This window comes from Agelaius phoeniceus, chromosome 3 (assembly GCF_051311805.1).
Source record: "Agelaius phoeniceus isolate bAgePho1 chromosome 3, bAgePho1.hap1, whole genome shotgun sequence".
NCBI lineage: Eukaryota > Metazoa > Chordata > Aves > Passeriformes > Icteridae > Agelaius > Agelaius phoeniceus.
This window is the reverse complement of record NC_135267.1, coordinates 1,349,307-1,492,057: the sequence shown is the minus strand read 5'-3', so window position 1 is coordinate 1,492,057 and position 142,751 is coordinate 1,349,307. Positions and strand designations below refer to the sequence as shown.

The following is a 142,751-nucleotide window of genomic DNA, read 5'->3' as shown; positions in this document are numbered from 1 at the left end:
CCGATCCCAATGAAACCTGGATGGGTTTGGGCTCCCAGGGAATTCCAAGACCCCAAATCCAGCCCCGAGAACAGGGACGGGAGCAGCTGATTTTTAGGGATTTTTTAGGGACAGAAATGTTCCAGTTATGGGGTTGGTTTTTTTGCCCCCACACACAATTTTTCCTCATTTCCGGTCCCGTTCGCACGGGGGTGGCAGGGGGACGGTGGGGCTGGATGTCCCCAGAGTGTCCCCAGAGTGTCCCCAGAGTGTCCCCGTGGCTGGGAACGGGACGCAGGGAGCATCCCATGGAAAATCCCAATGGGAATTCCCAGCAGCACCCTCGTGGCCAGAGCTGGGGACATCGAGGGACATCCAGGGACATCCAGGGACATGGGGGGACATCCAGGGACATCGAGGGACATGGGGGGACATCGAGGGACATCCAGGGACATCGAGGGACATGGGGGGACATCGAGGGACATGGGGGGACATCGAGGGACATCCAGGGACATCCAGGGACATCCAGGGACATTCTGGGACATCCAGGGACATCGAGGGACATCCAGGGACATGGGGGGACATCCAGGGACATCCAGGGACATTCTGGGACATCCAGGGACATCGAGGGACATCCAGGGACATGGAGGGACATCCAGGGACATCCAGGGACATCCAGGGACATGGGGGGACATCCAGGGACATGGGGGGACATGGGGGGACATCCAGGGACATCCAGGGACATCCAGGGACATCCAGGGACATCAAGGGACATGGAGGGACATCCAGGGACATCCAGGGACATCAAAGGGACATCAAAGGGACATCCAGGGACATGGAGGGACATCCAGGGACATCGAGGGACATCCAGGGACATCCAGGGACATCAAGGGACATCCAGGGACACGGAGGGACATCGAGGGACATCGAGGGACATCGAGGGACATCCAGGGACATGGAGGGACATCGAGGGACATCAAGGGACATCGAGGGACATCCAGGGACATCCAGGGACATCCAGGGACATCGAGGGACATCAAGGGACATCCAGGGACATCGAGGGACATGGAGGGACATCAAGGAACATCGAGGGACATGGGGGGACATCCAGGGACATCGAGGGACATCCAGGGACATCCAGGGACATCGAGGAACATCCAGGGACGTCCAGGGACATCAAGGGACATCCAGGGACATGGAGGGACACGGGGGGACACCAAGGGACACCAATGTCCCCTCAAACCCCACAAGGACACCAGGCACAATCGCGCCCAATCCCCCGCCCCGTCCGGGCCTTCCCACCCCAAATTCCCCCCCGCGCTTTCCAGACCTGGCGAAGCGTCCCTGGTGACATCGCCACCCCCTTGTCCCCAACCCTCTGTCACCTCCCTCCGCCCCGGGCGCGCATCCCCGCGCTCCCCGTGACGCAACCGCGGGGACGCGGAGGAAACGAAACCGAGCGCGGCGCTGCCACCAACGTCCCCTCCCTGCCCCCTCCTGTCACCCTCGGTGTCCCCTCGTGTCCCCTCGGTGCCACCACCCCCCCTCCCGCCCCTCCGGTGCCACCTCCTGTCACCGCCAAGGTCCCCGCGGGGCCCGGGGCCACCTCCCGGCACCAGGAAGTCGCCACCGGCGGCTCGCGGCGAGGTTCGGCTCCGTCCCCGCCCGGTGTCGCCTCCCCCGGCCGGGCGCTGTCGCCAAGCCCCGGGTGGCACCCGGGTGACAACTTCGAGGGGTTCCCCTCCCGCCCCTCGGGTCCCAAAATTCCCGCCCGCCGCCGTGGGGAATTCTCCGGGATGAGTTTTCCCGGGATCCGCCCTCCGCCAGGTGAGCGGCGGCTCCTCCCGGTCGGTGCGCGGGATTCCCGGTGTGCGGAATTCCCGGTGCTCGGAATTCCCGGTGTTCGGGACTCCCGGTGTTCGGGACTCCCGGTGCGCGGGATTCCCGGGATGCCAGCGGCACTTACGGAGTGGTGGTGGCCCCGCTGTCGCCGCTGTCGCCCCCGGGGTGGCCCCGCTGTTGGCGCCCCCGAGGCGTCGCCGCTGTCGCCGCGCGGAGCGAGCGCCGGTGGCGCTTCCTGCTGTGACCGGCTCGGGTGCGCAGAGGAGGGACCGGAACCGGCACCGGGACACGGAACCGGGACACGGGACCGGCACCGGGACACGGAGCAGGCACCGGGACACGGACCCGAGCGAGCGCCGGTGGCGCTTCCTGCTGTGACCGGCTCGGGTGCGCAGAGGAGCGACCGGAACCGGCACCGGGACACGGAGCCGGCACCGGGACCAGGACCAGGACCCGAGCGAGCGCCCGTGGCGCTTCCTGCTGTGACCGGCTCGGGTGCGCAGAGGAGGGACCGGAACCGGCACCGGGACACAGAACTCAGTACCCGACAGTGGCACCGGAACCGGCACCGGGACACGGGACCGGCACCGGGACACAGAACTCAGTACCCGACAGTGCCACTGGGACCGGCGGCGGGAGCCGAGACCGGAACCGGCACCGGGACACGGAACCGGCACCGGGACACGGGACAGGCACCGGGACCGGGACACAGCACCCGGCAGCGGCACCGGGACCGGGACCTGGACTAGGAGCCGGCACCAGAACCGGCACCAGGACTGGCACCGGGACCCAGAACCCAGCACCCGACAGGGGCACCAGAACCGGCACCAGGACCGGGACCAGGACCCGAGCGAGCGCCGGTGGCGCTTCCTGCTGTGACCGGCTCGGGTGCGCAGAGGAGGGACCGGAACCGGCACCGGGACACGGGACGGGCACCGGGACACGGAGCCGGCACCAGGACACAGAACTCAGTACCTGACAGTGGCACTGGGACCGACGGCGGGAGCCGACACCGGAACCGGCACCGGGACACGGAACCGGCACCGGGACACGGGACCGGCACCGGGACCGGGACACAGCACCCGGCAGCGGCACCGGGACCGGGACCTGGACTAGGAGCCGGCACCAGAACCGGCACCAGGACTGGCACCGGGACCCAGAACCCAGCACCCGACAGGGGCACCAGAACCGGAACCGGGACCGGGACCAGGACCCGAGCGAGCGCCGGTGGCGCTTCCTGCTGTGACCGACTCGGGTGCGCAGAGGAGGGACCGGAACCGGCACCGGGACACAGAACCGGCACCGGGACACGGAACACAGCACCCGACAGTGGCACTGGGACCGGCGGTGGGACCCGACACCGGAACCGGCACCGGGACACGGAACTGGCACCGGGACACGGGACCGGCACCGGGACCCGGCACTCAACACCCAGCAGCAGCACCGGAGCCGGCACCAGGACCCCGAACCCAGCACCCGGCACCGGGGGCGGGACCTGGCACCTGACACCAGGACTGGCACCGACACTGGCACCGGAACCAGGACCGGCAGCGGGACCCAGAACCTGACACCGGGACTGGCAGCGGGCACCGGAACTGAGACCCAGAACCCAGCACCTGACACCAGAACCGGCACCAGGACCCAGAACCCAGTACCTGACACCAGAACCGGCACGTGGACCCAGAACCCAGCACCTGACACCGGGACTGGCAGCAGGACTGAGACCCAAAACACAGCACCCAACACCCAACAGTGGCACCGGGACCGGGACCCGGCACTCAGCATCAGAACCAGCACCGGTACCAGCACCCAACAGTGGCAACAGGACCCAGAACCTGACACCAGAACCGACACCAGGACCCAGAACCCAGCATCCAACAGTGGCACCAGGACCCGGCACTCAGGATCAGAACTGGCACCAGGACCCAGAACCCAACAGTGACACCAGGACCCAGAACCCAGCACCTGACACCAGAACTGGGACCAGGACCCAGAACCCAACAGTGACACCGGGACCCAGAACCCAGCACCTGACACCAGAACTGGGACCAGGACCCAGAACCCAGCACCCAACAGTGACACCGGGACCCAGAACCCAGCACTGGACACCAGAACCAGCACCAGGACCCAGAACCCAGCACCGGTGCTGGAACCAGCAACCGGCACCGGACAGAGGCGCTGGAACCAGAACCGGCACCGGGATGTAGCACCCAACACCAGCGCTAGAACCGGAACCAGCACCAGGACCCAGAACCCAGCACCCCATGCTGGTGTTGGGACCAGAACCGGGACCAAGAACCGGCACCCGGCACTGGAATCGGGACCGGAACCGGGACCAAGAACTGGCACCCGGCACTGGAATCGGGACCGGAACCGGGACCAAGAACTGGCACCCGGCACTGGAATCGGGACCGGAACCGTGACCAAGAACCGGCACCCGGCACTGGAATCGGGACCGGAACCGTGACCAAGAACCCAGCACCCGGCACCAGGACTGGCACTGGGACCAGCACCCAGCACCTGACACCAGAACCAGGAGCAGAACCCAGCACCTGACACCAGAACCAGCACTGGGACCCAGAACCCAGCACCTGATAGCAGCACTGGAACTGGGACCAGCACCGGGACCCAGAACCCAGCACCCAGAACCAAGACCGAGACCTGGCACCTGACATTGGGACTGGCAGCGGAACTGGGACCCAAAACACAGCACCCAACACCCAACAGTGGCACCAGGACCGGACCCGGCACTCAGCATCGGAACCAGCACCGGTACCAGCACCCAACAGTGGCACTGGGACTGGCACCGGGACCCAGCACCTGGCACTGGAACCGGCTCCAGGAGCCAGAACCCAGCACCCAACAGCAGCACCAGGAGCCAGAACCCAGCACCTGACACCAGAACTGGCACCCAGAACCCAGCACCCAACAGCGGCATCAGGACCCAGAACCCAGTACCGGAACCAGCACTGGCACTGGGACCCAGAACCCAGTGCCCGACAGCGGCACCAGAACCCAGGACTGGGACCCTGACCCAGCACCAGGACCCAGCACTTGACACCCAACAGCAGCACCGGAACCGGCACCGGGACCTGGGACCAGAACCCAGAACCAGCACCAGGACCCGGCATTTGACCCCCAACAGCAGCACTGGAACCGGCACCGGGACCCAGAACCCAGCACCCGGCACCGGGACCGGCACTGGGACCAGCACCAGGCACCAGAACTGGGACCCAGAACCCAGCATCCAACACCCAACAGTGGCACCGGGACTGGCACCAGGAGCAGAACCCAGCACCTGACACCAGAACCGGCACCGGGACCCAGAACCCAGCACCCAGCAGTGGCACCAGGAGCAGAACCCAGCACCTGACACCAGAACCGGCACCGGGACCCAGCACCCAGAAGTGGCACCAGGAGCAGAACCCAGTACCCAGCACCAGAACCGGCACCGGGACCCAGCACCCAGCACCCCGCAGTGGCACCAGGAGCAGAACCCAGCACCTGACACCAGAACCAGCACCGGGACCCAGAACCCAGCACCTGACAGCGGCACCAGGACCCAGAACCCAGTACCTGACACCAGAACCGGCACCAGGACCCAGAACCCAGCACCTGACACCAGAACCGACACCAGGACCCAGAACCCAGTACCTGACACCAGAACCGGCACCAGGACCCAGAACGCAGCACCTGACACTGGGACTGGCAGCGGAACCGGGACCCAAAACACAGCACTCAACACCCAACAGTGGCACTGGGACTGGGACCCGGCACTCAGCATCGGAACCAGCACCAGTACCAGCACCCAACAGTGGCACTGGGACCGGCACTGGGACCCAGCACCTGGCGCTGGAACCGGCTCCAGAAGCCAGAACCCAGCACCCGACAGCAGCACCAGGAGCCAGAACTCAGAACCTGACACCGGACCCAGCACCAGGACCCAGCACTTGACACCCAACAGCAGCACCGGAACCGGCACCGGCACCGGGACCTGGGACCAGGACCCTGAACCGGCACTGGGACCCAGCACTTGACCCCCAACAGCAGGACCGGAACCGGCACCGGGACCCAGAACCCAGTACCTGACATTGGGACTGGCAGCGGAACCGAGACCCAAAACACAGCACCCAACACCCAACAGTGGCACCGGGACCGGGACCCGGCACTCAGCATCGGAACCAGCACCGGTACCAGCACCCAACAGTGGCAACAGGGCCCAGAACCCAGCACCTGACACCAGAACCAGCACTGGGGACCCAGAACCCAGCACCTGACACCAGAACCAGCACCGGGACCCAGAACCCAGAACCTGACACCAGAACCGACACCAGGACCCAGAACCCAGCATCCAACAGTGGCACCAGGACCCGGCACTCAGGATCAGAACTGGCACCAGGACCCAGAACCCAACAGTGACACCAGGACCCAGAACCCAGCACCTGACACCAGAAATGGGACCAGGACCCAGAACCCAGCACCCAACAGTGGCACCAGGACCCAGAACCCAGCACCGGAACCAGCACTGGCACTGGGACCCAGAACCCAGCATGTGACACCAGAACTGGCACCGGGACCCAGAACCCAGCACCGGTGCTGGAACCAGCAACCGGCACCGGACAGAGGCGCTGGAACCAGAACCGGGATGTAGCACCCAACACCAGCCCTAGAACCGGAACCGGCACCGGAACCCAGAACCCAGCACCCCATGCTGGTGTTGGGACCAGAACCGAGACCAAGAACTGGCACCCGGCACTGGAATCGGGACCGGAACCGGGACCAAGAACTGGCACCCGGCACTGGAATCGGGACCGGAACCGGGACCAAGAACCGGCACCCGGCACTGGAATCGGGACCGGAACCGGGACCAAGAACTGGCACCCGGCACTGGAATCGGGACCGGAACCAGGACCCAGCACCCAGCACCGGCTGCAATTCCAACTTTTCCAGAGTGGGAAAACATCAGAGTGCCTGGGGTTGGAAGCAAGGCTGGGCAGAGACACACATCCCAAATTCCCAAATCCCCAAATCCCCATTTTCCCTGCATCCCACTGCTTCCCACATCCCGGTTCCCCAAATCCCAACTTCCCTGTATCCCGTCACTTCCCAAATCCCACTGCTTCCCACATCCCATCTCCTCCTGCGTCCCATTTTCCTGTGCTCCCCTCTCCTCTTGCTTCCCATTTTCCCTCTTTCCCATTTTCCCTGCCTCCCATCTCCTTTCGCTCCCTGTTTTTCCCTGCTTCCCACCTCCCCCTGCATCCCATTTTCCTGTGCTCCCATCTCCTCTTTCATCCCATTTTTCCTGCTCCCATCTCCTCTTTCATCCCATTTTTCCTGCTCCCATCTCTCCCATATCCCATTTTCCCACAGTTCCCATTTTCCTCGTATCCCGTCTCTTGTATCCCATTTTCCCTGCATCCCATCTCTCTGCCCTGTTTTCCTTTTTCCCCACCTCCCCCCGTATCCCATTTCCCCCGCTTCCCATTTCCACCTGCATCCCATTTTCCCATTTTCCCCCTGCATCCCATCTCCTCCAGCTCCCCGTTTTTCCCTGCATCCCATTTTCTCCACTTCACATTTTCCCTGCTTCCCATTCCCACCTGCATCCCGTTTTCCCTGCATCCCATCCCTCTCCTACCCCATTTTCCCACTCTTCCCGTTTTCCTGGTATCCCATCTCTCTTGTATCCCATTTTCCCTGCTTCCCCTGTATCCCATTTTCTCCAGCTCTCCATTTTTCCATGCATCCCGTTTTCCCTTCTTCCCATTTTCTCCTCTTTCATCCCGTTTTCCCTGCATCCTATCTCCTCCAGCTCCCCTTTTTCCCTGCTTCCCATTTTCCCTGCTTCCCATCTCCTCTTGCTCTCTGTTTTTTCCCTGTTTCCCACTTTTCCATGCATCCCATTTTCTCTGCTTCACATTTTCCCTGTTTTCCATCTCTCCCTGCATCCCATTCCCACCTGTACCCCATTTTCCCTGCATTTCATCTCCACCTGCATCCCGTTTTCCATGCATCCCATCTCCCTCCTACCCCATTTTCCCACTCTTCCCATTTCCCTGGTATCCCATCTCTCTTGTATCCCATTTTCCCATTTTCCCCTGTATCCCATCTTCTCCAGCTCCCCGATTTTCCCTGCATCCCATTTTCCCTGCATCCCATTTTCCCCGTTTCTTATCTCCTCTTTTATCCCGTTTTCCCTGCTTCCCACCTCCTTCTGCATCCCATTTCCACCTGTATCCCATTTTTCCCTCCTTCCCATTTCCACCTGGATCCCACCTTCCCCTCTGTCCCATCTCCTCCAGCTCCCCGTTTTTCCCTGCACCCCGTTTTCCCTGCTTCCCATTTCCACCTGTTTCCCACCTCCTCCTGAATCCCATTTTCCTGTGCTCCCATCTCCTCTTTCGTCCCATTTTCCCTGCATCCCATCTCTCTCCTACCCCATTTTCCCACACTTCCTGTTTCCCTTTTATCCCATCTCTCTTGTATCCCATTTTCCCTGCTTCCCCTGTATCCCATCTTCTCCAGCTCCCCATTTTTCCATGCATCCCGTTTTCCCTGCTTCCCATTTTCTCCTCTTTCATCCCGTTTTCCCTGCATCCCATCTCCTCCAGCTCCCCTTTTTCCCTGCTTCCCATTTCCCCTGCTTCCCATCTCCTTTTGCTCTCTGTTTTTTCCCTGCTTCCCATTTTTCCTGCATCCCATTTTCCCTGCTTCCCATTTCCTCCTGAATCCCATTTTCCCTGTATCCCATCTCATCTCCTCCTGAATCCCATTTTCCCAATTTCCCATCTTCCCCTGCACCCCATCTCCTCCAGCTCCCCACTTTTCCATGCATCCCATTTTCTATGCTTCACATTTTCCCTGTTTTCCATCTCTCCCTGCATCCCATTCCCACCTGTACCCCGTTTTCCCTGCATTTCATCTCCACCTGCATCCCATTTTCCCTGCATCCCATCTCTCTCCTACCCCATTTTCCCACTCTTCCCGTTTCCCTTGTATCCCCTCTCTCTTGTATCCCATTTTCCCTTCTTCCCCTGTATCCCATTTTCTCCAGCTCCCCAATTTTCCACACATCCCGTTTTCTCTGCATCCCATTTTCCCTGCATCCCATTTTCCCCGTTTCTTATCTCCTCTTTCATCCCGTTTTCCCTGCTTCCCACCTCCTTCTGCATCCCGTTTCCACCTGTATCCCATTTTTCCCTCCTTCCCATTTCCACCTGGATCCCACCTTCCCCTCTATCCCATCTCCTCCAGCTCCCCGTTTTTCCCTGCACCCCGTTTTCCCTGCTTCCCATTTCTCCTGCTTCCCACCTCCTCCTGAATCCCATTTTCCTGTGCTCCCATCTCCTCTTTCGTCCCATTTTTCCTGCATCCCATCTCTCTCCTACCCCATTTTCCCACTCTTCCCGTTTCCCTTGTATCCCATCTCTCTTGTATCCCATTTTCCCTGCTCCCCCTGTATGCCATCTTCTCCAGCTCCCCATTTTTCCCTGCATCCCATTTTCCCTGTTTCTTTTCTCCTCTTTCATCCCATTTTCCCTGCTTCCCATCTCCTTTTGCTCTGTTTTTTCCCTGCTTCCCATTTTTCCTGCATCCCATTTTCCCTGCATCCCATCTCTCTCCTACCCCATTTTCCCACTCTTCCCGTTTCCCTGGTATCCCATCTCTCTTGTATCCCATTTTCCCTGCTTCCCCTGTATCCCATTTTGTCCAGCTCCCCATTTTTCCATGCATCCCATTTTCCCTGTTTCCCATTTTCTCCTCTTTCATCCCGTTTTCCCTGCATCCTATCTCCTCCAGCTCCCCTTTTTCCCTGCTTCCCATTTTCCCTGCTTCCCATCTTCTCCTGAATCCCATTTTCCCTGTTTCCCATCTCCCCGTTTCCCATTTCCACCTGTATCCCCACCTTCCCCTCTATCCCATGTCCTTCTGCTCCCTCTTTTTCCCTGCATCCCATCTCCTCTTGAATCCCATTTTCCCTGTATCCCATTTTCCCTTCTTCCCACTTTTCCCTGCATCCCATCCCCTCCAGCTCCCCACTTTTCCCTGCTTCCCATTTTTCCCCTCTTTCCCCTTATTTCCCCTCATTCCCTCAGGATCTGCTTCCCAGGAATCCGACCTTTTCCCGGGAATCCAACCCCTTCCCAGGAATCCAACCCCTTCCCGGGTATCCGACTTTTTCCTGGGAATCCCTTTTCCCTGCATCCCATTTTACCCACATCCCATCTCCTTTTGCCCTCTGTTTTTCCCCACTTCCCATTTTTCCTGCATCCCATTTTCCCTGCTCCCCATTTTCCCTGCATCCCATCACCACCTGTATCCCATTTTCCCTCCTTCCCACTTTTCCCTGCCTCCCATTTTTCCCTTCTTTCCCCTTCTCCCCTTCTTTCCCCTCATCCCCTTCAGGATCCCCTTCCCAGGAATCCGACCCCTTCCCCGGGTATCCGACCTTTTCCCGGGAATCCCTTTTCCCTGCATCCCATTTTACCCCCATCCCATCTCCTTTTGCCCCTCTGTTTTTCCCCGCTTCCCATTTTTTCTGCATCCCATTTTCCCTGCTCCCCATTTTCCCTGCTTCCCATTTCCACCTGTATCCCATTTCCACCTGTATCCCATTTTCCCTGCATCCCATCACCACCTGTATCCCATTTTCCCTCCAGCTCCCCACTTTTCCCTGCATCCCATTTTCCCTCCAACTCCCCACTTTTCCCTGCATCCCATTTTCCCCCTCTTTCCCCTTCTTTCCCCTCATCCCCTTCAGGATCTGCTTCCCAGGAATCCGACCCCTTCCCGGGTATCCGACCTTTTCCTGGGAATCCGACCTTTTCCCGGGAATCCCTTTTCCCTGCATCCCATTTCCTTTTGCCCTCTGTTTTTCCCCGATTCCCATTTTTCCTGCATCCCATTTTACCTGCATTCCATCACCACCTGTATCCCATTTTCCCTCCAGCTCCCCACTTTTCCCTGCTTCCCATTTTCCCCTCTTTCCCTTCTTTCCCCTCATTCCCTCCCCCTTCCCGGGTATCCGACCTTTTCCCGGGAATCCCTTTTCCCTGCATCCCATTTTACCCCCATCCCATCTCCTTTTGCCCCTCTGTTTTTCCCCGCTTCCCATTTTTTCTGCATCCCATTTTCCCTGCTCCCCATTTTCCCTGCTTCCCATTTCCACCTGTATCCCATTTCCACCTGTATCCCATTTTCCCTGCATCCCATCACCACCTGTATCCCATTTTCCCTCCAGCTCCCCACTTTTCCCTGCATCCCATTTTCCCTCCAACTCCCCACTTTTCCCTGCATCCCATTTTCCCCCTCTTTCCCCTTCTTTCCCCTCATCCCCTTCAGGATCTGCTTCCCAGGAATCCGACCCCTTCCCGGGTATCCGACCTTTTCCTGGGAATCCGACCTTTTCCCGGGAATCCCTTTTCCCTGCATCCCATTTCCTTTTGCCCTCTGTTTTTCCCCGATTCCCATTTTTCCTGCATCCCATTTTACCTGCATTCCATCACCACCTGTATCCCATTTTCCCTCCAGCTCCCCACTTTTCCCTGCTTCCCATTTTCCCCTCTTTCCCTTCTTTCCCCTCATTCCCTCCCCCTTCCCGGGTATCCGACCTTTTCCCGGGAATCCCTTTTCCCTGCATCCCATTTTACCCCCATCCCATCTCCTTTTGCCCCTCTGTTTTTCCCCGCTTCCCATTTCCACCTGTATCCCATTTTCCCTGCATTCCATCACCACCTGTATCCCATTTTCCCTCCTTCCCACTTTTCCCTGCTTCCCATTTTTCCCTTCTTTCCCCTTCTCCCCTTCTTTCCCCTCATTCCCTCAGGATCCACTTCCCAGGAATCCGACCTTTTTTTCCCAGGAATCCAACCCCTTCCCGGGTATCCGACCCCTTCCCCGGGTATCCGACCTTTTCCCGGGAATCCGCCCCCGGCCGGCAGCGCTGCCGGGAATCCCACGCACGGGAATGACTCAGGAAGGAGCTCCGCGTTCCCGACATTCCCCACCAGACCCGACCATCTGGGAAGGAGCAGCTCTCCACCAGACGTCCTGGAATTTCGGGATGGAAGCTTCCAGGAGGATCATCCTCAATCCCACTTTTTTTTTTTTTTTGGGGCTGTTTGGGGATCGCGATTCCAAATCCACAAAACCTCTGGAATTCTGCCCGCGCGATCCCCCAGCCTCCTCATTCCAAGCCCTGCAGCCAATCCCAGGAATAATTTTCCACGGGATCCCAGGAATAATTTTCCATGGGATCCCAGGAATAATTTTCCATGGGATCGAGAGGGGGGGGGTCGCCGCATCCTCCCCTCAGGGAAAATTCCCAAGTTTCAGGGAATCTTTCCCAGTTTTCCAAATTATTCCTTCAAATTATTCCCACTAATCCCCATCCCGATGGATGTTTTGGCCGCTCCAGCTGCTCCAGCCGGGAGCGATCCCAAGGAAAGACATCCCAGAGCATCCCCCAGGCTTTGGAAAAATCCCAAATCCCGGAATTTTTTTCAGGCGTGGAAAGAAGGAATTCCCACCGGGCCCAGCTCCACCTGTGCCCCCGCCCAAAGGTGATCCCAGAAAATTTTGGGAATTCGTTTCCCGGCCTGTGCTGACCCAGGATTGAGATCCCACGGCTCTGCCAAATTCCCAAATCATGGATGATCCATTCCCATCATTCCCATCATTCCCATGTGTCCGTAATTCCCAGATATCCCTCATTCCCATGTAGCCATCATTCCCATATTCCCATCATTCCCACGTGTCCCTCATTCCCACATTCCCATCATTTCTGTCTATCCCTCATTCCCACACATCCCTCATTTCCATGTGCCCATCATTCCCATGGATCCCTTCATTCCCAGATATTCCCATCATTCCCACATTCCCATCATTCCCATGTATCCATCATTCCCATATTCCCATCATTCCCATATTCCCATCATTCCCATCATTCCCACATTCCCATCATTCCTGTCTATCCCTCATTCCCACATATCCCTCTTTTCCATGTGCCCATCATTCCCATGGATCCCTTCATTCCCAGATATTCCCATCATTCCTACATTCCCATCATTCCAATGTATCCATCATTCCCATCATTCCCACATATCCATAATTCCCAGATATTCCTCATTCCTATATTCCCATCATTCCCAGGTGTCCATCATTCCCACCATTCCCATATATCCCTCATCCTGAAATATCCATAATTCCTATTTTCCCATCATTCCCAGATATCCATAATTCCCATCACTCCCATCACTCCCATCATTCCCATCATTCCCCTATTCCGATCATTCCCACATTACCATCATTCCCAGATATCCATAATTCCCATATTCCCATCATTCCCACACTCCCATAATTCCCATTTTCCCATCACTCCCACATTCCCATCATTCCCATGCAGTCATTATTCCCATCATTCCCGTATTCCCATCATTCCCATATTCCCATCACTCCGATATTTCCATAATTCCCATGCATCCATTATTCCCATATTCCCATTATTCCCACATTCCCCTCATTCCCATTTTCCCATCATTCCCACATTCCCATCATTCCCAGATATCCCTCATTCCCATTTTCCCATCACTCCCACATTCCCATCATTCCCATCATTCCCAGATATCCCTCATTCCCATATTCCCATCATTCCCAGATATCCCTCATTCCCATATTCCCATCATTCCCACGTGTCCATCATTCCCACATTCCCATCATTCCCATCATTCCCATCATTCCTAGATACCCCTCATTCTGAAATATCCATAATTCCTGTTTTCCCACTATTCCCATATTCCCATCACTCCCACATTCCCATCATTCCCACGTGTCCTTCCTTCCCATATTCCCACCATTATTTCCATCGTTCCCACATATCCATCATTCCCAGGTGTCCATCATTCCCACATTCCCATCATTCCCAGATATCCATCATTCCCGTCATTCCCCTATTCCCATCATTCCCATCATTCCCATCATTCCCAGATATCCATCATTCCCACATATCCGTCATTCCCAGATATTCCTCATTCTCATGTGTCCATCATTCCTAGATATCCCTCATTCTGAAATATCCATCATTCCCATTTTCCCACTATTCCCATTTTCCCGTAGTTTCCATTGTTCCCATCACTCCCATATTCCCATCATTCCCACGTGTCCTTCCTTCCCACATTCCCATCATTCCCACGTGTCCTTCCTTCCCACATTCCCATCATTCCCAGATATCCATCATTCCCACCTGTTCATTATTCCCCTATTCCCATCACTCCCATATTTCCATAATTCCCATGCATCCATCATTCCCATATTCCCATCATTCCCACGTGTCCATCATTCCCATCATTCCCATCATTCCCGTCTATCCCTCATTCCCACACATCCCTCTTCTCCATGTGCCCATCATTCCCATGGATCCCTCATTCAGAAATATCCATCATCCCCACATTCCCATCATTCCCACATTCCCATCCTTTCTAATATCCATCATTCCCATTTCCCATCACTCCCATCATTCCCATCTTTCCCATCATTCCCACATTCCCATCATTCCCATCATTCCCATCATTCCCACATATCCATCATTCCCAGATATTCCTCATTCCTATATTCCCATCATTCCAATGTATCCATCATTCCCAGGTGTCCATCATTCCCATCATTCCCATATATCCCTCATCCTGAAATATCCATGATTCCTATTTTCCCATCATTCCCAGATATCCATAATTCCCATCATTCCCATCATTCCCATCATTCCCATCATTCCTAGATATCCCTCATTCTGAAATATCCATCATTCCTATTTTCCCACTATTCCCATATTCCCATCATTCCCACGTGTCCTTCCTTCCCACATTCCCATCATTCCAATGTATCCATCATTCCCATCACTCCCACATTCCCATCATTCCCACGTGTCCTTCCTTCCCATATTCCCACCATTATTTCCATCGTTCCCACATATCCATCATTCCCAGGTGTCCTTCCTTCCCACATTCCCATCATTCCCAGATATCCATCATTCCCATCATTCCCCTATTCCCATCATTCCCACATTCCCATCCTTCCCAGATATCCATCATTCCCACATATCCGTCATTCCCAGATATTCCTCATTCTCATGTGTCCATCATTCCTAGATATCCCTCATTCTGAAATATCCATCATTCCCATTTTCCCACTATTCCCATTTTCCCGTAGTTTCCATTGTTCCCATCACTCCCATATTCCCATCATTCCCACGTGTCCTTCCTTCCCACATTCCCATCATTCCCAGGTATCCATCATTCCCACCTGTTCATTATTCCCATATTCCCATCATTCCCACACTCCCATAATTCCCACATTCCCATCACTCCCACATTCCCACCATTCCCATGCAGTCATTATTCCCATCATTCCCGTATTCCCATCATTCCCACGTGCCCATCATTCCCATATTCCCATCACTTCGATATTTCCATAATTCCCATGCATCCATTATTCCCATATTCCCATTATTTCCACATTCCCCTCATTCCCATTTTCCCATGATTCCCACATTCCCATCATTCCCAGATATCCCTCATTCCCATTTTCCCATCACTCCCACATTCCCATCATTCCCATATTCCCATCATTCCCAGATATCCATCATTCCCACATATCCATCATTCCCAGATATTCCTCATTCTCATGCGTCCATCATTCCCACATTCCCATCATTCCCATATTCTCATCATTCCTAGATATCCCTCATTCTGAAATATCCATCATTCCCATTTTCCCACTATTCCCATTTTCCCGTAGTTTCCATTGTTCCCATCACTCCCATATTCCCATCATTCCCACGTGTCCTTCTTTCCCACATTCCCATCATTCCCAGGTATCCATCATTCCCACCTGTTCATCAATCCCATCATTCCCATCATTCCCATCATTCCTACACTCCCATCATTCCCATTTTCCCATCACTCCCATCATTCCCATCTTTCCCATCATTCCCAGATATCCCTCATTCCCACATTCCCATCATTCCCATCATTCCCACATATCCATCATTCCCATTTTCCCCTCATTCCCACATTCCCATCATTCCCACATTCCCATCATTCCCACATATCCATCATTCTCATGTGTCTGTCACTCCCACATTCCCATCATTCCCAGGTGTCCATAATTCCCACTTTCCCATATTCCCATCATTCCCATATTCCCATCATTCCCACATTCCCATAATTCCCACCTGTCCATCATTCCCAGATATCCCTCATTCCCATTTTCCCATCACTCCCACATTCCCATAATTCCCATCATTCCCATCATTCCCATCACTCCCACATTCCCATCACTCCCACATTCCCATCATTCCCACATTCCCATCACTCCCACATTCCCATCATTCCCATCATTCCCATCATTCCCACATTCCCATCATTCCCACATTCCCATCACTCCCACATTCCCATCATTCCCATCATTCCCTCATTCCCATCATTCCCATCATTCCCATCACTCCCATCATTCCCATCACTCCCACATTCCCATCATTCCCACATTCCCATCACTCCCACATTCCCATCATTCCCATCATTCCCTCATTCCCATCATTCCCATCCTTCCCATCACTCCCATCATTCCCATCACTCCCACATTCCCACCATTCCCACATTCCCATCATTCCCACATTCCCACCATTCCCACATGATCCCCCCCCCCCATGATCAACCCCTTTTTTACCCCGATTCCCCTTTTTTTACCCCAAATCCCATTCCCCATTTTTTTTTCCCCGGGAGCCTTTCCCAGCCCATTCCCGCTTGGAGCAGCCCCAGATCAAACAACTCCCGACCTTTCCATCGACATTCCCGCTTTTCCAGCCTCGACCCCGAGCTGGAAAAGGTCAGATTGCACCTGGATAACCCCGGAAATGCCAAAGACCGGACTGGGATCCGGCCAGGATGAGTCAGATCCCAGGAATCCTCCATGGAATCCACAGCCCTGGGAATCCTTTCCCAGTTTTCCTGGGAAACAACTCCCATCCCTCCAAATATCCCAGTTTTTCCTGGGAATCCTGGAATTCCAGCACTTCCTGCCCTCCGGAGCCGTCCCAGCCCCACCCAAGGCTCCTTCCTGGTGCTTCCCACCCTTCCTGGAACAGATTTTCCCTTCAGATCCCGGGATTTCCCTGTCAAATCCCAGGATTTCCCTGTCAGATCCTGGGATTTCCCTGTCAGATCCCAGGATCTCCCTGTCAGATCCCAGGATTTCCCTGTCAAATCCCAGGATTTCTCATCACATCCTGGGATTTTCCCATTCGATCCAGGGATTTTCCCATTGGATCAGGGGATTTTCCTGTCAGATCCTGGGATTTTCCCTTCAGATCCTGGGATTTTCCTGTCAGATCCTGGGATTTTCCCATCATATCCCAGGATTTTCCCATCAAGTCCCAGGATTTTCCCTTCAGATTCCAGGATTTTCCCATGAGATCCTGGGATTTTACCTGTCAGATCCTGGGATTTCCCCCCTCAAATCCCGGGATTTCCCCCTCAGATCCCAGGATTTTTCCACCAGATTCCAAGATTTTCCCTTCAGATCCTGGGATTTTCCTATCAGATCCCAGGATTTTCCTGTCAGATCCCGGGATTTTCCCATCATATCCCAGGATTTTCTCATGAGATCCTGGGATTTTCTTGCCAAATCCTGGGATTTTCCCATCAGATCCCAGGATTTTAATGTCAGATCCTAGGCTTTTCCTGTCTGATCCCAGGATTTTCCCCTCAGATCCTGGGATTTTCCCATTGGATCTTGGGATTTTCCTGTCAGATCCTGGAATTTTCCCTTCAGATCCCAGGATTTTCCCCTCAGATCCCGGGATTTTCCCTTCAGATTGTGGGATTTTCCTGTCATATCCCAGTACTTTTCTATCAGATCCCAGGATTTTCCTGTCAGATCCTGGGATTTTCCCATCAAATCCCAGGATTTTCCCTTCAGATCCCAGGATTTTCCCATGAGATCCCGGGATTTTTTTGTCAAATCCTGGGATTTCCCTGTCAGATCCCAGGATTTTCCTGTCAGATCCTGGCATTTTCCCCTTTGGATCCCAGGATTTCCCTGTCAGACCTTGGGATTTTCCCGTCAGATCCCAGGATTTTACCTGTCAGATCCTTGGCTTTTCCTGTCAGATCCTTGGCTTTTCCTGTCAGATCCTGGGGTTTTCCTGTCTGATCCCGGGATTTTCCCATGAGATCCCGGGTTTTCCCCCGCCAGATCCCGGGATTTTGACGGGCGGGGTTTTTGGGGCCGTTGTTGGCCCCGGCTCCGGAGCTTCCCGAGGTTTCCCGGGGGCTGTCGGGAGCCTCGGCCTCTTCCTGTTCCCCTTTTGCTGCCGCTGCCGCCGCCTCAAACACGGCCCCGACGGCGTCCCGGCCCTGCCGGCCCCGTGACCCCCGGGATCCGCCCCCGGAACCCCCGGGATCCGCCCCCGGAACCCCCAGGATCCGCCCCCGGAACCCCCGGGATCCGCCCCTGGAACCCCCGGGATCCGCCCCCGGAACCCCTGGGATCCACCCCCGGAACCCCCGGGATCCGCCCCCGGAACCCCTGGGATCTGTCCCCATAACCCCTGGGATCCGCCCCCATAATCCCTGGGATTGATCCCCGTAATTCCTGGGATCTGCCTCTGTAACCCCCGGGATCCGCCCCTGTAACCCCTGGGATCCGCCCCCATAATCTCTGGGATCCGTCCCCGTAACTCCCAGGATCCGCCCCCATAACCCCTGGGATTGATCCCCATAATTCCTGGGATTGATCCTCGTAAATCCTGGGATCCGTCCCCGTAATTTCTGGGATTGATCCCTGTAATTCCTGGGATTGGTCCCCATAATTCCTGGGATCCATCCCAGTCCTTCCCAGGATCCTTCCCCTGATCCTTTCTGGGATCCTTCCTGGGATGGATCCCCATAATTTCTGGGATCAATCCTCATAATTTCTGGGATTGATCCCCATAATTCCTGGGATGGATCCTCATAATTCCTGGGATTGATCCCCATAATTCCTGGGATTGATCCTCATAATTCCTGGGATCCATCCCAGTCCTTCCCAGCATCCTTCCCTTGATCCTTTCTGGGATCCTTCCCAGGATCCATCCCTGCCCTTCCTGGAATCTTTCCCAGGATTCTCCCTGGGATCCATCCCTGTTCTTCCTGGGATCTTTCCTGGGATCCTTCCCCTGATCCTTCCTGGGATCCTTCCTGGGATTGATCCCCATAATTCCTGGGATTGATCCTCATAATTCCTGGGATCCATCCCAGTCCTTCCCAGGATCCTTCCCCTGATCCTTCCTGGGATCCTTCCCAGGATCCATTCCTGGGATCCTTCCCTGGCCTCCTCAGGATCCATTCCCAGGATCCTTCCTGGGATCCTTTCTGGGATCCTTCCCCGGATCCATTCCCGGGATCCTTCCTGGGATCCATCCCTGTCCTTTCCGAGATCCTTCCAGGGATCTTTCCCAGGATCCATCCCTGCTCTTTCTGGGATCCACCCCAGCTCTTCCCAGGATCCATTCCCAGGATCCTCCCTGGGATCCACCCTGAGGGCCAACACAGCCAAACCCGTGGGATTTTCCATGGGAAACCCTCCTTTTATTCCCCGTGGGAATTTTCCTGCTGGTTATCCCGGGTTTTGCCCTTTCCTGGTGGCGGAGGAACCCTGGAGATCCCACCCGGAAAATTTCCCGGATTTCCCGCTCCATCCCACCAGGGGGGAAAAAACAACCCCAAAGGATTCCAACTCCGCATTCCCAGCCCTTGGAAAAGCTCTGGACACCGTGGATCCTCCGGGTGGAGGCCGGGGACTCTCATCCTGCTCCTGGAATTTCCCGGCTCTGAGATTCCCAAATCCTTCCCGACTCCAGGTCAGACTCCAGGTGTTCCCAGTGATCCCCTGGGACATTCCAGCGCCCCCCGGGACCTTCCCAGACGGGGATCCTCGTCCCAATCCCAGCGATCCGGCGGCGGGATCGTTCCGAGAGGGTCACGGAATCCCCCCCCCGGATCCACCCAATCCCAGCAAAACCCGCAGCATTCCCAATCCCAGCTTCCAGAAGGGACGGGAAAACCTCGCTTCCAGCAAATCCCATGGAATTCCCGGTGCTCGGCTCTCGTATTCCCAAATTCCCGAGTTTCCACCTCCACTATCCCCCCCCCGCCGCCGGCTCCTCCAGGAGCTCATCCCGGTTTTACCGGAATGTTGGGAAGGGGAGGGTGGGAACAACTCCTGCTCCCGTTCCCTCGGCTCTTCCCGGCGTTTCCCGAATTTGGGAAGCGGCTCTCACCTTCCCACGGGATCGAATCCCCAATCCCCAATCCCAGCTCCTGGTGGGATCGGATCCTGAATCCCAAATCCCAAATCCCAAATCCCAAATCCCAAATCCCTGCTCCTGGTGGGAATCGGATGCTGAATCCCAAATCCCAAATCCCAAATCCCAAATCCCGGCTTCTGGTGGGAATCGGATCCTGAATGCCAAATCCCAAATCCTGAATCCCAAATCCCAGTGGGAATTGAATCCTGAATCCCAAATCCCAAATCCCAAATCCCAGCTCCTGGTGGGAATCGGATCCTGAATCCCAAATCCCAAATCCCAAATCCCGGCACCTGGTGGGAATTGGATCCCAAATCCCAAATCCCAGTGGGAATTGAATCCTGAATCCCGAATTCCAGTGGGAATTGAATCCCGAATCCTGAATTCTGGCTCCTGGTGGGATTGGATCCTGAGTCCCAAATGCCGAATCCCGATCCCAAATCCCAAATCCCAAATCCCAAATCCCAAATCCTGGTGGGAATCAGATCCCAGATCCCAAATCCCAAATCCCGGCACCTGGTGGGGATCAGATCCCAAATCCCAAATCCTGAATCCCAAATCCTGGCTCCCAATGGGATCAGATCCTGAATCCCGGCTCCTGGTGGGAATTGGATTCTGAATCCCAAATCCAAAATCCCAAATCCTGGCTCCTGGTGGGAATCGGATCCCAAATCCAGAATCCTGAATCCCGGTGGGAATCAAATCCCGAATCCCAAATCCCGAATCCCGAATCCCGGTGGGGATCGGATCCTGAATCCCAAATCCCGAATCCCGAATCCCGAATCCCGGACGCTTCCAGACAGCGCTTCCCAGCCAACCGGGACGAAAACCTGGCAAAAGCAGCCGGAAAACTCCGGGACCCCCTCACCTGCACGGCGGAGCTTGGGGAACCCGCCGGGAATTCCGGGCGCGGATTCCCGGGAATCTCCCGGCGCTGGGGTGGCGGGGATATCCCGGGAGAATCCGGGGCGGGGCTGGGGGGATATCTTGGGAGAAGCCGGGGCGGGATGGGGGGGATATCCCGGGAGAAGCCGGGGCGGGCTGGGGGGGGATATCCCGGGAGAATCCGGGGCGGGGATGGCGGGGATGGGGGGGATATCCCGGGAGAAGCCGGGGCGGGAATGGGGGGGATGGGGGGGATATCCCGGGAGAAGCCGGGGCGGGAATGGGGGGGATGGGGGGGATATCCCGGGAGAAGCCGGGGCGGGAATGGGGGGGATATCCCGGGAGAAGCCGGGGCAGGGATGGGGGGGATGGGGGGGATATCCCGGGAGAAGCCGGGGCAGGATGGCGGGGCTGGGGGGGATATCCCGGGAGAATCCGGGGCGGGATGGGGGGGTTGAGGGGGGATATCCCGGGAGAAGCCGGGGCAGGGATGGGGGGGAATGGGGGGGATATCCCGGGAGAAGCCGGGGCGGGATAGGGGGGATATCCCGGGAGAATCCGGGGCGGGATGGGGGGGATGGCGGGGATATCCCGGGAGAATCCGGGGCGGGGATGGCGGGGATATCCCGGGAGAATCCGGGGCGGGGATGGCGGGGATATCCCGGGAGAATCCGGGGCGGGCTGGGGGGGTTGAGGGGGATATCCCGGGAGAATCCGGGGCGGGATGGGGGGGATATCCCGGGAGAATCCGGGGCGGGATGGGGGGGATGGGGGGGATATCCCGGGAGAAGCCGGGGCAGGGATGGGGGGGTTGAGGGGGGATATCCCGGGAGAATCCGGGGCAGTGATGGCCGGGATGGGGGGGATATCCCGGGAGAAGCCGGGGAGGGATGGGGGGGATATCCCGGGAGAAGCCGGGCCGGGATGGGGGGGATGGGGGGGATATCCCGGGAGAAGCCGGGGCGGGCTGGGGGGGTTGAGGGGGATATCCCGGGAGAATCCGGGGCGGCTCCCGGGGCGCGGAAGGAGCCGGGGCAGGAAGGGGGAAGGCGCGGGGGGGGCGGTGCCGGGAAGCGCCGCCGCTCCCCCCCCCCCCGGTGGTGCCGGGATCCCCGGGATCCTGGGAATCCTGGGAATCCTGGGAATTCCGCCCGCGGGACGGGACGGACCCGACCCGCACAGAGGGGCTGGGAATGATGGGAACGCCAGGAGGGAAACCGGGAAGAGGCGCGGTGGGGCGCGCCCCTGATCCCGCAGCGGCGATCCCGGGATTTGCTGGGAATTCCCGGCGGGAATGGGGAAGTGAAGGAGGGGGGGGTGAGCTCCTCCTGAAATTCCAGGTGGGAATTCCTGTGGAGCTGCAGCCCCTGCCGGGATTCTTCTCCCAGCCCGTTCCTGACCCAGAGGATCCTTCCCAATCCTGGGATTCCCGGGATCCTGGGAATTCTGCCTCGAGGATCCTTCACCAAGGAGGAATCCCAATCCTGATCCCAATCCCAATCCCAATCTGGATTCTAATCTCAATCCCAATCTGGATTCTAGTCCCAATCCCAATGCCAATCCCGATCCCAATCCAGATCCCAGAGTGGTTTAAAATTATGGGAATGCCAGGAGGAAAAATGGGAAGAGGAGGGGAGCAGTGGAGTGCGCCCCTGATCCCACAGTTTGGGCGCGTGTGCTGGGAATTCCCCGTGGGAATGGGGAAGTGAGGTGGGAATTCCCAAAATTCCAGGTGGGAATTCCTGTGGAGCTGCAGCCCCTGCCGGGATTCTTCTCCCAGCCCATTCCTGACCCAGAGGATCCTTCCCAATCCTGGGATTCCCGGGATCCTGGGAATTCTGCCCCAAGGATCCTTCACCAAGGAGGAATCCCAATCCCGATCCCAATCCCAATCCTGATCCTGATCCCAATCCCAATCCCAATCCCGATCCCAGAGTGGTTTAGGGATTGCTGGGAATGCCAGGAGGAAAAGTGGGAAGGGAAGGGAAGGGGAGCCGTGGGGTGCCCCTGATCCCACAGTTTGGGGGTGGCTGCGATCCCGGGATGTGCTGGGAATTCCCAGTGGGAATGGGGAAGTGAAGGGGGGGAGGGAACCCTTCCCGAAATTCCCAGTGGGAATTCCTGTGGAGCTGCAGCCCACGACGGAGTCCAAAGACACCCGGCTCATCCCCATCCCACTCCCATTCCCATTCCCAATCCCATTCCCATTTCCAATTCCCATTCCCACTCCCAATCCTAATCCCATTCCCATCCCCATTCCCATCCCATTCCCACTCCCATTCCCAATCCTAACCCAATCCCATTCCCACTCCCATCCCCATTCCCATTTCCATTCCCAATCCCATTTCCATTCCCAATCCTAACCTAATCCCACTCCCAATCCCATTCCCATACCCATCTCCATTCCCACTCCCATTCCCAATCCTAACCTAATCCCATCCCCAATCCCATCCCCATCCCCATCTCCATCCCCAATCCTAACCCAATCCCAATCCTATTCCCAATCCCAATCCCAATCCCATTCCCAATCCCATTTCCATTCCCAATCCCAATCCTAATCCCATTCCCAATCCCATTCCCATCCCCATTCCCATCCCCATTCCCACTCCCATTCCCAATCCCATTCCCAATCCCACTCCCATTCCCATCCCCATCCCCATCCCCACTCCCATTCCCAATCCTATTCCCATCCCCATTCCCATCCCCAATCCCAATCCCATTCCCATTCCCCCATCTCCTTTTCCTTCCCCTCTGCTCCCAAATTTTCCCTGATCCAGGTGGTCCCACCCGGCCACGACCCCAAAAATTCGGGAAGGACCCCGCAGGGTGCGCGGGGCTCCCCCATTGCCCACAACCCCCGGGGAATTCCGACATCCCCTTCTCTGGAATTCCACATCCCGGATAATCCACCTCGAATTCCCCTTTAGGGACCCCAAATCCCGGGATCCCGGGCAGATCCCTGGATCCCCTGGATCCCCTGGAAGATTCCCATTCCCGGCTGTTCCCGAGCTCTCCCACGCACTCGGAGCTGCGCAGTTCCCACGCTCCCGGCTGGAATCCTGCATCCTCGGGGCTGCCCGGGAATTTCCCTGGATCTCGAATCCCCCCATCCCAAAAATTCCCTCCGGGAATCTCCGCGGCTCTCGGATCATCCCCCCCATCCCAAAAATTCCCCCCTGGAATCTCCACGCAGGAGTTCGGACGGGAACCATCCCGCTCCTCCTCCTCCTCCTCCTCCTCCTCCTCGCCCTTCTCCCGTCCCATCCCACCTCCAATCCCGGGCGATTTTGGGCTTGGAAAACGCTGCCCCCCCAAATTCCCGATGGAGAATTCCCGATGGATAATTCCCGATGGATAATTCCCGATGGATAATTCCCGATATGATCCCAAATGCCGGCGGATTCCCGCGGACTCACTCCGGAGGCGGCTGAGCCATCCCATGCTCCCTTTTCCCTTTCCAAAGGCGATCCCGTGGTCGCTCCGGGAACGGTTCCCGGGAAACCGCTGCTCCCTCCCCCCTTTCCTTCCACTTCCCAATTTTCCCCTTTTTCCATTGGCACGGAGAGCTGGGAATCAAAATCCGTCGGGATTTTTTTTTTTTTAATTATTATTTTTCCTTTTTTTTTTTTTTTTTTTTTCCCCTTTCCCTCTCCCATCGCTAGGGAGCGACGCTTTGGAATTGCGGCATCCCGGGAAAAAATAAAATAAAAAAAAAATAAAATAAAAGATAATAAATTAAAATAAAGTAAAATAAAGTAAAATAAAATAAAATAAAATAAAATAAAATAAAGTAAAATAAAATAAAAATAAAATAATATAAAATAAAATAAAGTAAAATAAAATAAATTAATATAAAATAAAATAAAATAAAATAAAATAAAATAAAGTAAAATAAAATAAAAATAAAATAATATAAAATAAAATAAAGTAAAATAAAATAAATTAATATAAAATAAAATAAAATAAAATAAAATAAAATAAAATAAAATAAAATAAAGATAAAATAAAGTAAAATAAAATAAAATTAATATAAAATAAAATAAAATAAAATAAAGATAAAATAAAATAAATAAAAATAAAATAAAATAAAGATAAAATAAAGTAAAATAAAATAAAATTAATATAAAATTAATATAAAATAAAATAAAGATAAAATAAAATAAAATAAAATAAAGATAAAATAAGATAAAATAAAATAAATTAAATTAAATTAAAATAAAATTAAATTAAAGTAAAATAAAATAAGATAAAAAATAAATAAAAAATAAAATAAAATAAAATAAATAGAAATAAAATAAAATAAAATAAAATAAAATAAAATAAATAGAAATAAAATAAAAAATAAAATAAAATAAAATAAAATAAAAAAAAAATAAAATAAAATATTTTTTTTTTTTTTTCATAGGGATTCACTCACTTTTTTTTGATGAGCTCCGCGGGATCCGGCCGGGATTTGGGAGCGGGAGAAGTTGGAGCCGCTTCCAGGGGTCGGACGGAGCCGTTCCCGGCGCCGGGAATGCCGCGGGTTCTTGCTGCCATCTTCTGGAGCTGGGACAAAAACATCCCAACCTTCCCTCCCCCTCATTCCCCCCCTCCCCCGTTCCAGCATTCCAGGGAATTCGGGGCTTCCCGGCCGTCCAAACCTCAATCATTCCATTATTTACTTGGATAATTCCACTTCGGAATGAGTTTTGGGGGACTTTTCCCGAGGAAAATCCTGGAAAAGCGCGGGAATGAGGGTGGGTGGGTGGGTGGATGGGGTCAGGTTGTGGGTTCATCCCATTTTTCCTCATCCTTTGGGATCAGGGTTGGGGAAAGGGATTGGAGGGATGGATCGGGCTGAAATTCCCGGATTTTTCCCTTCTTTTCCCATCTCCTGGAGGGAATCATTTGGATTGCTGCATCCCGGGGCAATCTGAAAGGATTTGGGAATCCCAAAAATCTGGGATTTTCCATAAATTATCCCCCGGAATATTCCCAACCCTTGACCCCCAGATCAGCCCCACCAGGGCCTGCGAAATTCCCTGGAAAAGGAACATTCCAGGAAGGAAGGAAAAAAAACCCCAAAAAGCAGGAATTGGGCAAGAAGAGGTGGAAACTTTCCCCAAATTTGGGCCCATCCCGGGAACCCTGGCAGGGCCTCAGCCCCTTCCCCCCTGCCCTCCCCCTCCGTCCCATCCCATTCCCAACCTCCCACGATTTCCATGGAAACCGCGGATCCCAATCCCATGGCAACCCCCCATGGCAACGGGCAGCTCCCACATCCCGGAGCAGCAGCAGCAGCAGGAGGAGGAGGAGGAGGAGGAGGAGGAGGGAAAGGACCCGGGAATGCTGGGCCTGGAGGGCTCTGCTCCCTGCCTGAATTCATGGAATTCATGGAATTCCCAGAAATCCTGGAGCTCGGCCCCGTGAGGGAGGCTGGAAAAGCAAATTCCCGGGAATGCGGAGTGGGATTTCTGTCCTGGGACGCTCCCAGGGATTCTCTGGGAATCCCAGCCCAGCCAGGAATCCCTTCCCAGGATCCCAGCATCCCAAGCTCCCCTTTCCCACTGGAAGCCATTCCCTGGCTCCCTCCATCCTTCATCCCAAATCCCCAATCCCAGCTCTCCTTTCCCTCTGGAAAAGGATCCAAGGATTCCCTGGATCCTCCCCTGATCCAGCTGCACATTCCCAGCTGCTCTCCCAGCCTGGCGTTGGATCCAGCCCCATCCCGACTCCTCCTTGGGAAGGAATTTCGGGATCCAGGGATTTCCCTGGGAATTGGGGACTCCAGGAAGGGTCTCCCTTCCCTTTTCCATCCCCGGATTCCATAAAAATCCCTCGGGATGGATCCTGAGTGTCCTTGATCCCAGAATCCCGGAATGGTTTGGGATGGGATCCATGGACCTTCAATCCCATCCCAGGGACACTTCCCACCATCCCAGGGTGATCCAAATCCACCCTTGGACGCTCCCAGGGATTCTCTGGGAATCCCAGCCCAGCCAGGAATCCCTTCCCAGGATCCCAGCATCCCAAGCTCCCCTTTCCCATGGAATTCCTTCCATTCCCAGCTCTCCCAGCCTGCCATTGGATCCAGCCCCATCCCGACTCCTCCTTGAGAAGGAATTTCGGGATCCAGGGGCTTCCCTGGGAACTGGGGACTCCAGGAAGGGTCTCCCTTCCCTTTTCCATCCCCGAATTCCATAAAAATCCCTCGGGATGGATCCTGAGTGTCCTTGATCCCAGAATCCCGGAATGGTTTGGGATGGAATCCATGGACCCTTAATCCCATCCCATTCCCACCCCGATCCAACCTTTCCTGGGACATTCCCAGGGATTCTCTGGGAATTCCATTCCAGCCCCTTCCCTCATTCCATCCCCATCCCCAGCTCCCGGAAGGGGCGGGAGGATCTCTCCTGGTGCCTTTTTCCCGCTGTTTCCCACGGAAAACGCACCGGGAAAATTTGGAAAATTTGGGAGCGGGGGGGAGGGGGCCATGATGCTCCCGCCGTTGCCAAGCAACGGGAAGCGCTATTGCGCATGCGCAGCAACGCCCCCGAGATAACGCACGCGTTGCCAGGCAACGAGGGACGCTCGGGTGCGCGCATGCGCAGTGGGCTCCGCGCAGCGGCCGTTGCTGGGGGGGGGTGGGGTGTAACGGGAGCCGCGCATGCGCAGTAACGGGCGCGCACCTGCCCCCAGGTGCGCTCATGGAGCCGGGGGAGGACGGGGCGGGCCCAGGCCCGAGCCTGGAGCTCGCGGAGCTCGAGCCCGAGCCTGAACTCGATCCTAAACTCCATCCCAAGCCGGATCCCGGCGCCGATCCCGGTACCGATCCCGGTACCGGTCCCGATCCCGATTCCGGTCCCGCTCCCGTTGCTGATCCCGGTCCCGGTACCGATCCCGGTACCGATGCCGTTCCCGATGCTGTTCCCGATGCCGTTCCCGATGCCGGTGCCGATGCCGGTACCGGGTCCGGTGCGGACTGGGCGCGGCAGCAGCGAATCGCCGCCCGCCGGACCCGCATCGATGTCCGGCGCCGGTGAGGAACGGGGGGCCGGGCCCCATTCCCGGTTTTCCAGAGGGATGGGGGTGGTCCTGGGGGGGTTCCCCACCCCAAACTGGGCCGGAGATCAGGAGCCGACCCCAAAGCCGGGGCTCCGAATCGGAACCGGGGCTCGGAACCGAAACCGGGACTCGGAAGCAGAACCGGGACTCGGGATTCGTCCCAAACCCATCCCAGGGCCTCAGGAACATTCCCAGAACTCAGAGTCCATCCCAAACCGAGTCCCAGGCTCAGGATCCATCCCAAACCCAATCCCAGGCTTGGGATCCCTCCCAAACACACCCCACGGGCTCAGGATGGACCCCAAATCCCTCCCAGGGGCTCAGGAATATTCCCAGAAATCAGGATCCATCCCAAATCCAATCCCAGGACTCAGGATCCATCCCAAACCTATCCTAGGGGCTCAGGTACATTCCCAGGACTCAGGGTCCATCCCAAACCCAATCCCAGGCTCAGGATCCATCCCAAACCCATCCCCAGTGCTCAGGACCATTCCCAGTGCTCCAAACCCATCCCAAACCCAATCCCAGGCTCAGGATCCATCCCAAAGGCCCAGGATCCATCCCAAACCCAATCCCTGGGCTCAAGATCCATCCCAAAGGCTTGGGATCCATCCCAAACCCATCCCCAGTGCTCAGGACCATTCCCAGTGCTCCAAACCCATCCCAAACCCAATCCCAGGCTCAGGATCCAATCCCAGGGCTCCAAACCCATCCCAAACCCATCCCCAAGGCTCGGGATCTAATTCCAAACCCAATCCCAGAGCTCAGGATCCATCCCAAACCCAATCCCAAAGGCTCAGGATCCATCCCAAAGGCTCAGGATCCATCCCAAACCCAATACCAGAGCTCAGGATCCATCCCAAAGGCCCAGGATCCATCCCAAAGGCTCAGGATCCATCCCAAACCCAATCCCAAAGGCTCAGGATCCATCCCAAAGGCTCAGGATCCATCCCAAACCCAATACCAGAGCTCAGGATCCATCCTAAACCCAATCCTAGACTCAGGATCCATCCCAATCCCAATCCCAGGCTCAGGATCCATCCCAAAGGCCCAGGATCCATCCCAATCCCAATCCCAGACTCAGGATCCATCCCAAAGGTTCAGGATCAATCCCAATCCCAAAGCTCAGGACCATTCCCAGGGCTCCAAACCCATCCCAAACCCAATCCCAGAGCTCAGGATCCACCCCAAAGGCTCAGGATCCATCCCAATCCCAGACTCAGGATCCATCCCAAACCCCAATCCCGAGCTCAGGATCCATCCCAATCCCAATCCCGGACTCAGGATCCATCCCAAACCCAACCCCAAAGGCTCAGGATCCATCCCAAAGGCTCAGGATCCATCCCAAACCCAATCCCAGAGCTCGGGACCATTCCCAGGGCTCCAAACCCATCCCAAATCCATTCCCAGGGCTCAGGATCCACCCCAAATGCTCAGGATCCATCCCAGTCCCAGACTCAGGGTCCATCCCAAAGGCCCAGGATCCATCCCAATCCCAAACCTGGACTCAGGATCCATCCCAAACCCAATCCCAGAGCTCAGGATCCACCCCAAAGGCTCAGGATCAATCCCAATCCCAGACTCAGGATCCATCCCAAATCCCAATCCCGAGCTCAGGATCCATCCCAATCCCAATCCCGGACTCAGGATCCATCCCAAATCCAATCCCAGAGCTCAGGATCCACCCCAAAGGTTCAGGATCAATCCCAATCCCAGACTCAGGATCCATCCCGAATCCCAATCCCGAGCTCAGGATCCATCCCAATGCCAGACTCAGGATCCATCCCAAAGGCTGAGGATCCATCCCAATCCCAATCCCAGAGCTCGGGACCATTCCCAGGGCTCCAAACCCATCCCAAATCCATTCCCAGGGCTCAGGATCCATCCCAAAGGCTGAGGATCCATCCCAATCCCAATCCCGAGCTCAGGATCCATCCCAATCCGAAACCCAGAGCTCAGGATCCACCCCAAAGGCTCAGGATCCATCCCAATCCCAGGCTCAGGATCCATCCCAAAGGCTCAGGATCCATCCCAAATCCCAATCCCGAGCTCAGGATCCATCCCAATCCCAGGCTCAGGATCCACCCCAAAGGCTCGGGATCCATCCCAATCCCAGGCTCAGGATCCATCCCAAAGGCTCGGGATCCATCCCAATCCCAGTCCCAATCCCAGAGCTCAGGACCATTCCCAAATCCCAGCACATTCCCACACTGGGGGCTGGGAGGGGACAGGGGCCCAGGAGTGTCCCCAAAGCGGCCCCAGGCCGGGGCCTCCCCTGGATCCCAAACATTCCCAAACAATTCCCGGGCGGACGCAGGAGCTCTGGGATCCCCCTGGGAGGAGATTCCCGATCCCAGGGATCACCATTCCCAATCCCAGCCGATCCCAAAGTTCAGGACATCTCATCCCTGGGACAGTCCCGTTCCCACTTGGACAAATCCCCGTTCCCAGCCCCGGATCCATCCCGGGATCCTTTCCCCAAAGGATTTTCCCTGGGATCGAACTGGATCCCATGGATTCCCCATCCGGATCAGATCCCACCGAGCTGGGGCTGGGTCAGGATCCCGCTTTTCCCGCTGTTTTTAGGGAAAATTGGGATGGAAAGCACCGCTTCCCCCCAGCCTGACCCACAGCGAGGTGCCCGTGGATCCCATTCCCAGCAGGAATTCCGAATTCATGGAATCTCACCTGTCAACCCCGCCGGGCTCCTCCTTCCCTTCCCGATCCCAAATCCTTTCCTGATCCCACCTGGGATTGATCCCATTGGAAGGATCCCATTGGGATCATCCCTAATCTCTTCCCTGATCCCACCTGGGATTGATCCCATTGGAATATCCCAAGTGGGAAGGATCCCACTGGGATCATCCCAAATCCTTTCCAGATCCCACTGGAATATCCTGAGTGGGAAGGATCCCATTGGGATCATCCCTAATCTCTTCCCTGATCCCACCTGGGATTGATCCCATTGGAAGGATCCCATTGGGATCATCCCTAATCTCTTCCCTGATCCCACCTGGGACTGATCCCACTGGAAGGATCCACCGGGGTCATCCCAAATCCCTCCCTGATCCCACCTGGGACTGATCCCACTGGAATATCCCAAGTGGGAAGGATCCCACTGGGATCATCCCAAATCCTTTCCAGATCCCATTGGAATATCCTGAGTGGGAAGGATCCAACCAGGATCATCCCAAACCCTTTCCCGATCCCACTGGAATGTCCTGAGTGGGAAGGATCCCACTGGGATCATCCCAAATCCCTTCCCTGATCCCACTGGAATATCCCGAGTGGGAAGGATGCCATTGGGATCATCCCAAACCCTTTCCCGATCCCACTGGAATGTCCTGAGTGGGAAGGATCCCACTGGGATCATCCCAAATCCCTTCCCGGATCCCATTGGAATATCCTGAGAAGGAAGGATCCAACCAGGATCATCCCAAATCCTTTCCTGATCCCATTGGAAGGATCCAACCAGGATCATTCCAAATCCTTTCCCAAGGAAGCACCTGGGACTGATCCCACTGGAATCTCTTGAGTGGGAAGGATCCCACCGGGATCATCCCAAATCCCTTCCCCGATCCCATTGGAATATCCTGAGAAAGAAGGATCCCACCAGGATCATCCCAAATCCCAAAAAAATCATCATCCCAATCCCAAAACCCCCCAAAAATTATATTAATTAAATTCACATTAATTATATCATATTACAATATATTCTATTATTTTTATTATATTACATTACATTATATTAGAATATATTAGTTTATATTATATTGGTTTATATTATATTGGATTATAATATAATATATAATATTATATTATATTGGATTATATTGGACTATATTGGATTATATTATATTATATTATATTATATTATATTATATTATATTATATTATATTTATTATATTTATATAAATTTTATATATATTTATATCAATTAAATTAAATTACATTAATATATAAAATTCTTATAAATATTCTCATTAAATACAATAAAATATTCCCAACTTTTCCCGGTTTTGCTCCCAGGGAAGCGCTTGGAGAGAAGGTGGAGCAGGAAGAGGAGGAGGAGGAGGAGGAAGAGAAGAGCAAGAGCCTGAAGCTGATCGAGGAGACCGAGAGGGTGGGGAAGGATTTGGGAATTTCCTCTTGGATTCTTTCTTATCCCTTATTTTCCTCTTTTTTGGGCCAAAAACTGGGAGAGATGAGACAAAAAAAAAAAAGGGAGAAGAACGCCTTAGGACCGGGATTTGGGATCCAATGGGAATTTCCTCTTGGACCCCTCCTTGTTCCATGTTTTCCTTCTTGGCTTCTCCTTGATGGGACGAAAAAATGGGAGAAGAACACCTTAGGACCAGGATTTGGGATCTTTCCGGGAATGATGGGAATTTTCTCTTGGATCCCTCCTTGTTCCTTCTGTTTTCCTTCTTGGTGTCCCCTTTGATGGGACAAAAAGCTGGGAGAGAAACTCCCCAGGACTGGGATTTGGGATCCGATGGGAATTTTCTCTTGGGTCCCTCCTTGTCCCTTATTTTCCTCTTTTTGGGGCCAAAAACTGGGAGAGAAACTCCCCAGGAGTGGGATTGGGGCTGGATCATCGGGATCCGATGGGAATCTCTTGGATCCATCCCTGTCCCTTGTTTTGATCCTTGGTGTCCCCTTGGTGGGACAAAAATCCAGGAGAAAAACTCCCCAGGACCGGAATTTGGGATCCGATGGGAATCTCCTCTTGGATTCCTCCATGTTCCATGTTTTCCTCCTTGGTGTCTCCTTGGTGGGACAAAAACTTGGGAGAGAAATTCAACAGGACCAGGATTTGGGATCCGATGGGAATTTCCTCTTGGATCCATCCTTATCCCATGTTTTGATCCTTGGTGTCCCTTTGATGGGACAAAAAGCCAGGAGAGAAACTCCCCAGGACCGGGATTTGGGATCCGATGGGAATTTTCTCTTGGATCCCTCCCTCCTTGTTCCATGTTTTCCTTCTTGGTGTTCCCCTGGTGGGACAAAAATCCAGGAGAGGAACTCCCCAGGACTGGGATTTGGGATCTGATGGGAATCTCCTCTTGGATTCCTCCATGTTCCACGTTTTCCTCCTTGGTGTCTCCTTGGTGGGACAAAAACTTGGGAGAGAAATTCAACAGGACCAGGATTTGGGTTCCAATGGGAATTTCCTCTTGGATCCATCCTTATCCCATGTTTTGATCCTTGGTGTCCCATTGGTGGGACAAAAAATAGGGAAAAAACTCCCCAGGACCGGGATTTGGGATCTGATGGGAATTTTCTCTTGGATCCCTCCCTCCTTGTTCCATGTTTTCCTTCTTGGTGTTCCCCTGGTGGGACAAAAATCCAGGAGAGAAACTCCCCAGGACCGGGATTTGGGATCCAATGGGAATTTCTTGGATTCCTCCTTATCCCTCCTTCTGCTCCTTGGTGTCCCCATTGATGGGGAAAAAAATGGGGAGAGAAATTCAACAGGACCGGGATTTGGGATCCAATGGGAATCTCCTCTTGGATCCCTCCATATTCCATGTTTTCCTTCTTGGTGTCCCATTGATAAGACAAAAAATTGGGAGAGAAACTCCCCAGGACCAGGATATGGGATCCAATGGGAATTTCCACTTGGATCCCTTCTTATCCCTTGTTTTCCTCCTTTTTGGGCCAAAAACCAGGAGAGAAACTCCCCAGGAGTGGGATTTGTGCTGGGAATTTCCTTGTTCCATGATCCTTCCTTGTTCCATGTTTTCCTTCTTGGCGTCCCCTTGGTGGGACAAAAACTTGGGAGAGAAATTCAACAGGACCAGGATTTGGGATCCGATGGGAATTTCCTCTTGGATCCAAGAGGGAATCTCCAGAGTGGGAATTTGGGCCAGATCCCTGAAATCCAACGGGAATCTCCTCTTGGATCCCTTCTCATCCCTTGTTTTCCTCCTTTTTGGGCCAAAAACCGGGAGAGGAACTCCCCAGGACCGGGATTTGAGTGGGGTCCTTGGTGCTGGGAATGGTTGGGCTTTTCCAACCTTAAATGGGGGTTCTGGGATGGGATGGAATTCCTGGATGGGATTCCGGGATTGGGACTCTGGGATGGGATTATGGGATTATCAGATGAGATCATGGAATGGGATTATGGAATGGAATGGGAATCTGGGATGGGATTCTGGGATGGGATTCCGGGATGGGATGGGATGGAATTGTGGGGTGGGATTATGGGATGGGATTAGGGGTGGGATTTCAGGATGGGATTATGGGATGGGATTGTGGGGTGGGATTATGGGATGGGATTGTGGGGTGGGATTATGGGATGGGATTAGGGGTGGGATTCCAGGATGGGATTATGGGATGGGATTATGGGATGGGATTAGGGGTGGGATTCTGGGGTGGGATGGGATGGAATTGTGGGGTGGGATTATGGGATGAGATTATGGGGTGGGATTCTGGGATGGGATTATCAGATGGAATGGGGATTCTGGGATGGGATTATGGGAATATCGGATGAGATTATGGGATGGGATTCTGTGATGGGATGGGATTCTGGGATGGGATTCCGGGATGGGATTCTGGGATGGGATTCTGGGATGGGATGGAATTGTGGGGTGGGATTTTGGGATGGGATGATGGGATGGGATGGGATGGGATGGGATGGGATGGGATGGGATGGGATGGGATGGGATGGGATGGGATGGGATGGGATGGGATGGAATGGAATTGTGGGGTGGGATTCTGGGATGGGATTCCAGGATGAGATTATGGGGTGGGATTCCGGGATGGGATTCCAGGATGGGATTCCGGGATGGGATTCCAGGATGAGATTACGTGGTGGGATTCTGGGATGGGATTCATGGAAGGGATTTAGGGGCAAAAAAAAAAAAAAAAAAGAAAGGGATTTCAGGATCTTTTAGGGGACTGGCATTTGACCGGGATCCTTGGATCCTTGGATTCCCGCCCAGGGCAGGGACAGGGAGGATCCGGGATCGGCGCATTCCAAGCCCAGATTCCCGGGATGTCCCCTTGCCCCGGCAGGCCCTGGCCAAGCTGCTTTTCCACGGGACGCAGCTGCTGACCAGCGTCCAGGTGGAATCCGACCTCCGGGAATCGCGGCGGCGGGAGAAGGACAGGCGGGAGAAGCGCAGGAGGTGAGCGGGGCAGGAGCCGGGGATTTGGGAATTCCGCTGGATTCCCACGGGAAATTCCGGCCCGCGACAAGGTCCCGGAAATCCCACCTGGCCCAGGTGGTTTGAGGGAGTTTTACCTGGAGGTTTCCTGGAGAGGTGGAGATGGATTTGGGAATGGGATGGAGGGGCAGGAGCAAGGGAATGGCTTTCCCAGTGGGAAAGGGGAGCTTGGGATGGTGGGGTCTTGGGAAGGGATTCCTGGCTGGGCTGGAATTCCCAGAGAATCCCTGGGAGTGTCCAAGGAAAGGCAGGAGCACCCTGGGATGGTGGGAGGTGTCCCTGGGATGGGATTGAGGGTCCATGGATCCCATCCCAAACCATTCCGGGATTCTGGGATCAAGGACACTCAGGATCCATCCCGAGGGATTTTTATGGAATTCAGGGATGGGAAAGGGAAGGGGAGACCCTTCCTGGAATCCTGAATTCCAAAGGAATTCCCTGGATCCTGAAATTCCTTCTCAAGGAGGAGTCGGGATGGGGCTGGATGCAATGCCAGGCTGGGAGAGCAGCTGGGAATGTGCAGCTGGATCAGGGGAGGATCCAGGGAATCCTTGGAGCCTTTTCCAGAGGGAAAGGAGAGCTGGGATTTGGGATTTGGGCTGGAGGGAGCCAGGGAATGGCTTCCAGTGGGAAAGGGGAGCTTGGGATGCTGGGATCCTGGGAAGGGATTCCTGGCTGGGCTGGGATTCCCAGAGAATCCCTGGGGGTATCCAAGAGTGGATTTGGATCACCCTGGGATCATGGGAAGTGTCCCTGGGATGGGATTGAAGGTCCATGGATCCCATCCCAAACCATCCTGGAATTCCTGAGCACATTCCAGGAAAGGCCCTGCCCATCCTGCTCTGGCAGTGCAATTTTTCCCTGCTGGGATTTTTTTTCCAAAGGTTTTTCCAGCCTCTGGGCATTCCCTGATCCTCCCATCAGGATCATTCCTGGGTGGTTCTGTCCTGCTTTTCCATCAGCCCCATTCCCAGAAATTCCAGGAAACACCAAATCCACGCTCCTGGGATTTAGGGAAGGGATTCGGGGGAGGAATTCAGGGATTTAGGGAAGGGATTTAGGGAAGGAAAGGAATTCAGGGAACGGATTTAGGGAAGGAAAAGGATCTAGGGAAGGGATTTAGGGAAGGAAAGGGATTTTAGGGAGGGGATTTAGGGAAGGGATTTTGGGGAGGGATTTTAGGGAAAGGATTCATGGAAGGGATTTAGGGAAGGAAATTAATTTTAGGGAGGGGATTTAGGGAAGGGATTCATGGAAAGGATTTAGGGAAGGGATTCATGGAAAGGATTTAGGGAAGGGAAGGAATTTTAGGGAAGGGATTTTGGGAAGGGATTCAGGGAAGGAATTCAGGGAAGAGATTTAGGGAAGAGATTTAGGGAATGGATTCAGGGAATGGATTTAGAGAAGGAAAGGGATTTAGGGAAGGGATTTAGGGAAGGAAAAGGGTTTATGGAATGGATTCATGGAAAGGATTCATGGGAGGGATTTAGGGAAGGAAATTAATTTTAGGGAGGGGATTCAGGGAAGGGATTCAGGGAGAGGATTTAGGGAAGGGATTTAGGAAAGGGATTCAGAGAAGGGATTTAGGGAAGGGATTTAGGAAAGGGATTCAGAGAAGGGATTTAGGGAAGGGATTTTGGGAAAGGATTTAGGGAAGGAAAGGAATTCAGGTAAGGGTTTTAGGAAAGGGATTCAGGAATGGGATTTAGGAATGGGATTTAGGGAAGGGATTTAGGGAAGGAAAAGGGTTTATGGAATGGATTCATGGAAAGGATTCATGGAAGGGATTTAGGGAAGGAAAGGAATTCAGGAAAGAAAAGGGATTCAGGGAAGGGGATTTTGGGAAGGGATTCATGGAAGGGATTTAGGGAAGGGGTTTAGAGAAGGAAAAGGATTCAGGGAAGGGATTCAGGGAATGGATTTAGGAAAGGGATTTGGGAAAGAGATTTAAGGAAGGAAAGGGATTTTAGGGAGGGAATCGAGGGAAGGGAATCAAATAAAGGATTTAGGTAAGGGATTTAGGGGAGGGATTTAGGGAAGGAAAGGGATTTAGGGAAGGGATTCAGGGAATGGATTTAGGAAAGGAAAGGGATTTAGGGAAGAAATTTAGGGAGAAGATTTAGGAAAGGAAAGGGATTTAGGGAAGGGATTTTGGGAAGGGATTCAGGGAAGGGATTTAGGGAAGAAAAAGGATTTAGGGAATGGATTCAGGGAATGGATTTAGGGAAGAAAAAGGATTTAGGGAATGGATTCATGGCAAGGATTCATGGAAGGGATTTAGGGAAGGAAAGGAATTCAGGGAAGGGATTTAGGAAAGGGATTCAGGGAAGGGGATTTTGGGAAGGGATTCATGGAAGGGATTTAGGGAATGGATTTAGGGAAGGGGTTTAGAGAAGGAAAATGATTTAGGGAAGGGATTCAGGGAATGGGTTTAGGGAAGAGATTTAGGGAATGGATTCAGGGAAGGGATTTAGGGAAGGGATTCACGGAGGGCATTTAGGGAAGACAAGGGATTGAGGGAAGGGATTTAGGGAAGGGATTCAGGGAAGGGATTTGGGGAATGGATTTAGGGAAGAGATTCAGGGAAGGGATTCAGGGAATGGATTTAGAAAAGAGATTTTGGGAATGGATTTAGGGAAAGGATTTAGGGAATGAATTTAGGAAAGTGTTTTAGGGAAGAGATTTAGGAAAGGGATTTTAGGGAAGGGATTTAGGGAAGGAAAGGGATTTAGGGAAGGGATTCATGGAAGGGATTTAGGGAAGGAAAGGGATTTTAGGGAAGGGATTTAGGGACGGAAAGGGATTTAGGGAAGAGGTTTAGGGAAGTGATTTTAGGAAGGGACTTTGGGAAGGAAAGGAATTCAGGGAAGGAAAAGGATTCAGGAAAGGGATTCAGGAAAGGGATTCAGGGAAGGGATTTAGGAAAAGGATTCAGGGAAGAGATTCAGGAAAGGGATTCAGGGAAGGAAAGGGATTCAGGGAAGAGATTCAGGGAAAGAATTCAGGAAAGAGATTCAGGGGAGAGATTCGGGGAAGGGATTCAAGGAAGGGATTCAGGGAAGGGATTCAGGGAAGGGATTCGGGGAAGGGATTCGGGGAAGGGATTCAGGGATGGGATTCAGGGAAGGGATTCAGGGAAGGGATTGAGGGACGGGATTCAGGGAAGGGATGAACCCCATGTGTGGATCACTCCCAGCCCTATCCCAGCTCCCTGATTCCCTGTGTTGCCTCAGGCTGGAGAAGCTGGAGGCGGACGCCGTGCACGGCACGGAGAAGTTGGAGGAGATCAACTCCAAGTGGGCCCTGGCGGGGGAGGTGAAGATCCCGCAGGAATTGTGGGAGCTGCTGGAGCAGCAGCGGGAGGAGTGCGAGCAGCTCCTGGCCGGGAAGAACCGGCTCATCCAGGAGCTCCAGGAGGTATTTGGGAATGCTCGGGGCACCCCTGGTGTGGATCCGGGGCTGGGAGAGCAGCTGGGAATGTGCAGCTGGATCAGGGGAGGATCCAGGGAATCCTTGGAGCCGCTTCCCCATCCCAAAGGGGCTCCAGGAGAGCTGGGATTGGGGCAAGGGCTGGAGGGGCAGGAGCCAGGGAATGGCTTCCAGTGGGAAAGGGGAGCTTGGGATGCTGGGATCCTGGGAAGGGATTCCTGGCTGGGCTGGGATTCCCAGAGAATCCCTGGCAGTGTCCAAGGGTGGATTTGGAGCACCCTGGGATGGTGGGAAGTGTCCATGGGATGGGATTGAAGGTCCATGGATCCCATCCCAAACCATTCCAGAGATTTTCCCTCTAATGTCCTCTCTCCCTTTTCATTTTCAATTCTAATGGAATTTAGGATTTTTTCCCCATTTCTGGGATCAAGGACATTCAGGATCCATCCCGAGGGATTTTTATGGAATTTGGGGATGGAAAAGGGAAGGGAGACCCTTCCTGGAGTCCCGAATTCCCAGTGAAGCCCCTGAAGCCCGAAATTCCTTCCCAAGGAGGAGTTGGGATGGGGCTGGATCCAACGCCAGGCTGGGAGAGCAGCTGGGAATGTGCAGCTGGATCGGGAAAGGATCCAGGGAATCCTTGGAGCCACTTCCCCATCCCAAAGGGGCTCCAGGAGAGCTGGGATTGGGGCAAGGGCTGGAGGGGCAGGAGCCAGGGAATGGCTTCCAGTGGGAAAGGGGAGCTTGGGATGGTGGGATCCTGGGAAGGGATTCCCTGAGAATCCCTGGGAATGTCCCAGGCGAGGTTGGATCACCCTGGGATGGTGGGGTTGGAATTGGGTGATCCTCAAGCTCCCTTCCCACCCAATCCCTGATAGTTCCGTGTTCTGCCCCTTTTCCCGAGGATTCCCCGGGGATTCCCCAAGGATTCCCGGAGGGTTCCCTGATGATTCCCTGAGGAGTCCCCGAGGATTAACCGAGGATTCCCCAAGGATTCACTGATGATCCCCCGAGGATCCCCGGAGGATCCCTGGAGGATTCACCGAGGATTCACCGAGGATTCCCCGAGGATCCCCTGAGGATTTCCCCGAGGAGTCCCCGAGGATCCCCTAAGGATTCACTGATGATTCCCTGAGGACTCCCCAATGATTCCCCAATGATTCCCCGAGGATCCACCGAGGATCCCCGATGAGTCCCTGAGGATTCCCCGATGGTTCCCTGAGGATTCCCTAGGGATCCCCCCCGATGATTCCACGAGGATTCACTGAGGATTCCCCGAGGATCCCCCGATGATTCCCTGAGGATTCACTGGTGATTCCCCGGGGATTCCACAAGGATTCCCCAATGATTCCCTGAGGATTCCCCGATGATCCCCTGATGATTCCCCGATGATTCCATGAGGATTCCCCGGGGATTCCCTGAGGATTCCCCGATGATTCCCGAACAATTCCCGGAGGATTCCCCGAGGATTTCCCGATTATTCCCCAAGGGTCCCCCCGAGGATCCCCCGAGGATTCCCTGAGGATTCCCTGGCGATTCCCCGAGGATTCACCAAGTATCACACACACACACACACACACACACACACACACACCCCCCCCGGATTCCCCAAGGATTCCACAAGGATTTCCCGATGATGCTCTGAGGATTCCCCAACAATTCCCGGAGGATTACCCGAGGATTCACCAAGGATTCACTGTGGATTCCCTGAGGATCCCCCAGGGATTTCCCCGATGATTCCCTGATGATTCCCTAATGATTCCCCGATGATTCCCGATGCTCCCCCAATGCTCCCCCAATGATTCCCGATGCTCCCCCAATGCTCCCCCTATGATTCCCGATGATTCCCCCGATGCTCCCCCGAGGATTCCCTGATGCTCCCCCAAGGATTCCCCGATGATTCCCTGACGATCCCTGATGATTCCCAATGATTCCCCGATGCTCCCCGATGCTCCCCCGATGCTCCCTGATGATTCCCGATGCTCCCCCGCTGATTCCCGATGATTCCCCAATGATTCCCGCTGATTCCCGATGCTCCCCCGATGCTCCCCCAATGATTCCCGATGCTCCCCGATGCTCCCCGATGATCCCCCGAGGATTCCCCGATGCTCCCCGATGCTCCCCCGATGATTCCTGATGCTCCCCGCTGATCCCCGATGCTCCCCCGAGGATTCCCCGATGCTCCCCCGATGATTCCCGATGATTCCTGATGCTCCCCCGATCCTCCCCTGACGATCCCCCGATGATCCCCTGATGATTCCCGATGATTCCCCGACGATCCCCCGATGATCCCCCGAGGATCCCCCAAGGATCCCCTGATGATTCCCCAACGATTCCCCGATGATTCCCCAATGATTCCCCGAGGATTCCCCGATGCTCCCCCGATGCTCCCCCGATGCTCCCCCGAGGATTCCCGATGATTCCCCGATGCTCCCCGATGCTCCCCGATGATCCCCCGATGATTCCCCAATGATTCCCCGATGATTCCCGATGCTCCCCCGATGCTCCCCCGATGCTCCCCCGACGATTCCCGATGATTCCCCCAATGCTCCCCCGAGGATTCCCTGATGCTCCCCCAAGGATTCCCCGATGATTCCCTGACGATCCCTGATGCTCCCCCGATGCTCCCCCGATGCTCCCCCGATGCTCCCCGATGATTCCCGATGCTCCCCCGATGCTCCCCCGACGATTCCCCGGATGCTCCCCCGATGCTCCCCCGATGCTCCCCCGAGGATCCCCGATGATTCCCCGGGGATCCCCCGATGATTCCCCAATGATTCCCCGGATGATTCCCTGAGGATCCCCCGACGATTCCCCGATGATTTTCCCGATGCTCCCCCGAGGATTCCCGATGATTCCCAATGCTCCCCCGATGCTCCCCCGCTGATTCCTGCTGATTCCCGCTGATTCCCGATGCTCCCCGCTGATCCCCGCTGATTCCCGCTGATTCCCGCTGATTCCCGATGCTCCCCCGATGATTCCCGCTGATTCCCGCTGATCCCCGCTGATCCCCGCTGATTCCCGCTGATTCCCCACTGATTCCCCACTGATTCCCGATGCTCCCCCGATGCTCCCCCGATGCTCCCCGCTGATTCCCGCTGATTCCCGCTGATTCCCGATGCTCCCCCGATGCTCCCCCGCTGATTCCCGCTGATTCCCGCTGATCCCCGCTGATTCCCGATGCTCCCCCGCTGATTCCCGCTGATTCCCGCTGATTCCCGCTGATTCCCGCTGATTCCCGATGCTCCCCGCTGATTCCCGCTGATTCCCGCTGATTCCCGCTGATCCCCGATGCTCCCCTGCTGATTCCCGCTGATTCCCGCTGATTCCCCAATGCTCCCCCGATGCTCCCCGATGATTCCCGATGCTCCCCCGATGCTCCCCGCTGATTCCCGCTGATCCCCGCTGATTCCCGATGCTCCCCGCTGATTCCCGCTGATTCCCGCTGATTCCCGCTGATTCCCGATGCTCCCCGATGCTCCCCGCTGATTCCCGCTGATTCCCGCTGATCCCCGCTGATTCCCCGCTGATTCCCGCTGATTCCCGCTGATTCCCGATGCTCCCCGCTGATTCCCGATGCTCCCCGCTGATTCCCGCTGATCCCCGCTGATCCCCGCTGATTCCCGATGCTCCCCCGCTGATTCCCGCTGATTCCCAATGCTCCCCGCTGATTCCCGCTGATTCCCGCTGATTCCCCAATGCTCCCCCGATGCTCCCCCGATGATTCCCGATGCTCCCCTGATGCTCCCCGCTGATTCCCGCTGATCCCCGCTGATTCCCGCTGATCCCCGCTGATTCCCGCTGATCCCCGCTGATTCCCGCTGATTCCCGATGCTCCCCGCTGATTCCCGCTGATTCCCGATGCTCCCCGCTGATTCCCACTGATTCCCGCTGATTCCCGCTGATTCCTGCTGATTCCCGCTGACGGCAGCCCCCGTTTCCCTGGATTCCCAGGAGCTGAGGGCCCGGGACGAGCGCTACGAGCAGGCGCTGCGGGAGCAGGCGGAGGCCGTCCGGGTGCTCCTGGAAAGGATGGAGGAGCAGACCCGGGACACGCTCCGGTCCTACCGGCACCACCTCCGGCGCATCGAGGTACGCAAATCCCGGGAAAAACGGGGAAAAACGTCGGGAAAATCGGGAAAATCGGGAAAATCGGGAAAATCGCTTCGTTTTCCGTATTGTCGGGAAAATCAGTCCACAAACACCAGAGGTTTATGGCCAAAAAGGGAACAGGAGTCTTCTTTGTGCTTTGTTCTTTGATATATTTTATATATTCTTTAAATATTTATTTATATAAATTCTTTTATATATTTTGTATATTTGCTTTATATATATATATAAATTCTTTTCTATATTTTGTATATTTGCTTTATATATATATATAAATTCTTTTCTATATTTTATATAATTGCTTTATATATATATAAATTCTTTGATATATTTTATATAATTGCTTTAAATATATATATAAACAATTCTTTTATATATTTTATAGATTTGCTTTATATATATATAAATTCTTTTATATATTTTATATAATTGCTTTATATATATATATATATAAATTCTTTTATATATTTTGTATATTTGCTTTATATATATATAAATTCTTTTATATGTTTTATATAATTGCTTTAAATATATATAAACAATTCTTTTATATATTTTATAGATTTGCTTTATATATATAAATAAATTCTTTTATATATTTTGTATATTTGCTTTATATATATATAGAAATTCTTTGACATATTTTATATAATTGCTTTAAATATATATATAAACAATTCTTTTATATATTTTATAGATTTGCTTTATATATATATATAAATTCTTTGATATATTTTATGTAATTGCTTTAAATATATATATAAACAATTCTTTTATATATTTTATAGATTTGCTTTATATATATATATAAATTCTTTTATATATTTTGTATATTTGCTTTATATATATATAAATTCTTTGATATATTTTATATAATTGCTTTAAATATATATATAAACAATTCTTTTATATATTTTATAGATTTGCTTTATATATATATAAATAAATTCTTTTATATATTTTATAGATTTGCTTTATATATATACAAAATTCTTTTCTATATTTTGTATCTTTTAAATATATATTCTTTTATATATTTTTTATTTATTTTATAGATTTGCTTTATATATATAAATTCTCTTTAATATTTTATAAATTTTCTTTATATATGTATATATAAATTCTTTTCTATATAAATTCTTTTATACATTTTATAGATTTTCTTTATATATATTCTTTTCTATATTTTATAGATTTTCTTTCTATAAAATATAGAAAAGAATTTATATATATATTTGCTTTATATATATATAAATTCTGTTTTAGATTTTATAAATTTGCTTTATATATGTATATATAAATTCTTTTATATATAAATTCTTTTATATATTTTATAGATTTGCTTTATATATATATTCTTTTATATATTTTATAGATTTGCTTTATACATATACAAAAATTCGTTTACATATTTTATAGATTTGCATAATATATATATAAATTCTGTTTTATATTTTTAAAATTTGCTTTATATATGCATATATAAATTCTTTTATATATAAATTCTTTTATATATTTTATAGATTTGCATTATATATATAAATTCTTTGATCTATTTTATAGATTAGCTTTATATATATATATTCTTTTCTATATTTTACAGATTTTCTTTATATATATGAATTCTTTTATATATTTTATAGGTTTGCTTTTTATATATTCATTTATATATTTTATATATTTTATAGATTTGCTTTCTATAAAATATATTAAAAAATTTATATATATTTGCTTTATATATATATAAATTGTTTAAGAATTTATATATATCTTTGCTTTATATATATAAATTCTGTTTTATATTTTATAAATTTGCTTTATATATGTATATATAAATTCTTTTATATATAAATTCTTTGATATATTTTATAGATTTGCTTTTTATATATATAAATTCTTTTCTATATTTTATATCTTTGCTTTATATATATTTCCTTCCCTTTTTATCCGCATTTCCTTCCCTTTTTATCCCAATTTCCTTCCCTTTTTATCCCCATTTCCTTCCCTTTTTATGCCCATTTCCTTCCCTTTTTATCCCAATTTCCTTCCCTTTTTATCCCCATTTCCTTCCCTTTTTATCCCCATTTCCTTCCCTTTTTATCCCCATTTCCTTCCCTTTTTATCCCCATTTCCTTCCCTTTTTATCCCCATTTCCTTCCCTTTTTATCCCCGTTTCCTTCCCTTTTTATCCCAATTCCTTCCATTTTTATCCCAATTTCCTTCCCTTTTAATCCCAATTTCCTTCCCTTTTTATCCCCAATTCCTTCCCTTTTTATCCCCATTTCCTTCCCTTTTTATCCCAGTTTCCTTCCCTCTTTATCCCCATTTCCTTCCCTCTTTATCCCCATTTCCTTCCCTTTTTATCCCCATTTCCCAGCTGCATTTTCCTTCTCTCTTTCCCCATTTCTGAGGTACTTGAGAGGTTCAGACTCCCCAAAACTCCCGAGATTTTCCCTCTAATGTCCTCTCTCCCTTTTAATTTTTAATTTTTACTGAATTTTGGTGTTTTTTCTCCCCATTGTTTCTTTCATCTTTCCATGTCTAATTTCATTTATCAGCAAACCCCAAAGTTTATTTGTAAAATCAAATATTTTTTTTCCCACCCATCAATCAGTGGAATCCTTCCCATTGTTTCTTTCATCTTTCAATGTTTAATTTATCTGCAAACCCCAAAGTTTATTTGTAAAATCAAATATTTTTTTTCCCACCCATCAATCAGTGGAATCCTTCCCATTTTTTCCTTTTTCTCCCAGTGCTGGTTTTATCTCCCTGCTTACCCATGGAATTGTTTGGAATCACCAAATCTGTTCTTCTCGGGATCTTTTGGGGGACGGAAAAAAAAACCCCAAAAAACTCGGAGCCGTGGGTGGAATTTGGGTGGGTGAGGTTGGAATCCGGAGTTTTGAGAAGGGGTCGGGAACGACTTTGGGAACTGTTCCCATTCCCCCCGAGATCCCAGTGTGAAATTCCCAATTTTTCCGCAGAAAGCGTTCGAGGAGGAGCGGCGGGAGATGCTGGTGAGCAACCGGGAAAGGTGGAACGAGGCCATGCGGGCCCACAACGAGCAGGAGGTGAATCCCGTGGGAGATTCTTGGGATCCCGGGAATCGCTGAGGGTGGGAAAGGCCCCTCTGGGATCGCCGAGTCCAAACATTCCCATAAACCCCTAAAATCGCCAAATCCGCGTGGATTTCAATCCCGCTGGGAATGGGGACTCCACCCTGCCCTGGGCAGCTCTTCCAGGGCTGGAAAACCCATTCCAGGTGGGAATTGTTCCCAATTTCCAGCTAAACCTTCCCTGGCACTTTCCCTCTTATCCTGCGGGAGGTGAGGCCGATCCTACCTGGCTCCAGCTTTTCTGGGAATTCCAGAGTGGGAAAGGCCCCTCTGGGATCGCCGAGTCCAACCATTCCCAGCCCCAAAATCGCCAAATCCGCGTGGATTTCAATCCCACCGGGAATGGGGACTCCACCCTACCCTGGGCAGCTCTTCCAGGGCTGGAAAACCCATTCCAGGTGGGAATTGTTCCCAATTTCCAGCTAAACCTCCCTTGGTGCTTTCCCGCTTATCCTGTGGGAGGTGAGGCCGATCCCACCTGGCTCCGACTTTTCTGGGAATTCCAGAGTGGGAAAGGTCCCTCTGGGATCGCTGAGTCCAACCATTCCCACAAACCCCCCTAAAATCACCAAATCCGCATGGATTTCAATCCCGCTGGGAATGGGGACTCCACCCTGCCCTGGGCAGCTCTTCCAGGGCTGGAAAACCCATTCCAGGTGGGAATTGTTCCCAATTTCCAGCTAAACCTTCCCTGGCACTTTCCCACTTATCCCTTAGGGAATTCCAGAGTGGGAAAGGTCCCTCTGGGATCGCCGAGTCCAACCATTCCCATAAACCCACAAAAATCGCCAAATCCACGTGGATTTCAATCCCGCCGGGAATGGGGACTCCACCCTGCCCTGGGCAGCTCTTCCAGGGCTGGAAAGGCCATTCCAGGTGGGAATTGTTCCCAGTTTCCAGCTCAACCTTCCCTGGCACTTTCCCACTTATCCCTTAGGGAATTCCAGAGTGGGAAAGGCCCCTCTGGGATCGCCGAGTCCAACCATTCCCACAACTCCCCAAAATCGCCAAATCCACGTGGATTTCAATCCCTCCGGGAATGGGGACTCCACCCTGCCCTGGGCAGCTCTTCCAGGGCTGGAAAAGCCATTCCAGGTGGGAATTGTTCCCAGTTTCCAGCTAAACCTTCCCCGGCGCTTTCCCTCTTATCCTATGGGAGTGGAGGCCGATCCCACCTGGGATCAGAATTTTTCCAGGAATTCCAGAGTGGGAAAGGCCCCTCTGGGATCGCCGAGTCCAACCATTCCCACAACTCCCCTAAAATCACCAAATCCGTGTGGATTTCAATCCCACCGGGAATGGGGACTCCACCCTGCCCTGGGCAGCTCTTCCAGGGCTGGAAAACCCATTCCAGGTGGGAATTGTTCCCAATTTCCAGGTAAACCTCCCCTGGCACTTTCCCACTTATCCCTTAGGGAATTCCAGAGTGGGAAAGGTCCCTCTGGGATCACCAAGTCCAAACATTCCCATAAACCCCCCCAAAATCGCCAAATCCACGTGGATTTCAATCCCGCCGGGAATGGGGACTCCACCCTGCCCTGGGCAGCTCTTCCAGGGATGGAGAACCCATTCCAGGTGGGAATTGTTCCCAGTTTCCAGCTAAACCTTCCCCGGCGCTTTCCCTCTTATCCTATGGGAGTGGAGGCCGATCCCACCTGGGATCAGAATTTTTCCGGGAATTCCAGAGTGGGAAAGGCCCCTCTGGGATCGCCGAGTCCAACCATTCCCACAACTCCCCTAAAATCACCAAATCCGTGTGGATTTCAATCCCACCGGGAATGGGGACTCCACCCTGCCCTGGGCAGCTCTTCCAGGGCTGGAAAACCCATTCCAGGTGGGAATTGTTCCCAATTTCCAGGTAAACCTCCCATGGCGCTTTCCCACTTATCCCTTGGGAGTGGTGGCCGATCCCACCTGGTTCCAGCTTTTCTGGGAATTCCAGAGTGGGAAAGGTCCCTCTGGGATCGCCGAGTCCAACCATTCCCACAAATCCCCCCAAAATCGCCAAATCCACGTGGATTTCAATCCCACCGGGAATGGGGACTCCACCCTGCCCTGGGCAGCCCTTCCAGGGCTGGAAAAGCCATTCCAGGTGGGAATTGTTCCCAATTTCCAGCTAAACCTTCCCTGGCACTTTCCCTCTTATCCCTTAGGGAATTCCAGAGTGGGAAAGGTCCCTCTGGGATCGCCGAGTCCAACCATTCCCACAACTCCCCTAAAATCACCAAATCCGTGTGGATTTCAATCCCGCCAGGAATGGGGACTCCACCCTGCCCTGGGCAGCCCTTCCAGGGCTGGAAAACCCATTCCAGGTGGGAATTGTTCCCAGTTTCCAGCTAAACCTCCCTTGGCGCTTTCCCACTTATCTTGTGGGAGGTGAGGCCGATCCCACCTGGTTCCAGTTTTTCTGGGAATTCCAGAGTGGGAAAGATTCCTCTGGGATCGCCAAGTCCAACCATTCCTAGCCCCCAAAATCACCAAATCCGCGTGGATTTCAATCCCGCCGGGAATGGGGAGACTCCACCCTGCCCTGGGCAGCTCTTCCAGGGCTGGAAAAGCCATTCCAGGTGGGAATTGTTCCCAGTTTCCAGCTAAACCTCCCCTGGTACTTTCCCACTTATCCCTTGGAAGTGGAGGCCGATCCCACCTGGTTCCAGCTTTTCTGGGAATTCCAGGTTGGGAAAGGCCCCTCTGGGATCACCGAGTCCAACCATTCCCACAACTCCCCTAAAATCACCAAATCCGTGTGGATTTCAATCCCACTGGGAATGGGGACTCCACCCTGTCCTGGGCAGCCCTTCCAGGGCTGGAAAAGCCATTCCAGGTGGGAATTGTTCCCAGTTTCCAGCTAAACCTCCCTTGGCGCTTTCCCTCTTATCCTGTGGGAGGTGAGGCCGATCCCACCTGGCTCCAGTTTTTCCAGGAATTCCAGAGTGGGAATGGTCCCTCTGGAGCTTCCTGCTCTCCAGGCTGAGACCATTTTTTCCCAGCTCCATCAGCTGCTCCCGGGGCTCCAGCCCCGTTCCCAATCCATTCCCTTCCCTGGACACGCCCCACATTCCAGCCATTCCGTGCTCCGGCATCTTGGAATGCCGGGAAGGCAGCGTGCAGGGGCTGGGGGGATTGGGATTGGGATTGGGATTGGGATTGGGATTGGGATTGGGATTGGGATTGGGGTGGTGGGAACAGGCTTGGATCGGGATGGAGGAGGTGGAATGGGGTTGGATGATGTTGGATGGAGTTGGATGATGTTGGATGGGGTTGGATAAGGTTGGATGGGGTTGGATGGGGTTGGATAAGGTTGGAGGAGGTTGGGAGATGAGGTTGGATGGGTTTGGATGGGCCTGGATGAGACTGGAGGACGTTGGAGGAGGTTGGATAAGACTGGAGGAGGTGGGATGAGGTTGGAGGAGGTTGGAAGAGATTGGAGGAGTTTGGATGAGGTTGGAGGACATTGGAGGAGGTTGGGTGAGGTTGGAAGAGGCTGAATGAGGTGGGATGGGCTTGGATGAGGTTGGATGGGCTTGGAGTGAGTTTGGATGACATGGAATGAGGTTGGGTGAGGTTGGAGGAGGTTGGATAGGGTTGGATGTGGTGGGAGGAGCTTGGATGATGAGGTTGGATGAGATGGGATGGGGTTGGATGAGGTTGGAGGAGGCCAGATGAGATTGGAGGAGGTTGGATGAGTTTGGATGATATGGAATGAGGTTGGACGAGGTGGGAGGCGGTGGGATGAGGTTGGATGAGGTGGGAGGAGGTTGGATGAGAATGGGCTGGGATGGATGAGGTTGGATGAGGTTGGAGAAAGTTGGAAGAGTTTGGATGAGGTTGGAGGAGGTTGGATGAGGTTGGAGGAGGCTGGATGGGGTTGGATGAGGTTGGAAGAGGTGGGAAGAGGTGGGAGGAGGTTGGATGAGCCTGTATGACCTGGGGTGAGATGGGATGAGGTTGGAGGACGTTGGATGTGCTGGAATGAGGTGAGATGGGGTTGGATGAGGTGGGATGGGGTTGGATAAGGTTGGAGGAGGTTGGGAGATGAGGTTGGATGGGGTTGGATGAGACTGGATGAGATTGGAGGACGTTGGAGGAGGTTGGATAAGACTGTAGGAGTTGGGATGGGGTGGGATGAGGTTGGATGAGGTTGGAGAACATTGGAGGAGGTTGGGTGAGGTTGGAAGAGGCTGAATGAGGTGGGATGGGCTTGGATGAGGTTGGATGGGCTTGGAGTGAGTTTGGATGATATGGAATGAGGTTGGGTGAGGTTGGAGGAGGTTGGATAGGGTTGGATGTGGTGGGAGGAGCTTGGATGATGAGGTTGGATGAGATGGGATGGGGTTGGATGAGGTTGGAGGAGGCTGGATGAGATTGGATAAGGTTGGATGAGTTTGGATGATATGGAATGAGGTTGGACGAGGTGGGAGGCGGTGGGATGAGGTTGGAGGAGGTTGGATGGGGTTGGAGGAGGTGGGATGGGGGTGGGTGAGGTGGGATGGGGTTGGGTGGGATTGGATGGGATTGCATGAGGATGGATGAAGTGGGATGAGGTTGGATGAGAATGGGCTGGGATGGATGAGGTTGGATGAGGTTGGAGGAGGTTGGAAGAGTTTGGATGAGGTTGGAGGAGGTCGGATGAGGTTGGAAGAGTTTGGATGAGGTTGGAGGAGGTTGGATGAGGTTGGAGGAGGCTGGATGGGCTTGGATGGGGTTCGATGAGGTTGGAAGAGGTGGGAGGAGGTCGGATGAGCCTGTATGACCTGGGGTGAGACGGAATGAGGTTGGAGGACGTTGGATGAGCTGGAATGAGGTGAGATGGGGTTGGATGAGGTTGGATGAGCCTGGATGAGGTTGGATGATGTGGAATAAGGTTGGAGGAGTCTGGATGAGGTTGGAGGAGGTTGGATGGGGTTGGATGTGGTGGGAGGAGATGGGATGGGGTTGGATGAGGCTGGAGGAGGATGGATGGGGTTGGATGAAGCGGGATGAGGTTGGAGGAGGCTTGAGGAGGTTGGATGGAGTTGGAGGAGGTTGGACGAGCTGGAATTAGGCAGGAAGAGGTGGGATGGAGTTGGATGAGGATGGAATGAGGTTGGATGATGTGGGATAAGGTTGGAGGAGGTGGGATGGGGTTGGAAGAGGTTGGATGAGCTGGAATGACCTGGGATGAGGTGGGATGAGGTTGGAGGAGGTGGGGTGAGGTTGGAGGAGGATGGATGGGGTTGGCTGTGGTGGGAGGAAGTGGAATGAGGTTGGGATGAGGTTGGATGGGGTTGGGATGAGGTTGGATGAGGATGGAATGAGGTTGGATGACGTGGGATAAGGTTGGAGGAGGTGGGATGAGGTTGGAGGAGGTTGGATGAGCTGGAATGACCTGGGATGAGGTGGGAGGTAGGAACAGGTTGGATGAGGCTCAATGAGGTTGGATGGGGCTGGATGAGCTTGGAGGAGGTGGAATGAGGTTGGATGAGGTTGGAGGAGGTGGAATGAGGTTGGATGAGGTTGGCTGTGGTGGGAGGAGGTTGGATGAGGTTGGATGTGTTGGGTTTAGTTTGAATGATGAGGCTGGATGAGGATGGATGAGATTGGATGGGGTTGGATGAGGTTGGGATGAGGTTGGATGAGGATGGAATGAGGTTGGATGAGGATGGAATGAGGTTGGATGACGTGGGATAAGGTTGGAGGAGGTGGGATGAGGTTGGATGAGCTGGAATGACCTGGGATGAGGTGGGATGAGGTTGGATGAGATTGGATGACGTGGGATGACGTTGGAGGAGGTCGGATGATGTGGGATAAGGTTGGAGGAGTCTGGATGAGGTTGGAGGAGGCTGGATGAGCTTGAATGAGCTTGGATGAGGTTGGAGGAGGTGGAATGAGGTTGGATGAGGTTGGATGTGGTGAGAGGAGGTTGGATGAGGTTGGATGTGGTGGGATTAGTTTGAATGATGAGGCTGGATGAGGATGGATGAGATTGGATGGGGTTGGATGAGGTTGGGATGAGGTTGGATGAGGATGGAATGAGGTTGGATGAGGATGGAATGAGGTTGGATGACGTGGGATAAGGTTGGAGGAGGTGGGATGAGGTTGGATGAGATTGGATGAGGTTGGAGGAGGTGGAATAAGGTTGGAGGAGTCTGGATGAGGTTGGAGGAGGTGGAATGAGGTTGGATGAGCTTGGCTGTGGTGGGATTAGTTTGAATGATGAGGCTGGATGAGGATGGATGGGGTTGGATGGGGTTAGATGGGGTTGGGATGAGGATGGAATGAGGTTGGATGACTTGGGATAAGGTTGGAGGAGGTGGGATGAGGTTGGATGAGCTGGAATGACCTGGGATGAGGTTGGAGGAGGTTGGATGAGGTTGGAAGAGGTTGGATGATGTGGGATGAGGTTGGAGGAGGTTGGATGAGCTTGGCTGTGGTGGGAGGAGGTTGGATGAGGTTGGATGTGGTGGGTTTAGTTTGAATGATGAGGCTGGATGAGATTGGATGGGGTTGGATGGGGTTGGATGAGGATGGATGAGGATGGAATGAGGTTGGATGACTTGGTATAAGGTTGGAGGAAGTGGGATGAGGTTGGAAGAGGTTGGATGAGCTGGAATGACCTGGGATGAGGTGGGATGAGGTTGGATGAGGATGGAATGAGATTGGATGATGTGGGATAAGGCTGGAGAAGTTTGGATGAGGTTGGAGGAGGTTGGATGAGCTGGAATGACCTGGGATGAGGTGGGATGAGGTTGGATGAGATTGGATGAGGTGGGATGAGGTTGGAGGAGGTTGGATAAGGTTGGAGGAGTCTGGAGGAGGTTGGATGAGGCTCAATGAGGTTGGATGAGGCTGGATGAGGTTGGAGGAGGTTGGATGAGGTTGGATGTGGTGGGATGACTTGGGATAAGGTTGGAGGAGGTGGGATGGGGTTGGATGTGGTGGGATTAGTTTGAATGATGAGGCTGGATGAGGATGGATGGGGTTGGATGAGGTTGGGATGAGGTTGGGATGAGGTTGGATGACTTGGGATAGGGTTGGAGGAGGTGGGATGGGGTTGGATGAGCTGGAATGACCTGGGATGAGGTGGGATGAGGTTGGGATGAGGTTGGTTGGATGAGATTGGATGAGCTGGAATGAGGTTGAAGGAAGTGGGATGTGGTGGGATGAGGTTGGGATAAGGTTAGATTATCTGGGATGAGGTTGGATGAGGTTGGAGGAGGTGGGACATGGTGGGATGAGGTTGGGATGAGGTTGGATTATCTGGGATGAGGTTGGATTATCTGGGATGAGGTTGGATGAGGTTGGAGGAGGTGGGACGTGGTGGGATGAGGCTCTCCTTGTTCCCGCAGCTGGAATTCCTGCGGAAGCAGATGGACAAGGCGCTGGATTTCGAGCGGCAGCTGAACGAGCTGCAGGATGCGAGCGTGGAGATCCACGACAACCTGAAATCCCAGCTGGAGCAGGACGTGGAGGTACCGGGAAAGGCCCCGGATCACGGGATCACCACTGGGAATGCTGGAATGGTTTGGGTGGGAAGGGGCCTCAGATCCCATCGCATTCCAGCCCCGACACCTCCAACATCCCGGGGTGATCCAACCTGGCCTGGGACACTGCCAGGGATCCAGGGATTCTCTGGGAATCCCAGCCCAGCCAGGAATCCCTTCCCAGGATCCCAGCATCCCAAGCTCCCCTTTCCCACTGGAAGCCATTCCCTGGCTCCTGCCCCTCCAGCCCTTGCCCCAATCCCAGCTCTCCTGGAGCCCCTTTGGGATGGGGAAGCGGCTCCAAGGATTCCCTGGATCCTCCCCTGATCCAGCTGCACATTCCCAGCTGCTCTCCCAGCCCGGCGTTGGATCCAGCCCCATCCCAACCCCTCCTTGAGAAGGAATTTCGGGATCCAGGGGCTTCCCTGGGAATTGGGGACTCCAGGACGGGTCTCCCTTCCCTTTTCCATCCCTGAATTCCATAAAAATCCCTCAGGATGGATCCTGAGTGTCCTGGATTCCAGAATCCCGGAATGGTTTGGGATGGGATCCATGGACCTTCAATCCCATCCCATTCCCACCCCACCATCCCAGGGTGATCCAAATCCACCCTTGGATGCTCCCAGGGATTCTCTGGGAATCCCAGCCCAGCCAGGAATCCCTTCCCAGGATCCCAGCATCCCAAGCTCCCCTTTCCCATGGAATTACTTCCATTCCCAGCTCTCCCAGCCTGGCATTGCATCCAGCCCCATCCCAATCCCTCCTTGAGAAGGAATTTCGGGATCCAGGGGCTTCCCTGGGAATTGGGGACTCCAGGAAGGGTCTCCCTTCCCTTTTCCATCCCCGAATTCCATAAAAATCCCTCGGGATGGATCCTGAGTGTTCTTGATCCCAGAAATGGGGAAAAAATCCTAAATTCCATTAGAATTGAAAATGAAAAGGGAGAGAGGACATTAGAGGGAAAATCTCTGGGATGGTTTGGGATGGGATCCATGGACCTTCAATCCCATCCCAGGGACACTTCCCACCATCCCAGGGTGCTCCAAATCCACCCCTGGATGCTCCCAGGGATTCTCTGGGAATCCCAGCCCAGCCAGGAATCCCTTCCCAGGATCCCAGCATCCCAAGCTCCCCTTTCCCACTGGAAGCCATTCCCTGGCTCCTGCCCCTCCATCCTTCATCCCAAATCCCCAATCCCAGCTCTCCTTTCCCTCTGGAAAAGGCTCCAAGGATTCCCTGGATCCTCCCCCGATCCAGCTGCACATTCCCAGCTGCTCTCCCAGCCCTGCAGCATTCCCTGGCCTCGCTCCAGCAGCTCCACACCCCCAGTTCCCGATAACTGGGAAGTGTGGGATGTTCCCGGGTGTTTTGGGGTGGGAACAGCTCCCAGCTCCGTGCTGGAGCTCAGCATTCCCAGGATTGCCGTGGGGCCGTTGGAAAGACGGGAAAACGTTGGGAAAACAACCTGGAGCCGTGGCTGGGGGGAGGCTCCGGAGATAATTTTCCCTCCTGGTGTTCCACAACTTTATCCTGGTTTTTGGAGCAGCCTTGGGAACGGGGATAATATCAGAGAAATCCCACAGGGTGTTCCGGGGAAGGTTTTCCACAGGATTTGAGGAATGTTTTCCTCCCCCACACAGGTGTAAAATATCCCAATATTTAATCCCAACAAAACTCAGAATTCCCTAAGGAAGTGGATTGGGAATTCTCCGTGCCTGCTGCAGGTGGAAAAAAAAAAAAACAAAACCAAACAAAAACCTGGAAGCAAAAATTGGAGCTGGGATTTAGGGTGGGAATTCCAAGCTGGGAGAGGCTGGGATTGGGAAGGGCTTCCCTGATGGTTTTTTTGGGATTTGCCTTTGGATTTCTGCCTCAGGTGGGATTTTTGGGAATTAACCCCTGGATCGTGGCTTTCCTGCATCCTCTGGGAAGGGAAAAAATTCCCTTGGCCCTGCTGGGATTTAATTCCAGCTTTTTTTGTGTGTGTTTTTTTCCTGGGGAATCCAAAACCTTCTGGGAATTTCCCTGGGTTTTCCCTAAACTCCGGGCTTGTCTTTGTGGGGTTGTTTTTTTTTTTTTGTGGAATTTCCATGGAATTCTTTGTGGGTTTTTTTCCCATGGAATTTCCATGGAATTCTTTGTGAATTTATTTTTTTTCCCCTCCATGGAATTCCAGCACCTGGAGAGGAAACTGGGTCAGATGAAGGGGTTGCTTTTGTGGGTTTGTCTTTGTGGGTTTTTTTTCCATGGAATTTCCATGGAATGATGGAAATTTTCCCATGGATTTTCCATGGAATGATTTTTTTTCTGATGGAATTTCCATGGAATTCTTTGTGGGTTTTTTTTCCCCATGGAAATCCATGGAATTTCCATGGAATTCTTTGTGATTTTGTGATTTTTTTTTTCTCATGGAATTTCCATGGAATTCTCTGTGATTTTTTTTTCTCATGGAATTTCCATGGAATTCTCTGTGATTTTTTTTTCTCATGGAATTTCCATGGAATTCTCTGTGATTTTTTTTGTTTTTCTTCCCTCCCTCCCCGGAATTCCAGCACCTGGAGAGGAAACTCCGTCAGATGAAGGGGTTGCTTTTGTGGGTTTGTCTTTGTGATGTTTTTCCCAATGGAATTTCCATGGAATTCTTTGTGGGTTTTTTCTCATGGAATTTCCATGGAATGATGGAAATTTTCCCATGGATTTTCCATGGAATGATTTTTTTTCTGATGGAATTTCCATGGAATTCTCTGTGATTTTTTTCTCATGGAATTTCCATGGAATTCTCTGTGATTTTTTTTTTGGTTTTCCTTCCCTCCCTCCCTGTAATTCCAGCACCTGGAGAGGAAACTCCAGGTTGCTTTTGTGGGTTTGCTTTTGTGGGTTTGTCTTTGTGGGTTTTTCCTCATGGAATTTCCATGGAATTCTTTGTGGGGTTTTTCCCCATGGAAATCCATGGAATTTCCATGGAATCCTTTGTGAATTTACTTTCATTCCCCATGGAATTCCAGCACCTGGAGAGGAAACTCCAGGTTGCTTTTGTGGGTTTGTCTTTTGTGGGTTTGTCTTTGTGATTTTTTTTCTCATGGAATTTCCATGGAATTCTTTGTGATGTTTTTCCTCATGGAATTTCCATGGAATTCTTTGTGGGCTTTTTCTCATGGAATTTCCATGGAATTCTCTGTGATTTTTTTTTTGTTTTTCTTCCCCCTCCATGGAATTCCAGTACCTGGAGAGGAAACTCCAGGTTGCTTTTGTGGGTTTGTCTTTGTGATTTTTTTTCTCATGGAATTTTCATGGAATTCTTTGTGATTTTTTGGGTTTTTTTCCCCCTCCATGGAATTCCAGTACCTGGAGAGGAAACTGGGTCAGATGAAGGGGTTGCTTTTGTGGGTTTGTCTTTGTGATGTTTTTCCTCATGGAATTTCCATGGAATTCTTTGTGATTTTTTTTCTCATGGAATTTCCATGGAATTCTTTGACATTTTTTTTCCCCCGCTCCACGGAATTCCAGTACCTGGAGAGGAAACTCCAGGTTGCTTTTGTGGGTTTGTATTTGTGGGTTTTTTTCTCCATGGAATTTCCATGGAATTCTCTGTGATTTTTTTTCTCATGGAATTTCCATGGAATTCTTTGTGAATTTATTTTTTATTCCCCATGGAATTCCAGTAGCTGGAGAGGAAACTGGGTCAGATGAAGGGGTTGCTTTTGTGGCTTTGTCTTTGTGGGTTTTTCCTCATGGAATTTCCATGGAATTCTTTGTGGGTTTTTTTCCCATGGAATTTCCATGGAATTCTTTGTGGGCTTTTTTCCCCAGGGAAATCCATGGAATTTCCATGGAATTCTTTGTGGGTTTTTTTTTCCCATGGAATTTCCATGGAAATCCATGGAATTTCTATGCAATTCTTTGTGAATTTATTTTTCCCCCTCCACGGAATTCCAGCACTTGGAGAGGAAACTGGGTCAGATGAAGGGGTTGCTTTTGTGGGTTTGTCTTTGTGGGTTTTTTCTCATGGAATTTCCATGGAATGATGGAAATTTTCCCATGGATTTTCCATGGAATGATTTTTTTTCTCATGGGATTTCCATGGAATTCTTTGTGATTTTTTTTTCTTGTGGAATTTCCATGGAATTCTTTGTGATTTTTTTTCCCATGGAATTTCCATGGAATTCTTTGTGATTTTTTTTCTCATGGAATTTCCATGGAATTCTTTGTGGGTTTTTTTCTCATGGAATTTCCATGGAATTCTCTGTGATTTTTTTTTTGTTTTCCTTCCCCCCCTTCCACGGAATTCCAGCACCTGGAGAGGAACCTCCAGGTTGCTTTTGTGGGTTTGTCTTTGTGGATTTTTTTTCCCATGGAATTTACATGGAATTCTTTTGGGTTTTTTCCTCCATGGAATTTCCATGGAATTCTTTGTGATTTTTTGGGTTTTTTCCCCTCCATGTAATTCCAGCACCTGGAGAGGAAGCTCCGTCAGATGAAGGGGTTGCTTTTGTGGGTTTGTCTTTGTGGGTTTTTTTCCCATGGAATTCTTTGTAGAGTTTTTCTCATGGAATTTCCATGGAATTCTCTGTGATTTTTTTTTTGTTTTCCTTCCCTCCCTCCCCGGAATTCCAGCACCTGGAGAGGAAACTCCAGGTTGCTTTTGTGGGTTTGTCTTTTGTGGGTTTGTCTTTGTGATGTTTTTCTCATGGAATTTCCATGGAATTCTTTGTGATTTTGTGATTTTTTTTTCTCATGGAATTTCCATGGAATTCTTGGTGATTTTTTTTTCCCCGCCCCATGGAATTCCAGCACCTGGAGAGGAAACCCTAGGTTGCTTTTGTAGGTTGGTCTTTGTGGGTTTTTCCTCATGGAATTTCCATGGAATTCTTTGTGGGCTTTTTCTCATGGAATTTCCATGGAATTCTTTGTGATTTTTTTCCCATAGAATTTCCATGGAATTCTTTGTGAATTTTTGGGTTTTTTCCGCCTCCATGGAATTCCAGTACCTGGAGAGGAAACTCCATCAGATGAAGGGGTTGCTTTTGTGGGTTTGTCTTTGTGGGTTTTTCCTCATGGAATTTCCATGGAATTCTTTGTGAATTATTTTTATTCCCCCTGGAATTCCAGCACCTGGAGAGGAAACTCGGTCAAATGAAGGGGTTGCTTTTGTGGGTTTGTCTTTGTGATGTTTTTCCTCGTGGAATTTCCATGGAATTCTTTCTGGTGTTTTCCTCATGGAATTTCCATGGAATTCTTTGTGGGTTTTTTCCCCATGGAATTTCCATGGAAATCCATGGAATTTCCATGGAATTCTTTGTGAATTTATTTTTATTCTCATGGAATTCCAGCACCTGGAGAGGAAACTCCAGGTTACTTTTGTGGGTTTGTCTTTGTGATTTTTTTCCCATGGAATTTACGTGGAATTCTTTTGGGTTTTTTCTCATGGAATTTCCATGGAATTCTTTGTGGGCTTTTTCTCATGGAATTTCCATGGAATTCTTTGTGAATTTATTTTTTATTCCCCATGGAATTCCAGCACCTGGAGAGGAAACTGGGTCAGATGAAGGGGTTGCTTTTGTGGGTTTGTCTTTGTGATGTTTTTCCTCATGGAATTTCCATGGAATTCTTTGTGGGGTTTTTCTCACGGAATTTCCATGGAATTCTCTGTGATTTTTTTTTCTCATGGAATTTCCATGGAATTCTCTGTGATTTTTTTTTTTTGTTTTCCTTCCCTCCCTCCCCGGAATTCCAGTACCTGGAGAGGAAACTCCGTCAGATGAAGGGGTTGCTTTTGTGGGTTTGTCTTTGTGGGTTTTTCCTCATGGAATTTCCATGGAATTCTTTGTGGGGTTTTTCCCCATGGAAATCCATGGAATTTCCATGGAATCCTTTGTGAATTTACTTTCATTCCCCATGGAATTCCAGTACCTGGAGAGGAAACTGGGTCAGATGAAGGGGTTGCTTTTGTGGGTTTGTCTTTGTGGGTTTTTCCTCATGGAATTTCCATGGAATGATGGAAATTTTCCCATGGATTTTCCATGGAATGATTTTTTTTCTGATGGAATTTCCAAGGAATTCTCTGTGGGTTTTTTTCCCCCATGGAAATCCATGGAATTTCCATGGAATTCTTTGTGAATTTATTTTTCCCCCTCCATGTAATTCCAGCACCTGGAGAGGAAACTCCGTCAGATGAAGGGGTTGCTTTTGTGGGTTTGTCTTTGTGGGTTTTTTTCCCATGGAATTCTTTGTAGAGTTTTTCTCATGGAATTTCCATGGAATTCTTTGTGATTTTTTGGGTTTTTTCCCCCTCCCTGTAATTCCAGCACCTGGAGAGGAAGCTCCGTCAGATGAAGGGCGTTTACCACCTGAACCAGGTGAAGCTGGAATACAACCTGGACGTGCTCCGGCAGCTGGACGTGGAAAATTCCACGCTGCGATCCCTGCAGAAGAGGAAAATCAGCCGGTAAAGCCCATCCCGAGGGAAAATCCCATCCCAAAACTTTTCCCAAAGCCCCAACCCCGGGCCCTCCGTCCGTCCCCAGGCTCAGGAGCACCCTGGAGCTGCTGAAGGACAGAATGGCCAAGCAGGAGGCGAAATTCCAGGAGGAAAAGCAGGGCCTGGAGTCGGAGCTGGAGCGCGTGGCCGGGCACTTCCAGGAGACGCGGGAGCGGATGAGGTGGGAGCGCCCGGAATTCCGACCCCATGGGGATCCTTCCCTGGGGGAAATGTGGATTTTATGGTCGGCTTTTCAGGAATTGTAATATGAAATAATTATAATATTATATATTTATACAATAATTTTTATTTATTTATTTATATGTTTCACATAACACATATAACATTAATTTCAATATCTCATATGATGAGATATTGAAATTAATGTTATATGGGTTATGTTAGAAAGTTGTGCTGTATTAATTTTTTGAGTCATGTGTTAAGTAGATATATATAAATATATAATATTATAATAAATATATAATATATAATATATATTATATATCACATATGTATAATATTGTGATTATATATTATAAATATAAATATATTTTTAGATATAATTGATATATATAAATTATATATATTATGATTATATTATATAAATTATAAATATAGAAATTATAATTATGTATATAAATTATATATAAATATGTATATTTATATATTTATATATATTTATAATAAATATAAATATATGTATTTATATATATTTATAATAAATATAAATATATGTATTATATATATAAACATATATATAATATATAAAATATAATCATATATAAATTATTGTATAAAAATTATATTATATTATAATTAATATATATCTATGTATTCATATAATTATATATATTTACTAATTTATATATATATTTATATATATAAAATCTATAATTATATAATATATAATATACAATTTCATTACAAATTTATAACCCTAAATCCCAATGGTCCAAATTTTCATTTCTCTAATTTTATTATTTATTTTTGCAATTTTGCTACAATTTTAATACCCTAAATCCTAATTGTCCACATTTTTATTACTCTAATTATATTACAGAATCACACAGAATTTCTAGGTTGGAAGAGACCTTTAACATTATACAGTCCAAACCATTTTTTTATTACTGTTATTACAATTTTATTACTATTAAACTTTTAGAATTTTACAAAAAGGAACTATGGGATTATTGTCATTTTCCCAGGCAGCTGGCGCGCAGCAGCGCCGAGCGGTTCCGGCAGGTCTGGATCGTGAACGAGGAAGAGGCCAAGGCGTTGATCCGGGAGGTTCTGGATGCCGATCGGATCATCCACGTCCAGCAGCTGGGAATGCCGTGGGAAGAGCCCCAGTTGTGGTTCATGGACAACGTGGGACCCCTGGGAGGCAGCCAGGAGAAGAGGGACGCCATGGAGCTGGCCACGAAGCTCCTGGAAGGTGGGAATTCCTAAATTCCTTGGGAATTCTCCCTCCTTGGAAAGGCGCCTGTGTTCCGCCAATCCTCGGGATTTCCGGCTGGGATTTTCCAGGAGTTGCCACCCCTGCGTTGGCTCATCCCAAGGGATATTCCCGCTGGGTTTTTTCCTGTTCCAAGAAGCAGCTGTGATCCCAGGAGCTTTGTTTTCCAGGGATTCCCACGGTTTAGGATCTTGCTCCAGTTGGGATTTTCCAGGAGTCACCATCCCTGCATTGGCTCATCCCAAGGAATATTCCTGCTGTGTTTTTCCCAATTTTCCCAATTCCAAGAATCAGCTCTCATCCCGGGAGCTTTGTTCTCCAGGGATTCCCACAGTTTAGGATCTTGCTCCAGTTGGGATCTTCCAGGAGTTGCCATCCCTGAGTTGGCTCATCCCAAGGAATATTCCCGCTGGGTTTTTTCTCAGTTCCAAGAATCAGCTGTGATCCCTGGAGCTTTGTTCTCCAGGGATTCTCATGGTTTGGGATCTTGCTCCAGTTGGGATTTTCCAGGAATTGCCATCCCTGAATTGGTTCATCCCAAGGGACATTCCCACTATGATTTTTCCCTGTTCCAAGAATCAGCTCTCATCCCAGGAGCTTTGTTCTCCAGGGATTCCCACAGTTTGGGATCTTGCTCCAGTTGGGATTTTCCAGGAATTGCCATCCCTGAATTGGTTCATCCCAAGGAATATTCCCGCTGTGATTTTTCCCAATTCCAAGAATCAGCTCTCATCCCAGGAGCTTTGTTTTCCAGGGATTCCCACAGTTTGGGATCTTGCTCCAGTTGGGATCTTCCAGGAGTCGCCATCCCTGCGTTGGCTCATCCCAAGGGACATTCCCGCTGTGTTTTTCCCAATTTTCCCAGTTCCAAGAAGCAGCTGTGATCCCAGGAGCTTTGTTTTCCAACATTTCCCATGGTTTGGGATCTTGCTCCAGTTGGGATTTTCCAGGAGCTGCCATCCCTGAGTTGGCTCATTCCAAGGGATATTCCCACTATGATTTTTCCCAATTCCAAGAATCAGCTCTCCTCACAGGAGCTTTGTTTTCCAGGGATTCCCAAGGTTTGGGATCTTGCTCCAGTTGGGATTTTCCAGGAGTCGCCATCCCTGCGTTGGCTCATCCCAAGGAATATTCCCACTGGGTTTTTCCCAGTTTTCCCAGGAAGCAGCTGTGATCCCAGGAGCTTTGTTCTCCAACAATTCCCACAGTTTAGGATCTTGCTCCAGTTGAGATTTTCCAGGAGTCGCCATCCCTGAGTTGGTTCATCCCAAGGGATATTCCCGCTATGATTTTTCCCAGTTTTCCCAAGAAGCAGCTGTGATCCCAGGAGCTTTGTTTTCCAACAATTCCCATGGTTTGGGATCTTGCTCCAGTTGGGATCTTCCAGGATTTGCCTGCCCTGAGTTGGTTCATCCCAAGGGATATTCCTGCTATGATTTTTCCCAGTTTTCCCAAGAATCAGCTCTCATCCCAGGAGCTTTGTTTTCCAGGGATTCCTACGTTTTGGGACCTTGCTCCCACTTCCCTCTCTGATTTTCAGGGATCAACCCTGGAAAAGCGGAGCAGGAAGGGAGGAGGAGTAGGAAGAAGGGAGCCCGGAGCGCCGAGGGCGGGAAGGAAAACCAGGAAAGGATGGAGGACAGAATCACATCCCGGCCGGGCATTCCCAGGAAAACCCTCCGGAGAATCCTGGAGGTCATGAGCGAGGAGTCGGTGAGCGGTGCCGGAGCTCGGGATCAGCCCCAGATCCAGGGGGTTTTTTTGGGGTTTTTTTGGGGTTTTTTGGGGGTTGTTTTGGGGTTTTTTGGCGGTTTTTTGGGGGTTTTTTGGGGGTTTTTTGGGTTTTTTTTGGGGGGTTTTTTTTTGGTGGATCCCTTTGGAATGAGGGCTGGGAATTCTCACCCTGCCACCTCTTCCCGGGCTTTTTCCCAAGGCATTCCTGCTGGAGAACAAACTCCTGAAGCCGCTGCGGGAGGTGGTGGGACCCAGGAACGACGTCCAGCAGCTCCAGACCATCTTCCAGGTGGGTGGGGATGGGATCTCCCGGGATTGGGGTTGGAATGCTGAGCACTGGGAAGAAGCTGGAGCTGGGAATGCTCACCTGGATCAGGGAAGGATCCAGGGAATCACTTGAGGGGCTCCAGGAGAGCTGGGATTGGGGCAAGGGCTGGAGGGAGCCAGGGAATGGCTTCCAGTGGGAAAGGGGAGCTTGGGATGCTGGGATCCTGGGAAGGGATTCCTGGCTGGGCTGGGATTCCCAGAGAATCCCTGGCAGCGTCCAAGGGTGGATTTGGAGCACCCTGGGATGGTGGGAAGTGTCCCTGGGATGGGATTGAAGGTCCATGGATCCCATCCCAAACCATTCCGGGATTCTGGGATCAAGGACACTCAGGATCCATCCTGAGGGATTTTTATGGAATTCAGGGATGGGAAAGGGAAGGGGAGACCCTTCCTGGAGTCCCCAATTCCCAGGGAAGCCCCTGGATCCAAAAATTCCTTCCCAGAGAGGAGTTGGGATGGGGATGGATCCAATACTAGGCTGGGAGAGCAGCTGGGAATGTGCAGCTGGATCAGGGGAGGATCCAGGGAATCCTTGGAGCCGCTTCCCCATCCCAAAGGGGCTCCAGGAGAGCTGGGATTGGGGCAAGGGCTGGAGGGGCAGGAGCCAGGGAATGGCTTCCAGTGGGAAAGGGGAGCTTGGGATGCTGGGATCCTGGGAAGGGATTCCTGGCTGGGCTGGGATTCCCAGAGAATCCCTGGATCCCTGGCAGTGTCCCAGGAAAGGTTGGGATCGTGGGAGGTGTCCCCGCCCATGGATTGGGATGAGCTGTGAGGTCCCTTCCCACCCAGAACATTCCATGATTCCCAGATTCCCGCCTCCAGCCCATCCCAGTGATTTAAACACCCTCCAGGGCTCCCCCAGCCTCTTCCCAGACTTTCCCACCCGCGGATATTCCGTGCCTGTCCCTCATCCACCCCTTCCCGCCATTCCTCCCTGCTTATCCCCCAGCACTTCCCAGAATTCCCGCCTTTCCCCTGCTCCGGGAAAATTCCCTTCCCCACCACCCCCCTCGCCCATCACCCCACGGAACCCCGATGGAATTCCCGCTTTTCCCAGGCCCTCCGGATCGAGGACGAGGACGAGCTGCGCGCCCTCGTGGATTTTTTCCTGGACTACGAATCCCACCACGCGCCCAAGATCCCGGTAGGAGATCCCCAGCCGGCAGATCCCCCCCGGGAAGGGCATCCCGGCAATTCCAGGAAGGAAGAGACGGGCGCGTTCATCCCGGAAAACGCCACATCCGGCTTTTCCGCCCTCCAGGTCAGCCAGGCAGGAGATCCCGCGGATCCGGCCGGGAAGAGCGGATCCCGTTCCCAGGGCGGATCCCCCGGGAGCGCCCCTCGCCTCCCGCCCGTCCAAGCGGATCACGTGCTGACGATCCTGAGGGAATTCCTGCAGGAATTTGCCAAGCTGAGGTGGGAATGGCGACGGGGATGGAGCCAAAGTGGGGATGCCAGGGAAATGTCCTGGGAGTTCCTGGGTGGTTCTGCTTGGAGGAAGAGATTCCCAACCTTCCCTATCAGGGAGCAGGAGATTCCCAAGGCTGGGAATAAACCAGGCAGGAGATGATCCCGGAGCTGGGGAGGGAGGTAAAGATGGAGTTTGTTCTCCTTCCCAAGGATTTGCTCTCCATCCCGAATATTTGCTCTCTATCCCAAAAATTGGTTCTCCATCCCGAAGATTTGATCTCCATCCCAAAGATTTGATCTCTGTCCCAAAAATTGGTTCTCCATTCCCAAGATTTGCTCTCCATCCCAAAGATTTGTTCTCTATCCCTAAGATTTGTTCTCCATTGTCCATTCCAAGAGTTTTCTCTATCCTGAAAGTTTGTTCTCCATCCCAGGAATTTGTTGTCCATTCCCAGAGTTTCTTCTCCTTCCCAAGGATTTGTTTTCCATCCCAAGGATTTGTTTTCCATCCCAAGGATTTGTTCTCTATTCCCAAGTTGTTTTTTTTCTCTATTCCCAAGGTTTTTTCTCTATCCCAAGGCTTTGTTCTCCATCCAAAGGATTTGTTTCCCAGTTTTGAATTCTCAATTGCCGAGGATTTGTTCTTTATCCCAAGCATTTGCTCTCCTTCCCAAGGATTTGTTCTCCTTCCCAAAAATTTGCCCTCTATCCCAAGGATTTGCTCTCCATCCCAACGATTTGTTTTCTATTTCCAAGTTTTCTTTCGCTATTCCCAAGGATTTGTTCTCTATCCCAAGGATTTGCTCTCCATCCCTAAGATTTGTTCTCCATCCCAAGAATTTGTTTCCCAGTTGTGAATCCCAATTCCCAAGGATTTGCTCTCCATCCCGTGGATTTTCTCTCCATCCCAAAGATTTGTCCACTATTCCCAAGTATTTGTTCTATTTTCCTAAGGATTTGCTCTCTATCCCAAAGATTTGTTCTCCATCCCAGGAATTTGTTTCCCAATTTTGAATTCCCAATTGCCAAGGATTTGTTCTCCATCCCAAGGATTTGTTCTCCTTCCCAAGGATTTGTTTCCCAATTTTGAATTCCCAATTGCCAAGGATTTGTTCTCTATCCCAAAGATTTGTTCTCCATCCCAAAAATTAGTTCTCCATTCCAAAGATTTGCCCTCCATCCCAAGGATTTGTTCTCTATTCCCAAGTTGGTTTTTTTCTCTATTCCCAAGGTTTTTTCTCTATCCCAAGGCTTTGTTCTCCATCCAAAGGATTTGTTTCCCAATTTTGAATTCTCAATTGCCAAGGATTTGTTCTTTATCCCAAGCATTTGCCCTACATCCCAAGGATTTGTTCTCTATCCCAAAGATTTGTCCACTATTCCCAAAGATTTGCTCTCCATCCCAAGGTTTTTTTCTCTATCCCTAAGATTTGTTCTCCATTGTCCATTCCAAGAGTTTTCTCTATCCTGAAAGTTTGTTCTCCACCCCAGGAATTTGTTGTCCATTCCCAGAGTTTCTTCTCCTTCCCAAGGATTTGTTTTCCATCCCAAGGATTTGTTCTCCATCCCAAGGATTTGCTCTCCATCCCAAGGATTTGCTCTCCATCCCAAAGTTTTGTTCTCCATCCCAAGGATTTGTTTCCCAATTTTGAATTCCCAATTGCCAAGGATTTGTTCTCTATCCCAAAGATTTGATCTCCATCCCAAAAATTAGTTCTCCATTCCAAAGATTTGCTCTCCATCCCAAAGATTTGTTCTCTATTCCCAAGTTGGTTTTTTTCTCTATTCCCAAGGTTTTTTCTCTATCCCAAGGCTTTGTTCTCCATCCAAAGGATTTGTTTCCCAATTTTGAAGTCTCAATTGCCATGGATTTGTTCTTTATCCCAAGGATTTGCTCTCCATCCCAAGGATTTGTTCTCTATTCCCAAGTTTGTTTTTTTCTCTATTCCCAAGGTTTTTTTCTCCATCCCAAGGATTTGTTCTCTATTCCCAAGGATTTGTTCTCCATTCCAAATATTTGCTCTCCATCCCAAAGTCTTGTTCTCCTTCCCAAGGACTTGTTTCCAAATTTTGAATTCCCGATTGCCAAGGATTTGTTCTCTATCCCAAAGATTTGTCCACTATTCCCAAAGATTTGTTCTCTATTCCCAAGGATTTGCTCTCCATCCCAAGGATTCGTTCTCCATCCCAAAGATTTGTTCCCCATCCCAAGGTTTTTTTCTCTATCCCAAAGATTTGTTCTCCATTGTCCATTCCAAGAGTTTTCTGTATCCTGAAAGTTTGTTCTCCATCCCAGGAATTTGTTGTCCATTCCCAGAGTTTCTTCTCCATCCCAAGGATTTGTTTTCCATCCCAAGGATTTGTTCTCAATCCCAAGGATTTGCTCTCCATCCCACAGTTTTGTTCTCCTTCCCAAGGATTTTTTCCCAATTTTGAATTCCCAATTGCCAAGGATTTGCTCTCCTTCCCAAGGTTTTTTTCTCCACCCCAATGATTTGTTCTCCACACCAGGAATTTGTTGTCCATTCCCAGAGTTTCTTCTCCTTCCCAAGGATTTGTTCTCCATCCCAAAGATTTGTTCTCCATCCCAAGTTTTCTTTCTCTGTCCCTAAGATTTGTTCTCCTTCCCAAGGATTTGTTCTCCACCCCAAGGGTTTGTTCTTTATTCCAAGGATCTGCTCTCCATGCCAAAAATTTGTTCTCTATTCCCAAGGATTTCCTCTCCATCCCAAAGATTTGTTCTCCATCCCAAGAATTTGTTCTCCATCCCAAGGATTTGCTCTCTATCCCAAAGTTTTGTTCTCCTTCCCAAGATTTGTTTTTGTCTATCCCAAGGATTTGTTCTCCATCCCAAGGTTTTTTTTTCCCAATTTTGAATTCCCAATTGCCAAGGATTTGTTGTCCATCCCAAGGACTTGTTCTATTTTCCCAAGGATTTGCTCTCCTTCCCAATTATTTGTTCTCCATCCCAAAGATTTGTTCTCCACCCCAGGAATTTGTTGTCCATTCCCAGAGTTTCTTCTCCTTCCCAAAGATTTGTTCTCCATCCCTAAGATTTGTTCTCGATCCCAAGTTTTCTTTCTCTATTCCCAAATATTTGCTCTCCATCCCAAAGATTTGTTCTCCTTCCCAAGGATTTGTTCTTTATTCCAAGGATTTGTTCTCCATCCCAAAAATTTGTTCTCTGTCCCAAGGATTTGTTCTCTAGTCCCAAAAACTTGCTCTCCATCCCAAGGATTTGTTCTCCATCCCAAGAATTTTCTCTCCATCCCAAGGATTTGTCCACTATTCCCAAAGATTTGTTCTCCATCCCAAGGATTTTCTCTCCCTCCCAAGAATTCGTTCTCCATCCCTGGGGTTTCCTCCCCATCCCAAGGTTTTCTCCTCCATCCCAAGGTTTTGTTCTCCATCCCAAGAATTTGTTTCCCAGTTGTGAATTCCCAGTTGCCAAGGATTTGCTCTCCATCCCAAGGATTTGCTCTCCATCCCAAGGATTTGCTCTCCATCCCAAAGATTTGTCCACTATTCCCAAGGATTTGTTCTCCATCCCATGGATTTGTTCTCCATCCCAAGGATTTGTTCTCCATCTCATGGATTTTCTCTCCATCCCAAGGATTTTTTCTCCATCCCAAGGTTTTTCTCTCTCCATCCCAAGGATTTTCTCCCCATCCCAAGGTTTCTATCTCCATCCCCGGGGTTTCCTCCCCATCCCAAGGTTTTCTCCTCCATCCCAAGGATTTGTTTCCCAGTTGTGAATTCCCAGTTGCCAAGGATTTGCTCTCCATCCCAAAGATTTGCTCTCCATCCCATGGATTTTCTCTCCATCCCAAGGATTTGTCCACTATTCCCAAGGATTTTTTTCTCCATCCCAAGGATTTCCTCCCCATCCCAAGGATTTGTTCTCCACCCCAAGGATTTTCTCTCCATCCCAAAGATTTGTCCACTATTCCCAAGGATTTGTTCTCCATCCCAAGGATTTTCTCCCCATCCCAAGGTTTCTATCTCCATCCCAGGGGTTTCCTCCCCATCCCAAGGTTTTCTCCTCCATCCCAAGGTTTTGTTCTCCATCCCAAGGATTTTTTTCTCAATTTTGAATTCCCAATTGCCAAGGATTTGCTCTCCATCCCAAGGATTTTCTCTCCATCCCAAGGATTTTCTCTCCATCCCATGGATTTTCTCTCCATCCCAAGGATTTGTCCACTATTCCCAAGGATTTTTTCTCCATCCCAAGGATTTTCTCTCCATCCCAAGGATTTTTTCTCCATCCCAAGGATTTTCTCTCCATCCCAAGGATTTTTTCTCCATCCCAAGGATTTCCTCTCCCCATCCCAAGGATTTTCTCTCCCCATCCCAAGGATTCGTTCTCCATCCCCAGGGACGAAGGACCCCCCAGGGAAATCCAGGATGTCCGGGACAATTCCAAGGACGGGGAATACTGGGAAGCCCTGACCCGCATCCTTCCCCAGCAGAAACTCAAACTTTGGGACGCGCTCGGAGCCGCGCTCCTGGAATATCAGTGAGTGCCTGCCGGGGTGGGGCGGGGACAATTCCAGGGATTTTTCCACCGGATCCCACGGATTTTCCCGGTGTTCCTTTCCCAGCAAAGTGCTGACCAGGAGATCCGAGCTCTTTTCCGAGGCCACGGCCCTGCAGCGGCAGAACTCGGAGCTGGGAATGCTGCTGGAGGAATATCTGGGATCCACGCAAGGGCGCTGAGCTCGGCCTGGCATTCCTGGGGATATTCCGGACACCGGGATGGGGCAAAACCCCAGGAATGGCCGGCGGCGGGCGTGGATTTCCCTGGATCTGAGCCAGGAATCCCTGGCAAGGGGTTAATAAATCATTCCCAAAATCTGGAGCTGTGTGCGGGGAATGGGAGCACATCCGGGGGTTCCACTGATCCAGGGAATTCCTGGAATTGTGGGAAGGGACACAAAACTGGCAGATTCCAAGGCCTGGAATTCCCAAAATCCAGGATGGAAGCCTGAATCTCATCCTATTCCAACCCTGGCAGCTCCCATGATCCAGGGAATTCTTGGAATTGTGGGAAGTGCCACAAAACTCATGGGATGTGAGGCCTGGAATTCCCAAGTTCTGGGATGGAAGCTTAAATCCCATCCCATTCCAGCCCCAACACCTTCCACCATCCTGGGAATTCCTGGATCCAGGGAATTCCTGGAATTGTGGGAAGTGCCACAAAACTGTGGGATGTGAGGCCTGGAATTCCCAAATTCCGGGATGGAAGCTTAAATCCCATCCCAATTCCAGCCCTGACACCTTCCATGATCCAGGGAATTCTTGGAATTGTGGGAAGTGCCACAAACTCATGGGATCTGAGGCCTGGAATTCCCAAATTCCGGGATGGAAGCCTAAATCCCATCTTAATTCCAGCCCTGACACTTTCCATGATCCAGGGAATTCTTGGAATTGTGGGAAGTGCCACAAAATCATCGGATCTGAGGCCTGGAATTCCGGGATGGAAGCTTCAATCCCATCCCATTCCAAGCCTGACACCTTCCACGATCCAGGGAATTCTTGGAATTGTGGGAAGTGCCACAAAACCGTGGGATGTGAGGCCTGGAATTCCAAAATTCTAGGATGGAAGCCTAAATCCCATCCCATTCCAGCCCTGACACCTTCCACCATCCAGGGAATTCCTGGATCCAGGGAATTCTTGGAATTGTGGGAAGGGACACAAAACTGGCGGATCTGAGGCCTGGAATTCCCAAATTCTGGGATGGAAGCTTAAATCCCATCCCAATTCCAACCCTGACACCTTCCATGATCCAGGGAATTCCTGGAATTGTGGGAAGTGCCACAAACTCCTGGGATCTGAGGCCTGGAATTCCCAAATTCCGGTATGGAAGCTTAAATCCCATCTTAATTCCAACCCTGACACCTTCCATGATCCAGGGAATTCCTGGAATTGTGGGAAGTGCCACAAAACTGTTGGATCTGCAGAATGGAATTCCGGGATGGAAGCCTAAATCCCATCCCAATTCCAACCCCGACACTTTCCAATATCCAGGGAATTCCTGGAATTGTGGGAAGTGCCACAAAACTGGCAGATTCCGAGGCCTGGAATTCCCAAATTCTGGGATGGAAGCTTAAATCCCATCCCATTCCAGCCCCAACACCTTCCACCATCCAGGGAATTCCTGGAATTGTGGGAAGTGCCACAAAACCATGGGATCTGAGGCCTGGAATTCCCAAATTCCAGTATGGAAGCTTAAATCCCATGTCATTCCAAGCCTGGCAGCTCCCACGATCCAGGGAATTCCTGGAATTGTGGGAAGTGCCACAAACTCCTGGGATCTGAGGCCTGGAATTCCCAAATTCCGGGAATTCCACAATCCCAGCGTGCTCCAACCTTTCCTCGGGCATTTCCAGGGAATTCTCTGGGAATTCCAGCCCAGCCCCTCCCTCGCCTTCCCAGGGGATGAATTCCCAAAATCCCGAACATCCCTGACGGCTCCAAGGATCCCAAGAGCCCCCAGGGAATGTTCAAGGCTTGGAATTCCCGCCCGGGAAGGGTTTTCCAGGCAGGATTTCAAATCCCTCTGGATTTGGGGTGGGAAGGGGGGACACAGATCCTGGAATTTGCTGATTATTCCTGAGGTTTTTCCACCCTTAATAATTCCATGATCCCTCCTGCTTCCCCCTCTGGCTCTTCCCGAAAATTCCCACCCCGATTCCCCTTTTCCCTGTCCCCCCAATTCCCACAAATTTTCCCACAAATTCCAGGCTGAGATTTTTTTCCCAGCTGGGATTTTTTTGATTTTTTTTTTCCCACCAGTCCAATCTCACATTCCCACATTCCCAGCGTGGATTCCCAGCCAGTTTTATCTTTAACCTTGGACTTGCAGCCTTTGGATAAACAACGGCTCCAAAGGTTTGGGAAAAAAAAAAAAATTATCTTTTTATTTTTAATTTTCTTTTTTTTTTTTCACGTCTTGTTTTTTTCTTTTTACTTTTTTTTTCTTCTTTTTTTCCTTTTTTCTTTCTTTTTTCTCTTATTTTTTCTTTCTTTTTTTCTCTTATTTTTTTCTTTTTTTACCCTTTTTCCCCCTCTTTTTTTTTCCTTTTTTCTTTTTCTTCCTTTTTTTCTTTCCTTTTTTCTCTTATTTTTTCTTCTTTTTCCCTTTCCCCCCTCTTTTTTTTTCTTTTTCTTTTTCTTCCTTTTTTTCCCTTTTTTCTTTCTTTTTTTCTCTTATCTTTTTCTTCTTTTTCCCTTTTTTCCCCCTTTTTTTTTCCCTTTTTCTTTTTCTTCCTCCTTTTTTTTCCCTCTTTTTTCTTTCTTTTTTTTTCTCCTTTCTTTTTCTTTTTCTATTTTTTTTTCCTCTTTTTTCCCTTTTTTTTTTCCTTTTTTTTCCTTCCCCCCCCATTGTTTGTCTTTCCTTGGAGAATTTTTTTGAATTTCTCCCCTCTTCCCACGGCGGAATTTTTTTTAAATTTTTTTTTTTTTTTTGGGGTGGGGAGGAGCGGGAGATTTTGGGAGGCGCCACGCGACACCCGAGGTAGGAACGTGAAAAAACCAAAAAAAGCCCTAAAAAAACCCCAAAAAAACCAACAAAAAACCCCAAACAAACAACAACAAAAAAACCCAAAACAAACAAACAAAAAAAAAAACCCCAGGGAATTTTGGCGCGGGTGGAAAACAGGGAAAAGGGGAAAAACAGGAACGGGCAGAACTCGAGGCGGGCGCCGCGCCTGGAAAATCCCCGGGAGAAATTCCTCGGGGGATTCCATTCCCGGTGGAAACGGGAGAGGAGAGAGGGAAAAAAAAAAAAACAAAAAAGGAATTTTTTGGCATTTCTGGGATCCCAAAATTTCCCGGCCGGGGCCGTCTCGGTCGGGCTCGGGGGCGGCTCCGGGCCGGGAGAGGCCGGGCCAGCACCGGGAGCGTCCCCCCGGAGCCTCGTCCCGCCCCTCCCATCCCGCTCCGCCCTCCGGGAGCACCGGGAATATCAGGAACACCGGGAATGTCGCGGGAAGGGGAGCGGGGCCCCCTGCGCCGCCTGCAGCGGAGGAGGGAGCGCTGCAAACGGTGCCAGGTCCGCTCCGCCAGGTGAGAGCCCCGGCCCAAGCCCTCTGAGAGCCCCCGGTACCGGGGAACCCCCCCCAGAACCGGGAAGGGCCGGCAGGTACCGGGATAGCGCCACGTGGAGCGGGACCGGGGCTTGGGAACCGGGAACGGGCACCGGGACTGGGGTACGGGGCACCGGGATTGGGGTACGGGGCACCGGGATTGGGGTACGGGGCACCGGAATGGCCCCGGGATGAGGGATCGGGCACCGGAATTGGGGTACGGGGCACCGGAATGGCCCCGGGATGAGGAACCGGGCACCGGGACTGGGGTACGGGGCACCGGGATTGGGTTACGGGGCACCGGAATGGCCCCGGGATGGGGGATCGGGACTTGGGAACCGGCACCGGGCACCGGGATTGGGGTACGGGGCACCGGAATGGCCCCGGGATGAGGAACCGGGCACCGGGACTGGGGTACGGGGCACCGGAATGGCCCCGGGATGAGGAACCGGGCACCGGGATTGGGGTACGGGGCACCGGAATGGCCCCGGGATTGAGGATCGGGACTTGGGAACCGGCACCGGGCACCGGGATTGGGGTACGGGGCACCGGAATGGCCCCGGGATGGGGGATCGGGACTTGGGAACCGGCACCGGGCACCGGGATTGGGGTACGGGGCACCGGAATGGCCCCGGGGTGGGGGATCGGGGGTTGGGGACCGGGACCGGGCACCGGAATGGCTCCGGGATGGGGGATCGGGGCTTGGGAACCGGGACCGGACACCGGAATTGGGGGACCGGGCACGGGAGTGGCCCCGGGGTGGGATCCAGGGTCTGTTCCGGGGCTTGGCGAGCGGGACCGGGCACCGGGAGTGGGGGACCGGGGGCGGACCGGGGCTGGGAAACCGGGACCGGGCACCGGGATTGGGGGACCGGGGGTGGACCGGGGCTGGGAAACCGGGACCGGGCACCGGGAGTGGCCCCGGGGATGGGGGGTAGGGGCTGGGCCGGGTTGAGGGAGCGGGACCGGGCACAGGATTTGGGGGACCGGGCACCGGAATAGTGCCGGGATGGGGGACAGGGGCTGTTCCTGGGATGGGGGACCGAGCACCGGAGCAGCCCCGGGATTGGAGGTCCGGACACCCGGGGCTGGCCCGGGTCCGGGGGACACCGCTCCGGACCCGAATTTGGGGAACCGGGGCTGTCCCGGGGCCCGGGCACGGGGGAGAACCCCGGGGTGAGGATCCAAATACCGGTTCGGGACAGAGAGTCCAGCTCCGGTCACCGGAGCGGCCCCGGACCGGGACATGAGGACCGGAACCGGGCACCGGAGCTGCCCCGGGAGAGGGCGGGGGAGCCGGATCCAGGCACGGGGGGAGCCCCGAGTTTGGGGGACAGGGACCGGGACCGGGACTGGGGATCCAGAACCGGGCACCGGAGCAGCCCCGAGTTTGGGGGTCCGGAACAGCCCCGAGTTTCCGGGTCCGGGACCTGGGGACCCAGAACCGGGCACCGGAGCAGCTCCGAGTTTGAGGGACCGGGACCGGGACTGGGGATCCAGAACCGGGCACCGGAGCAGCCCCGGATTTGGGGGAGCAGGGCAGCCCCGGAGTGGGGGTCAAGAACCGAAACAGCCCCGGAGGTGGGACCGGGACATGGGGACCCAGAACCGGGCACCGGGACTGCCCCGAGTTTGGGGAACTGGGGCAGCCCCGTGTGAGGGTGGAGAACCGGAGCAGCTCCGAGTTTTGGGGACCGGGACATGGGGACCCAGAACCGGGCACCGGGGCAGCTCCGAGTTTGGGGAACTGGGGCGGCCCCGGGGTGAGGGTGGAGAACCGGAGCAGCCCCGAGTTTTGGGGACCGGGACGTGGGGATCCAGAACCGGGCACCGGGACTGCCCCGAGTTTGGGGAACCGGGACGTGGGGATCCAGAACCGGGCACCGGAGCAGCCCCGAGTTTAGGGGACCGGGACCGGGACATTGGGACCCAGAACCGGGCACCGGGGCAGCCCCGAGTTTGGGGGACCGGGACATGGGCGCCCAGAACCGGCACCGGGGCTGCCCCGAGCGTGTCCGGGGCAAGGCTCTCGCTCGAACCGCGGGGCTGGGGGGGTCCCAGCCGCTTTTTCCGCCGTCCCCGCGGTGCGGAACCCCCCCGGCCGCGGCCCCGGGGCGGTGTCAGCGGGCGGGAGGGAGCGCGGCTGAGTCACCGGCAGGAAACCGAGCGGTTGCATCAGAAAGCGGAGCCGTTTGTCCGGTCGGGGCAGCTTTAGTGGGGTAAAAAAAAAAAAAAATTAAAATTAAAAATAAATCCCGTTCCCAAAAATCCCGCAGCATGGAAAACGGAGACGATGCCTGCCCCAGCAGCAGCAGCAGCAGCTCGGCAGCTCCAGCAGCATCCAGCGCGCCGGGCTTGAAGGAGGAATTGCTGTGCCCCATCTGCTACGAGCCGTTCCGGGAAGCGGTGACGCTGCCGTGCGGGCACAACTTCTGCAAGGGCTGCATCAGCCGCTCGTGGGAGCACCGGCGGCACGCGTGCCCCCTGTGCAAGGAGAGGTCCTCGCTGGAGGAGCTGCGCGTCAACCACACGCTGAGGAACCTGGTGGAGCTGGTGCTGAGGGAGGAAGGGCAGCGGCAGAGCCGCGGCGTGGCCCGGTGCCCCGCGCACCAGGAGGAGCCCAAGTTCTTCTGCCTGGAGGACAAGGAGCTGGCGTGCTTCTCCTGCCAGAGGTCCAAGGAGCACCAGGGGCACAAGATGAGGCCGGTGCAGGAGGCGGCGGCAGATTTTAGGGTGAGGGGATGGTGGGGTGGGATGGACATGGATGGATGGATGGATGATGGATGGGGTGGGATGGATGGCTGGATGGATGATGGATGATGGATGGATGGATGGATGGATGGATGGATGGATGGATGATGGATGGATGGAGGGATGATGGATGGATGATGGATGGATGGATGGATGGATGGATGGATGGATGGATGGATGGATGGGTGGATGGATGATGGATGGATGGATGCATGGATGCAATCCATGGATGGATGGATGGATCCATGGATCCATGAATGGATGGATGGAAGGATGTATCCATGGATCCATGGATGGAGGGATAGATGTGGATGGATGGATGGATGGATGGATGGATGGATGGATGGATGGATGGATGATGGATGGATGGATGGATGGATGCATGGATGGATGGATCTATGAATGGATGGAGGGAGCAATGGATCCATGGATAAATGGATCCATGGATGAACAGAGATGGATGCAGGGATGAATCCATGGATGCACCCATGCATGGATGGCAGAGGGAGGCACCCCTAAAACCTGGAGCTGTCCCAGATTTCCCAGGATTTGGGATGAGGCAGCCACGCTTCCCTGCGGGCGTGCGGCGGCTGCTGGATGCTCTCCTGCCCTTTAATTATCCGGCGCCATCCCGGATGATGATCCCGCGGGAAAGGGGAGCGGGATGATTATTCCCGGTGATTCCCTTGATCCCAGCTCGGATCCAGCCGCGCTGGTTATTCCAGGCTTTGGGAGCGGGGCTGGGATTTGGGAGTTGCACAATTCCGGCAGAAAGGAGGGATGTGGCTGCCCGAGGAGGAGGAGGAGGAGGAGGAGGAGGAGGGGATGGGATGCGGCCAGGAGCTGGGAATGCTGCCAGGACACGCTGGAAAACAGCCGGCACCGCCCTGACTCATCCCGCTGGATTTCAAACGTGGCGGGAAAAGCTTGGCTGGGGTTCCATGGGAATGGGAATGGGAGTGGGAGTGGGAGTGGGAGTGGGAGTGGGAGTGGGAGTGGGAGTGGGAGTGGGAGTGGGAATGGGAGTGGGAATGGGAGTGGGAGTGGGAATGGGAGTGGGAATGGGAATGGGAATGGGAATGGGAGTGGGAGTGGGAATGGGAGTGGGAATGGGAGTGGGAGTGGGAATGGGAGTGGGAATGGGAATGGGAATGGGAATGACAGTGGGAATGGGAATGGGAATGGGAATGAGAGTGGGAATGGGAGTGGGAGTGGGAGTGGGAATAGGAATGGGAATGGGAATGGGAATGGGAGTGGGGAATGGGAATGGGAATGAGAGTGGGAATGGGAATGGGAGTGGGGAATGGGAATGGGAATGAGAGTGGGAATGGGATGGGTGGGAATGGGAATAGGAATGAGAATGGGATGCGTGGGAATGGGAATGGGATTGGGAATGGAGCTGCCCAGAGCACTGGGATGGGCGGGGACGGGATATCCCAAAAAACAGAGAGGAGCATTCCCTATGGATCAAAGCTCCTCTTCCTCCCTGCTGCCCGAGGGGAAGGGTTGGACAGAGCACAGATCCGGCTCTGAGGGTGTTCATCCCGGAAAAATCCTGGAAAATCCTGGGAATGGGGGAGTCCTGAGGATGTCTCCCCCCCCTTGCAGGCCAAGCTGGCGAACATGGAGTCATCCCTGAGGGATAAAGCCAAGGATTTTGGGGCCGTGCGGCGATCCTACGAATCCATCTCCCGGCACAACGAGGTGCGTGTTCCCTCCTGGAGCTGGGATCGACCCCGATCCCGATCCTGATCCCGATCCCAATCCCGATCCTGCACGTTCAATGGGGTGGAGCCCGGATTCCATCCTGGAAAAGGAGAGCAGGGGGGATTTGGGAAGGGCAGCGTGATCCCAGTGAATCCCTGAGCTCTGGGAAGGGGGAATCCAAGGGATTTGGGTGCTCCAGAGGTGGGATTGATCCCAATCCCAAACCTGGACATGCGGCTGGGGGTGGAGCATTGATCCCATCCTGGAAACGAGAGCAGTGGGGATTTGGGAAGCAGGGATGGGAATTTGGGAAGGGCAGCGTGATCCCCGTGATCCTTGAGCTCTGGGAATGGGGAATCCAGGGAATTTGGGTGCTCTAGAAGTGGGATTGATCCCAATCCCAAATTTGCCCTGATCTCATCTCAGGAGAGGTGAGCGGTGGGGATTTGGGAAGCAGGGATGGGAATTTGGGAAGAGCAGCGTGATCCCACTGATCCCAGTGAATCCCTGAGCTGTGGGAAGGGGGAATCCAGCGAATTCAGGTGTTCCAGAGGTGGGATTGATCCTGATCCTGATCGGTAATGCAGCTTGAGTGAAGCCCTGATTCCATCCCGGAAAAGGAGAGTGATGGGGATTTGGGAAGTGGAAAAGGGAATTTGGGAAGAGCAGCGTGATCCCAGGGAATTCCTGAGCTCTGGGAAGGGGGAATCCAGGGAATTTGGGTGCTCCAGAGGTGGGATTGATCCCAATCCCAATCCTGCACATGCAGCTGGGGGTGGAGCATTCATCTTATCTGGAAAAGGGGAGTGTTGGGATTTGGGAAGTGGGGAAGGGAATTTGGGTGCTCCAGGGGTGGGATTGATCCTGATCCTGATTGGGAATGTAGCTGGGGTGAAGCCCTGATTCTATCCTGGAAAAGGAGAGTGATGGGGATTTGGGAAGCGGGGATGGGAATTTGGGGAGGGCAGCGTGATCCCAGTGAATGCCTGAGCTCTGGGAATGGGGAATCCAGGGAATTTGGGTGCTCCAGAGGTGGGATTGATCCCAATCCCAATCCTGCACATGCGGCTGGGGGTGGAGCATTGATCTTATCTGGAAAATGGGAGCAGTGGGGATTTAGGAAGTGGGGAAGGGAATTTGGGTGCTCCAGGGGTGGGATTGCTCCTGATCCTGATTGGGAATGTAGCTGGGGTGAAGCCCTGATTCTATCCTGGAAAATGGGAGTGATGGGATTTGGGAAGTGGGGATGGGAATTCAGGAGGGGCAGCATGATCCCAGTGATCCCAGTGAATCCCTGAGCTCTGGGAAGGGGAAATCCAGGGAATTTGGGTGCTCCAGAGGTGGGATTGATCCCAATCCCAAACCTGCACATGCAGCCAGGGGGTGGAGCATTGATCCCATCCTGGAAAATGGGAGTGATGGGGATTTGGGAAGTGGGGAAGGGAATTTGGGAAGAGCAGCGTGATCCCATTGATCCCAGTGAATCCCTGAGCTCTGGGAAGGGGGAATCCAAGGAATTTGGGTGCTCCAGAGGTGGGATTGATCCCAATCCCAATCCTGCACATGTGGCTGGGGGTGGAGCATTGATCTTATCTGGAAAATGGGAATGTTGGGATTTGGGAAGTGGGGATGGGAATTCAGGAGGGGCAGCGTGATCCCAGTGATCCCAGTGAATGCCTGAGCTCTGGGAAGGGGGAATCCAAGGAATTCGGGTGCTCCAGAGGTGGGATTGAACCCAATCCCAAACCTGCACATGCGGCTGGGGTTGAGCATTGATCTTATCTGGAAAAGGGGAGTGTTGGGATTTGGGAAGTGGGGAAGGGAATTTGGGTGCTCCAGGGGTGGGATTGATCCTGATCCTGATTGGGAATGTAGCTGGGGTGAAGCCCTGATTCTATCCTGGAAAAGGAGAGTGATGGGGATTTGGGAAGCGGGGATGGGAATTTGGGGAGGGCAGCGTGATCCCAGTGAATGCCTGAGCTCTGGGAATGGGGAATCCAGGGAATTTGTGTGCTCCAGAGGTGGGATTGATCCCAATCCCAAACCTGCACATGCAGCCAGGGGGAGCACTGATCCCATCCTAGAAAAAGGGAGCAGTGGGGATTTGGGAAGTGGGGATGGGAATTCAGGAGGGGCAGCGTGATCCCAGTGATCCCAGTGAATCCCTGAGCTGTGGGAAGGGGGAATCCAAGGAATTCAGCTGCTCCAGAGGTGGGATTGATCCCAATCCCAATCCTGCACATGCAGCTGGGGGTGGAACATTGATCTTATCTGGAAAAGGGGAGTGTTGGGATTTGGGAAGTGGGGAAGGGAATTTGGGAAGGGCAGCGTGATCCCAGTGATCCCAGTGAATCCCTGAGCTCTGGGAAGGGGGAATCCAGGGAATTTGGGTGCTCCAGAGGTGGGATTGATCCCAATCCCAATCCTGCACATGCGGCTGGGGGTGGAGCACTGATCTTATCTGGAAAAGGGGAGTGTTGGGATTTGGGAAGTGGAGAAGGGAATTTGGGTGCTCCAGGGGTGGGATTGATCCTGATCCTGATTGGGAATGTAGCTGGGGTGAAGCCCTGATTCTATCCTGGAAAATGGGAGTGATGGGGATTTGGGAAGCACGGATGGGAATTTGGGGAGGGCAGCGTGATCCCAGTGATCCCAGGGAATCCCTGAGCTCTGGGAATGGGGAATGCAGGGAATTCAGGTGCTCCAGGGGTGGGATTGATCCTGATCCTGATTGGGAATGTAGCTGGGGTGAAGCCCTGATTCTATCCTGGAAAAGGAGAGCAGTGGGGATTTAGGAAGCAGGGATGGGAATTTGGGAAGAGCAGCGTGATCCCAGGGAATCCCTGAGCTGTGGGAAGGGGGAATCCAGGGAATTCAGGTGCTCCAGAGGTGGGATTGATCCCAATCCCAATCCTGCACATGCAGCTGGGGGTGGAGCATTGATCTTATCCTGGAAAAGGAGAGTGTTGGGATTTGGGAAGCAGGGAAGGGAATTTGGGAAGGGCAGCATGATCCCAGTGAATGCCTGAGCTGTGGGAAGGGGGAATCCAGGGAATTTGCGTGCTCCAGAGGTGGGATTGATCCCAATCCCAAACCTGCACATGCAGCCAGGGGGAGCCCTGATCCCATCCTGGAAAATGGGAGCGATGGGGATTTGGGAAGTGGGGAAGGGAATTTGGGAAGGGCAGTGTGATCCCAGTGATCCCAGTGAATCCCTGAGCTGTGGGAAGGGGGAATCCAAGGGATTTGGGTGCTCCAGAGGTGGGATTGATCCCAATCCCAAACCTGCACATGCAGCCAGGGGGAGCACTGATCCCAGCCCAGAAAAGGAGAGCAGTGGGGATTTGGGAAGCAGGGATGGGAATTCAGGAGGGGCAGCGTGATCCCAGTGATCCCAGTGAATCCCTGAGCTCTGGGAAGGGGGAATCCAGGGAATTTGGGTGCTCCAGAGGTGGGATTGATCCTGATCCTGATTTGGGAATGCAGCTTGAGTGAAGCCCTGATTCTATCCTGGAAAAGGAGAGCAGTGGGGATTTAGGAAGCAGGGAAGGGAATTTGGGAAGAGCATTGTGATCCCACTGATCCCAGTGAATCCCTGAGCTCTGGGAAGGGGGAATCCAGGGAATTCGGGTGCTCCAGAGGTGGGATTGATCCCGATCCCAATCCTGCACATGCGGCTGGGGTTGAGCATTGATCCTATACTGGAAAATGGGAGCGGTGGGGATTTGGGAAGCGGGGAAGGGCATTTGGGAAGGGCAACGCGATCCCAATGAATCCCTGAGCTCTGGGAAGGAGGAATCCCGGGAATTCGGGCGCTCCCACCGTTCCCGCCCGGAGCACGGCGCCGACGTTCGCAGGTGGAATCGGAGCGCCTGGAGCGTCAGGTGAAGTGGGAGTTCGAGAAGCTGCACAAGTTCCTGTGGGACGAGGAGCAGGCGGTGCTGGCGCAGCTGCGGGAGGAGGCGGGCCGCAAGCAGGACCTGATCCAGGGCAAGATGGAGCAGCTGGCGGAGGCCAGCCAGGCCCTGCTCAACGAGGCCGCGCGGCTCGAGGCCGACCTCAAGCAGGACGACCTCACCTTCCTGATGGTAATTCCTGCATTTCCCATGGTAATTCCCACATTCCCACATTCCCCGTGGTAATTCCCACATTTCCCTGTGGTAATTTCCACATTTCCCCATGGTAATTCCCACATTCCCGGTGGTAATTCCCACATTCCCACATTTCCGGTGGAAATTTCCACATTCCCCATGGTAATTCCCACATTCCCGGTGGTAATTTCCACATTTCCTCATGGTAATTCCCACATTCCCGGTGATAATTCCCATATTCCTGGTGGTAATTTCCACATTCCCCATGGTAATTCCCACATTCCTGGTAATAATTCCCACATTTCCCATGTTAATCCCCACATTCCCCATGGTAATTTCCCACATTCTCCGTGGTAATTCCCACATTCCTGGTGGTAATTTCCACATTCCCAGTGATAATTCCCACATTCCCCATGGTAATTCCCGCATTCCCCATGGTAATTCCCACATTTCCTCATGATAATTCCCACATTCCCCCATGGTAATTCCCACATTCCCCCATGGTAATTCCCACATTCCCGGTGATCATTCCCACATTCCTGGTGGTAATTCCTACATTTCCTCATGATAATTTCCACATTTCTCCATGGTAATTCCCACATTCCCGATGGTAATTCCCACATTCCTGGTGGTAATTCCCCCATTCCTGATGGTAATTCCCACATTTCCTCATGGTAATTCCGACATTCCTAGTGGTAATTCCCACATTTCCCAATGGTAATTCCCACATTCCTGGTGGTAACTCCCGCATGCCCCATGGTAATTCCTGCATTCCCAATGGTAATTCCCATATTGCTGGTGGTAATTTCCGCATTCCCCATGGTAATTCCCACATTCCTGGTAGTAATTCCCACATTTCCCATGTTAATCCCCACATTTCCTCATGGTAATTTCCACATTCCCGGTGATAATTCCCACATTTCTCCATGGTAATTCCCACATTCCCCATGGTAATTCCCACATTCCCAGTGGTAATTTCCACATTTTCCCATGGTAATTCCCACATTCCCGGTGATCATTCCCACATTCCCACATTCCCGGTGGTAATTCCCACATTCCTCATGATAATTCCCACATTCCTTGTGATAATTCCCACATTCTCACATTCCCAGTGGTAATTCCCACATTCCCCATGGTAATTCCCACATTCCCCATGGTAATTCCCAAATTCCCACATTTCCGGTGGAAATTTCCACATTTCCCCATGGTAATTCCCACATTCCTGGTGGTAATTCCCAGATTTCCTCATGGTAATTCCCACATTTCCTGTTTTAATTCCCACATTCCTGGTGGTAATTCACACATTTCCTCTAATTCCCGCATTCCCTGGGGTAATTCCCACATTCCTGGTGGTAATTCCCACATTCCCGGTGATAATTCCCACATTCCCCATGGTAATTCCCACATTTCTCCATGGTAATTCCCACATTCCCCATGGTAATTCCCGCATTTCCTGTGGTAATTCCCACATTCCTGGTGGTAATTCCCAGATTTCCTCATGGTAGTTCCCACATTTCCCGTGTTAATTCCCACATTTCCCCATGGTAATTCCCACATTCCCGGTGATCATTCCCACATTCCCACATTCCCGGTGGTAATTCCCAGATTTCCTCATGATAATTCCCACATTCCTGGTGATAATTCCCACATTCTCACATTCCCCATGGTAATTCCCACATTCCCCATGGTAATTCCCAAATTCCCACATTTCCGGTGGAAATTTCCACATTTCCCCATGGTAATTCCCACATTCCCGGTGATAATTCCCATATTCCTGGTGGTAATTCCCGCATGCCCCATGGTAATTCCCAGATTTCCTCATGGTAATTCCCACATTCCTGGTGGTAATTCCCAGATTCCCCATGGTAATTCCCACATTCCTGGTGGTAATTCCCAGATTTCCTCATGGTAATTCCCACATTTCCCGTGTTAATTCCCACATTTCCTCATGGTAATTCCCGCATTCCCCATGGTAATTCCCACATTCCTGGTGGTAATTCCCACATTCCCGATGGTAATTCCCACATTTCCCCGTGGTAATTCCCACATTTCCCTGTGGTAATTCCCACATTCCTGGTGGTAATTCACACATTTCCTCTAATTTCCGCATTCCCTGTGGTAATTCCCACATTCCCGATGGTAATTCCCACATTTCCTCATGGTAATTCCCACATTTCCCCGTGGTAATTCCCGCATTCCCCATGGTAATTCCCACATTCCTGATGGTAATTCCCAGATTTCCTCATGGTAATTCCCACATTTCCGGTGGTAATTCCCACATGCCCCATGGTAATTCCCACATTCCCAATGGTAATTCCCTCCGGGATCCCAATCCAGCCTCCCCCAAGTGATCCATGGGCTGTTGGAATTCCGCTGGCAGCCAAGATCTGATTCCTCTTTTCTTCTCTTTTCCAGACCCACAAGAACCGCAAGCGGAGGTAGGTCCTGGTCCCGTCACATAATCCCATATCCATGGGAATCTGGGAATGGCTGAGCCCTTCCCGCTGGCCGGATGGGGTCTCCTGAGCTCCCTGCTCCAAGAAAATTCCAGCGTCCCCTCTGAGGTGCTGGATGTCCCCTGCGTGTTCCGGGCAGGACGGCGGGGACAAAAAGCGGGATTTCGGGGTTTGTGGGAAGCGTTAAATCCCAGATTTTGTGGGAATGGAGGGAGGACAAGCTTGGGAGATGCCGGGTGCCTCATCCCAATCCTTTCTCCACGGCCAATCCCTGCCCTAGGATCGCCTGCACGGCCGAGGAGCCGGAAGCTGTTCCCTCGGGATTGCTCCTGGACGTGGCCAAATACCTGGGATCGCTCCAGTACAACGTGTGGAAGAAGATGTTGGACACCATCACCGCTGGTGAGGAGCAGGGAATGTCCAGAGTGGGGTTTTCCATGGGTCTGGAAAGATGGGAAATGTGGAGATGGATTCTTCCCTAAAACTGGTGGTGGTGGGGTTTGGAAAAATGGGAAATGTGGAGATGGATTCTTCCCTAAAAATGGTGCTGATGGGTCTGGAAAGATGGGAAATGTGGAGGTGGATTCTTCCCTAAAAATGGTGGTGGGGGGCTGGAAAGATGGGAAATGTGGAAGTGGATTAATCCCTAAAAATGGTGGTGGTGGGGTCTGGAAAGATGGGAAATGTGGAGATGGATTAATCCCTAAAAATGGTGCTGATGGGTCTGGAAAGATGGGAAATGTGGAAGTGGATTCTTCCCTAAAAATGGTGGTGGTGGGGTGTGGAAAGATGGGAAATGTGGAAGTGGATTCTTCCCTAAAAATGGTGGTGGTGGGGGTCTGGAAAGATGGAAAATGTGGAGATGGATTCTTCCCTAAAAATGGTGGTGGTGGGGTCTGGAAAGATGGGAAATGTGGAGATGGATTCTTCCCTAAAAATGGTGGTGGTGGGGGTCTGGAAAGATGGAAAATGTGGAGATGGATTCTTCCCTAGAAATGGTGGTGGTGGGGTCTGGAAAGATGGGAAATGTGGAGATGGATTCTTCCCTAAAAATGGTGGTGGTGGGGGTCTGGAAAGATGGAAAATGTGGAGATGGATTCTTCCCTAGAAATGGTGGTGGTGGGGTCTGGAAAGATGGGAAATGTGGAAGTGGATTCTTCCCTAAAAATGGTGGTGGTGGGGTTTGGAAAAATGGGAAATGTGGAGATGGATTCTTCCCTAGAAATGGGGGTGGTGGGGTCTGGAAAGATGTGAAACGTGGAAGTGGATTCTTCCCTAAAAATGGTGGTGGTGGGGTTTGGAAAAATGGGAAATGTGGAGATGGATTCTTCCCTAAAAATGGTGCTGATGGGTCTGGAAAGATGGGAAATATGGAAGTGGATTCTTCCCTAGAAATGGTGGTGGGGCCGTCTGGAAAGATGGGAAATGTGGAAGTGGATTCTTCCCTAAAAATGGTGGTGGGGTCTGGAAAGATGGGGAATGTGGAGATGGATTCTTCCCTAGAAATGGTGGCAGTGGGGTCTGGAAAGATGGGAAATGTGGAAGTGGATTCTTCCCTAAAAATGGTGGTGGGATCTGGAAAGATGGGAAATGTGGAGAGGGATTCTTCCCTAAAAATGGTGGTGGTGGAGCCTGGAAAGATGGGAAATGTGGAGATGGATTCTTCCCTAAAAATGGTGGCAGTGGGGTCTGGAAAGATGGGAAATGTGGAAGTGGATTCTTCCCTAAAAATGGTGGTGATGGGTCTGGAAAGATGGGAAATGTGGAGAGGGATTCTTCCCTAAAAATGGTGGTGGTGGAGCCTGGAAAGATGGGAAATGTGGAGATGGATTCTTCCCTAGAAATGGTGGTGGTGGGGTCTGGAAAGATGGGAAATGTGGAGATGGATTCTTCCCTAGAAATGGTGGTGGTGGGGTCTGGAAAGATGGGAAATGTGGAAGTGGATTCTTCCCTAAAAATGCTGGCGGTGGGATCTGGAAAGATGGGAAATGTGGAAGTGGATTCTTCCCTAGAAATGTTGGTGGTGGGGTCTGGAAAGATGGGAAATGTGGAGATGGATTCTTCCCTAAAAATGGTGGTGGGGGTCTGGAAAGATGGGAAATGTGGAGAGGGATTCTTCCCTAAAAATGGTGGTGGGGCCGTCTGGAAAGATGGGAAATGTGGAGATGGGACCAGGGATTGGGAAAGTGAAGGGAGGGGCTTGTTCCTCAAAAAGGGAAACTTGGGAATGTGTGTTTGCCAGGGGTGATGTGGGTTAGGGACAAATCCATGGACGGGGACCGGTGTAGGGATGGATGGAGGGATGGATGGAGGGATCCATGGATGGATGGATGGATGGATGGATGGATGGATGGATGGATGGATGGATGGATGGATGGATCCATGGATGGATCCATGGAAGAATTCATGAATGGATGGATGGATGGATCCATGGATGGATAGGGGTGACTGGATCCACGGATGGATAGGGAGGGAGGGAGGGATGGATGGATGGATGGATGGATGGATGGATGGATGGATGGATGGATGGATGGATGGATGGATGGATTCCATGGATGGATGATGGATGGATGGATGGATGGATGGATGATGGACGGATGGATGGATGGGTGGATGGGTGGATGGGTGGATGGATGGATGGATGGATGGATGGATTCCATGGATGGATTCCATGGATGGAGGAACAGACGGATAGATCCATGGAAGGATTCATGAATGGATGGAGGGATGGATCCATGGATGGATGGATGGATACATGGAAGTATCCATGGATAGATGGATCCATGGATGGGGTGGATGTATGGATGGATAGGGAGGGAGGGATGGATGGATGGATGGATGGATGGATGGATGGATGGATGGATGGATGGATCCATGGATGAATGGAACCATGGATAGGGATGGATAGATGAATGGATGGATGGAGGGATCCGTGGAAGGATCCATGGATGGAGGGACAGATGGACAGATCAATGGAGTGATCTGTGGATAGATGGAGGGAGGGTTCCATGGAAGCATCCATGGATGGAGGGACAGATGGACAGGTCAATGGAAGGTTCCATGGAGGGATGGAGGAAGGGATCCATGGATGAATCCATGAAAGGATCCGTGGATGGATGGATGGATGGATGGATGGATGGATGGATGGATGGATGGATGGATGGATTCATGGAAGAACCATGGATGGACGGAGGGATGGAGGAAGGCATCCATGGATGAATCCATGGAAGGATCCATGTAGGGATGGAAGGATCCATGTGTGAATGGATCCCATGGAGGGCCCCGCGGAGGGACAGACGGATCCCTACCAAGCTTCCCATAAAACCCTCCCCTTGCCCGCAGTGCCCTTCAGCCTGGATCCCAACTCGGCCGCGGGCTGGCTCTCCGTCTCCGAGGACCTCTCCAGCGTCTCCATCTGCAGCTACAAGGGCTCCGTGGAGAACCCGGAGCGCTTCACCTCCGCCCCCTGCATCCTGGGCTCCCGCGGCTTCTCCGAAGGCTTCCACACCTGGCAGGTGGACCTGGGCGGGCTGACCAACTGGAGGGTGGGCGTCTCCCGGCCCCACAGAGGCTCCCACTGGAGTTACCACCACGATTCCCGCTCCGGCTTCTGGTACATCTACCACCTCCAGGGCAAGGACGAGTGCCGGGCGTCCAACGCCGTGCGCTCGCAGACGGCGCCGGGCAACATCCGGAGGGTCCGGGTGGAGCTGGACTGCACCGAGGGCGAGCTGTCCTTCTACGACGCCGACCTCCAGAGCCACATCTACACGTTCCACGAGAAGTTCGGCGGGCCCGTCTTCCCCTATTTCTACGTGGGCAACACCCAGGGCGACGCCAACACCAAGACGCTCCGGATCTGCCCGCTCCGCGTCCGTGTCCTCGAGGATGTCCCCACCTGAGATGTCTCCTTGCCTCCTGGTGGGGTTCTCCAGGTGCTTTTCCGGGAAAAACGACCAAAAAAAACAAAAAAAAAAAAAAGGAAAAATAAGCAGGGATAAAAAGATTTGTTCGCGTCGTCTCAGGTTTTTATCGTTAATAAATATTAATAAACATTAGAAATATTATCCGTATATCTCTCCCCCCTGTGTGGTTCTGTGCCCAAATCCCAAATTTTCCTGAAGCTCTCTGCCATGGATCCAAGCTGGGAATGCTTTGGGAAGAAAGGATTTCCTTGACAAATAAGGAATTAAAGGATTTAGAGGCTTTTCCCCCCACAGTTTTTAGGGATCCAGGAATCCCTGCTGTGATCCTTATCCCGGCTCTTGAAAGGGGAAAATCCCATGGGATTTGACACATGGAAAACCATCAGTGGGAACACCCCTGGGAGCATCCCACCTCCTCCACCCTTTTCCCCACAGCTTTATCCCTCCGAGGGGTTTTCCCCGAATTCCCAGCTCTGGGAATCCAGTGAAGATGCCTCGTTGGTGTTGGGAAAAGGAGGAATTTCGGAGTTTTTACCCGGAGTTAATCCCACCCAAACGGTTTTTCCCCAAATCCAGGTGGGTCCTTGGGATTTCAGGCGATTCCATGGGGGAAGGGAAGGGGCCTGGGTGGCCCTTCCCGACCTTTTCCTGCTTTTTTCCTGCTTTTTTCCTGCCTGGATTCCGACGGGAGCGGGTGGTTTCCATGGTTTCCCGGCATTTGCTCAGGAAGCTCCTCAGGAACGAGAGAGGGAGGAGGGAAAACAAAAGGGAGAGGCTGGAGCTGGGGGCGACCCCGGGATCCTCCCACGGCGTATCCCTGGATACGGCAAAGGAGGGGAAAAAGGGATTTGCGGCATCCCAAATCCCTGCACATCCCATCCCCATCCACCTTCCCTCCATTCCATCCCATCCCATCCCATCCCATTCCATCCCATTCCATCCCATCCCATCCCATCCCATCCCATCCCTGCCCATCCCATTCCATCCCATCCCATCCCACCCTCATCCTGCTTTCCCATCCCACCCCATCCCATCCCATCCCATCCCATCCCATCCCATCCCATCCCATCCCATCCCATCCCATCCCATCCCATCCTATCCCATCCCATCCCATTCCATCCCATCCCACCCCATCCCGTCCCTTCCTATCCCATCCCATCCCATCCCATCCCATCCCACCCCATCCCATCCCATCCCATCCCATCCCACCCCATCCCATCCCATCCCATCCCATCCCACCCCATCCCATCCCATCCCATCCCATTCCATCCCATCCCATCCCATCCCATTCCATCCCATCCCATCCCACCCTCATCCTGCTTTCCCATCCCATCCATCCCATCCCATCCCATCCCATCCCATCCCATCCCATCCCATCCCATCCCATCTCCATTTTCATCCACATCCCATCCCAATTCCAACTCCAATCCCAATTCCAATCCTAACCCATCCCATCCCAATCCTGCTCTGCCGTGCCAATCCCCATCCCCATCCCAATCCCAACCCCAACCCCAATCCCCATCCCCATCCCCATCCCAACTCCAATCCCATCCCATTCCCATCTCCATCCCTTCTCTCCATCCCGTCCCACCCCACCCATCCCAATTCCAACCCCAACCCCAATCTCATCCCCAATCCCAATCCCATCCCATCCTCATCCATCCCATCCCATCCCATCCCATCCCATCCCATCCCATCCCATCCCATCCCATCCCCAACCCCAACCCCAATCCCAATCCCAACCCTAATTCCAACCCCAATCCCAACCCCAATCCAAACCCCAATCCCAATCCCAACCCCAATCCCAATCCCAACCCCAATCCCAATCCCAAATCCTAATCCCATCCCATTATTCCATCCACTTACTCCATCCCATCCCATCCCATCCCATCCCATCCCAATTCCCATGCCCATCCCATCCCATCCCAATCCCCAACCCCAATCCCAATCTCAATCCCAATCCCAACCCCAACCCCAATCCCAATCCCAATCCCAATCCAATCCCTCCTCCCCATCCCAATCCCTCCTCCCCATCCCATATCCCGACATTTCCCATCACCCCAAAATCCCGGCACTTCCCAGAATTCTGGGCATCCCAACCCCAATTCTGGCACATTTGAGATGCGTTCGGGAATGTGAGGCCTGGGATTTTTCCCTTTTTCTGGGAATTTTGGAGGATAAATGTGGGGGAAACACTGGAGGGGGTCGAGGGGTTCCTCTGCACCTTTTCCTTCCCAAAACCTGGAATTCCACCCAGGAAAAAGCAGATTCTTGCTTGGAAGGGTCTCACTGATATTTATTTTAATTTTAATTTTAACTGTAATTTTTATTTTTATTTTTATTTTTATTTTTATTTGTCTATTTTATTTTTTTTATTTTTATTTTCATTTTTTATTTTAAAAAATTTGGTTTTAATTTTTAGATTTTAATTTATTTTGCTTTTGAGTTTTAATTTCTAATTTTAAAATTAATTTTATTTCTTAGTGGGTTTAAGAAAATTAATTAATTTTAATTTTTCTTCCCTAGGCTTTTATTTCAACTTTAATATTAAAATCGTTATATTTTTTAAATGGCAACATTAATTTTTATTTTTATTTACTGTTATTTTCTCTTTTAAAACTGTTTTTTCCTTTTATTTTTGTTTGTTAGACTTTCATTTTAACTTTTATTTTTGATCACTGTTTATTCATATTTTTACACTTACTTTCGGTATTTTTTAATGTTTACCTTAATTGTAAAATTTTAATTATTTTGTGTTTAAATAAAGTATTTACTTCTCTTTATGTATTTCTTCTATATATTATTTTGCATTTTATATTTTATGGAAATATTTTATATCCATTCAATCATAACTATTTATTTATCATAATTTCTTAATTTATTCTGAATTTATTTTGTATTTTGGGGGTGTTGTATTTATTTTTAGATTTGTTTTATACCATATTTTAGGGGCTTACGTTTATATTTATTCTATATTCATTCTCTATTTTAAATATTTATTTTATATTTGGTTTTGCATTTATTTTAAATTTATTCCATATTTATTTTTGCGTTTATTTTAAATTTAATCCATATTTATTTTAAATTTATTTTCTATTTTTGGCATATATTTAAAAAATTAATTTCACGTTTATTTCACATTTATTTTCATTAACTTCCCCCATATTTTTCCCACATTTCCCCCATCCCATTTTCCCATCTTTATCCCAATTTCCAACAAAAATCCCGTCACTTTTTTCCCAATTTTCCCACAATTCCCGCCCCAATCCCGGGATCCCCCTGGACCCACCCAGGATTCGGGGCGGGGCCTCCATCGCCGGCTGCTCATCGATGATGTCATTTCTGACCAATCAGCGCTCGACACCGCGCCTTTGCCCCGCCCCGCCCCTCCCGCCTGGTACCCGGAGCATCCCAAGGATTTGGGGGGTTTGGGCGATTTTGGGGGCGAATTTGGGGGATTTTGGGGGATGCGGGAGCCACCGGGGGAGATTCTCCGGGAATTCTGGGAACCGCTGGAATTCCCAGGGACAGGAATCATGGAAAGGGAATGGTTTGGGTGGGAAGGAGCTCAAATCCCACCCCATTCCAACCCCAACACCTCCCGCATCCCGGGGTGATCCAACCTTTCCTGGGACACTGCCGGGATCCAGGGATTCTCTGGGAATCCCAGCCCAGCCAGGAATCCCTTCCCAGGATCCCAGCATCCCAAGCTCCCCTTTCCCACTGGAAGCCATTCCCTGGCTCCTGCCCCTCCAGCCCTTGCCCCAATCCCAGCTCTCCTGGAGCCCCTTTGGGATGGGGAAGCGGCTCCAAGGATTCCCGGGATCCTCCCCTGATCCAGCTGCACATTCCCAGCTGCTCTCCCAGCCTGGCGTTGGATCCAGCCCCATCCCGACTCATCCTTGGGAAGGAATTTCAGGATCCAGGGGCTTCCCTGGGAAATGGGGACTCCAGGAAGGGTCTCCCTTCCCTTTTCCATCCCTGAATTCCATAAAAATCCCTCGGGATGGATCCTGAGTGTCCTTGATCCCAGAATCCCGGAATGATCTTGGATGGGATCCATGGACCCTCAATCCCATCCCAGGGACACTTCCCACCATCCCAGGGTGCTCCAAACCCCATCCAACTTTTCCTTGGACACTGCCAGGGATCCAGGGATTGTCTGGGAATTCCAGCCCAGCCCTAAAAAAGCCACTCCTGGAATGTGGGGACAGGAGCCACCTCCAGGTGTGACCCTCCCAGTGCTCTCAGTGCCATTCCCATGTCCAGCTGATCTGATCCCAAACTCCATCCCTAAAAAATTCCCAGGATTGGGGGAATGGCTTTGATCCAGGATTTGATCCCAAAATCCATCCCTGAAAAAGCCACTCCTGAAATCAGGGAGCCACCTCCAGGTGTGACCCTCCCAGTGTTCCCAGAGCCATTCCCAGCTCCAGCTGGTCTGATCCCAAACTCCCTCCCTAAAAAAAGCCACTCCTGGCTCCAGGATTTGATCCCAAAATCCATCCCTAAAAAAACCACTCCTGAAATCAGGGAACAGGAGCCACTTCCAGGTGTGGCCCTCCCAGTGCCATTCCCAGCTCCAGGGTCTGATCCCAAAATCCATCCCTAAAAAAAACCACACCTGAAATGGGGACATGTGACCCTCCCAGTGCACCCAGTGTCATTCCCAGCTCCAGGATTTGATCCCAAAATCCATCCCTAAAAAAGCCACTCCTGAAATCAGGGAGCCGCCTCCAGGTGTGACCCTCCCAGTGTTCCCAGTGCCATTCCCATCTCCAGCTGATCTGATCCCAAATTCCATCCCTAAAAAAAGCCACTCCCAGCTCCAGGATTTGCTCCCAAAATCCCTCCCTGAAAAAGCCACTCCTGAAATCAGGGAACAGGAGCCACTTCCAGGTGTGGCCCTCCCAGTGCCATTCCCAGCTCCAGGATTTGCTCCCAAATTCCATCCCTAAAAAAGCCACACCTGAAATGGGGACATGTGACCCTCCCAGTGCACCCAGTGTCATTCCCAGCTCCAGGATCTGATCCCAAAATCCATCCCTAAAAAAAGCCACTCCTGAAATCAGGGAGCCACCTCCAGGTGTGACCCTCCCAGCCATTCCCATCTCCAGCTGATCTGATCCCAAATTCCATCCCTAAAAAAAGCCACTCCCAGCTCCAGGATTTGCTCCCAAAATCCATCCCTAAAAAAGCCACTCCTGGAATGTGGGAACAGGAGCCACTTCCAGGTGTGGCCCTCCCAGTGCCATTCCCAGCTCCAGGGTCTGATCCCAAAATCCATCCCTAAAAACAGCCACCTCTGGAATGTGGGGACAGGAGCCACCTCCAGGTGTGACCCTCCCAGAGCCACTCCCAGTGCCATTCCCAGCTCCAGGATCTGATCCATGGCCACCAAGGGCACCAGGAAGGGGGTGGTGCCCAGAGCTGGGATCCCGGGAAGGGCCTGAATCCTGGGAATCTCAAAGGAGCCGCCGGTGCCAGGCACGGCCGGGCTGTCCCTGGGGCCACTCAAGGGCTCTTTGTGCCCAGCTTGGCCGCTGGGATTTGACCCTTTCCCGGCCTTTGTCCCTCTGGAATGTGCTCCAGCCCAGTTCCCGCGGGAATCCCAAATTCCGCCCGCTTGAAACGCGGTGGGGAAAGGATTGGGAATTTGGGAATTTCAGCGGGGTGTCCTTGCCATGGAATCATCGGGTCATGGAAGGGTTTGGGTGGGAATGGTCCTTAAATCCCACCCCAAGGATGCCCTCCCCTATTCCAGATTTCTCCAATCCCCACCCAACCTGGAATCAAACATTCCAGAGCCAGAATGTCAAAAAAAAAAACCAAAAAAAAAAACCCGAGGTGGATTTGGGGAAGAAAATCTGGAATACCCAATTCACCCCAAAAATTTCAACGGGGCCATCCCGTCCTTCCCGATATCCTGCCCCCCACAAACCCACCCTAAATCCCTTTTCCAGAGCAATCCATGTTCCCAAAATGTGACGGAGAAATCCAGAGCCTAAAAATACCGGGATGATTCCCAGAGGTGCTGGCGGAAAAGAGGCCGGGATGAGGCGGATTTGGGGAAGGAGAGCCGGAATACCCCAAATTTCACCCCAAAATTCCAAATGGGGCCATCCCGTCCTTCCCGATATCCTGCCCCCCAAAACCCACCCTAAATCCCTTTTCCAGAGTGATCCGTGTTCCCAAAACGTGACGGAGAAATCAAGAACCTAAAAATACCGGGATGATTCCCAGAGGTGTCGGCAGAAAAGAGGCCGGGATGAGGCGGATTTGGGGAAGGAGAGCCGGAATAACCAATTCCTCCCCAGATTCCAATGGTGCCATCTCATGCTTCCCGATATCCCGCCCCCCAAACCCACCCTAAATCCCTTTTTCCAGAGCAATCCACGTTCCCAAAACATGACGGAGAAACCCGGAGCCTAAAAATACCGGGATGATTCCCAGAGGTGTCGGCGGAAAAGAGGCCGGGATGAGGCAGATTTGGGGAAGGAGAGCCGGAATAACCAATTCCTCCCCAGATTCCAATGGGGCCATCCCGTCCTTCCCGATATCCTGCCCCCCAAAACCCACCCTAAATCCCTTTTCCAGAGTGATCCACATTCCCAAAACATGACGGAGAAACCCGGAGCCTAAAAATACCGGGATGATTCCCAGAGGTGCCGGGCACGTGACCGGTGGAAAAGAGGCCGGGATGAGGCGGATTTGGGGAAGGAGAGATGGAATTTGGGAAGGACTCGGCGCTCCGGAGGTGCCCTTGTTCCACACGGATTCCCCGGAGACTCCGCTCGCCCCAAAATAGTTTTGGGATCTGGGGCTCGGCCTCTCCGTGTTCCTGTGGCCCGGATTGGGAGTGGAGGACGAGTCCGGGCGGGAATTTGGGGCTGGGAATGATGGGACAGGGTGGGATTGGATTTGGGACATGTCCTGGGGATGGGAGGGTGGAGGGGACGGCCCAATGTCCTACAGGACAGGACAGGACACCCCGTTGTCCCCAAATCCTGGAGATGTCACCCCATTGTCCCTCAGGATGGACAGGACACCCCAGTGTCCCCAAATCTTGGAGATGTCACCCCGTTATCGCTCAGGATGGACAGGACACCCCATTGTCCCCAAATCCTGGAGATGTCACCCCATTGTCCCTCAGGATGGACAGGACACCCCATTGTCCCCAAATCCTGGAGATGTCACCCCATTGTCCCTCAGGATGGAGGGGACACCCCACTGTCCCAAAATCCTGGAGATGTCACCCCATTGTCCCTCAGGATGGAGGGGACACCCCATTGTCCCCAAATCCTGGAGATGTCACCCCATTGTCCCCAAATCTTGGAGCATGGAGGGGGCACCCCCTTGTCCCCAAATCCTGGAGATGTCACCCCATTATCTTAGAGATGACACCGCATTGTCCCTCAGGATAATGGGGACACCTCATTGTCCCCAAATCCTGGATATGTCACCCCATTGTCCCTCAGGATAATGGGGACACCCCATTGTCCCCAAATCCTGGAGATGTCACCCCATTGTCCCCAAATCTTGGAGCATGGCGGGGGCACCCCCTTGTCCCCAAATCCTGGAGATGTCACCCCATTATCTTGGAGATGACACCCCATTGTCCCTCAGGATGGAGGGGACACCCCATTGTCCCCAAATCCTGGAGATGTCACCCCATTGTCCCTCAGGATAATGGGGACACCCCATTGTCCCCAGATCTTGGAGATGTCACCCCATTATCTTAGAGATGTCACTCCATTGTCCCTCAGGATGGAGGGGACACCCCATTGTCCCCAAATCCTGGAGATGACACCCCTTTATCCCTCAGGATGGACAGGACACCCCATTGTCCCCAAATCTTGGAGATGCCACCCCATTGTCCCTCAGGATGGACAGGACACCCCATTGTCCCCAAATCCTGGAGATGTCACCCCATTGTCCCTCAGGATGGAGGGGACACCCCATTGTCCCCAAATCCTGGAGATGACACCCCATTGTCCCTCAGGATGGAGGGGACACCCCATTGTCCCCAAATCCTGGAGATGTCACCCCATTATCGCTCAGCATGGAGGGGGCACCCCCTTGTCCCCAGATCTCGGAGATGTCACCCCATTATCTTGGAGATGTCACCCCATTGTCCCTCAGGATGGAGGGGACACCCCCTTGTCCCCAAATCCTGGAGATGTCACCCCATTGTCCCTCAGGATAATGGGGACACCCCATTGTCCCCAAATCCTGGAGATGTCACCCCATTGTCCCCAAATCTTGGAGCATGGAGGGGGCACCCCCTTGTCCCCAAATCCTGGAGATGTCACCCCATTATCTTGGAGATGTCACCCCATTGTCCCTCAGGATGGAGGGGACACCCCATTGTCCCCAAATCCTGGAGATGTCACCCCTTTATTCCCAAATCTTGCATATGTCACCTCATTGTCCCTCAGCATGGAGGGGGCACCCCCTTGTCCCCAGATGCTGGAGATGTCACCCCATTATCTTGGAGATGTCACCCCATTGTCCCTCAGGACGGAGGGGACACCCCATTGTCCCAAAATCCTGGAGATGCCACCCCATTGTCCCTCAGGATGGAGGGGACACCCCATTGTCCCCAAATCCTGGAGATGCCACCCCATTGTCCCTCAGGATAATGGGGACACCCCATTGTCCCCAAATCCTGGAGATGTCACCCCATTATCGCTCAGGATGGACAGGACACCCCATTGTCCCCAAATCCTGGAGATGTCACCCCATTGTCCCTCAGGATGGACAGGACACCCCATTGTCCCCAGATCCTGGAGATGTCACCCCATTATCGCTCAGGATGGACAGGACACCCCATTGTCCCCAAATCCTGGAGATGTCACCCCATTGTCCCTCAGGATGGACAGGACACCCCATTGTCCCCAGATCCTGGAGATGTCACCCCATTATCGCTCAGGATGGACAGGACACCCCATTGTCCCCAAATCCTGGAGATGTCACCCCATTGTCCCTCAGGATGGACAGGACACCCCATTGTCCCAAAATCCTGGAGATGTCACCCCATTGTCTTAGAGATGACACCTCATTGTCCCTCAGGATAATGGGGACACCCCTTTGTCCCCCATCTTATACATGTCACCCCATTGTCCCCCACCCTGGAGTTGTCACCCCATTGTCCCCCAAATTGATATCACCCCATTGTCCCCCCATATCGACGTCACCACTTTGTCCCCCCCCCTGGAAATGTCACCCCACTGTCCCCTCTCCCATATCGATGTCACCCTATGGTCCCCAAATATCGATGTCACCCCACTGTCCCCCACATTGATGCCACCCCATTGTCCCCCCACATCGATGTCACCCCATTGCCCCCCCCCAACTGATGTCACCCCATTGTCCCCCCCAAATCGATATCACCCCATTGTCCCCCCATATCGATGTCACCACTTTGTCCCCCACCCAGGAAATGTCACCCCCTTGTCCCCCCATATCGATGTCACCCCATTGTCCCCCCCAACTGATGTCACACCATTGTCCCCCCCCATATCGATGTCACCCCATTGTCCCCCCACATCGATATCACCCCATTGTCCCCCCACATCGATGTCACCCCATTGCCCCCCCCAACTGATGTCACCCCATTGTCCCCCCCCATATCGATGTCACCCCACTGTCCCCCCATATCGATGTCACCCCATTGTCCCCCCATATTGATGTCACCTCACTGTCCCCCACATTGATGTTACCCCATTGTCCCCCTATATTGATGTCACTCCATTGTCCCCCCAAATCGATGTCACCCCATTGTCCCCCTCCATATCGGTGTCACGCCACTGTCCCCCCATATTGATGTCACCCCATTGCCCCCCCCAACTGATGTCACCCCATTGTCCCTCCCCCCACATTAATGTCACCTCATTGTCCCCCCATATCGATGTCACCTCACTGTCCCCCACCCTGGAAATGTCACCCCATTGTCCCCCCACATCGATGTCACCCCATTGCCCCCCCAACTGATGTCACCCTATTGTCCCCCCCAAATCGATATCACCCCATTGTCCCCCCATATCGATATCACCCCATTGTACCCCCATATCGATGTCACCCCATTGTCCCCCCATATCGATGTCACCCCATTGTCCCCCCCCCATATCGATGTCACCCCACTGTCCCCCACATTGATGTCACCTCATCGTCCCCCCAAATCGATATCACCCCATTGTCCCCCCCCCATATCGGTGTCACCCCATTGTCCCTCCCCCCACATTGATGTCACCCCATTGTCCCCCCATAGTGATGTCACCCCACTGTTCCTCACCCTGGAAATGTCACCCCATTGTCCCCCCCCATATCGATATCACCCCATTGTCCCCCCCATATCGGTGTCACCCCATTGTCCCTCCCCCCAAATTCGGGGGACACCCCAATGTCCCCACCATGTGACAAAAGGGACCAGGGACACTCGCCCCCCTCGCGACGCCCCGAACCCCTCCGTGTCCCTTTGTCACTTTGTCCCCCCCATCTCCTCCCTGCTCCGCATCCCTCCTTCCAATCCAACCCCCAAAATCCCCATTTTTCACCCCAAAACCCCCTTTTTTTATTTTAATCCCTTAATTTTTCCACCCATCCCTTTTTTTCCCCCCGTCTTTTTTTTTTTCCCCTTTCCCTGCTCCAACCCCCAAAATAGCTGCGGGCTGTGACGTCACCGGGCGGGGCCCTCATTCGCACGGGGCTCTCGACCAATCAGAGGGCCGGGCGATGATGTCATGGGGGGCGCTGGGGACCCCCCGCCCGGGATGTTCCAAAGCCGCGTTAAAGGAGCCGGGAGAGCGCCAGGAGCAGCGCGACCGCCGCCGTGGGGTGAGTCCGGCAGCCCCCGCTGGAATTTTATGGGAATTTTTTGGGGGGAATTTCGGCCGGTTCCGTTCAGGGCAGGAGGGTTCGGGTGGATTTGGGGGTGTGTATAGGGGGGGGTTAAAGTGCGGCAGATTTTGGGGTGGGGGGCGTAAAGGATGTGGGGAGAGGAGCAGCGCGACCACCGCGGTGGGGCGAGTCCGGCAGCCCCCGCTGGAATTCGATGGGAATTTTTTTGGAATTTTTTGGGGAATTTTTTGGGGCCATTTTTTTGGGGATTATTTTGTGAATTTTTTTGCGGGGGGAATTTTTTTGGCATTTTTTTGGGAGAATTTTTTGGGGGGCATTTTTTTGGGGGGGGCTATTTTGTGAATTTTTTGGGGGGAATTTTTAATTTTAGCCGGTTCCGTTCAGGGCAGGAGGGTTTGGATGGGTTTGGGGTGGAGGGGGCGGGTGTACGGCGGTTTTGCTCTGGGGGTCCCCATTTTGTCCCCCCCCCTGGTGTCCCCATCCCTTTTGGGGTGCTGGTCCCGCTCTTCCCGGGGCGTTTTCCATCTGTCTGGAATTCCTTATCCCCTTCCTTTTGGAGATTTCCCCCTCCCCACTCCCCACCCCATCCTCATCCTCATCCTCATCCCCATCCTCATCCTCGGCTGCCGCCCCCCAATTTGGGTTTGGGGGGGGATCAGCGTCCTCGGGGTCTCCGCACCCCCAGAATTCCCGAGGGATTCTGCACCCCCGGCATTCCCAGAATTCCCAGAATTTTCCGGGGATCCGCAGAATCCCCCCCAGAATCCTTTAGGGGATCCCCTCCCCAAAATCCCGGGATCCTCGGCGACCCCCATTTCTGAGGGGGGGGACCCCCATTCCAGCATTCCTGGGGGACCCGAGCCCCCCTAAAATCCCGGGATTCTGCACCCTCAAAATCCTCGGGGAACCAAACCCCCCCCCCCCCCACCAAATCCCTGGATTCTGCACCATCAAAATCCTTGGGGGACCCGAACCCCCCCAAATCCCGGAATTCTGCACCCTCAAAATTCTTGGGGAACCAAAACCCCCCCAAATCCTGGGATTCTGCACCCTCAAAATTCTTGGGGGACCAAAAGCCCCCCAGAATCCCAGGATTCTGCACCCTTAGAAATCCTCGGGGGGACAAGAACCCCCCCTAAAATCCTGGGATTCTGCACCCTCAAAATCCTTGGGAGGACCAAAATCCCGGGATTCTGCACCCTCAGAATTCCTGGGGGACCGGAATTCTCTGAAATCCCAGGATTCTGCACCCTCAAAATCCTTGGGGCGCCCGAACCCCCCCGAAATCCTGGGATTTCACCCCCCCACCCCCCCCCCAGCATCCTCGGGGGACCAAATCCCCCCGAAATCCTGGGATTCTGCACCCTCAAAATCCTCACAGGACCGGAATCCCCATAAAATCCCGGGATTTTGCCCCCCCCCAGCATCCTCGAGGTCCAAAACCCCCCAAAATCCCGGGATTTTGCACCCTCAAAATCCTCGGGGCACCCGACCCCCCCCAAAATCCCGGGATTTCGCCCCCCCCCGCCCCCAGCATCCTCGGAGTCCCAAATTCCCGGGGCGGACCCCGCTCCCTCCGCATTCCTGGGATCCCCACCCTGCCCCAGATTTTTGGGAGCCCCTCGCCCTGTTATCCTGGGAGGATCCTCTTCAGCATTCCCGGGATTTTGCAGCCGGCCCCACCCAGAGCCCCCCCCCCCCAAAAAATGTGGAATTCCTGCCGGTGGAAGCAGCCGCCGGAATTTTTATTCCAGGGAAATGGAAAAAAAGGGATGAGGGGTGGGGGGGGAGGGAAAAGGAGCTGCCATCCCATTTTTCCCTCCTCTGGAGCTTCCCGGTTTTCCAGGCAGGGAATGGGGACCCCCCCCCCCCCCCTCCACAAATCCCTTCCCCTTTTCCTTCATCCATGGGTGGATGCTTTTTCCAGGGAAAAAGATGGGAGATGATGGGAGATGCTGGGAGATGGGAGGGTCCTTCCCTTGGAATTCAGGGTGGGAAGAGGGATGAAGGCAGCTCTGCGGAGGGTGGATCCCGCGGGATCCCTCGCCCTGCCACGTGCGGCTGGCTGGGAATGGGATCCCGCGGTTTGGGAATGGGATTGTGTGGTTTGGAATGGGATGGTGTGGCTGGGAATGGGATGGTGTGGTTTGGGAATGGGATTGTGTGGTTTGGAATGGGATTTGGTGGTTGGGAATGGGATTGTGTGGTTTGGGAATGGGATTTGGTGGTTGGGAATGGGATTCGGTGGTTGGAATGGGATGGTGTGGCTGGGAATGGGATGGTGTGGTTTGGGAATGGGATTTGGTGGTTGGGAATGGGATTTGGTGGTTGGGAATGGGATTCGGTGGTTGGGAATGGGATGGTGTAGTTGGGAATGGGATGGTGGGGCTGGAAATGGGATGGTGTGGTTGGGAATGGGATGGTGGGGCTGGAAATGGGATGGTGTGGTTGGGAATGGGATGGTGGGGCTGGGATTTTGGGATTGGGTGGTTTGGAATGGGATTTGGTGGTTGGGAGTGGGATTTGGTGGTTGGGAATGGGATGGTGGGGCTGGAAATGGGATGGTGTGGTTTGGAATGGGAATGGGATCACGAGGTTGGGAATGGGATTGTGTGGCTGGGAATGGGATTTGGTGGTCAGGAATAGGACGGCGTGGTTTGGAATGGGATCATGTGGTTGGGAATGGGATTGTGTGGCCAGGAATGGGATTGCATGGTTGGGAATGGGATTGTTTTGGAATGGGGTTGCATGGTTCAGAATGGGATCACCTGGCTGGGAATGGGATCATGTAGTCAGGAATGGGATGGCGTGGTTTGGAATGGGATTGTGTGGTCAGGAGCGGGATGGTGTGGCTGGGAATGGGATCACGTGGCTGGGAATGGGATCACATGGCTGGGAATGGGATCGTGTGGTTGGGAATGGGATTGTGTGGCCAGGAATAGGACGGCGTGGTTTGGAATGGGATCACCTGGCTGGGAATGTGAAGGTGTTGTTGAGATTGGGATTTTGTGCCTGCAAATGGGATCACATGGTCGGGAATGGGGTTGTATGGTTGGGAATAGGATGGCATGGTCGGGAATGGGATCACCTGCCTGGGAATGGGATCACCTGGCTGGGAATGGGATCCCGTGGCTGGGAATGGGATCCCATGGTTGGGAACAGGATCATGTAGTTTGGAATAGGATGGTGAGGTTGGGAATGGGATGGCGGGGCTGGGAATGGGATTGCATGTTTGGGATTTTGGGATTGTGTGGTTGGGAGTGGGATCACCCAGCTAGGAATGGGATCCCGTGGCTGGGAATGGGATCCCGTGGCTGGGAATGGGATTGTGTGGTCAGGAATGGGATCATGTGGTCGGGAATGGGATCATGTGGTTGGGAATGGGATCACCTGGCTACAAATGGGATTGTGTGGTCAGGAATAGGATGGCGTGTTTGGGAATGGGATTGTGTGGTCGGGAATGGGATGGTGGGGCTGGGAATGGGATCACTTCGCTGGGAATGGGATAGCGTGGTTGGGAATGGGATCACCTGGTTGGGAATGGGATTTTGTGGCTGGGAATGAGATCATGTGGCCAGGAATAGGATGGCGTGGTTTGGAATGGGATCACGTGTTTGGGAATGGGATTGTGTGGTCGGGAATGGGATCGTGCAGCCAGGAATAGGATGGCGTGGTTTGGAATGGGATCGCCTGTCTGGGAATGGGATCACACGTTCAGGAATGGGATCACATGTTCAGGAATGGGATCGCCTGTCTGGGAATGGGATCACACATTCAGGAATGGGATCGCTCATTCAGGAATGGGATCACACGTTCAGGAATGGGATCACACGTTCAGGAATGGGATTGCCTGTCTGGGAATGGGATCACACATTCAGGAATGGGATCGCCTGTCTGGGAATGGGATCACACATTCAGGAATGGGATCGCCTGGTCAGGATTGGGATCATCCCATCCACACCGGGATTTTGGGGTGACAGCAGCAGATCCCCTACCACAGCCCGCTCCCACTGGGGAACGGGGCAGGGAAGGAATTCCCTCCTCCAACCCCCTGGAAAATCGTCTCCAACCCAGGCAGGAACGGGGCTGGGCCACTCCCCTCCCATCCCGCCGTATCCATAGGGATGGATCCCGTTTCCCACCCGTTCCGGCCCTGGTGGGCGATCCCCACGTTTCATCCCGTGGGAACGCCACGTGAGGGCCGGGGAGCGGGCACGGAATGCCGGCGGATCCCAGGGAAAAGCCGGATTTGGGGTGGGAATGCCAGAGCCAGGGAATGGCTTCCAGCTGGGTTATCCATGGATAACCAGAACCCAGGAATCCATCCCCACCCAAGCCCTGTCTGGAAAAGTGGATCCCAGCTGGATATTTCCCAGATTTTCTCCCTGTTCCCACCTCCTCCCAGCAGCCTCTGGAAGCTGCAGCCAGGTTATTTTTGGGATTCCCAGCAGGATTTGGGAAGGAGGGCTGGGAATTTATCGGGATGGGTGGGGCATGGCGCAGCCCTGGAATGCTCATTCCCTCGGGAGCTGCGGGGATTTAAGGATCCCTGTTTTGCAGGAGGGATTTGGGGATCAAAATCTGGGAATAATCCCCAAATCCCACCTCGTTCCGTGCTTTGGAAGGGCGTTTCCACATTTCCACACCCTAAAACCCCAGGAATGGGGGACAGCCTGGATTATCCTGGTTTTCAGCATTCCCAATTCCCATTCCAAGCCCTGGGGGTGGGTGGGGGTCCTGGAGATCCCGGGGATGATCCCAGTGGGATGCAGGAGAGGATCCTGGAGCAATGGGAAGGGGGGAGCTGAGGGCTGGGAATGTTGGGACACGAGTGGGGGGAATCGGAGGGGGAATTTGGGAGGGGTCCAGGTGTGTCCAGCTGTGTCCAGGTGTGTCCAGGTGTGTCCGTGTGTGGCTCCCGGCACGTGTCCTCGCACGTGTGGGTTGGGAATGTGGAGCTGGGAAGGGCGGAGTGTGGCAGGAATATCCCACAGGATGTGTCCGTCATCCCGGTGTGCACCCATCCCATCCCATCCCGTCACGCCGGTGTGTTCCTGTCCCATTATCCCATCCCAAATCACCCCGTCCCATCCCATCCCATCCCATCCCATCCCATCCCATCCCATCCCATCCCATCCCATCCCATCCCATCCCATCCCATCCCATCCTTTCCCATCATTCCATCCCAACTCATCCCATCCCAAATCATCCCATCCCATTATCCCATCCCATCCCATCCCAAATCATCCCATCCCATCCCATTATCCCATCCCACACAATCCCATCACTCAAGTGTGTTCCTGTCCCATTATCCCATCCCATCCCATCCCGTTATCCCATCCCGTTATCCCATCCCATTCCAAATCATCCCATCCCATCCATTATCCCACTGCATTCCTATCCCATCCCATCCCATTATCCCATCCCATCCCCTTATCCCATCCCACACAATCCCATCACTCAAGTGTGTTCCTGTCCCATTATCCCATCCCATTATCCCATCCTGTAATCCCATCCCATTATCCCATCCCATTCCAAATCATCCCATCCCATCCATTATCCCACTGCATTCCTATCCCATTATCCTATCCCATCCCATCCCATTATCCCATCCCATCCCCTTATCCCATCCCACACAATCCCATCACTCAAGTGTGTTCCTGTCCCATTATCCCATCCCATCCCATCCCGTTTTCCCATCCCGTTATCCTATCCCATTATCCCATCCCATCCCATCCCATCCCCTTATCCCATGCCATCCCATCCTGTTATCCCATCCCGTTATCCCATCCCATTATCCCATCCTGTTATCCCATCCCATTCCTAATCATCCCATCCCATCCATTATCCCATTGCATTCCTATTCCATTATCCTATCCCATCCCATCCCCTTATCCCATCCCACACAATCCCATCACTCAAGTGTGTTCCTGTCCCATTATCCCATCCCATTCCATTATCCCATCCTGTAATCCCATCCCGTTATCCCATCCCATTCCAAATCATCCCATCCCATCCATTATCCCACTGCATTCCTATCCCATTATTCTATCCCATCCTCATCCCATTATCCCATCCCAGTATCCCAGTGCATTCCCATCCCAAATCATCTCATCCCACCCCATTATCCCATCCCATCCCATCCCACCCCATTATCCCATCCCCTTATCCCATTATCCCATTATCCCATCCCATCCCCTTATCCCATCCCATCCCGTTATTCCATCCCGTTATCCCATCCCATTCCACACAATCCCATTACTCCAGTGTGTTCCTGTCCCATTATCCCATCCCATCCAAATCCCAAATCATCCCATCTCTTCCCATCGTCCCATCCCATCCTATCCCATCCCATCATCCCTATATCCCATCCCATTATCCCTATATCCCATAATTCCATCCCTCCATCCCACCATCCCATTCCCAGGACCTCACTGCTGACCCGATCCCTTCCTTCCCTCCGCAGGCCCAGGATCGCTTTTCCTGCAGAATTCCAAGGATTTCCTCGCCATGACTCTGGCCGGTACGCCACCCCAAACACCCCCCCTAACCCCTCACCCCCATCCTCGGCACCCCAAACCCATCCCAAGGCGTCATCCCGACCCTGGAATGCTCCCCAAACCCATCCCAAGGTGTCATCCTGACCCCAGAACGCTCCCCAATCCCATCCCAAGGTGTCATCCCGACCCTGGAATGCTCCCCAATCCCATCCCAAGGTGTCATCCCCACCCTGGAATGCTCCCCAATCCCATCCCAAGGTGTCATCCTGACCCCAGAACGCTCCCCAATCCCATCCCAAGGTGTCATCCCGACCCTGGAATGCTCCCCAATCCCATCCTGGGCTGTCATCCCCACCCTGGAATGCTCCCCAATCCCATCCCAAGGTGTCATCCCAACCCCGGAATGCTCCCCAAACCCATCCCAAGGTGTCATCCCGACCCTGGAATGCTCCCCAAACCCATCCTGGGCTGTCATCCTGACCCTGGAGTGCTCCCCAAACCCATCCCAAGGCGTCATCCCGACCCTGGAATGCTCCCCAAACCCATCCCAAGGTGTCATCCTGACCCTGGAGTGCTCCCCAAACCCATCCCAAGGTGTCATCCCGACCCTGGAGTGCTCCCCAAACCCATCCCAAGGTGTCATCCCCACCCTGGAATGCTCCCCAAACCCATCCCAAGGTGTCATCCCCACCCTGGAATGCTCCCCAATCCCATCCCAAGGTGTCATCCCGACCCTGGAATGCTCCCCAAACCCATCCCGGGCCGTCATCCCAACCCTGGAATGCTCCCCAAACCCATCCCAAGGTGTCATCCCGACCCTGGAGTGCTCCCCAAACCCATCCCAAGGTGTCATCCCCACCCTGGAATGCTCCCCAAACCCATCCCAAGGTGTCATCCCCACCCTGGAATGCTCCCCAAACCCATCCCAAGGTGTCATCCCCACCCTGGAATGCTCCCCAAACCCATCCCAAGGTGTCATCCCGACCCTGGAATGCTCCCCAATCCCATCCCAAGGTGTCATCCCGACCCTGGAATGCTCCCCAAACCCATCCCGGGCTGTCATCCCGACCCTGGAATGCTCCCCAATCCCATCCCAAGGTGTCATCCCCACCCTGGAATGCTCCCCAAACCCATCCCAAGGTGTCATCCCGACCCTGGAATGCTCCCCAAACCCATCCCAAGGTGTCATCCCCACCCTGGAATGCTCCCCAAACCCATCCCAAGGTGTCATCCCGACCCTTCAATGCTCCCCAAACCCATCCCAAGGTGTCATCCTGACCCTGGAATGCTCCCCAAACCCATCCCAAGGTGTCATCCCCACCCTGGAATGCTCCCCAAACCCATCCCAAGGTGTCATCCCAACCCTGGAATGCTCCCCAATCCCATCCCGGGCTGTCATCCCGACCCTGGAATGCTCCCCAAACCCATCCCAAGGTGTCATCCCCACCCTGGAATGCTCCCCAAACCCATCCCAAGGTGTCATCCCAACCCTGGAATGCTCCCCAAACCCATCCCAAGGTGTCATCCCAACCCTGGAATTCTCCCCAATCCCATCCCAAGGTGTCATCCCGACCCTTCAATGCTCCCCAATCCCATCCCAAGGTGTCATCCCGACCCCGGAACGCTCCCCAATCCCATCCCAAGGTGTCATCCCAACCCTGGAATGCTCCCCAAACCCATCCCGGGCTGTCATCCTGACCCTGGAATGCTCCCCAAACCCATCCCAAGGTGTCATCCCCACCCTGGAATGCTCCCCAATCCCATCCCAAGGTGTCATCCCAACCCTGGAATGCTCCCCAAACCCATCCCAAGGTGTCATCCCAACCCTGGAATTCTCCCCAATCCCATCCCAAGGTGTCATCCCGACCCTTCAATGCTCCCCAATCCCATCCCAAGGTGTCATCCCAACCCCGGAACGCTCCCCAATCCCATCCCAAGGTGTCATTCCGACCCTGGAATGCTCCCCAATCCCATCCCAAGGTGTCATCCCCACCCTGGAATGCTCCCCAAACCCATCCCAAGGTGTCATCCTGACCCTGGAATGCTCCCCAGACCCATCCCAAGGTGTCATCCCGACCCTGGAATGCTCCCCAATCCCATCCCAAGGTGTCATCCCGACCCTGGAATGCTCCCCAATCCCATCCCAAGGTGTCATCCCGACCCTGGAATGCTCCCCAATCCCATCCCAAGGTGTCATCCCGACCCTGGAATGCTCCCCAATCCCATCCCAAGGTGTCATCCCCACCCTGGAATGCTCTCCAAACCCATCCCAAGGTGTCATCCCCACCCTGGAATTCTCCCCAATCCCATCCCAAGGTGTCATCCCGACCCTTCAATGCTCCCCAAACCCATCCCAAGGTGTCATCCCGACCCCGGAACGCTCCCCAATCCCATCCCAAGGTGTCATTCCGACCCTGGAATGCTCCCCAAACCCATCCCAAGGTGTCATCCCGACCCTGGAATGCTCCCCAATCCCATCCCAAGGTGTCATCCCGACCCTGGAATGCTCCCCAATCCCATCCTGGGCTGTCATCCCAACCCTGGAATGCTCCCCAAACCCATCCCAAGGTGTCATCCCCACCCTGGAATGCTCCCCAATCCCATCCCAAGGTGTCATCCCGACCCTGGAATGCTCCCCAATCCCATCCCGGTGGTGACAAACTGGGATCGACAGCCCGGGACAATCCCGGGCCATTCCCGAGTTTTCCCTTTGCACGTCTGGGATCCTCAGCTCATCCTGCTTGGAATGTTTGGGGCTGGCTGCCATCCCCATCCCAATCCTTTCCATGGGATGTGGAAATTCCCAATCCCTCTGATCCCGATCCCATCCCTTTCCTGGAATTTGGAATTTCCCCCATTCCTCTGATCCCGATCCCATCCCTTTCCTGGAACTTGAAATTCCCAATCCCTCTGATCCCAATCCCATCCCTTTCCTGGAACGTGGAATTCCCCCATCCTTCTGATCCTGATTCCATCCCTTTCCCTGGAACTTGGAATTTCCCCCATTCCTCTGATCCCGATCCCATCCCTTTCCTGGAATGTGGAAATTCCCAATCCCTCTGATCCCAATCCCATCCTTTCCATGGGATGTGGAAATTCCCAATCCCTCTGATCCCGATCCCATCCTTTCCCTGGAATTTGGAATTTCCTCCATCCCTCTGATCCCGATCCCATCCCTTCCCTGGAATTTGGAATTTCCTCCATCACTCTGATCCCGATCCCATCCCTTTCCTGGAATGTGGAAATTCCCCCAGCTCTCTGATCCTGATCCCTTTCCTGGCACATGGAATTCCCTCTTCCCCCTAATCCCAATCCCATCCCTTTCCTGGAATGTGGAATTCCCCCATCCCTCTGATCCCAATCCCATCCCTTCCCTGACCCTTGGAAATCCCTCCATCCCTTTTCCCCCATCCCAACCCTTTCCCTGGCACGCGGAGCCTCCCTCATCCCACTGACCGCAATCCCAAACTTTTCCTAATACATGGCAGCCCCCTCATTCCACTGACCCCTATCCCAAAACTTCCCTGACCCTTGGAATTCCCTCCATCCCATTTTCCTTCCTTCCCTGGCCCTTCCATCCCTCTGATCCCACTTAGAATTCCCTCCATCCCATTTTCCCCCATCCCAACCCTTCCATCCCTCTGATCCCACTTGGAATTCCCTCCATCCCATTTTTCCCCTATCCCAACCCCTTCCCTGGCCCTTCCATCCCTCTGATCCTACTTGGAATTCCCTCCATCCCATTTTCCTTCCTTCCCTGGCCCTTCCATCCCTCTGATCCCACTTGGAATTCTGATCCCGATGCCGTCGTCTCTTCCCAGCCTACAAGGAGAAGATGAAGGAGCTGCCCCTCGTCTCCCTCTTCTGCTCCTGTTTCCTCTCGGATCCCCTCAACAAGCCGACCTACGCCTACGAAGGTGGGACCCCCTTCCCAACCCCGGGAATTCCGGGATTTCTGGCGGGATCCAACCCCTCCTCGGCACCAGCAGGGTCACCCTGGGGCACAGCAGCTCTGGAGTTTGCTGGGAATTCAGCACAAGGCTGGGTTGGGATCTGGAGGGGCTTGGGCAGCTCCCGCAGATCTCCCAAATATTCCCAACCCGACCCCAGGGATGGGTTGGGATCCAGCAGGGCTTCATTCCTTCATCCTGGAACGTAAAATCCATATTTTTCAGCTCCAGGTGATTCATCCCAATCCATGTCCAGAACCTTGGGGGGCTCCTCCACGTTATCCAGGAGGATCCACACTGGAAAAGGGATCATGGTCCCATTCCCAATTCCCAAAGCAGGGACACATGGAGAGACAGGGACATTCCAAACCCTCAGATCTCCCAAATATTCCCACCTCAGCCCCATGGATGGGTTGGGATCCAGGCAGGCTCCAGGATTATCCCTTCATCCATATCCGTATTTTTCAGCTCCAGGTGATTCATCCCAATCCATGTCCAGAGCCTTGGCGGGCTCCTCCAGGTTATCCAGGAGGATCCACACTGGAAAAGGGATCATGATCCCATTCCCACTTCCCAAAGCAGGGACACATGGAGAGACAGGGACATTCCAAACCCTCAGCTCTCCCAAATATTCCCAACCTGACCCCATGGATGGGTTGGGATCCAGCAGGGCTTCATTCCTTCATCTTGGAACGTAAAATCCATATTTTTCAGCTCCAGGTGATTCATCCCAATCCATGTCCAGAGCCTTGGCGGGCTCTTCCAGGTTATCCAGGAGGATCAGGACTGGAAAAGGGATCATGGTCCCATTCCCACTTCCCAAAGCAGGGACACATGGAGAGATAGGAACATTCCCAACTCTCAGCTCTCCCAAAAATCCACAGCTCAGCTCCATGGATGAGTTGGGATCCAGAGGAGCTCTGGGAGCTCTTCATCCCTTCATCCCGTATCCCTGTTTTTCAGCTCCAGGTGATTCATCCCAATCCATGTCCAGAGGCCATAGAAGAATCTTGGAAGGTTCCTCCAGGTTATCCAGGAGGATCTGCACTGGAAAAGGGATCATGGTCCCATTCCCACTTCCCAAAGCAGGGAGAGATGGAGATTCAGGAACATTCCCAACCCTCAGCTCTCCCAAATATTCCAAACCCAGTCCCAGGGATGGGTTGGGATCCAGAGGAGCTCTGGGAGGTCCTCATTCCCTCACCCTGTATCCGTATTTTTCAGCTCCAGGTGATTCATCCCAATCCAGAGGCAATGGAAGAGCCTTAGGGGGGCTCTTCCAGGTTATCCAGGAGGATCCACACTGGAAAAGGGATTGTGATCCCATTCCCAATTCCCAAAGCAGGGACACATGGAGAGACAGGGACATTCCCAACCCCTCAGCTCTCCCAAATATTCCCAACCTGACCCCATGGATGGGTTGGGATCCAGCAGGCCTTCATTCCTTCATCCCGGAACGTAAAATCCTTATTTTTCAGCTCCAGGTGATTCATCCCAATCCATGTCCAGAGGCCATGGAAGAGCCTTGGGAGGCTCTTCCAGGTTATCCAGGGAATGGGATCATGGTCCCATTCCTGGGAGAGATGGAGAGACAGGGACATTCCCAACCCTCAGCTCTCCCAGAAATTCCCATGGATGGGTTGGGATCCAGAGAGGATCCACGAGCCCTTTATCCCTTCATCCCGTATCTGTATTTTTCAGCTCCAGGTGATTCATCCCAATCCATGTCCAGAGCCCTTGGGGGGCTCTTCCAGGTTATCCAGGAGGATCCACACTGGAAAAGGGATCATGATCCCATTCCCAATTCCCAATGCAGGGAGAGATGGAGATTCAGGAACATTCCCAACCCCTCAGCTCTCCCAAATATTCCCACCTCAGCCCCATCCATGGGAATCCCAGATATTTTACCCCCACTTCCCACATCCCTGAACCCCAGGGATGCTTTTTGGGCTAAACCTTGGTGAAACTCAGGGATGGCAGAATCGGCTTCCCACGGGGGTGCAGAAATCCCGGCAATGGGAATTCCTCGTCCCTCATCCCACGCCCCCTTTCCCCCCCAACCCAGACACGGTGGATCTGACCTGGTGCGTCATCTCCGACATGGAAGTGATCGAGCTCAACAAGCGCACCTCGGGCCAGTCCTTCGAGGTCATCCTGAAGCCCCCGTCCTTCGACGGAATCCCGGAATTCAACGCCTCCCTGCCCCGGCGCCGCGACCCTTCCCTGGAGGAGATCCAGAAGAAGCTGGAAGCGGCGGAGGAGAGGAGGAAGGTGGGTGAATTCCCCCACCCTGGGTTTTTTTGGGTTCCCCCGTTTTTTTGGGAAGAGGTGACTTTATCCCGGGAATGCCCGCCCGCTCTCCCAGTACCAGGAGGCGGAGCTGCTGAAGCACCTGGCGGAAAAGCGGGAACACGAGCGGGAAGTGATCCAGAAGGCCATCGAGGAGAACAACAACTTCATCAAGATGGCCAAGGAGAAGCTGGCGCAGAAGATGGAATCCAACAAGGAGAACCGCGAGGCCCACCTGGCGGCCATGCTGGAGCGCCTCCAGGAGAAGGTGGGCGCCGGGAAAAGGGGTCGGGATGAGTCGGGATATTCGGGATAATGGTGGCTCCTGGGGGTCCCGCGTCCCTTCCCACCCAAGCTCAGCGATCCACTGGGATTGGGGAGGGAATCCTGCCCGGGTGGATCCGTAGGCTTGGGAGAGGTCGGAGAGTTGGGATCTGGGTCTTGTCCATGGACAAGCAAAGCCCTTCCTTTTCCCATGTCCCACCGAGGCGGGACTCAGAATCCCAGGAATTGTAGAATCCTGGGATGGTTGGGTTGGAAGGGACCTTTAGGATCATCCAGTTCTACCCCCGGCACCTTCCACTATCCCAAGTTTCTCCAAGCCCCATCCAACCTCTCCTTGGACTATCCCAGGTTTCTCCAAGCCCCATCCAACCTTTCCTAGGATGATCCCAGGTTGCTCCAAGCCCAGTCCAACCTTTCCTTGGACTATCCCAGGTTGCTCCAACCTTTCCTTGGACTATCCCAAGTTTCTCCAAGCCCCGTCCAACCTTTCCTTGGACTATCCCAGGTTGCTCCAACCTTTCCTTGGACTATCCCAAGTTTCTCCAAGCCCCATCCAACCTCTCCTTGGACCATCCCAGGCTGCTCCAACCTTTCCTTGGACTAGCCCAGGTTGCTCCAAGCCCTGTCCAACCTCTCCTTGGACTATCCCAGGTTGCTCCAACCTCTCCTTGGACTATCCCAAGTTTCTCCAAGCCCCATCCAACCTTTCCTAGGATGATCCCAGGTTGCTCCAAACCCAGTCCAACCTTTCCTTGGACTATTCCAGATTTCTCCAAACCTCATCCAACCTCTCCTTGGACTATCCCAGGTTGCTCCAACCTTTCCTTGGACTATCCCAAGTTTCTCCAAGCCCCGTCCAACATCTCCTTGGACCATCCCAGGTTGCTCCAACCTTTCCTTGGACTATCCCAGGTTGCTCCAAGCCCCATCCAACCTCTCCTTGGACCATCCCAGGTTTCTCCAACCTTTCCTTGGACTATCCCAGGTTGCTCCAAGCCCCATCCAATCTGTCCTTGGACTATCCCAGGTTGCTCAACCCTTTCTTGGACTATCCCAGGTTTCTCCAAGCCCTGTCCAACCTCTCCTTGGACCATCCCAGGTTGCTCCAACCTTTCCTTGGACTATCCCAGGTTTCTCCAAGCCCCATCCAACCTTTCCTTGGACACTTCCAGAGATCCAGGGGCAGCCCCAATTTCCAGGATTTCCCAAATTTCTCTGGAAATTCCATCCCAGCCCCATCCCCGCCGCTCCCCTCGCACTTTTCCCACCTCCGGGCTGGCGGATCTCCCCCCGTGTCCCTTCCCACGGATCCGGCAGCTCCCCAGCTCCGTGCTGGGAGCCATTCCCACCCTTCCAGCCCTCTTCTCTCTCCCGAATCAGGTCTGTTCCCAACCTCCGCACGGAAAATCCCACCCTCACCACCTCCAGCTCCCTCCAAAACATCCGGAGCCCGCCCAGGGCCCTTCTCCGAGCGCCTCCGTTGGGGCAGAGGCGGAGAGCGCCAGATAATGCCGGAAAATCCCAGCCAATCCCAGCTCCATGGGGCTTCCCGGGACGGTTGACGTCTCCCTCGTAGCCAGAGGGCGAGGACAAAGTGTCCCCAAGTGCCACCAGCAGCCCCTAAAGTGACCCCAGGGGAGGAGAGGACGCTTGGGATGAACCTCGTGCCTTCAACCCCTCCGGAGCCGCTGTCCGTGGGGATCCCGGAATCCTGGAACCCGGCTAACGCGTGTTCCCCTCCTCCTCCTCCTCCTCCTCCTCCTCCTTCCTCCTCCTCTTCCTCCTCCTCCCCCTCCTCCTTCCCGATCCCACAGGACAAACACGCGGAAGAAGTGAGGAAAAACAAGGAGCTCAAGGAAGAAGCCTCCAGGTAAAGAGGCTCTGCTCGGACTGACAGCTCCGGGGAGGTGCCGGAGGCTTCCAGGCAGCTCCAAGGTCGGAATGGTGTGGGAATGGTGGACGTTCCTCTGCTTTCTTTGTTCGTGGATGTGACGAGTTGAGGGGGTGAAGCCATCGGAGTCGTCGTCGTCGTCGTTCCGGGGGAGGGTGGGGAGGGAAAGGGATGAGGGCGGGAATTTCGGGATGCCCACCCCAGCGTGGGTCCCTCCCCGTCAGCCAGGTCCGGAGGGGACATGAGGAGGTGATGCCCGGGGCAAATCCCGGGAATGCGGAGCGGGTGGGGCGGGAATTGTGGGAAATGTGCGTCGTGTGTGACTTTAATTTGGTGCTGGGCAGGCGGGGCGGGCGGGAATCCCTCCGGAGTCTTCTCCGTCCAATCCCATCCCATCCCATCCCATCCCATCCCATCCCATCCCATCCCATCCCATCCCATCCCATCCCATCCGTGGGCTGCGGCATCTCTTGGTGTCCCTCCCTCCCTCCCTTGCTCCCGCCCGGATTTGGGATCTCTTCCTGGATTTTTTTGCCCTTCCAGCACCGTTTTGGGAAGGGGGAGAAATTTTTTTTACCCACCGCCACCATTGGAAGTGGTCAGGGAGTGAAATTCCCTTGGCTCCAAAGGTTTTTTCCCAGCTGCTGGAGACGCCCATGGTCCTTCCCAAGGGGTGACATTGGAAAGCCCCGTGAATTCCCAAAGAAGCTTTTTTAGTAAGAGCCTCCCAAAAAAATGGGAATTCGCCATCCCACTGGGAATTCTTGGGTGGAAACCCCCCCCCTTTTCCAGCTGGAAAACCATCGGCTCCCGGAGATGGAGCAGCGGGAGAAGCCAGGGCGGGGCTGTGGAGACCACGGTGGAAGGGAATGAGGGAAAATTCAGGGAAAAAGCTGGAGGTGGGACGGAGCCCTGCGGAGAGCAGGGAAAAATATCCATGGGAACCCTTTGGGGACACGCGGTGGCACCTCCTGGTGACACCAGGGAGGGTGGGAAACCTCCTCAGTATTCCAGGAGATGCTTTTTTTGGGAGCTGCCGCCATTCCCGGGGGGATTCTCTGCCTCCAGGAAGGGCGGAGAGAAGGAAGGATTGGATTTTCCAGGGGACGGGGTGGGAATTCCCTGCACTCCCAGCTGCTGGAAGCACTTCCCAGTGCTGCAGCTCCCCCCAGAATTCCAGCCCGGGTGCGAACGAAGGGTTTGGGTCTCCGCCGTGTCCGGGTAAGACATTCCGAGCTCCGACCCGGAGCCCCGGGGAGAACCCTGGGGAAAAGGGGGAAAAACGGGATCGGGGACGGATTGTGGCACGAGCTGTCCTTTTTTTTGTACACTACGGATGTAAATAAAACTGCCTTGGCCTTTCCTTTGGTTTCCATGATCCCTGCGGTGCTTCCCGTGTGGTTTTTTTTTTTTTTTCGGGATTGGGGCATCCCACTGTTGGGAAAAGGAGGGAATTAGGGTGGGAGGCTGGGCTGTTCCCCCTCCCTCCCCGTTCCCCAAAATTTGGGAGTTCCAAACTCATCCCATGAAATTTTCCCGTCCCAGACCTGGAGCTGGGAGTTGGATCCCAATTCCATCCGTGTGCTGGGAGGGGAGGAAACTGGGAAAGAGCTGGATATGAGGTGGGATCATCCATCCGTGGAATATCCATGGAATAGGCAAAAAAAAAAAAAAAAATCCGTTGCTCAGGGTCAGGAGGAAATCCTGGGAATTCCTGCTCCAGCTCCATGGAAGAAGCAATGGGAATGTTCCTCTCCCGTCCTTTTTCCACCAGAAAATGGGAACAAAATTCAGGAGCAGCATTCCAGAGGGTCCAAAGTGTCCAATCCTCTCTGATCCGGGATAAGGAGATCCCAGGATCCTCCCTGATCCTGGGAATCTTTGAGGATGGGTGATTCCCATGGGTGTGGGATCAGACAAATCCAGGGAAAGGGGTCTGGGCTTCCCTGTGGGTGCAGCTGGGATTCCCGTGGTGTCCAAGTGGGGCAGGAAAAGAGGACATGGATCCATCCACACTTCCTGAAAAACCCGGGATGGTGGGAGGTGTCCCTGTCCGTGGAATGGGGTGGGCTTTGAGGTCCCCTCCCACCCAAACCACTCCAGGATTCCAGGATGATCCCATTCCACGGCCTTGGGAATCCGGAGGAACGAGGATTTGGGGAATTCTTTTTCTCCCATTGATGCCTTCCATTATCCCAGGGTGATCCAACCTTTCCTTGGATACCCCCAGGGATTCTCTGGGAATCCCAGCCCAGCCGGGAATCCCTTCCCAGGATCCCAGCATCCCAAGCTCCCCTTTCCCACTGGAAGCCATTCCCTGGCTCCCTCCAGCCCTTGCCCCAATCCCAGCTCTCCTTTCCCTCTGGAAAAGGCTCCAAGGATTCCCTGGATCCTCCCCCGATCCAGCTGCACATTCCCAGCTGCTCTCCCAGCCTGGCGTTGGATCCAGCCCCATCCCGATTCCTCCTTGAGAAGGAATTTTGGGATCCAGGGGCTTCACTGGGAATTGGGGACTCCAGGAAGGGTCTCCCTTCCCTTTTCCATCCCCGAATTCCATAAAAATCCCTCGGGATGGATCCTGAGTGTCCTTGATTCCAGAATCCCGGAATGGTTTGAGATGGGATCCATGGACCTTCAATCCCATGATCCCAGGGACAATTCCCACCATCCCAGGGTGCTCCAAATCCACCCTTGGACACTGCCAGGGATTCTCTGGGAATCCCAGCCCAGCCAGGAATCCCTTCCCAGGATCCCAGCATCCCAAGCTCCCCTTTCCCACTGGAAGCCATTCCCTGGCTCCCTCCAGCCCTTGCCCCAATCCCAGCTCTCCCGGAGCCCCTCTGGAAATGGGTTCTAGGATTCCCTGGAGCCTTCTGGAATCCAAGACTTGGATAAAAGGGAGGAATTTGCACCTGGGATAAAAGCAGTAATGGGATCATTAATTAATTAATTAAGCTTCTGCTTATTAAGTGATTCATTAATCCCTTAGCAGGGTATTGCTTATCCAGGAAGGATCATGGAATTTTGGCTGGTGATCCAATGGGAACGTTCAGATCCAAAACACATCCAGGAGAATCTTGGGAATACCTCGCACCCTTGGAAACTTTTCCAAGGATAACCAAGAGCCAAAAAAGATTGGTTCGTTCTCTGGGAATTATTTATTCGTGGGATGCTTGGAAGGCAACTTTTCCATGGATTTATCCATAAAAAACGACATTCCAGGGAAAACAGAGTCCGGAATATCGGAAAGAATCCACAAGGAGAGCACCAAGAGGGAAGGGAGTGGTTGGAAGGGATAAATCCATTTTTCCCTCCTCAGAAAACATGGAATAGGAAAAAAGGTCATTTAATTAAATATTAATTGAACTCAATATTAATTAAATTAAATTAAATTAAATTAAATTAAATTAAATTAAATATTCATCACCAAGTGCATGGAGGGCGGAGCCGAGTCCCAGATTCCAAATCCAGATCCTGGGAAAAGGCAAAGCCGGGAAAAAAGGAGGGTTTCCGGCTGAAAGTACCCATGGAAAATTAAAAAATTAAAATTAATTATTCAAATTAATTATTCAAATTAATTATTCAAATTAGCCAAATCAATTCTAATTATCCAGAGTAAGGCAGTGGAAAAAAATTTGGGTTTAAATCCTGTCTGATCATTCCTGATCCCCTTTTAGGATGGATGGGATATCCATCCGGAATTCTTTGCCGGAGGAAGGGCGGGGAGCTGAAAATGGAAGGGGAAATGGAAAAACTTCCCAGGTTTTTTGGTTTGGTTTTTTTTGCACTTTGGAATCCTTGCATTTGGAATATTTTTATTCCCGAGGGTGTGGAACGCAATCCTTCCTCGTTTTCCTGTGATTCCATCTCTGGGAATGAACCTTGGATCTCCCAGTTTCCCTCAGAGCCGATTCCGTGCGTCCCCGCGGCTGTGGATCTTCGGGATCTTGGGAAACGGGATGCAAATCCTCAGGAATGAAATCTGCTCCGGCAAATCCCACGGGGAAAACCCCCCCGGGAGCGCTTCCATTGCTTCCCTTGGGAAATTCCATTGGATTGGCGGGCACAGAACTCCACGCGGATCAGCCCGGAGCTGATTCCCAGCGCCCGAAATCCTGGATTTAGTCTTGGGAATGCCCTTCCCGGGAATCACCTCCACATTCCCAGGAGATCTCCCACACTGGAGCACTCGGATCGATTCCCCATTGGATCCATTCCCTTCCCAGGAATCACCTCCACATTCCCAGGAGATTTGGATCCTGACTGGATCCAGTTCCTTCCCCAGAACCACCTCCACATTCCCAACAGATCTCCCATGTGGGAGGACTCGAATCAATTCCCTATTGGATCTATTCTCTTCCCAAGAATCATCTCCATATTCCCAGGACATCTCCCACATTGGAGCACTCAGATCAATTCCATGTTGGATCTCAGTTGGATCCATTCCCTTCCCCATTCCCAGGAGATCTCCCACATTGGAGCACTTGGATCAATTTCCCATTGGATCCCAGTTGGATCCATTCCCTTCCCAGGAATCACCTCCACATTCCCGGGAGATTTGGGTCCTGGCTGGATCCACATTCCCAGGACATGTCCCACGTTGGATCAATTCCCCATTGGATCCTGATTGGATCTGGAATCACCTCCACATTCCCAGGAGATCTCCCACACTGGATCCCTGGGATCAATTCCCTGTTGGATCCCGGTTGGATCCATTCCCTTCCCCATTCCCAGGAGATCTCCCACATTGGAGCACTCGGATCAATTTCCCATTGGATGCCAGCTGGATCCATTCCCTTCCCAGGAATCACCTCCACATTCCCAGGAGTTCTCCCATGTTGGAAGATTCAGATCCATTCCCTTCCCTTCCCAGTTGGATCCATTCCCTTCAAATTCCCAGGAGATCTCCCACATTGGAGCACTTGGATCAATTCCCGGTTGGATTCTGGTTGGATCCATTCCTTTCCCAGGAATCACCTCCACATTCCCAAATTTGAATCCTGATGGGATGCATTCCCTTCCAGGCTGGATTTAGTCTTGGGAATGCCCTTCCCAGGAATCACCTCCACATTCCCGGGAGATTTGGGTCCTGGTTGGATCCACATTCCCAGGACATGTCCCACATTGGATCAACTCCCCATTGAATCCTGATTGGACCCGGAATCACCTCCACATTCCCAGGAGATCTCCCACATTGGAGGACTCGGATCGCTTCCATGCTGGATCCCTGTTGGATCCATTCCCTTCCCAGGAACCACCTCCACCTTCCCAGGAGATCTCCCATGTTGGAGCACTTGGATCAATTCCCGGTTGGATCCCGGTTGGATCCACGCCTTCCCCAGGAATCACCTCCACATTCCCAGGAGATCTCCCACGTTGGATCCCTGGGATCAATTCCCGGTTGGATTCTGGTTGGATCCATTCCTTCCCCAGGAATCACCTCCACATTCCCAAATTTGAATCCTGATGGGATGCATTCCCTTCCAGGCTGGATTTAGTCTTGGGAATGCCCTTCCCAGGAATCACCTCCACATTCCCAGGAGATCTCCCTCATTGGAGGACTCGGATCGATTCCCCGTTGGATCCACATTCCCTTCCCAGGAATCACCTCCACATTCCCAGGAGATCTCCCACGTTGGAGCACTTGGATCAATTCCCTGTTGGATCCTGGTTGGATCCATTCCCTTCCCCATTCCCAGGAGATCTCCCACATTGGGTGTCTTGGATCGCTTCCATGCTGGATCCCTGTTGCATCCATTCCCTTCCCAGGAACCACCTCCACCTTCCCAGGAGATCTCCTGCGTTGGATCCCTGGGATCAATTCCCTGCTGGATTCTGGCTGGGCCCATTCCCTTCCCCATTCCCTTCCCCATGCCCCACATTGGAGCACTTGGATCAATTTCCCATTGGATGCCAGCTGGATCCATTCCCTTCCCAGGAATCACCTCCACATTCCCGGGAGATTTGGGTCCTGGTTGGATCCACATTCCCAGGACATGTCCCACATTGGATCAATTCCCCATTGGATCCCGACTGGATCCAGAATCACCTCCACATTCCCAGGAGATCTCCCACATTGGAGCACTCGTATCAATTCCATGCTGGATCCCTGTTGGATCCATTCCCTTCCCAGGAACCACCTCCACATTCCCAGGAGATCTCCCACGTTGGAGCACTTGGATCAATTCCTGGTTGGATCCCGGTTGGATCCATTCCCTTCCCCTTTCCCAGGAGATCTCCCACATTGGAGCACTCGGATCAATTTCCCGTTGGATGCCAGCTGGATCCATTCCCTTCCCAGGAATCACCTCCACATTCCCAGGAGTTCTCCCATGTTGGAAGATTCAGATCCATTCCCTTCCCCATTCCCAGGAGATCTCCCACATTGGAGGTCTCGGATCGCTTCCATGCTGGATCCCGGTTGCATCCATTCCCTTCCCAGGAATCACCTCCACATTCCCAGGAGTTCTCCCATGTTGGAAGATTCAGATCCATTCCCTTCCCTTCCCAGTTGGATCCATTCCCTTCAAATTCCCAGGAGATCTCCCAGATTGGAGGTCTTGGATCGCTTCCATGCTGGATCCCTGTTGCATCCATTCCCTTCCCAGGAATCACCTCCACATTCCCAGGAGATCTCCCACGTTGGATCCCTGGGATCAATTCCCTGTTGGATCCCGGTTGGATCCATTCCCTTCCCCATTCCCAGGAGATCTCCCACATTGGAGCACTCGGATCAATTCCCCGTTGGATGCCAGCTGGATCCATTCCCTTCCCAGGAATCACCTCCACATTCCCAGGAGTTCTCCCATGTTGGAAGATTCAGATCCATTCCCTTCCCTTCCCAGTTGGATCCATTCCCTTCAAATTCCCAGGAGATCTCCAACATTGGAGGACTCGGACCGATTCCCCGTTGGATCCCTGTTGGATCCATTCCCTTCCCAGGAATCACCTCCACATTCCCAGGAGATCTCTCATGTTGGAGCACTCGGATCAATTCCCTGTTGGATCCCAGTTGGATCCATTCCCTTCCCAGGAATCACCTCCACATTCCCAGATTTGGATCCTGATGGGATGCATTCTCTTCCAAGTTGGATTTAGTCTTGGGAATGCCCTTCCCAGGAATCACCTCCACATTCCCAGGGGATTTGGGTCCTGGTTGGATCCATTCCCTTCCCAGGAACCACCTCCACCTTCCCAGGAGATCTCCCACATTGGATCCCTGGGATCAATTCCCTGTTGGATCCCGGCTGGATCCCATTCCCACAAAACCCAACCGCACCAGCTTGGCCCATCCTGAATCCACTTCCCAGCGCCATTCCCGGCCCTCCCTTCCCGCTGTCCCGTGGGAGGCGAAGCCGGGGCAGGTCCCGGGCGGGCGTCACGGGGAGAGGTGGGGCCGGAAGGCGCGGGGCCGGATCATCATCACCACCTTGCGCAGGGAATAGTAATCCGTGTCCTTCCAGGAGTACCACACGATCCCGTCCGGGCCCAGCAGCCTCCGGTTCTTGATGGAATAGCGGCCGCCCTGCGGGGGGAGCAGGGAAAGGAGATCAGGAAAAAAAAACACAAAACAACCCCAAAATACAACAAAAAAACCCCAAATATGGCAAAAAAACCAACCCCAAAATGCAGACATACTAACAAAACCATAGAAACAACATAATCGGTAAAGAATAAAATAATTTGGTTTGATTCTTACTCTGTTTTTAAAATTTTAATTGCTTTTAATAAAATGCTGTTTTGTAGCCTTTTAAAGGTTTAAATCGACTTTACCTTTCTCCTAATCCTGGGTCACGACAAAAATTAAATACGTTATAATTATAATATATGATAATATATAATTTGTAGTAATTATAATAATTATTATTAACAAAAATATTTATTGTTTCTATATTTCTAAACATTTGTATATATTTTATAGATTTTCTGTATTTTATAGATTTTATAGATTTTATAGATTTATAGATTTATATAAATTATCTAAATCTATATAATTTTATATATATTTAAATTATATAAATCTATAAAGATATAATAATTATAAAATACAAAATAATAATACTGTTATACATTATAATAATATAATAGTAACATTATAATATAAAATAACTATAATATTATTATAACACTATATAATATTAATATAATATTATTATTATAATATTACTAGTATATTACTATACTTATGGTATTATTAATAATATTTATCAATATTATTAGATTAATTAATTTTATTATGATACATAATAATATTGTTAAAATAATAATAATAATAACACTCATCAACACATTATTTAATAAATCTCAAAATTGAAAAAAAATGAAAAATTAAATTAATTTAATTAACATAACTGAACAAAATTACAACTTTAAATTAACAAAATTAAATTAATTAACATTAATTAAAGTAACGAACCAAAACCACTATAAGTGGAAAACACTTGGAGGCGTCTTTGGGATGGGATTCTTATGGAATTTGGGGATGGAAAAGGGAAGGGAGACCCTTCCTGGGGACCCAATTGGAATTGCTGGGAATGCTTGGATTCGGCCCCGGAGAACTTTTCCAACCTCAACAATTCCGGAATGATCTCCCAGGAAATGAGGGATGGGGTCCAGCCATGCCAGGGGAGGTTTGGTTGGATTTTGGGCAGATTTTGGGCTGATTTCCCATTCCTGGATGGATTTGGGAGGACATGGATCAGTGTCAGGACCGGAAATGCTGGGAATGGTTTGATTCGGCCCCGGAGAACTTTTCCAACCTCAACAATTCCGGAATGATCTCCCAGGAAATGAGGGATGGGATCCAGCTGTGCCAGGGGCGGTTTGGTTGGATTTTGGTTGGATTTTGGTTGGATTTTGGTGGATTTTGGGCAGATTTCCCATTCCTGGATGGACTTTGGAGGACACGGATCAGTGGCAGGATCAGAAATGCTGGGAATGGTTGGATTGGGCCTCGGAGAACTTTTCCAACCTCAACAATTCAGGAATGATCTCCTTGGGAATGAGGGATGGGATCCAGCCGTGCCAGGGGCAGTTTGGTTGGATTTTGGTTGGATTTTGGTTGGATTTTGGTTGGATTTTGGGCAGATTTCCCATTCCTGGATGGATTTGGGAGGACACGGATCAGTGGCAGGATCGGAAATGCTGGGAATGCTTGGATTCAGCCCTGGAGAACTTTTCCAACCTCAACAATTCCAGAATGATCTCCCAGAAAATGAGGGATGTGATCCAGCTGTGCCAGGGGAGGTTTGGTTGGATTTTCGTTGGATTTTGGTTGGATTTTGGTGGATTTTGGGCAGATTTCCCATTTCTGGATGGACTTTGGAGGACACGGATCAGTGGCAGGATTGGAATTGCTGGGAATGCTTGGATTCAGCCCTGGAGAACTTCTCCAACCTCAACAATCCTGGAATGATCTCCTTGGGAATGAGGGATGGGATCCAGCCATGCCAGGGGAGGTTTGGTTGGATTTTGGTTGGATTTTGGTTGGATTTTGGTTGGATTTTGGGCAGATTTCCCATTCCTGGATGGATTTGGGAGGACACGGATCAGTGTCAGCATCGGAAATCCTGGGAATGGTTGGATTCAGCCCCAGAGAACTTCTCCAACCTCAACAATTCCGGAATGATCTCCCAGGAAATGAGGGATGGGATCCAGCCATGCCAGGGGAGGTTTGGTTGGAATTTGGTTGGATTTTGGTTGGATTTTGGTGGATTTTGGGCAGATTTCCCATTCCTGGATGGATTTGGGAGGACACGGATCAGTGGCAGGATCGGAAATGCTGGGAATGCTTGGATTCGGCCTCGGAGAACTTCTCCAACCTCAACAATTCAGGAATGATCTCCTTGGGAATGAGGGATGGGATCCAGCCGTGCCAGGGGAGGTTTGGCTGGATTTTGGTTGGATTTTGGGCAGATTTCCCATTCCTGGATGGATTTGGGAGGACACGGATCAGTGTCAGGATCGGAAATCCTGGGAATGCTTGGATTCAGCCTCAGAGAACTTCTCCAACCTCAACAATTCAGGAATGATCTCCTTGGGAATGAGGGATGGGATCCAGCTGTGCCAGGGGAGGCTTGGCTGGATTTTGGTTGGATTTTGGTTGGATTTTGGGCAGATTTCCCATTCCTGGATGGATTTGGGACAACACAGATCAGTGTCAGCATTGGAAATGCTGGGAATGCTTGGATTCAGCCCCGGAGAACTTTTCCAACCTCAACAATTCCGGAATGATCTCCCAGAAAATGAGGGATGGGATCCAGCCGTGCCAGGGGAGGTTTGGCTGGATTTTGGTTGGATTTTGGTTGGATTTTGGTTGGATTTTGGGCAGGTTTCCCATTCCTGGATGGATTTGGGAGGACATGGATCAGTGGCAGCATCGGAAATGCTGGGAATGCTTGGATTCAGCCTCAGAGATCTTCTCCAACCTCAACAATTCCGGAATGATCGCCTTGGGAATGAGGGTCGGGATCCAGCCGTGCCAGGGGAGGTTTGGTTGGATTTTGGTTGGATTTTGGTTGGATTTTGGGCAGATTTCCCATTCCTGGATGGATTTGGAAGGACATGGATCAGTGGCAGGATCAGAAATGCTGGGAACGCTTGGATTCAGCCCCGGAGAACTTCTCCAACCTCAACAATTCAGGAATGACCTCCTTGGGAATGAGGGATGGGATCCAGCTGTGCCAGGGGCGGTTTGGTTGGATTTTTGGTTGGATTTTGGTTGGATTTTGGTTGGATTTGGGGCAGATTTCCCATTCCTGGATGGATTTGGGAGGACACGGATCAGTGGCAGGATCGGAAATCCTGGGAATGCTTGGATTCAGCCCCGGAGAACTTCTCCAACCTCAACAATTCAGGAATGATCTCCTTGGGAATGAGGGATGGGGTCCAGCTGTGCCAGGGGAGGTTTGGCTGGATTTTGGTTGGATTTTGGTTGGATTTTGGGCAGATTTCCCATTCCTGGATGGACTTTGGAGGACACGGATCAGTGGCAGGACCGGAAATGCTGGGAATGCTTGGATTCAGCCTCAGAGAACTTTTCCAACCTCAACAATTCCAGGATGATCTCCCAGAAAATGAAGGATGGGATCCAGCTGTGCCAGGGGAGGTTTGGTTGGATTTTGGGCAGATTTTGGTTGGATTTTGGTTGGATTTTGGGCAGATTTTGGGCAGATTTCCCATTCCTGGATGTAATTGGGAGGACACGGATCAGTGTCAGCATCGGAAATGCTGGGAACGCTTGGATTCAGCCTCAGAGAACTTCTCCAACCTCAACAATTCCACAATTCCAGGAGCAACACCCTCCCACCCTCTCCATCCCGCTTTTCCTTGACATCCATCCCTTTTTTTTTGGGGGGGCGTCGCAAAAAAAAATCTCCAACCGGGAAAAAAGGAAAAATTCCCGAAAATTCCCCCAAAATCCCCTCCTTTCACCTTGTAGTAGACGCCGTTGAGGTTGGAGAAGAAGCACTGGTGGTACCACCAGCCCCCGTGCGAGATCTCGGCGCAGACGTTGCCGGAGTCCGGGGTGCTGAAGCTCCTCTTGTCGTGGTACCAAGCGAAGGAATCCTCCACGGTGCCGCTGAACCCGTCCACGTGCAGCCGGTAGAAGTTCTCCTCGTCCTCGATGCTGCCAAGGATTGGGGGGAAAAAAACAAAGGAATTTTTTCCCTTGGGATTGTAGGAATTCTGTTGGAATTTTCGTTTTCCAGCCTGGGGTACCTTATTGCCTTTCTGTGGTCGGGGATTGGGGAGTTTCGGGATGAAAATTCTGAATTTTCTGAATATTCTGAATATTCTGAATTCTGAATTTTCTGAATTTTCTGAATTTTCTGAATTTTCTGAATTTTTTGAACTTTCTGAACATTCTGAATTTTCCTCGTCCTTGATGCTGGTGGCGGGGGGGGGGGACGGGGGAAACAAAGGAATTTTTCCTTGGGATTGTCGGAATTCTGTCAGAATTTTCATTTTTTTCATTTTCCAGCCTGGGGTACCTTATTGCCTTCAGTGGTCGGGGATTTGGGAGTTTCGGGATGAAAATTCTGAATTTTCTGAACATTTTTCCTCGTCCTTGATGCTGGTGGCGGGGGGGGGGGACGGGGGAAACAAAGGAATTTTTCCTTGGGATTGTCGGAATTGTGTCGGAATTTTCATTTTTTTCATTTTCCAGCCTGGGGTACTTTATTGCCTTTCTGTGGGAGGGGATTTGGGAGTTTCGGGATGAAAATTCTGATTTTTCTGAATATTCTGAATTTTCTGAATTTTCTGAATTTTCTGAATTCTGAATTTTCCTCCTCCTCAATGCTGCCAGTGGGGGGGGGAAAAAACAACGGAATTTTTTTCCCTTAGGGTTGTCGGAATTCTGTCGGAATTTTCATTTTCCAGCCTGGGGTACTTTATTGCCTTTCTGTGGTCGGGAATTTGGGAATTTTGGGATGAAAATTCTGAATTTTCTGAATTTTCTGAATATTCTGAATTCTGAATTTTCTGAATTTTCTGAATTTTCTTAATTTTCCTCGCCCTCGATGCTGCCAAGGATTGGGGGGAAAAAAAACAAAGGAATTTTTCCCTTAAGATTGTCGGAATTCTGTCAGAATTTTCATTTTTTTCATTTTCCAGCCTGGGGTACTTTATTGCCTTTCTGTGGGAGGGGATTTGGGAGTTTCGGGATGAAAATTCTGAATATTCTGAATATTCTGAATTTTCTGAATTTTCTGAATTTTCCTCGTCCTCGATGCTGCTGGTGGGGGGGGAAAAACAAAGGAATTTTTCCTTGGGGTTGTCGGAATTCTGTCAGAATTTTCATTTTTTTCATTTTCCAGCCTGGGGTACTTTGTTGCCTTTCTGTGGGAGGGGATTTGGGAGTTTCGGGATGAAAATTCTGAATTTTCTGAATATTCTGAATTCTGAATTTTCCTCGTCCTTGATGCTGCCAGTGGGGGGGGGGGGGGGGGAAACAAAGGAATTTTTTCCTTGAGATTGTCGGAATTCTGTCAGAATTTTCATTTTTTTCATTTTCCAGCCTGGATTACCTTATTGCCTTTCTGTGGTTGGGGATTTGGGAATTTCGGGATGAAAATTCTGAATTTTCTGAATTTTCTGAATTTTCTGAATTTTCCTCGTCCTCGATGCTGCTGTTGGGGGGGGGAAAAACAAAGGAATTTTTCCTTGGGATTGTTGGAATTGTGTCGGAATTTTAATTTTCCGTTCCTGAGGCGGGGTTGCTCTGGCTGTGTCCCTGCTGGGATTGATCTCCTTGAAAAATCAAGGATGAGGAGGATGTTTTTTCCCCTTTCTGTGGGATGGGTGTGGTCGGGAATTTGGGAATTTCGGGGTGAAAATTCTGAATTTTCAGCCCAAAGATGAGGGAGTGAAGCAAGACTGGGAAGCCATGAAAAAGGAATGTGGGAGCCTTGGGAAAATCCCATTAATTATCCAGAGCTCTCCACTTAAGGAGCCTCCCAGAGATTGTTAATTAGTGGAATCACGGAATTGTGGAATGGTTTGGGTGGGAAAGGACCTTAAAGCCCATCCCATTCCAACCCTGAACGCTCCCAGAATCCCAGGCTGCTCCAGGGATATGGCAGGGCATGGAATGGGATGGGATTGGAGGGCCCTTCCCACCCAAACCATTCCGGGATCCTCTGGAGCTGCTGGGATGGCTCCAGGATGGAATTCTGTCCCAGCAGAGAAATACTTTGGGATGTGGCTCCAAGGGAAAAAAAATAGGATCCAGGGAATCCTTGGAGACTTTTCCAGAGGGGCTCCAGGAGAGCTGGGATTGGGGCAAGGGCTGGAGGGGCAGGAGCCAGGGAATGGCTTCCAGTGGGAAAGGGGAGCTTGGGATGCTGGGATCCTGGGAAGGGATTCCTGGCTGGGCTGGGATTCCCAGAGAATCCCTGGCAGTGCCCAAGGATGGATTTGGATCACCCTGGGATCATGGGAAGTGTCCCTGGCATCATGGGATTGAAGGTCCATGGATCCCATCCCAAACCATTCCAGGATTCTGGGATCAAGGACATGCAAAGTCCATCCTGAGGGATTTTCATGGAATTTGGGGATGGAGAAGGGAAGGGAGACCCTTCCTGGAGTCCCCAATTCCCAGTGAAACCCCTGAAGCCTGAAATTCCTTCCCATATTTGGGATGGGGCTGGATCCAACGCCAGGCTGGGAGAGCAGCTGGGAATGTGCAGCTGGATCAGGGGAGGATCCAGGGAATCCTTGGAGCCGCTTCCCCATCCCAAAGGGGCTCCAGGAGAGCTGGGATTGGGGCAAGGGCTGGAGGGGCAGGAGCCAGGGAATGGCTTCCAGTGGGAAAGGGGAGCTTGGGATGCTGGGATCCTGGGAAGGGATTCCTGGCTGGGCTGGAATTCCCAGAGAATCCCTGGGAGCATCCAAGGGGAGGTTGGATCACCCTGGGATAATGGGAGGTGTCCCTTCCCATGGGATGTGATGAGGTTGGAAATGTCCCTTCCCACCCAAAACATTCCAGGATTTCAGGAGCCCCGAGCATTTCCAGGAGAAACAGGGAATGGGACAATCCCGACACTCCCGGTCCCTCTGGAATGATCCAGGATGTGGCTGATGCAGCTGGAAAAATAAACCACAGGAAAAGGGGAAGGGCTGGAAATTCCAAACGATTCCAGGAAATAATTGAGTGGAGACGAAAAATTCCAAACTGGGAAAAATTTTGAGTCCCCTTTGAGGAATGTTGGGACAAATCCCTCAAAATCCTCGGATTTTGGACTCAGCGATCAATAGCTGGGGCCAGAAAAACTGAGGAGAATGCCAGGGATTATCCATGGATAATCCTTCCTCCATGGATTTGGAATTCGGGCGCGGCCGCACATTCCCTGGCTCGCATCCAACTCCCATCCCAACTTCCATCCCAAATTTGGGGTGAAATCCAGGCGGGAAGGGAAGGAGAGGCCGGGCTCGGCCCGGGAACCTCCCCGGACGGAATTCCCGTTTCCCGGGGGTTCGGAATCCCAGGAATCATCCCGGGTTTTACCTGAAGACCTGGTAGAAGGCGTGTTTGTGTTTGTTATTCCAGTCCTCCAGGTCGATCCGTAGGGAATAATCCCCCTGGCTGGTCATCCTGTGGATGTTGTCGTTGCCCAGCCAGAATTCCCCGTTGAGGTCCCCGAATCCTTCCTTGTACTCGTTCCAGGTCCGGTTGAAATCCACGGATCCGTCCTGGCGCCTCTGGATGACGGTCCAGCCTCCCCCTGCCGGGAAAACGGGAGAATCCAGGGGGAAACCCGGAGGGCTCCAGGCAGATCCGTCGGGCAAAAGCGGAGTTCGAATCCCTGGAGTTGTCCAGGAGGGCTGGGATCTGGGATTTGGGATGAATGGGTGGAAGGGCAGGAGCCAGGGAATGGCTTCCCGCTGGGAATGGGGAGACGGGGGTGGGATTTTGGGAAGGGATTTCCGGCTGAGCTGGAATTCCCAGAGAAATCCCAAATCTCCAGCTGGAGAGGGGTTTGGGAAAAGGGCCTGGAATGGCAGGAGAGGGAATGGCTCCCACCATGGCCAGAGGGTCGGGAATTTTGGGATTTTGGGATCTCGGGAAGGAATTCCTGGCTGGGAGGGTGGGGAGGGGCTGGGCTGGAATTTCCAGAGAATCCCTGGATCCCTGGCAGTGTCCAAGGGATGGTTGGAGCACCCTGGGATTGTGGGATTGAGGGTCCATGGATACCATCAATGGGATTCTGGGATCAAGGACACTCAGGATCCATCCCCAGGGATTTTTATGGAATTTGGGGATGGAAAAGGGAAGGGAGACCCTTCCTGGAGTCCCGAATTCCCAGTGAAATCCCTGGATCCCAGAAATTCCTTCTCAAGGAGGAGTTGGGAAAAGGGCCTGGAATGGCAGGACAGGGAATGGCTCCCACCATGGCCAGAGGGTTTTTGGGATTTTGGGATTTTGGGATCTTGGGAAGGAATTCCCGACTGGGCTGGAATTCCCAGAGAATCCCTGGCAGTGTCCAAGGAAAGGTTGGAGCACCCTGGGATGGTGGGATTGAAGGTCCATGGATCCCATCCCAAACCATTCCAGGATTCTGGGATCAAGGACACTCAGGATCCATCCCGAGAGATTTCTATGGAATTTGGGGATGGAAAAGGGAAGGGAGACCCTTCCTGGAGTCCTGAATTCCCAGTGAAGCCCCTGGATCCCAAAATTCCTTCCTGGAGAGGAGTCGGGATGGGGATGGATCCAATCCAGAAGCGCTGGAGAGGGATTTGGGAAAAGGGCCTGGAATGCCAGGACAGGGAATGGCTCCCACCATGGCCAGAGGGTTGGGATTTCAGGATTTGGGAAGGAATTCCTGGCTGGGCTGGAATTCCCAGAGAATCCCTGGATCCCTGGAAACATCCAAGGAAAATTGGATCACCCAGGGGGATAGCGGGAGGCGCCGGGATTGGAACGGGACGAGATTCAAGGGTCCTTTCCCACCCCAACCATTCCAGGATTTAGGATTCCCCGCGCCTGCCTTGACCTCAAATCCCAGAATATCCGGATGAGACCCACCAGGATCATCCCGGGACGCCCCGGAATTCCCACCGGAGCAATTCCCAAACCCTCCCCGGATCCCCGGCAGCCTTAGGGAACCATCCCAGCTCCCAACCAGCCCTGGAATCACTGGGATCCAACAACAACAACAACAAGGAAATCCCTCGGGAATTCCGGACCTTCCGTGTCCATCTCGCAGAGGACCTCGATGGGAATTCCGCGCACGGAGGGCAGGATGCTGTAAATCCCGGATCTCCGGAGCCCGTTGGAGTAGACGGAAGCGCAGTCGATGGGACAATTCCGGCCATGCTTGATTTCTGGGAACGGGAATGGGAAAAGGGAGACGCGGTTATGGATTTTCCCATAAATGTGAAAAACGTGGGAAAAGAAAATCCCGGGATTTGGGGGTTCAGGGGTGAAATTTTGGCAATGAGGGTCCGGGTTTCAATGGTCACTGGGGATTTTTGCGGAGTTTTCCAGAGCTTAAAGGGGATTATTTCAGGGAGAATCCCAAATGATTCCAGGGAAAATCTGAAATTATTCCCGGGAGAATATAAAATTATTCCAGGAAAAATTCAGAATTATTCCTGGGAGAATCACGAATTATTCCGGGGAAAATCTGAAATTATTCCCGGGAGAATATAAAATTATTCCAGGAAAAATTCAAAATTATTCCTGGGAGAATCACGAATTATTCCAGGGAAAATCTGAAATTATTCCAGGGAGAATCTGAAATTATTCCAGGAAAAATTCAAAATTATTCCTGGGAGAATCACAAATTATTCCAGGGAAAATCTGAAATTATTCCAGGGAGAATCATAAATTATTCCAGGAAAAATTCAAAATTATTCCTGGGAGAATCACGAATTATTCCAGGGAAAATCTGAAATTATTCCAGGAAGAATCATAAATTATTCCAAGCAAAATCCGAAATTATTCCAGGGAAAATCCCGGAATTATTCCAGGCAGAATACCAAATTATTCTGGGGATAATCTGAAATTATTTCAGGGAGAATCTCAAATTATTCCAGGGAAAATCTGAAATTATTCCCGGGAGAATAGAAAATTATTCCAGGAAAAATTCAAAACTATTCCTGGGAAAATTTGGAATTATTCCAAGCAAAATCCGAAATTATTCCAGGGAAAATCTCGGAATTATTCCAGGCAGAATACCAAATTATTCCAGGGATAATCTGAAATTATTTCAGGGAGAATCTCAAATTATTCCAGAGAAAATCCAAAATTATTCCTGGGAAAATACCAAATTATTCCAAGAAAAATTTAATTTGTTCTGGGGAGAATCTGAAATTATTCCAGGGAAAATCCGAAATTGTTCTGGGGAGAATCACAAATTATTCCAGGGAAAATCTTAAATTATTCTGGGGAAAATCTGAAATTATTCTGGGGAGAATACCCAAAAACCTGGAAAAAAAAATATTCACTAAAACCAGAGAATTTACAAAAAAATGTTCAGTTTTAAGTGGAAAAAATTAATTTTTTATGGTAAAAACTTCAAATGTCTGGGGATTTTTTGTCGGCTTTCGGATGGAAAACATTCCCTGGATTTGGGCAAACTCCAGGTGTGATCCTGAGCGCATCCCACATCCACGGAGCTGGAAAAGTTACGGAAACCCCCACGGATCTGGGATGGAGCGGGATCCCACCACCATTCCCGATCCCATTCCCGATCCCATTCCTGATCCCATTCCCGATCCCATTCCCGATCCCATTCCCGGCCCCATTCCTGGTCCCACTCCCGATCCCATTCCTGATCCCATTCCTGATCCCATTCCCCATCCCATTCCCGATCCCATTCCTGATCCCATTCCCGATCCCATTCCTGATCCCATTCCTGATCCCATTCCCCATCCCATTCCCGATCCCATTCCTGACCCCATTCCTGATCCCATTCCTGACCCCATTCCTGATCCCATTCCCGATCCCATTCCTGACCCCATTCCTGATCCCATTCCCGATCCCATTCCCGACCCCATTCCCGATCCCATTCCCACCACTTGCATGCTGCATCTCTTCCTGGAAAAGAACCAAAAATCCCAGACAAAAAAAAAAGAAAAAAAAAATCACTAAAACCAGAGAAATTAAAAAAAAAAAATGTTGCGTTTTTAAGCAGGAGAAAAGGAATTTTTTCATGGTAAAAGCAGATTTCTGGGAATTTTTGTGGGGGCTTTTTGGATGCCAGGATTTGTGCAAACTCCAGGTGTGATCCTGAGCGCATCCTACACCCACGGAGCTGGAAAAGCCATGGATGTCTTCACAGAACCGGGATGGAGCGGGATCCCCATCCCATTCCCGGCCCCATTCCCGAACCCATTCCTGGCCCCATTCCCAATCCCAATCCCGATCCCATTCCCGGTCCCATTCCCGATCCCATTCCCGATCCCATTCCCGATCCCATTCCCACCACCTGCATGCTGCATCTCTTCCTGGAAAAGAACCAAAATCCCAGCCAAAAAAAAAGGAAAAAAAAATCACTAAAACCACAGAATTTTTTTTTTAAAAATTTGCATTTTAAAGTGGGAAAAAAAGAATTTTTTCACGGTAAAGGAAGATTTCTGGGAATTTTTTGGGGGTTTTTTTGGATGCCAGGATTTGTGCAAACTCCAGGTGGGATCCTGAGCGCATCCTACACCCACGGAGCAAGAGAAGTTTTCACAGAACCGGGATGGAGCGGGATCCCCATCCCATTCCTGATCCCATTCCTGATCCCATTCCCGGCCCCATTCCCGGCCCCATTCCCGATCCCATTCCCGCTCCCACCTGGATGCCGCATCTCCTGCTGGGCGCGGATGTCGGCGGGGTGGAGGCAGCTGGGGTTCCTCCAGGCCCAGTCGGCCAGCGCCGAGATGTTGTTGATCTGCGCCTGGATGTCGTAGAGCAGCGTGGCCTGGATGTGCTGCAGCGTGCTGGATTCCCGGGAATGCTGCTCCAGGTCCTGCAGCCTCTGGAGCAGGCTCTGGTTCCGCCCCGCCGCCTCCTCCTGCTGCCAGGGGGGGAAAAAATATGGGAAAAACAACGGGATTGGGAATGATGGCGGGGTGGTGGGTCAAAGATGCCAAGGAATTCTCATGGTTGGGGTTGGAATTCTCATGGAGGATCCCAACCAGACTGATATTCCCAGGATTCTGTGAGAGGGCAGGGAAGAGCAGGTTGGGAGTGTGGGAATGCTCCTGATCCATGGCATGGGCGGAAATCCAGGCCTGGTGTGGGAAATGGAATGGGATGGATCCACAGCCTTTCCTAGGAAGGATCAGAGGTGGAGGGTGTTCCATGGATAAAGCTCCAGGGTTTGAGATTGGTTTTGAGGAAATTATCCCTGGAATGCTCCTGGTCCAAATTCCTGCCAAATTCCAGGAGCCAGAAGCGCCCACGGAATAAACCCCACGGACATCACTTTTACGTGGGATCTCCAGAGCTTTGGGAATGGGATGGAGCCACAGCCTTTCCCAAGAAGGAACTCAAGGGTTTGGGGTTGATTTTGAGGAAATTAACCCTGGAATGCTCCTGATCCAAATTCCAGGAGCTGGAATCCCCCACAGAAAAAAAAACAAACCCATGGTCACCACTTTCACCTGGATCTCCAGGGCTTTGGGAATGGGATGGAGCCACAGCCCTTCCAAAGGTGGAGGAGATTCCACGGATAAAACTCAAAGATTTGGGACTGTTTTTGAGGGAATTATCCCTGGAATCCAAGTTCCGACCCTGCCAAATTCCAGGAGCCGGAACCACTCACGGAATGAACTCCATGGGCGACACTTTCACCTGGATCTCCAGGGCCTTGGGAATGGGATGGAGCCACAGCCCTTCCACAAGTTAAGGAGATTCTGTGGATAAAACTCAAGGATTTGGGATCGATTTTGAGGCAATTAACCCTGAAATCCAAGTTCCAACCCTGCCAAATTCCAGGAGCCAGAACCACCCACGGAACAAACCCCACAGGTGGCCACATTTACTTGGATCTCCAGGGCTTTGGGAATGGGATGGAGCCACAGCCCTTCCACAAGTTAAGGAGATTCCATGGATAAAACTCAAGGATTTGGGATCGATTTTGAGGAAATTATCACTGGAATCCAAGTTCCGACCCTGCAAAATTCCAGGAGCCAGAAGCCCCCATGGAATAACCCCCATGGACTCCACATCCACCTGGATCTCCAGGGCTTTGGGAATGGGATGGGTCCACAACCCTTAAAAAGGTGGAGGACATTCCACCGGTGAAACTCAAGGATTTGGGATCGATTTTGAGGCAATTAACCCTTGAATCCAAGTTCCAACCCTGCCAAATTCCAGGAGCCGGAATCCCCCATGGAAAAAAAAAACCCCATGGACACAACATTGACCTGGATCTCCAGGGCTTTGGGAATGGGATGGAGCCACAGCCCTTCCAAAGGTGGAGGAGATTCCATGGGTGAAATGCAAGGATTTGGGATTGTTCTTGAGGGAATTATCCCTGGAATCCAAGTTCCAACCCTGCCAAATTCCAGGAGCTGGAATCCCCCACGGAAATAAAACGCCCTCCACGGTCGCCACCCTCACCTGTATCTCCAGGGCTTTGGGAATGGGACGGAGCCACAGCTCCTGCTAAGAGGGACCAAAGGTGGAGGAGATTCCATTCCTGCCAAATTCCAAAAAACCAGAACTGCCCGACAGAACAAAACCCCCATGGGCTGCGGCCTTGGACCTCACCTGGATCTCCAGGGCTTTGGGAATGGGATGGAGCCACAGCCCTTCCATAGGTGGAGGAGATTCCATGGACAAAACTCAAGTATTTGAGACTATTTTTGAGGGAATTATCCCTGGAATCCAAGTTCCGACCCTGCCAAATTCCAGGAGCTGGAACCACCCACGGAAAAAAACCCCATGGGCGCCACTTTTACCTGGATCTCCAGGGCCTTGGGAATGGGATGGAGCCACAGCTCTTCAAACAGTTAAGGAGATTCCGTGGATAAAACTCAAGGATTTGGAACTCATTTTGAGGGAATTATCCCTGGAATCCAAGTTCCGACCCTGCCAAATTCCAGGAGCCAGAACCACCCACGGAACAAAGCCCACAGGGGCGAGGGGTACATCCACATTTACTTGGATCTCCAGAGCTTTGGGAATGGGATGGATCCACAGCCTTTCCTGAGAAGGAACTCAAGGATTTGGGGTTGATGTTGAGGAAATTATCCCTGGAATGCTCCTGGTCCAAATTCCTGCCAAATTCCAGGAGCCAGAAGCGCCCACGGAATAAACCCCGTGGACATCACTTTTACTTGGGATCTCCAGAGCTTTGGGAATGGGATGGAGCCACAGCCTTTCCCGAGAAGGAATTCCTGCCAAATTCCAAAAAAACCAGAACCGCCCCAAAGAACAAACCCCATGGGGCTGCGGCCTTGGACCTCACCTGGATCTCCAGCGCTTTGGGAATGGGATGGAGCCACAGCTCCTGCTCAGAAGGACCAAGGGGGAGATTCCACAGAAAAAACCACAAAAATTTGGGATCGATTTTGAGGCAATTAACCCTGGAATCCAAGTTCCAACCCTGCCAAATTCCAGGAGCCGGAACCACCCATGGAACAAACCCCACAGGTGGCCACATTTACTTGGATCTCCAGGGCTTTGGGAATGGGATGGAGCCACAGCCCTTCCACAAGTTAAGGAGATTCCATGGATAAAACTCAAGGATTTGGGATCGATTTTGAGGAAATTATCACTGGAATCCAAGTTCCGACCCTGCAAAATTCCAGGAGCCAGAAGCCCCCATGGAATAACCCCCATGGCCTCCACATCCACCTGGATCTCCAGGGCTTTGGGAATGGGATGGGTCCACAACCCTTAAAAAGGTGGAGGACATTCCACCGGAGAAACTCAAGGATTTGGGATTGATTTTGAGGCAATTAACCCTTGAATCCAAGTTCCAACCCTGCCAAATTCCAGGAGCCGGAATCCCCCATGGAAAAAAAACCCCCCATGGACACCACATTGACCTGGATCTCCAGGGCTTTGGGAATTGGATGGAGCCACAGCCCTTCCATAGGTGGAGGAGATTCCATGGGTGAAATTCAAGGATTTGGGATTGTTCTTGAGGAAATTATCCCTGGAATCCAAGTTCCAACCCTGCCAAATTCCAGGAGCTGGAACCACCCACGGAATGAACTCCATGGGCACCACTTTTACCAGGATCTCCAGGGCCTTGGGAATGGGATGGAGCCACAGCCTTTCCTGAGAAGGAACTCAAGGATTTGGGATTGATGTTGAGGAAATTATCCCTGGAATGTTCCCGATCTAAAATTCCTGCCAAATTCCTGGAACTGGAAGTGCCCATGGAATAAATCCGATGGACTTTTTTACACGGATCTCCAGGGCTGTGGGAATGGGATGGAGCCACAGCCCTTCCAAAGGTGGAGAAGATTCCACGGAAATAAAACTCAAGGATTTGAGACTGTTTTTGAGGCAATTAACCCTGGAATAAAAGTTCCAACCCTGCCAAATTCCAGGAGCCGGAACCACCCACGGAATGAACTCCATGGGCGACACTTTCACCTGGATCTCCAGGGCTTTGGGAATGGGATGGAGCCACAGCTCTTCCACGAGTTAAGGAGATTCCATGGATAAAATTCAAGGATTGGGATCGATTTTGAGGCAATTATCCTGGAATCCAAGTTCCAACCCTGCCAAATTCCAGGAGCTGGAACCACCCACGGAATGAACTCCATGGGCACCCTTTACTTACAGGATCTCCAGGGCCTTGGAATGGGATGGAGCCACAGCTCTTCAAACAGTTAAGGAGATTCCATGGATAAAACTCAAGGATTTGGGATCAATTTTGAGGGAATTATCCCTGGAATCCAAGTTCCAACCCTGCCAAACTCCAGGAGCCAGAACCACCCACGGAAAAAACCCCACAGGTGGCCACATTTACTTGGATCTCCAGGCTTTGGGAATGGGACGGAGCCACAGCTCCTGCTAAGAGGGATCAATGGTGGAGGAGATTCCATTCCTGCCAATTCCCAAAAACCAGAACCTCCCCATGGAACAAACCCCCTACGACCCCTTGGACCTCACCTGGATCTCCAGGGCTTTGGGAATGGGATGCACTCACAGCTCCTGCTAAGAGGGATCAAGGTGGAGGAGATTCCATGGATAAAACCCAGAGGTCAGGGACTGATCTTGAGCAAATTAACCCTGGAATGCTCCTGATCCAAATCCCTGCCAAATTCCAAAACCAGAACCGCCCGACAGAACAAAACCCCCATGGGGCTGTGGCCTTGGACCTCACCTGGATCTCCAGGGCTTTGGGAATGGGATGGAGCCACCGCCCTTCCAAAGGTGGAGGAGATTCCATGGACAAAACTCAAAGATTTGGGACTGTTCTTGAGGCAATTAACCCTGGAATCCAAGTTCCAACCCTGCCAAACTCCAGGAGCCGGAATCCCCCACGGAATAAACCCCACAGGGGTGGCCTGGACCTCACCTGTATCTCCAGGGCTTTGGGAATGGGACGGAGCCACAGCTCCTGCTAAGAGGGATCAAAGGTGGAGGAGATTCCATGGATGAAACCCAGAGATCTGGGACTGATTTTGAGGAAATTAACCCTGAATGCTCCTGATCCAAATACCAAAACACCAGAACCAGCCCACCGAACAAACCCCCACGGGGCTGCGGCCTTGGACCTCACCTGGATCTCCAGAGCTTTGGAATGGGATGGAGCCACAGCCCTTCCAAAGGTGGAGGAGATTCCATGGACAAAACTCAAGGATTTGAGACTGTTCTTGAGGCAATTAACCCTGGAATCCAACTTCCAACCCTGCCAAACTCCAGGAACTGGAATCCCCCACGGAAACAAACCCCACAGGGGTGGCCTTGGACCTCACCTGTATCTCCAGGGCTTAGGGAATGGGATGGATTCCATTCCACAAACCTTACAAAGGTGGAGGAGATTCCACGGATAAAACTCAAAAATTTGGGGTTGATTTTGAGGCAATTCACCCTGGAATCCAAGTTCTAACCCTGCCAAATTCCAGGAGCTGGAATTCTCCATGGGAAAAAAACCCATGGACACCACATTGACCTGGATCTCCGGGGCTTTGGAATGGGACGGCGCCAAAGCTCCTGCTAAGAGGGATCCAAAGTGGAGGAGATTCCATTCCTCCCAAATTCCCAAAATCCAGAACCGCCCCATGGAACAAACCCCCTACGACCCCTTGGACCTCACCTGTATCTCCAGGGCTTTGAGGCGGTGCCGGTGGTTGCGGAGCTCCTCCTGGAGCTCGGAGATGAGCTCGCGCAGCTCCAGGATCTGCTGCTTGCGCTCCTCGTTCTCGTGGAGCCAGTAGGAGACCTCGTCGGTGCAGCGGAACAGGTCCGGGCAGCGCTGCTCGTCGCCCTGCGGCAGCGTGGCCACGATGCGGCAGCGCCCGTCCGGCAGCACCTGGTTGCTGTACTCGCCGCACCGGATCAGTCCCGGCGATCCCCGGGGATCCTCGTGCTCCCGGTAGCCGGCGGGAAGGGATTTCCCCGGGGATTGGCGGATCAGAGAGGCCAGGAAGAGGAGGGAGAGCAAGGCGGCTTTTCCCGGTTGGAATTCCATGGGGGAGGCTTTAAAGACGGCTCCCGCCGATCCCTGGGAAATTTGGGTTTGTTTGTCGGAATTCCGAGATGTTTGGATTTAATTCCCCACAATCCCACCCCTGAAAAAATATGGGATTTATTTCCTACAATCCTGGGAAATTTTTATATGCCAAAATCCTAGGAAATTCGGATTTATTTTCAACAATCCCGGGAAATGTGGGTTATTTCCCACAACTTCAGGAATTTAAATTTATTTCCCAAAATCCCGGGAAATGCAGGTTTACTTCCCACAATTTTGGGAAATTCAGATTTAATTCTCACAATTGCAGGAAATTCAGATTTATTTCCCACAGTCCTGGGAAATTCAGATTTATTTCCCACAGTCCTGGGAAATTCAGATTTATTTCCCACAATCCCCCAAAAAATATGGGATTTATTTCCTACAATCCTGGGAAATTTGCAGTTATTTCACACAATCCCAAAGAATGCAGATTTATATGCCAAGATCCCAGGAAATTCGGATTTATTTTCAACAATCCCGGGAAATGTGGAAATGTGGGTTATTTCCCACAGTTTTGGGAAATTTAAATTTATTTTCCACAATCCCTGGAAATGCGGGTTTACTTCCACAATTTTGGGAAATTCCGACTTAATTCTCACAGTTGCAGGAAATTCAGATTTATTTCCCACAATCACGGGAAATTCAGATTTATTTCCACAATCCCCAGGAAATTCAGATTTATTTCCCACAATCCCCCCAAAAAATAGGGGATTTATTTCCTACAGTCTTGGGAAATTCGCAGTTATTTCCCACAATCACAAAAAATGCAGATTTATATGCCAAAATCCCAGGAAATGTGGATTTGAAAATTGATTTTCAACAATCCCGGGAAATGTGAGTTATTTCCCACAATTTTGGGAAATTCAGATTTAATTCTCACACTTGCAGGAAATTCAGATTTAATTCCCACAATCCCCCAAAAAATATGGGATTTATTTCCTACAGTCCTGGGAAATTTGCAGTTATTTCACACAATCCCAAAGAATGCAGATTTATATGCCAAAATCCCAGGAAATGTGGATTGATTTTCAACAATCCCGGGAAATGTGGAAATGTGGGTTATTTCCCACAGTTTTGGGAAATTTAAATTTATTTCCCACAATCCCGGGAAATGCGGGTTTACTTCCCACAATTTTGGGAAATTCAGACTTAATTCCCACAATCCCCCCAAAAAATATGGGATTTATTTCCTACAATCCTGGGAAATTCGCAGTTATTTCCCACAATCCCAAAAATTGCAGATTTAAATGCCAAGATCCCAGGAAATTCGGATTTATTTTCAACAATCCCGGGAAATGTGGATTTATTTTCCACAATCCCGGGAAATGTGGGTTATTTCCCACAATTATGGGAAATTCAGATTTAATTCTCACAATTGCAGGAAATTCAGATTTATTTCCCACAATCACGGGAAATTCAGATTTATTTCCCACAATCCCAAAAATTGCAGATTTAAATGCCAAAATCCCAGGAAATTCGGATTTATTTTCCAAAATCCTGGAAAATGTGGGTTATTTCCACAACTTCGGGAATTTAAATTTATCTCCCAAAATCCTGGGAAATGCGGGTTTACTTCCCACAATTTTGGGAAATTGGGATTTAATTCTCACAATTGCAGGAAATTCAGATTTAATTCCCACAATTGCAGGAAATTCAGATTTAATTCCCACAATCCCCCCCAAAAATATGGGATTTATTTCCTACAATCCTGGGAAATTCTGTTATTTCACACAATCCCAATAATTGCAGATTTATATGCCAAAATCCCAGGAAATTTGGATTTATTTTCAACAATCCCGGGAAATGTGGAAATGTGGGTTATTTCCCACAGTTTTGGGAAATTTAAATTTATTTCCCACAATCCCAGGAAATGCGGGTTTACTTCCCACAATTTTGGGAAATTCAGACTTAATTCTCACAGTTGCAGGAAATTCAGATTTATTTCCCACAAAATTCAGATTTATTTCCCACAATCCCCGGGAAATTCAGATTTATTTCCCACAATCCCCCCAAAAATATGGATTTATTTCCTACAATCCTGGGAAATTCGCAGTTATTTCACACAATCCCAAAAATTGCAGATTTAAATGCCAAAATCCCAGGAAATGTGGATTTATTTCAACAATCCCAGGAAATGTGGGTTATTTCCCACAACTTCAGGAATTTATATTTATCTCCCAAAATCCTGGAAATGCAGGTTTATTTCCCACAATTTTGGGAAATTCAGATTAAATTCTCACAATTGCAGGAAATTCAGATTTAATTCCCACAATCCCCCCAAAAAATAGGGGATTTATTTCCTACAATCCTGGGAAATTTGCAGTTATTTCACACAATCCCAAAAATTGCAGATTTATATGCCAAAATCCCAGGAAATTCGGATTTATTTTCAACAATCCCGGGAAATGTGGGTTACTTCCCACAATTTTGGGAAATTCAGATTTAATTCTCACAATTGCAGGAAATTCAGATTTATTTCCCAAAATCCTGGGAAATTCGGATTTATTTCACACAATCCCAAAAATTGCAGATTTAAATGCCAAAATCCCAGGAAATTCGGATTTATTTTCCACAATCCTGGGAAATGTGGGTTATTTCCCACAGTTTTGGGAAATTTAAATTTATTTCCCAAAATCCCTGGAAATGCGGGTTTACTTCCCACAATTTTGGGAAATTCAGATTTAATTCTCACAATTGCAGGAAATTCAGATTTATTTCCCACAATCACGGAAAATTCAGATTTAATTCCCACAATCGTGGGAAATTCAGACTTGTTTCCCAAAATCCAGGAAATGCGGATTTATTTCCCACAATCCCAAAAAATTCAGATTTATTTCTGTCAATCCTAAGAAATGTGGATTAATTTTCCGTGATCATGGGAAATTCAGATTTAATTCCCACAATTGTAGGAAATGCGAGGTTATGTCCTACAATCACTGAAAATTTGGATTTATTTCCCAAAATCCCAGGAAATTCAGATTTATTTCCCAAAATCCCGGGAAATTCAGATTTATTTCCCACAATTCTGGAAAATTCAGATTTATTTCCCAAAATCCCAGGAAATTAAGATTTATTTCCCGCAATCTTGGGAAATTCAGATTTATTTCCTACAATCCTGTGAAATTAAGATTTATTTCCCAAAATCCCAGGAAATTCAGATTTATTTCCCACAATCTCAGGAAATGTGGATTTATCTCCCAAAATCCTGGGAAAATTCAGATTTATTTCCCACAATTTTGAGAAATTCAGATTTATTTCCCACAATTTTGGGAAATTCAGATTTAATTCCCACAATCCCTGGGAAATTCAGATTTATTTCCCAAAATTCCAGGAAATTCAGATTTATTTCCCACAATCTCAGGAAATGCGGATTTATCTCCCAAAATCCTGGAAATTCAGATTTATTTCCCAAAATCCTGGAAAATTCAGATTTATTTCCCACAATCTTTGGAAATTTGGATTTATCTCCCAAAATCACGGGAAAATTCAGATTTATTTTCCAAAATCCCGGGAATTCAGATTTATTTCCCACAACCCTGGGAAATTCAGATTTATTTCCCAAAATCCCAGGAAATTCAGATTTATTTCCCACAATCTTTGGAAATTTGGATTTATCTCCCAAAATCCTGGGGAAATTCCGATTTATTTCCCAAAATCCCAGGAAATTCAGATTTATTTCCACAATCTTTGGGAAATTCAGATTTATTTCCCAAAATCCTGGGAAATTTGGATTTATTTCCCAAAATTCTGGGAAATTCAGATTTATTTCCCACAATTTTGGAAAATTTGGATTTATTTCCCACAATCCTGGGAAAATTCAGATTTATTTCCCAAAATCCCAGGAAATTCAGATTTATTTCCCACAATTTTGGGAAATTCGGATTTATTTCCCACAATCTTTGGAAATTTGGATTTATCTCCCAAAATCCCAGGAAATTAGGATTTATTTCCCACAATCTTTGGAAATTTGGATTTATTTCCCACAATCCTGGAGAAATTCAGATTTATTTCCCACAATCTTTG

At 51.7% G+C, this 142,751-nt stretch overlaps 5 protein-coding genes and 1 long non-coding RNA gene across 10 annotated transcripts in view; 2 read left to right on the top strand and 4 right to left on the bottom strand.

Annotated features, from left to right (window-relative positions):
- Positions 1-5,913, bottom strand: part of LOC143693758 (uncharacterized) — a 21,300-nt gene extending 15,387 nt beyond the window's left edge. Inside the window, exons 1-4 of the mRNA XM_077176370.1 lie at positions 5,907-5,913; positions 2,847-3,476; positions 2,430-2,788; positions 1,946-2,298 (exon numbers count right to left, since the gene is read on the bottom strand). Of these exons, the coding sequence (XP_077032485.1) occupies positions 1,946-2,298; positions 2,430-2,788; positions 2,847-3,476; positions 5,907-5,913 (1,349 nt within the window). The remainder of the gene's footprint in view (positions 1-1,945; positions 2,299-2,429; positions 2,789-2,846; positions 3,477-5,906) is intronic.
- A 21,776-nt stretch (positions 5,914-27,689) lies between these two features.
- TRIM35 (tripartite motif containing 35) lies at positions 27,690-87,958 on the top strand. Of its 3 annotated transcripts, none has more exons than XM_077176438.1 (21): positions 27,690-28,070; positions 32,127-32,220; positions 35,118-35,230; positions 38,503-38,686; positions 42,653-42,790; positions 45,793-45,879; positions 53,253-53,375; positions 59,693-59,832; positions 59,912-60,046; positions 61,071-61,300; positions 62,862-63,034; positions 63,255-63,344; positions 64,440-64,526; positions 64,644-64,798; positions 69,168-69,308; positions 75,157-75,613; positions 77,240-77,335; positions 81,196-81,426; positions 83,845-83,867; positions 84,166-84,287; positions 87,228-87,958. In XM_077176438.1, the coding sequence occupies exons 1-21, from the start codon at positions 27,739-27,741 to the stop codon at positions 87,785-87,787; spliced, it is 3,711 nt and encodes a 1,236-aa protein (XP_077032553.1). In that variant the 5' UTR covers positions 27,690-27,738; the 3' UTR covers positions 87,788-87,958. The 3 variants fall into 3 exon arrangements, with proteins under 3 accessions (XP_077032553.1, XP_077032552.1, XP_054509718.2); XM_077176437.1 differs by having other exon boundaries at positions 35,045-35,230; positions 61,075-61,300; XM_054653743.2 differs by lacking the exons at positions 27,690-28,070; positions 32,127-32,220; positions 35,118-35,230; ... (10 more) ...; positions 64,644-64,798; positions 69,168-69,308 and adding an exon at positions 72,409-72,860.
- Positions 82,392-87,228, bottom strand: LOC143693768 (uncharacterized). 2 transcript variants are annotated; one of them, XM_077176439.1, is made up of 2 exons: positions 84,233-87,228; positions 82,392-84,007 (listed from the first exon to the last, which is right to left on the bottom strand). In XM_077176439.1, the coding sequence occupies exon 1, from the start codon at positions 86,556-86,558 to the stop codon at positions 85,218-85,220; it is 1,341 nt and encodes a 446-aa protein (XP_077032554.1). In that variant the 5' UTR covers positions 86,559-87,228; the 3' UTR covers positions 82,392-84,007; positions 84,233-85,217. The 2 variants fall into 2 exon arrangements, with proteins under 2 accessions (XP_077032554.1, XP_077032555.1); XM_077176440.1 differs by having other exon boundaries at positions 82,392-83,960.
- A 10,556-nt stretch (positions 87,959-98,514) lies between the features above and the next one.
- Positions 98,515-114,964, top strand: STMN4 (stathmin 4). Of its 2 annotated transcripts, none has more exons than XM_077176435.1 (6): positions 98,515-98,647; positions 105,138-105,194; positions 108,993-109,088; positions 111,187-111,392; positions 111,487-111,678; positions 113,076-113,503. In XM_077176435.1, exons 1-6 carry the CDS (start codon positions 98,554-98,556, stop codon positions 113,202-113,204), a joined length of 774 nt encoding a protein of 257 aa, XP_077032550.1. In that variant the 5' UTR covers positions 98,515-98,553; the 3' UTR covers positions 113,205-113,503. The 2 variants fall into 2 exon arrangements, with proteins under 2 accessions (XP_077032550.1, XP_077032551.1); XM_077176436.1 differs by lacking the exon at positions 113,076-113,503 and adding an exon at positions 113,510-114,964 and having other exon boundaries at positions 98,522-98,647.
- Positions 114,965-118,232: 3,268 nt separating this feature from the next.
- On the bottom strand, positions 118,233-119,950 carry LOC143693671 (uncharacterized). The gene is made up of 3 exons (XR_013181607.1): positions 119,532-119,950; positions 118,754-119,112; positions 118,233-118,649 (listed from the first exon to the last, which is right to left on the bottom strand). It is a non-coding gene; the product is annotated as an uncharacterized LOC143693671 (long non-coding RNA).
- A 645-nt stretch (positions 119,951-120,595) lies between these two features.
- LOC129134069 (fibrinogen-like protein 1) lies at positions 120,596-138,860 on the bottom strand. Its single transcript, XM_077176331.1, has 6 exons — positions 138,312-138,860; positions 132,878-133,100; positions 130,279-130,416; positions 128,597-128,813; positions 125,020-125,215; positions 120,596-121,111 (listed from the first exon to the last, which is right to left on the bottom strand). Exons 1-6 carry the CDS (start codon positions 138,684-138,686, stop codon positions 120,965-120,967), a joined length of 1,296 nt encoding a protein of 431 aa, XP_077032446.1. The 5' UTR covers positions 138,687-138,860; the 3' UTR covers positions 120,596-120,964.
- Between the last annotated feature and the right edge of the window lie 3,891 nt (positions 138,861-142,751).

Bases quoted from the DNA above. Each gene is read 5' to 3' on its own strand.
- TRIM35 (XM_077176437.1), top strand. From the start codon at position 27,739: ATGGAGCCGGGGGAGGACGGGGCGGGCCCAGGCCCGAGCCTGGAGCTC. The intron at 63,345-64,439 runs GTGGGTGGGGAT...CGCTTTTCCCAG, and splicing joins AGCTCCAGACCATCTTCCAG to GCCCTCCGGATCGAGGACGA. The intron at 64,799-69,167 runs GTGGGAATGGCG...CTCCATCCCCAG, and splicing joins CAGGAATTTGCCAAGCTGAG to GGACGAAGGACCCCCCAGGG.
- LOC143693768 (XM_077176439.1), bottom strand. From the start codon at position 86,558: ATGGAATCCATCCATGGAATCCATCCATCCATCCATCCATCCATCCAC.
- STMN4 (XM_077176435.1), top strand. From the start codon at position 98,554: ATGGGGGGCGCTGGGGACCCCCCGCCCGGGATGTTCCAAAGCCGCGTT. The intron at 105,195-108,992 runs GTACGCCACCCC...GTCTCTTCCCAG, and splicing joins CCTCGCCATGACTCTGGCCG to CCTACAAGGAGAAGATGAAG. The intron at 111,393-111,486 runs GTGGGTGAATTC...CCGCTCTCCCAG, and splicing joins CGGCGGAGGAGAGGAGGAAG to TACCAGGAGGCGGAGCTGCT.
- LOC129134069 (XM_077176331.1), bottom strand. From the start codon at position 138,686: ATGGAATTCCAACCGGGAAAAGCCGCCTTGCTCTCCCTCCTCTTCCTG. The intron at 130,417-132,877 runs GTGGGAGCGGGA...TCCCGTTCCCAG, and splicing joins GCAGGAGATGCGGCATCCAG to AAATCAAGCATGGCCGGAAT. The intron at 125,216-128,596 runs GTAAAACCCGGG...AATCCTTGGCAG, and splicing joins GCCTTCTACCAGGTCTTCAG to CATCGAGGACGAGGAGAACT.